This window comes from Tiliqua scincoides, chromosome 9, assembly GCF_035046505.1.
Source record: "Tiliqua scincoides isolate rTilSci1 chromosome 9, rTilSci1.hap2, whole genome shotgun sequence".
In the NCBI taxonomy this organism is placed as follows: domain Eukaryota; kingdom Metazoa; phylum Chordata; class Lepidosauria; order Squamata; family Scincidae; genus Tiliqua; species Tiliqua scincoides.
This window is the reverse complement of record NC_089829.1, coordinates 46,459,178-46,602,896: the sequence shown is the minus strand read 5'-3', so window position 1 is coordinate 46,602,896 and position 143,719 is coordinate 46,459,178. Positions and strand designations below refer to the sequence as shown.

The following is a 143,719-nucleotide window of genomic DNA, read 5'->3' as shown; positions in this document are numbered from 1 at the left end:
ATGGACAACAATGTGGCATATGTTCCAGCTTCCCATCATTAAGAGGCATCTTATCCAACAGGGGCAGCTCAGAATTGGCTGAGCTGATACCATCAAGAGATAACTGTAGGCCTTAAGGTCTGGGAAAGCACTTCATAATGAGCCTTCAAATGGTCAGCTGCAGGTGCTTTGGGGCCCATCTGCTTTTGGGCCCAACTTCTCAGTTTCTCATGGGAACAGCTAAATAGGAAAGCAGACAGATTCCAGGGGCTGAGGAGGATAGCTGTCCCTACAAAAGCCAGGAGGCCAGTGATGCTGGGGATGCCCAGAAGCCGGGAAGTGGGTGGCTGTGCAGCCAACAGCCCTTGCCCAGGACCCAGGCAGGAACAGCCCAGCCAGGGAAGAGGACCCGGTGCTGTAATCGCCTGTGCCAATCTGAGGCTTTCCCAGGGCTCCCAGGCTGAGTGGAGGCCTACCCCAAGAACCTCACAAGATCATTTTCCACCTTCTCCCGTTGCTGTCTGCCTTCTGACCACATTGTTTGCTGAGTGAATATAGAGAAGCAAAGGGCAGCTTGTGGGATCGCAGCAGTATTTTTAGATATGCAACTCCCTGAATGGGCAGCATCATAAAATATGGATCCCTTTTTCTTAACTTGAGATTGAGCTGAATAGAAACAAGGAGGGTATGCGGAAAATCTCAAAAGAGCCATTATGAATATTAATCACTCCAACAATGTATCCTGCTTTAGATTATTATAATTTTTTCTTTTTCTACATTCATTACTTAGAAGCACAATAGGGTTTTTCCATGAAATCTGCAAATAGTGTCTGGAGTGGGACTTGCATTGCAGTGTTCTTCTGCTATGTTTTAAATCCTCATTACCTTAAAGGGATGCTTTGCATCCTAATGGGGGCCTAGTTCGCATCTTACAAAGGTCAGGAGCACAGCCAGTTAATAATTAACATGCCTCTATGCTCTGTGATCCTCATCTTGATTAGGTCAGACCTACATGTCCTCCTGCCTGGAGTGATGAAAGGATAAGAGTAGGAAGGGGAACCAAAATCCCCAGCAGCCATAGGACAACAGCACTGATGGGAAGGCTCCAACCCAGAGCAGCAGTGAGCTGATTGTAATTCCACTTCCACAAAGACCCCACTACAGTATCCTCCCCAGGCCCTCCTTCTCAGGGGAGCTATGAAGGGCAGTTCCCCAGAAGCCACCCTTCCTTGGGCTTAAAGGCCTCCCTTCTTCCCCTGTGCTGCCTTTCCCTTTCCCTTCCCCCTGGCCTGGGTCCCTGATCCTGGAGCCTCCTCTTGAGGTAAGGCAGTGAGTGGAGACCCTGACAATTCCTGTGAGATACAGGAAGCTGGACTTGATGGGCCTATGGCCTGATCCAGTGGTGCTGTTCTTATGTTCTTATGTTAATCTGAATGGTTTTCAGAGCAGGACACAGTTATATGAACAAGTTACTTCTGAGTAAGCATGCCTTGGTTTGCACACATTCCAGCTGTTCCTCTTCACCAGAGAGAAGACAGTATTTTCTGATATCTACTCCTAGCAAATCACTGTCCCTGTTTTGGTCTTCCACCAAAACAGGAAGGAATTTAGATTTCTTCCTAAATTCCTAGCATAAGTTGCCAGGATCGCTATTCTTCATGTTTCAGACCCCCTCCAAGCAGAGATGGCATGTCCATGAAGCCAACTGATGGCCATCTCAAGTGGCAGGTTGGTGAGAGCACCTGACTCCTTCCTCCCTCTCCCCAGATTTGAAAAAAAGAGGAGTGCAATGGAGTTGAAGAGGAAGAGTGGAGGAAAGGAAAAGTGAGGTTCTGTATTGTCTCCAGATGCTCAAGCCCCCCCATTTTCTTCTCTTGCCTCTTTCTGTTCTGCTGTTTCCCTTTTCCAGGGAATGAGAGAAGGGGCAGTAGTAGTGGTGGCTGAGGCATCCCTGGACAAGGGTGGGAAATGGCCAGTGTGCCACCTCACACACTGGCAGACCTGGGGCAGGCAAATGCCCCAGCGCTGGCCCTCTGGGGTGCCTCCACCAGCCTCACCCTTGGTCCTCTTCTGAAAGGAGAAGGGCCGCTCATGATCTCTGCTGAAAAAGCAGCAAAATGCTCCAAGTAAGTCCTGTTGTGTTCAATGGGTCTTACTCCCAGGTAACTACGTAGAGCCGAGGGACAGAGGTCCCTAGGGAGGGAAGGTACTCTGTTGGCTGCTATTGTAAGAGGTACAATCCTAGCTAGGTCTACTCAGAAGTAAGTCCTATTGTGTTCAGTGGGACTTACTCCCAGAAAAGTGGGGTTAGGGTTCCAGCCAAACAGTCTCTAGGTCTCAGTTTGCATCAGTTTCCAATTAGCAGATACACACAAGACAAAGTCTTTCCCTCCCCCCAGCAAATTCATCACGTCCCCCCTCCCTTTCCACAACCCTCCAGGTGTGCTGCTAACAAACTCAGGGCACAATCCCCACCAGGTCTGCTCAGAAGTACGTCCTATTGTGTTCAATGGGGCTTACTCTCAGGTAAGTGTGGTTAGGATTGCAGCCTCAGAGTGCTGGCAGCCTTGTTTCTAGTGTATAATTATAACACCTTCATCCCCAATTTGGGAGTAACTGAGGCGAGGTGCTGAAATGGGGAGCCGTGGCCAATGGCTACAAGGGAGGCACGAACCACTGACATAGAGGATGGCAGCCTGAAAGTCAGCTCCTTCCATTAAGAACTTTTCCTTCCCACTAGAAGTGTGCATCCTCTGGAAGGAGGGGCTTGGGGGTCTTAGCTGTCTGAAAAGGAGCCCTCCCCAGGCAAAGCCTGGGCGATGAGGGGTGGGTAGTCTGGGGTGACTTTTTGAGAAGTTCCTGGCACAGTGGAAAGCTGTTAGGCACCCTCCCCAACACACACACACATACACAACTGATACATATTAGAATCAAAGTGGGAACGAACATTCCTTTTCAGTTCATTATCATGTTTAATGTTAAGCCCCCCAAAAAGGGGGGGTGGGGAAAACTAAAGGATGCTTCATGGTGAAACTGCTGGGGGGAGAGAGAACAGAGGCAGCTCTTCAACTTCTCTTCTGTTGCTTTTGACTGGAGAGAATCGCAGTCTCTCCAACCTTGAACTTAATTAGATTCCCAGAGCTTCTCCCTGGTGCAAAAAGAACAACTGAATTCTTGCCTGTCACTGTTAGATATCACTGTTAAAGGCATAGGAGACATGTGGGGATGGAACCCAAAGCAGGCTCCCACAGTAAGTGTGGTATGGCCTTGCTGGAGAAGCAGAAATCTGACTAAGTGATCCTGTTTGGGCACAATCCTAACCAGGTCTACTCAAAAGTAAGTCCTATTTTGTTCAATGGGGCTTACTCTCAGGAAAGTGTGATTAGGATTGCAGCCTTTGCCTCCTAGCCTGGACTAACCCTGCAGTTTCCTGCCAATTTCATGAGTACTGTGCACATTTTAAGAAGCATGGCCACTCTGCCAATCAAAGCTGTTTGTAACTGATTGTAACTGCACCTTTGTTTCATGTCTGATTTAAATTTCATATGACGGCAGGGTCATTTTCTGGGCATATTTGCTTAGGAGAGATCTGTGTTTATGTCAGATGCAAAACTAGAAACATAGGGAACTATGCCCCAGAAAAGAAGGTTGTGTTTTATGGCAGGCTTGCAGGATTAGATGCACTGATTTTAGTCCCTGAAAAATATCCTGTGCAAATGCACTATTCTGAGCATTACAGATTTCGTATTATATACCTAACTCTATGGACCCAAACATCTTTACCTTGTAAGTAAATTTAATTTATTTCAGTGTTTCCAAATAAATGTGCTCAGGTTTATGATTTATGGGCAACTTCTTACATTGCATTTTAAAAGGACAGAACACATTAGGATGCAGTTGTCTCTGAGAGAATGCTTTTGATCAGATATTTTCAGAGTTCATAATGCTACTTAAGACAGAACTGTATGTGTGGGAGATGTGCCAAGATTGTAAAATATTCACGGCCCTGTGACAACTTGGGGCCCAATCCTATCCAATTTTCCAGTGCCAGTGCAGCTATGCCAGTGGGGCATGCACTTCATTCTGTGGTGGGGAGGCAGACACAGAGGCCTCCTCAAGGTAGGGGAACATTTGTTCCCTTACCTCAGGTGCATTGAAGCTGCACTGGTGCTGGAAAGTTGGATAGGATCGGGCCCTAAGGCTGCAATCCTAACCTCACTTTCCTGGGAGTAGAACCAATTGAACACAACAGGACTTACTTCTGAGTAGACTTGCATAGGATTGTGCCCTAACAAAGTAATGTGTCACAAGTTTTTGTAAGCTAAAGTTATCTCATCTACAATTTTTACATTGCTATCTTCTATGATACAGTAGTAATAATACATTTAATTAATTAAATTGGGAGGGCGCCAAAATGTTAGTTTGCCCCGGGGGACAGATGGGCTAGGAACGTATGCTACTGACCTCAGACGCCAAAAGGTTTTAGGTCTGCTTTCCAGAATCCCTAGAGCAGTGGTCTTCAACCTTTTTGTGCCACAACCAAAATATTTAAATAAATAAATGACATCTGAGACTGGGGATCCTACTGTTGATCCCCCCACTCCCAGGACCCTATCCTCCCACTCCTGATGCCACCCACTCCCCACCCCTGTAAAGTCCTCCCAACACTGTTCACCATAGCCAAATATTCTTATTAGAAAGAGCAGAAAAAGTTACCATGAAGCCTGGCACTAGTGAGAGCTATTTTACCGCAATTGCCTGAGAAGGATCAGGACACAATCTCCTGGCACCTGAAGGGGTGCATCAGATGCTTCCCCCTTTACGTGGTGCTACTCTAGTGTGGGGTCTTCAACCTTTTTCATGCACATAAGTTGATGTGACCCCCACAATTGAGGCTTTGCGACACCATTGGGGTTCCCAAGGTTGAAGAACGCTGCCCTGGAGCTTAACTCTCAGAGAGAGAGAGAGAGAGAGAGAGGATACTTCACCTCTGTTGTCAGAGTCAGTGCATGCACCCCAATGCACTTTGTGCACAGATGCACAGATACTTTGTGCTGAAGTATCTTTGAAGCCATTGGTAAACATATTACAAGGCATTTATCTATGCATTTCTTTAATTGACCATTATGCTCTACCTTTCTTGACTAAAGTCACCCTGAGGAGGCATTTTTCCCTAGTACATCTTTATACCAGAAAGCAAATTATCCTGGTTTTCAAATCAGGTAATTAAAGAGTCAATTAATGCAGCAGACCAAACTCAATGCAGACATCACACATGCAGCTATGTGTAATAGTAGGAAGCTGCTTCCTACCAGTCAGGTAATTGATCCATCTCTAAGTCCATATTGCCAACACATGCTGGCAGTGGTTTAGAGAGCTTTACACTCTCACATAATACCAGAACCAGGGGACATCCACTAAAATTGAGTGTTGGGCGGGTTAGGACAGACAAAAGAAAATATTTCTTTACTCAGCGTGTGGTCGGTCTGTGGAACTCCTTGCCACAGGATGTGGTGCTGGCATCTAGCCTAGATGCCTTTAAAAGGGGATTGGACAAGTTTCTGGAGGAAAAATCCATTACGGGGTACAAGCCATGATGTGTATGCGCAATCTCCTGATTTTAGAAATGGGCTATGGCAGAATGCCAGATGCAAGGGAGGGCACCAGGATGAGGTCTCTTGTTATCTGGTGTGCTCCCTAGGGCATTTGGTGGGCCGCTGTGAGATACAGGAAGCTGGACTAGATGGGCCTACGGCCTGATCCAGTGGGGCTGTTCTTATGTTCTTATGGTTCTCCATGATTTTGGAGAGAAGTGTGAAGATGCCAGGGATTGAACCTGGGATGTCTATGCATTCAAAACATGTACTTTGCCACTGAGGTGCAGCCCCCCCCCCACAATTATCAGGGGCAGCAGGGACATGTGGTGGGTGGCGAGGGAGAGCTCCCCCCCCCCAGAGTCTTTCAAAAAGTGCTGCTCCCATGCTTTTCAAAGGGCTCTGCCTCCCCACCCACCACATGTCCCTGCTGGGTGGTGATCCCTTTTGTGCAAATTGGGGTGTTACAAAACATATCCTTTTTTCTTCAGCCTGTGTTTGTAAGCTCAGAGTGAGCCTAATGGGCTCAGCAATAACCAGGTTTTCTGTGGTCCCCAGGAATCCACCAGGCAGTTGGAGGTTTCAGCTCCTTGCCCAAATGAATCTATAATTAAATATCACTTAGCTCAAAATACATTGCAGGCTTTTGACAGACTGTAGTTCAATTGGAACTCCTTTGAAGAAATGTGGCAGCTTCTTGCCATAGTATGTATTAGCAGCTTTAAAATACACACAGGCACATTCCTGGTTCACCAAAGCCAGCGAGCTCCGCCCTTGGAAATTACAAAGCAGCCTCACAAAATGCCATCTGCTGGGGACGTGGCAGGCCGGACTTTTTTTAAACTGACCTTTCCGTATTGCAAGCAGATGGTTTAAGGCAGGGGTCTCCAAACTTTTTGGCCAGAGGGCCACATCAAATATCTGGCATGGGGCTGGAAAAAATTTAAATATAAAATTTATATAAATAAATTAGAGATGGAACTTAGATGAGTGAATAAATGAATGAATGGGCTCATTCCTTCAAACTCTCTGGTCCTTAGAACACCCTCCAGACACAACCAGAACACAGTTCCAGTCATGTTTGGCCAAGTGGGCCAGAGGCTTTCAGGGGATAAGAGGCTGGCCATGGGCTGAATAGAGGCTTCCCGCGGGCCACATCTGGCCCCTGGGCTGGGGTTTGGAGACCCCTGGTTTAAGAAAACTGCCTGACTCACATGCACTTCTCTCAGTGGCATAGCTAGAGGGGGCAAAGCACTAAGTTTTGCAGGCACCTGAACACACAGTGCAAGTGGTCCCTCCCCCTCTCCTTCAGAACTTTCCTGGCGGTGGGAGCAAAACTTGGTGCTTTGCACTCCCTCTAGCTACGCCACTGGCTTCTCTCTGTGCTCTTTGCCTGTTGAACCGAGAGGAAACCGGTGAAAACCATGCAGTGTTGCAGTATTTCCAGGGCGGTTTTCGTACTCAAACTTGACATCCTTTTGATCAGAGTTCCTACAAGGATGGCAACATTCAAAGGACTGCAAATTGTTCTCAGTGCATCTGGCAGCAGAGCCACCAGGCTGACTTGTCTGAGGACAAGTCGCTCAGACTGGGGAACTCGGCCAGAGTTAGAGGTTGGCTACGACAAAGACTAACCCTGTTGGCAGGGATAGTACCACTAGTAGCATAGCTAGAGGGGGGCAAAATGGTAAGTACTGCAGGTGCTGCAATGCACTGTGTAAGCGGCCCATCCCACTCACTGTCGGAGCAATTCCAGCAGCAATAGCAACACACAGGAGATGCCATTTGGTTCAGTGAGCACTTGTGCATTGCCATCGCTGGCTAGAATGGCTCTGATGCTGAGAGGGAGGGGCCGTTTACTCTGAGCTTGCAGTACTTTCCATTTTGCCCCCCTCTTGTTATACTACTGGGAGCCAAAATACAGAATGGTGGGGTGACTAAAAACCCAATCCTGAGCTGTCCAGCACACGGGGCTGCAGCGGCACAGAAAACGGCTGCCACTGCTTCCTGAGCACAACCTGGGCAGCGCCAGCAGCACTGAGGGAAAAGGGGACTTTCATCCCCTTCCCCAAGCAAGGTGAGTAGCTCCACAACAGGGCTGCTCAATTCTACGGCGACCCAGGGGTCATCATAGAATTAAGAGCCTCCGTGTTGGGCTGGCAGCACCAGTCCCATCTTGCTCCCATCCCGCTGCCCCAGCATGCCTCCTCCCCATCCTCTTCCTCACTTGCTGAATCAGTTTGGAACCAGTTTACCACTTTTAGGAGTTAAGTTCTGGTTCAACTTCAAAGCAACTCAGAGATTTTAGACTGAGGTTTAATTCTCATCGACCTCGTGAACAGATGGGGCTACAACAGAACTGAAAGTACACTCAGACTAGTAAGGTTTTCCCTGGTGTTATCTGTACCCTGATATTATTTCAAGGAGGACAGTCAGATCCACTGCCAGGCTGTGGCAAACCCGTTTCTTTTCAAATCCAGGCAAACCCCCGTTTGAAGAAGAGATTTTCATTAAAACAGGCTGGCCAGCCCTTGATGCCATCCCTGCGACCAGATGCCTGTAGGAGGTTCAGCCAGTCTTCCAGCATGGCTTAGTGCCTTTGGCCTCCAGAACTGTGGTTCAATTCTCTTGGTATTTTTGTGACTCTGCATTGTTTCAGATTTAATTTCAGGCTTTAGGTTTATTGTGTCTGTTTGCATCGTGTCAATTCAAAATCAAGCTTTTAACAGTTTGATATAAAATGAAAGTATTTGATACACGTGACGTTCTGATTGTTGTGTTATGGTTTCAGTGCTGCGCTTTCACATTAAATCTAGACTCTAGAGGGCATAGTCAAGCTCTGCCTTCAGGGCTGGCCCAAGACCTCTTGGCCCCCGAGGCACCAACACTGCCCCCTTACCCAATGATGTGACAGCCTCTGCTCTTCCCAGTCTTCAATGGTCTAGCTGAGCACTCTTTCCCCTCCACATTTCCTCTTCCTCTCTGTTCCCCTCTTCCTTTTCCAATCCAGGAAGTAGAGGAGGAGCAGCAGCAGTGGACCAAGTAGGTGGCCAGAGCTTGATGCCCCCCCCCCACCAATCTGCAGCCTGAAATAACTGCTGCAGTTATTATCTCTCTGCCCTGTTCCAGCTTTTGCCCACTCTTGTATCCTCATTAATATGCGACTTGGCTTCACCTTGATTGAATTTTAAAGGCTGTTTTGTTTCTGGATGTTCTGATTTCTTTTGCAAATGCAACAAAAAACCAGCTAAAATAGGCAATGGTCACATTCTGCCTCCTTAAGGTTGAGATCTAAGCTGTCACTCATGTTGCTATAGAAACCAGCACCGGTTCCCACCATCCACGTATCTCGCACACGCAGGCATGCTTCAAAATAAGAAAAAGTCTTCAGCCAGGTGGGTAACGCACCAGCCACAGCTAGTACACACTGTGGCAACTTGCCAACAATATACATCCTGTGACCAGTCCCTGTCATCCTCAGCAATTCACAAGGAAACCATTGAGCAGAGGGAGAGAATGTGCTTTTAGCCAGCTGCGCTAGAGACAATTTAGGATCCCAAAGGACCCAAAGGTCATCTGATTCAATCTCTTGCAGGGAGGTATGATTGTCAAAGGGCTAAACATTAACTCATGCCACCCAGAGCAGATCACAGGCAGGAGGGCCCCTCAGGAATATTCTAGAGATCAAATGCCCTGTATGCTCTGCAGTTTGAGAAGCTGCACATCAATAGCCTTTTGCTTGTGTACCAGGGAAAATTGGGCAGGATCAATCCTACCCAACTGGCAAGTAAAAGGTAACCTGAGCCTGCTTTCAGGGTTCCACCAAACAAGTAACAATGCACTGGGGTGACTGACAAGTTTGAGAACAGATAGTGTTACAAAATCAGTTTTATGGTTGTAAATATTGGATCAACTGCTCTTTGTGTTAATCCAAGAATTCAGGAGGCTGGAATTGAAATGAAGGGAGAGAGCTGGCCAGGAGTCAAGCTGCCTTTTGCACATTAAATCTCACCTCCGCTATGAACTCGTTTGGTGGCCTTAGGTAGGTCAGTCCCTCTCAGCCTCAGGCTGCAATCCTAACCACACTTTCCTGAGAGTAAGCCCCATTGAACAAAATAGGACTGAGTAGACCTGGTTAGGATTGGGTCCATAATCTTCCTCATCTGCAGTATGAGTATAATGATATTTACCTTACAGGGCAATCCCCCACTCAGAAAAAGTACAATCCACTCAGGACTGTATCTCAGGATTCTGCTTCCTCATTCAGCTCTCTGTGGAGTCTGGCTCCAAGCTCAGATACACCCATCCCTGCCATAAGAAAGTTGCTATGAATTAGGGCTCTGGAAAACAAGCAAGCAAATCTATTAGGCCCACACATTAATCAAGTAATTGGATTATTTAGTATGTTGACATAAACAGTTTGATTAAGGCGACAGCCAGAATTCACTGCAAAGATAGATGTGCTGATGTTTGCTTGGAGATGCAGAGATTAGCAGGGAAGACAGAACAGATTATTTTCTCCACCTGGAGAAAGCTGAAGGGTTCTCTTTGAAATCATGGAGACCTTTGGCATGGCGCTTAGTGATCGGGATGATTGTTGTCTAATGTCAAGTAGAAGGAGCAGATTCTCCACAGGGCCAGCCCGTCCATGAGGGGACTGAGACAGGCAGTGGGTTAGTGGGGTCAGGGGGTGCCACTCCTACACCTTCTCTTCAACCACCGCTGCTTCTGCTCCTTCTCCTTTGCTCCTTGAATTTGGAAAGGAAGACAGTAAAAGAGTAGAGTAGAACATGCGGGCTAGAATGTCTGCTGTGTTCTAGCCCATTATTCTCCACTCCTCCATATTTCTTTTCCCACTGCGTCCACCTCTTCTTTTCTGAAAGCTCTATGCAGGAGTAGGAGGAGGAGCAGTGAAAGCAAGCCAGTGGAGTTTGGCAACTAGGGCCAGCCCTTCCACAAGGCCAATGGAAGCAGTTGCCTCAGGTGGCAGATTGGTGCAAGGTGCCCATCTCTGCCCTACCAGTTTTCTCCACTGCTGCTCCTTCTCCTTTACTTTGTGGATTGGAAAAGGAAATGGGAACAGAGAGGAAGAGGGCATGTGAAGGGGAGGACAGTACAGAGCTAGAAGACTGGCGAATGGGAGGAGCAGAGGCTGGCACATGACAAGCCATTTGACATGCCACCTCAGGCATCCGGAGGTCTTGGGTGGGCCCTGTGGACACTCCACTCCAAACCATTGCCTGAAGTGACTGCTTTGCGACAGGTCCAGCCCTCCTGTTAAAACATTTTGTTCCGTTTTTCCATGTAACCTATAAAATTGTAGAGCTTAAAATGACAACCAATGACTGATAAAGCAGAGAAAATCCCACCTACTTCTGAGAGGGGTGCATGATAGTCATGGTGATGTGAAGTGGCTTGTGTGAAGAAGAAACCCCTGTTATCTAATGCCTGGAGGCTGCCTTCTTTCCCCAAGTCATCCCTTACAGTTTATCCCAGTGCGTACATTGCTCTGACGCGCCTGGCAGCCAACAGAATGCAGCCTGACGCCATCAAGCCTCACTTGTTCGCTCCTCCAACATTCAGACCGCATCGCTGAAACGCTGCCATTAATTACAGCTAATGATATTTCGATGAAGCTAATCTGAAATGCGCAGAAGGGAGGAGTGATTGGTTGCCTCTCCGTAACAACGTATGGCAGAGAACCAGAGCTATTCCGTGAACTGCTGCTAATTTCAGCAGACAGGTTGATGAAGGTGGCAACCAGCAGCGGGCGTGAAGTAGGTGGATGGCTGAGTTTTGTGAACATTGTGCCATGTTACTGAAGACATGCCCTGGAGCAGAACTGGGAAGGATGTGATCTGAACATCCACTCCGAGGGAGTTTAGACAAAAGGGGCTCGGTGCTGAAGGATTCCTGGGTGAAATGGGCCAGGCGGGGCAGGTCGGGAGTACTTTAAAGGTGCTGAAGGGCTCTCAGGACCAACAGGGCAATTTGGGGGGGGGGGAACAGAGGAGAGACATTCTTGTACATTTTCTTACAAAGACAGCTTTCCACTTATTGTGGTGGTAAAAGCAAGGGCCATTTTCCTTTTTTTTTTTTTTTTGCCATTTCTGCTGCACCTTTGTGAGTGCGTTCAGAGGGCTTGTGGGCAGAAATGGGAGAAAGAGGAAAGGATTAAGCTGGCCCAAGAGGCTATCGGTTTCTGACTGACTGTGCACAGAGCAAGTGAAGAGAGAGAAACTGGTGTCCTCTGGGGCTGGCCAGAGTGTGGCCAGGTTGGAGAGTGTGCTTGAGGAAGGAGGTCAAGAGAACCTGGAAGAGACCAACCTCACCTGGTGACCTGCAGGCTTAGAGAGGCTGCTCCTGTTCTGTACTGCTGGAGCCTGGGATGCCAGGTGTTTCTCTAGGGAGCAGTGTTTCCCAAACTGTGGGTCGGGACCCACCAGTGGGTTGTGAGCCAATTTTTTGTGAAAAGTTTCTGAAATATTAAAAAACAGAAACTTTGCAAGCACTGCCTGGTTTGCACAAGAAAATTGCAGCAGAGGGCAATCCGGAAGGCGAGACTGCTCTTGTGGCTGGAATGCTAACCTGTGGTATTAGGTCATCTTCATAACCCCAAATTAAAATGTCACATTTTCCAATTTGTAAGGATTTGTTTCCAATACTTAAGGTCTTTGGGAGCACAGGATCCTGATTATTAAGTAATAATTTATTAATTATTATTAATAAACAAAAATATTATTTATTTCTATTTTCGTGTAGTACAGCTAGGTAGGTCCTGAGAGTGTCATTTTAAAAAGTGGATCCCAGTGCTAAGAAGTTTGGGAACCACTGCTCTAGAACTCATGGATAGGAGAAGAGCAAGGAAGACTATAATTCTCCTTCCTTGGGAGAAACTTGGAGCAACCTCTTGATGCTTTGCAGTTACTTACACAATAATCTTCTACACACCTTTCTGGGCGTAAAGCCCAATGAACACAATGGGACTTACTTCTGAGTAGACAAGCATAGGCTTGTGTTCCTAGGACCCAATCCTATGTTTTTCCCTGCCACAATGTGCTGCTGTACCAAAATGGGCTAACTGCATGCTGTGGAGGTAGGGCACTCAGGAGGCTTGGGAGGGGAAAGGGAACCTCCGTAAGCCCCTTGACTGCCCATAGGTTTCCTTGAAGCTGTGTCACCTCTTTAGCTGACACAAGTCTGAGGAAACAAAGGGCACTGGAAGAGATAGCATCCCTAGAAGCCACCCACTCCTGCCTCCAAAATGACCCCAGCCCTCCGCCATTATTCCTTGTTACGCCCAGCCCACCAACATGCCAAGGTCAATAGGCCTTCTCCCTGCCACCGCGCACAGGGCCTCTGTGGCATCTGCAGCTACAGTCCAGAAGTGTATGGCTACATGTGCTCTTGAATCAGCATTTGCAAAGCTGTAAAGCATGTTTCAGCTCTGGAATGCTTTCCAGAGGCAACAACACAACACAGGTTTGGGCTGTGAATGTAGTTGAGGTTATTCTGCATGACATGCTTCTTAGTTGGTTCCAAACCAGTTTAAAGTGTCTGAACTGATTACCAAACCATTCATGAAAATGACTGAATCAGAAAGTTTTAAAATGCTGAGGAATCAGAATTAGAACCAAATCCGAACTTGCAATAGTTCAACGCCCTGGGAGGAAGACCTTCAGCTGAAACCCTAGAATCATGGTCAGTCAGTATCTGGCTTAAGACAACTTCAAATGTCCGTACATCAGCTACTTTCCTGGAAGAAATATTTCTGGCTGCAGACCACACAGGGTCAGCTCAGGCCACCCCATCAGAAAGGACACCACTGTCAAAAATACAGTCGAAAACTAAACTCCCCCCAAAATACCTGTTTAAAAAAGGGAGGAGACTGAAAAATAAGCATAGCTGTGTCTCCAAAGCTTCTGGAAATTCCAAAGCTAAACATAGCTGTGGGCCGGCCATCATTTCAACTTGACCTTGGCTCATTTTAGGCCCCTGTGCGGCCTATATTTAAGGGTGAACCAAGGTCTCTTAATGAAGTTATAACTTTGCTTTCAAAAGGATCGAGGCCAGAATTTTCCATTGGTGGTTGGGTAGCCAGCCAAAGTTATGCAAAGTTATTTCTGCTGCACTTGTTAATTCTGAGTGAGAATTGAGTTAACAAGGCCAGATTATTTTTAAGCTTTACTAACCATGAGACAAAATAAATACAATGGCAGGCACATAGACATTAATATGCTCTGCCTGTGGCATTTTCCTCCTTTACAAGGAAACTATTTTCTCCAATTTAAGGTGTGAGGAGGACCTTCAAATGAGCTATTGTGGAATCGGTGTTGACGTCCTCAACAGTACCATTCTAACAGGTTGCGAAATTCAACACTTGCTGCAACAATGAAATGTTCCTTATCTGTCCCCAAACATTGAAGTTTATAGTATTATTTGTCAGACATCACAGCAAAAATAAGACAGATGTCTGTGGCATGCCCATGCTAATGGCAGACAGGGCCCTGCTGCCACCTGAGTTTCTGAGAACCGAATTACATGTTACCTTAAGCCCATTAGTATCAGATGAGTTTAAAATAATTTGTAGCTCTGGCCCATGTTTGCTACAAATCTCTGATCTTTCTCAGTCTTCTGTCTGGTCCAGATCCTCAGCTCCCTGGACAGAATGTAGGGAGTCCTTGAGGACTCACAGCTGAACCAATGAGATAACTCGGATGGAGGGAGGTGCTAGGAGAACGCAGTGGTAGTGCAATTCACTCAACCCACTACGCCAAAGATGGAAACATCCCTTGAGATGAAGCATAGGCCTCTGGGAGGAAACAGGGATGGGGGTTGGGGAGAGAAGATGCCACCACTGCCAAGGGATACATCTGATGGGCAGAGAGGTACCCACCTTGCCAGGGGGAACATTGGCACCAGCTCCTCCCACTCCCTGAGAATGGGAAGAACAGGCACTGCTGCTGCTGCTGAGTCCTCCCCTACTTGCCGAAGAAAAGGGTGGGAGGAAGATCCACCACTGTGACTGATGAGTGTGAGTTCTTCAGCCAAGCAAAACCCCTCTTGTGAGCACCTCTTGCAAGATACCACTCCCTTGCTCCTGGCATCCAGAGATGAACCCAGACGTTGCAAGCAGTCATCATGACCTGTGACCTATAATGGCTCTTTCTAATATAAATCTGTCCAATCCCCTTTTATAGGTATTTAGGCCAGGTGCTATCACAAGATCCTGAGGCACAGAGTTGTACATATCACCTGCAATGATTTTATTATGGCACAGAAGACCTGGAATTGGTGGCCAGAAGAGGAAAAGATTTAGACCCAGCCACCCAGTGAACATTCAGGCACAGGAATAATTTATTAATCAGGTTAGAGCTTGTAATCGCTCTCTCTCTCTCTCTCTCTCTCTCTCTCTCTCTCTCTCACACACACACACACACACACACACACACACACACACACACACACACACACACACACACACAGAGCGCCCTTTCTCTTCTCCTCACCTAGCCTTCTCTCCTTTTTTTAATACCTTCTTATCCTACCCCCAATTCCTCAGGGCTTTATTTTTCTTCCTTTCAAAAGTTACACTAATTCAGCAAAAAATATCATCCCCTGTTCAGGATGAACAGTGGCAAGATGGAACAAAGGAAATATCAGAAGCTTTAGGCAGCCTCGGTGCAAGAATCTGCCATACCAAGGCCTTATTGCTGGACTCCATGCCTGTGTCTGAGGCCAAGCCCTGCACTGCCTCCCAACGGAGCCCCAAGCCAGATGACTCATTTCATGCTACCTCTGCCACTTGCACAGGAAGTTCAAGGGTTAGCCTGACTAGCTGGGTCCTCTGATAGGTGTGGACCTTTGGCCAGAGCTTTACCTGTCCATCTTCTGGTGCCATCCCTGCCTGGGCTTGAGAACTGTGGCTGGACAAACCTCTACCTGAGTTCAAGGAGGACAACTAGGCCTGCCAGCCAACCTCATCTATTACTCCCCTTCTCAGACGGTTCAATGAGCAGTAATGGTTTCTTCAAATACCTTACAGTCAGGGCAGAGAGGAATCTTGACAAATCACTTCAACAAAGCTCCTGAGTGCCCAATTTATTATTTACTGGATGCTATTATTCATTATTTAGTATTTACTGAATCTGTTTTGAACCAGTTCACCACTTTTAGGAGTTAAGTTCTGGTTCAACTTCAAAGCAACCCAGAGATTTTAGATTGAGGTTTAATTCCAGTTCATTGAAAAAACTTCTTCATGAACCAGTTTTGGAATCCAAGTTCAGGTTTGATTCAGTGCCCTAGTTTTCTAGATCCTGACAATGGCTACAGCCTGAATGTGAAGCATGTGCTCTACCACTGACCTATGGGCCCCATGTTGGCCTGGACAGCTTGTGACCTACCAAGCCAACAGGGGTGCCATTTCAGATTTCAGTGTGAGATTTCAGTGGGGACTGGAGGGCGGCAAAGAGAATTGCGTGGGAGGCAAGATTCTCAACAGAGTTTAAATGCCCACTAATTGCAAACAAAACCGAGCATTTATTGCAGTTACTTTTTCAGACCTTACTCAACTCAACTTACTCCAGCAGAATTGCTGCAGGATAGAAAATAGCCATTCTTCGTGTGATGCAAAGGACTCGACACCTCTGGCACTTAGACAACCAATCCGTTTTAACTGTTTAAAGACACTTGCTTGGGAAGCTCCTGAAGGATTCATGTATGACAAGAGGGTTGGGTTGTTCATTCCATGCCTGTTGGTGGACTTCTTAGAAGCACCTAATTTTGGGTTCCACTGCTAGAATGAGCAGAAGGGCTACTGCCCAATCCTCTTCCTCTCAAGACTCCCATTCAGCCTCTTCCTCCTGTAGGGACATGCAGTGGGTGGAAAGGCAGAGCCTTGAAAAGTGCCGCTGCTGTGTGAGGTGTGCACACACAACCCCAATGCTGGGTTGTGTGTGTTTGCACACCTCACACAGTGGCAGTGCTTTTTGAAAGACTCTGGTGGGGAGGCTCTGTCTCCCCTGCCTCCCTGTCCTCCTGCCTCTCCTACAGCTAGTGCTCTGAATAAAGGTGGGTGCATTTTCATTTTCTGTGCACCAGCACCTTTGCAAAGAAAAAAAGTCCTTCACATCGTTTAAAAGCACTGATTAAAGCTGTTTCTTGCTTGGTGGATCTGGACACATCACACACACACACACACACACACACACACACACACACACCATTGCTTTTAAGCCGAGTGGACAGGCAGTCAGCAAATCTTCCCGTAGCATCTCTCTACTAGTCAACATCACACCTCTTCAAAAAGACAGCACAGAAGCACTAAGGCAGCAACACCTGAGGGGATTCTGCTGCTGTTTCCTTGCCAAAAAGCTGGTGTTTTTTCTTAGCTCCCAAAACAATGGAAGCAACATGGGGAAAATATAAACTTACAAGATATGTTGACGACATCATGTAGATACCCTGTAAAAAGCAAGGGAATGAACAGAGATGATTCCAGAGAAGATGCTTTGCTGGAAGTAGGGTTGCCAGGTCAGATGCACCTAAAGATCTGAGATCTCTGAAGCTGGAATCAAAGAACATTAGAGCTCAAAGGGATCTTTGAGGTCATCTAGTCCACCACCCACCCACCCACCCCGCTCAGTGCTGGCAATAGTTATAGCATCCCTGACAGGTGACCATCCAGTCTCTGCTTGAGACCCTTCAATGAAGGAGAGCCCCAACTGCACAAGACAAGCTGTTCCAGTGCCCGGCAGCTCTTACAGTTTGGAAATTCTTCTTTAAATCCTGCCTGAATCTACTTCCCTGTTGTTCCAATCCATCAGTTCTAGTCCTGCCTCGAAGAGCCACAAAAAGCAAGTGCTCTTCTGCATGTCAGTCCTTCAAAGACAACTAGCATATCATCCCTTAGTCCCCTCTTCTCCACAAGGTGCAAGGCAGGGTAGGGTGATATTACAATACTGGCCACCCTTGAAAAATGCGGGGGGGGGGGGGAACCTGGCACTGAAGTGGAGCTGAGTGGCAAAGGGGCAGAATCATCCAGAAATGAACTGAGATGATCCTTTGCTGCCTGGGAAAAAAAGCTGGATAACCAAGGCCATTTGGGGTAATCCTAGCTGGAAGACCCCCAATTTGGCGCCAGTGTCACCTCTTGCTGTCCTTCTGGTCCTTTGCCAGTTAATGCTACAAACCATTCTTGCCTACCATTCCCAGCCTTTGAGGTCTCCTGCCTCCCCCGGTACAGTGGCTCTACTGTATATCTTGCCTTGTGGATTTCACCAGCCAGGCAGGGCAGGCCTTTCTATGTTTGGAGACACTTGGCTGCTGGATTTAATTTGAGGTCTGCGCTGACCTTGGCCAGTAGCACACATTCTCCTAGCACTCCCAGCTAATTACAGCTCATTTGTCTCTCCCAAGAAAGGGCCTGCTCTAAACTTTGAGTAGAAGGGGGAAGAAAGTCAGACAGCAATGGTCATCACATGACCACCAGCTCCTCTGGGGAAAGATGTATCGAGCCCCCCCCCCCCCAGTTCTTCAGGAGCAACAACTAACTACAGCACAGTAACTTCCTGGCTTAAAATGCGATCACACATTTTGAACTGCAGCACCATTAAACATCAAAGCAGGAATGCAGAAAACAGAACAAAACGCAGGTCCCCTCATGATCTTTCACACCCTCCCAAGGCAGAGCCTGACTGTTTCTTATAGAGGCTGAGGTTATCCTATTAAAGAGTGCGAAGAATTTTTTCTCTCTCTTTAATAAGCAATTATGCTTGTCACAATTTTTCTCCACCCACAACCACTCTGCAGCGGTTTTTCAGCTCATGCATGAAAATCACACAAAGTGCCTGCTTTGAGTCAAACTCTGGAAAATTTGGGGTTTTTTTTATTTTTTATTTTTTCTAAGAGCACATTTGCTGTGCACTGTGGAGTGACTTGGGCACCCCCTACATTTTGTGAAATGGGGGTCTAGCCCCTTTGTACTGGGCCCAGAGCCCTGCAGTACAACTCTTAGACACAGGACTGCCATTGGCAAGTATCACATGGATCCAACAAGTAAAGAAAATGCTCTGTCGACATGCTCAGGAGTGAGGTCCTGAGAAACACACAATCTCCAGATTCAACTCGGCTTTGCCAAGACCAGCCCATCCATGACGCCCACTGAGGAGGTGGCCGATTGGAGGGGGGAAACTCACTTCCAGTCTCTCCTGCTCACTGCTCCTCTTCCTTTTGCTCCCTGGATTTGAAAAGAAAGAACAGAATGGAGCTGTGGTGAAAATCCCTGATTGCCCCCTATTTGGCACCTATGTTGGACCTTCTTATATGGGGCTCTTGCATGGTTCAGTGTCTTAAAGGGGCTGATGAGTCACTTTCAGGTTGCAGCCATTATTGCTCTCTGTTGTTGCTGTTTTCTATTGTTTGCCCTTCATCTTCTTCCCCAACTTACTAGTAAACTTACTAGCCGGTTCATTGGACCATGAAGCCCACCTGAGCCCCAAGAGTGGGAGATTCAAGGGACTCAGGTGACCTCAAGTAACAAAGTCAGCAGGTGAAGCCTTGCAAATGTCCATGGGATTAAAACAAAGAGTGGGGTCATGCACCCCCTGCTTTGTGCATTTGCCCTGGTCAAACCCCTGGAGCACTGGATGCTCCAACAGGGTTTGCCTTATTGCCTTGGGTTACCAATACTATTCACTCTTCTTCCACAGAAGTCAAGCTGGCTTGTATGGATTCCCACCACCACTACTGTTTTATCCTCAACCCTGTGAGATGTTAGGGTGGGAGCAGGTTACTAGCCCAAGATCATCCAGTGAGCTTCATGAAGTTTCTGCCTGTCATAAACTCCCGGGGTTTGGGGTGCTCAGAGTTCTTGGCTCCCGAACTCTAGAGCCCTCAAGGACCCCTGTTCAGTAGTACTGCCACCACCCTGTATGTGTCAGTGTCTCAGTCCAAGGACACAGAGACCCTCTAGGCTTAATTCTATCCCTTGCAGGCACTGAGCACTTTCTTTAATTAAAGCTTCAGGTTTCAAGTTACTAGTCCTCAATGAGTATTTGGTAGCTTGCTGAACGGCTAGGCAGGATTCTGAAACTTTGTCTCCAACAGACAATGAAACAACTTAGTAAAAGGATTTTTACTTCATTAAGTACAGAGGGTTACATAAAGTGACAAAAGGCAGCAAATGCTAGAGGCATAAAACTTCTAGGAAACATCTCAGCATTAAAATAACAAAGCTAACTGGCTATCTCTATTATTCCCTAACTCTCACCTGGGTCCGCTTTCTTTTGTAGATCTTTCAGCCCCAGGTTACCTCTGAGGCCACATGGCCCTGGTGGACCAGGCTCTCCACCTGCAGGATGTTGCACCCACAACCTTTTCCACCAAAAAGACCCAGACAAACCCCTTGGGCTTTGTTCTTATTTCTCAGGCTAACAGGATGGAGGTGACTCTGTACTTATTTAAACTGTCCAATCAGAAGCTCTCAGGGACAGAAACTTCCCGAAGTGGGGCTGGATGCTAGCCCTCTTAGTTCTCCCCCTCCCCACTGGAGATCCACAGCTGCATTCCATCCTTGATGAGCGCCTTTCTGTCTGCATAGGTGCTACATTATTACCTTCCATTGAGTTGTTAATTTCATTGGCTGTTGTTACTCACACCCTTGCAGCTAGGAACTGCAAGCCACTTCTCTGTTCCTGGTTTAGTTTGGTTCAGGCTCTACATGCTGCTAGGCCAAAACTGTACATATTCACGACATTGGCCATCCACTAGGCTGACTTAGGAAGTCAGGTGGCTGATCAGTAGGGGGCAGCTATCTCCATCTCCCTGCTACAGCTCCCTGCCACCACTCTCCTGGCCTCCTTTCCTCCTTTCTGTTTGAGTTGACCTAGAAGGAGAGGCAAAAGTTAAAAACTTGCTGAGTTGGGGGGAGCTTTGGGGAGTCACCTCTAGTACTGGAAGGTCTTGCACCAGTCCCAGCTTCATGGCAATCTGAACCCAGGTTGCTCTGGGCCTATGTAACATTCTCACCACTCGCCTCCCACTGGCTCTCACTTTGCCCACTGCTCTGTTTGTGTCACATTTCATTTCACTTCTATCAGGATACTGGATCAAAGCCCTGTTTTCATCCCCTGGAAGTGCTTTAAAAAGCCACTTCCATTGTGCTTTCAGTATTCAAGCACGGCTCTGGGTAGAAGGTTGGGGGCGGGGGAGGACAAGCAGCAGACTGAATCCTCCAGTGAACAAATCTCAGATATTTATTTGCCATTGCAAACAATTTGCCCACATCTCTCTCAAATGCTTAGGAAGCTTTAAATTGAAACAATATAGCTTTCCCTCCAGGAATGGGAGTCCTGCAAAGAAGCTTTGGGCTCCAGAATTACATCTGTGGTGCAAAGCCGTAACATCTGGCTCACAGCTGCGCAAATAAATTCACATCCATCAGCCTGCTTCACAAGTGCAGCGTCATCCAGGAGCAGCTACAACCTGAACAAGGCTCTGCTTCAGAACTCAAAAAACTGCCTGAAGTGGAGTCTGGCCATGGAGGGCCCAATCCGAGCCAATTTTCCCGTGCTGGTGCTGTCATGCCAGTGTAGTGTGTGCTGCATCCTGTGCGGGAGGCTCAGTCACTGGGGCCTGCTTAAGGTGTGGGAACATGTTTCCCTTTCCACAGAGCTGCACTGTGGCTACACTGGAGCTGGAAAGTTGGATCGGACTGGCTCCTGACTCATCCAACTCAGCACTGGGGATTTTTTTTGCTTTTAGATATTTACTTTAAAACACTCCTAACCTGTCATCCTCACCTAGCAAGGCAATCCAAAGGCAGGAAGAAAGATTGGTGGTGTAACTAGAGCAGGTGTAAAGCACTAAGTTTTGCAGGGAGCCTTATGGCAGCATGCAAGGGGCCCCTTCCTCTCCCTTTCTGAGCCATTCCAGGTGGTGGGAGCAAAACAGAGGGAGAGGGACCCTTTGCACGCTGCAGTGAGGCTTCCTGAAAAATGTAGTGCTTTGCACCCCCTCTAGCTATGCCACTGGATAAGATCTCACAGTTAGATATAACAACATTCAAAACACAATGAAAAAAAATTGCAAGGTAATCAAAAAAGGCAGCAGAGTGAAGCACCACAACTGAAAAGGCACAATAAAATGACCTTGCTGTGGCAGAGAGCAGAGTAGTGGGCTAGAGTGTCTCCTCAGATATACTCTAGCCCACCGCTCTCCTCTCTTCCAGTCTTCCTCTTCCACTCCATTCAAGAAATTCAAGGATGAGGAAGAGGAGCCAAGGTGGCGGCTAGCATAGCACAGGGCAAGGAGAGATGGCAGCGATCTTGGAACTGTTTTTATCTATCTTGATAACAGTTTTATCTAACAGATCCTTGCTGCTTTGTTGGAGTCAAATCCAGCATAGCATTTTCTTTTGTAAATTGAATTACTGATTAGTGGGCGGAGGATATTATGATCCTGTACATTCAATAATATCTGAGCCTGTGCTGGCCTGTTACAGTACATTACATTTCTTCTGCTCAGCTGGATTGAATACCACTGAACATAAATCTTTCTTGTGCAGAATTCCTGGACCACAGTAAAGTCTGATCTGGAAGGAGAGAACAATACAGTGGCAGTGTGTGCTACCTGATTTGGGCCCAATCCTATCCAGTTTTCCAGTGCCAGTGCAGCAGTTTCAATGGGATGTGCACTGCATCCTGCGGTGGGGAGGCAGTCACAGAGGCCTCCTCAAGGCTTGGGAACACTTGTTCCCTTACCTCAAGGCTGCATTGCAGTTGCACCGGTGCTGGAAAGTTGGATAGGATTGGGCCCTACATCTACTGGGTGGGAGAGATAGAGGGGGGAACAGTGGCAGCATCCCCATTCACCTTCTCAACTTGCATACTGGCATTCAAAGGTGGGTCTCAGGATACAGGTTAGGATTTGAGGTGAGTCCCAGCTCTTCACAAGTTGAATACTGCTGGTATATTCCAAGCTAGCAGTGATTCTCCCTGGTCTTAAGCCAAGTCCACGTTCCTTGCCCTACTATCTTTTAACCAGTTGGAGACTGAACCTGGATCCTGCATTGTCCAAGGATGGGAGAAGTAAGTGGAAGCAACCTCTGGCCTCTGTCACAGGCCAGAAGTGTAAGGACTCCAGGGAGACTGTCCCCCCCTGCCTTCCAGGATGAACATCACAGCAAAGGGAAATCTGCCTGGCCTCCACTATTGGGCAGAGAATGGAGCAGTTGCAGGGAGCAAGAACTCTGCTCCGATGGCCAGTTGCCGGGGCCTGGAGAAGGGAACAGAAGCATGTGCTGGTCTCCTCCAGCAGACACAGGACCAAGGGGTTGCTGGGCTGTTTTGAACTGTTATTGTAAGCCACCATATGCATCACTGTAATTGAAAGGCAGAGTAGGAATCTGTAAATAAGTCTGCATACAAATTATGTGTCTAGCACTGACCTTCAGGAGAAACAAAAGTACCGACTCCACAGTCATTCTGCTGTGGGACCTTGTGAGACTGGAGGCAGCTGCACTCACAATGCTCCCTGATGATGAAGATGGCCCTGGAGCAGCCTTGCCAGACAGCAGGAACCAGGAGGCTTTCTGGGGGCCAGATGGATTTGGCAGCACAATCTGTCTGCAGCTGTCAGATTCTCCCCAGTTCGATATTTGTTGGAGTCCTCCTGCCCTCTTATTCATTTTTCTTTCTCACACGCTGCTACAAGGCCTACAGGGTGTGAGGAGAGTGGCATAGCTAATGATCGTGTTGCCCGGTGCCAAGCTCAAAAATGATGCCCTGGAAGTGATATCACAGCCAGAAGTGACATCACGCCCGGTCTTTTTTTAAAAGTGCAAATGGGTGGAAAACCTGCCTCCTCCCCCACCACCCACTTGCTCTGCCGACTCCTCCCAGCCAGTGGCATAGCTAAGGCATCTATCTGCTACCCGGGGTCAAAGAGATTTTGTAGCCCCCTCCTCCACAACAAAATATAATTTAATCAGTCAAGGAGATAAATAAAAAGTGTGCCCCTTATTGGTTAGAGACACTTTGCTGGGGTGAAGAGGGACAGTTATTCGCCCCTGCTAAATATAAAAGGAGCAACACTTGAAAAAGTGCCTCTTTACTCAGTTAGCAGGATATTATGATACATGGAAATGAGAGCTGACTCATATTAACATTGGTTCCATGCTGTATCATAATAACATCTCATTGGCTCTCAGAACAATCAATCACAGTTTTGAGTTAAAGAAATCCCCTTTTGTTCCATAAGGCTGTTGTGTTTTCATTTTCTGGTTAACTTTTGATAGAATAGAGAAATTCTGTTTCACTGCAATCTGCATTAAATTACCTTTCCAATGATCCAATGATATATAACATGATAGTATTATTCATACATACCAAGGTTTTCACAATTTTGGCCACTAGTGTCAAGCTCAGCTTGTTGCCCAGTACAGTTGCTACCCCCTGCACCTTCTTGACTATGCCATTGTGTGAGGAAAGGGGTCTACACATACCACACTATAGGCCACTGATCCCCAAGAGAATCAGATGCTCCATTAAAGCCAGATCTTAAATTGAAACAAAAGGAAGAGATTGGATTCCAAACATGTATAGAGAGACTTTCTCATGTCCTTTCTCTGTGTCTCTTTCTCAGACCTAAACATCCTAACAGTTTGCACATGAGGATATAAGAGCAGCTCTCTTGGATCAGGCCCAAAGATCCATCTAGTAGTCCAGTCCAGGTACAGCGCAACCTGTAGCCATGGACAGACCTGTCCTCCATGAATTGGTCCAAGCCCCTTCAAAAGCCATCCAAGCTAGTGGCCATCACTGACATCTTGGAGCAAGGCATTTGGCTGACTAATTTTGCACTGGATGACGAAATATGAGTCATCCATTCTTTTGTCCATTCTGAATCTCCCACCAGTTAATTTCACTGGAAGACTCTCTCTCTCTCTCTCTCTCTCTCTCTCTCTCTCTCTCTCTCTCTCTCTCTCTCTCTCTCTCTCTCTCTCCAACATGCATAATTTTACAAGTCACCATTTTTCTAAGCCAAAATGCTCCCTTCCTTTCCCATATTAAAAGTGCTCCCATTGTTTGATCTTTTGGTAGCCTCCTTTTGTCCTTTTTCCAGCTCAACAATATCCTTTTTGAGATATGACACCCAGATGTGATCACAACCAGGGGTGGATCCAGGGGGGGCCATGGGTGCATGCCCCCCCAAACTTTTACGCCAGTGGGAAAGGCTCCCACTGGGGTGGGGAGTAGCCCAAGCACAGTTGGGATACCCAGGTATACCCATCAGGTAGATCTAGGCTCCAAGTCCAGGCAGAGCCCAGGTCTACCCATGTCTACCATGGTACCCAGGTCTACCATGTAGGCCAAAGTTTAACAGGGAGCCCAGGTCTACCTGCCTGGTTGTCCTGTGCTCTGGAGTTAAGGTAGTGCCCATGCCCCCCACCCAAACACTGGATCCGCCCCGACCACAACATAGATTTGTATAAGGCCATTATAATATGTATTCTTGATCCCTTTCCTAATAACCCCTAGGCTGGAACTCTTCCAGACAGGGCACATCAGCAGTGATCCTTCACTGTGTCTCTAAAACACTGACTGTGAAGTTTTCTTGTTTGGGTTTACCTTTAACGGCTGGAACTCAGTAGCTGCAAGAACATTGCCTGCCACTCTCTCCTCACAAGCTCCTGAGGAAATCATACAGCAGCAGCACACCAGCAAGCAGGAATGAGACTGCACCATGTCCCCGGAGCTTCTCTCTTAATTGTCCCAGCAGCAGAACTTTCACTGGATCATACAATTTACTGCAAGTTGCCTTGGGGAATATTTAGAGCAATCCTTTTCCTCCAGCAGCTCTTGATGCTGCTGCTACGGTAGCTGCATGGCATTGCCTGGCCTGACCCCACTGGAAATGCAGATGTCTAGGGCAGTGGTGCACCAGTGGGCAAGAGGCAGATGTGCAGCTGCCTAGGGGCCCAATCCTATCCAACTTTCCAGCACCGTGCAGCCGCAATGCAGCCCCAAGGTAAGAGAACAAAAGTTCCCATACCTTGAGGAGGCCTCTTTGACTGCCTCTCCACCAAAAGATGCAGTGCATAAGAACATAAGAACAGCCTCTCTGGATCAGGCCATAGGCCCATCTAGTCCAGCTTCCTGTATCTCACAGCGGCCCACCAAATGCCCCAGGGAGCACACCAGATAACAAGAGACCTCATCCTGGTGCCCTCCCTTGCATCTGGCATTCTGACATAACCCATTTCTAAAATCAGGAGGTTGCGCATACACATCATGGCTTGTACCCCATAATGGATTTTTCCTCCAGAAACTTGTCCAATCCCTTTTTAAAGGCGTCTAGGCTAGACGCCAGCACCACATCCTGTGGCAAGGAGTTCCACAGACCGACCACACGCTGAGTAAAGAAATATTTTCTTTTGTCTGTCCTAACCCGCCCAACACTCAATTTTAGTGGATGTCCCCTGGTTCTGGTATTATGTGAAAGTGTAAAGAGCATCTCCCTATCCACTCTGTCCATTCCCTGCATAATTTTGTATGTCTCAATCATGTCCCCCCTCAAGCGTCTCTTTTCTAGGCTGAAGAGGCCCAAACGCCCTAGCCTTTCCTCATAAGGAAGGTGCCCCAGCCCCGTAATCATCTTAGTCGCTCTCTTTTGCACCTTTTCCATTTCCACTATGTCTTTTTGGAGATGCGGCGACCAGAACTGGACACAATACTCCAGGTGTGGCCTTACCATCGATTTGTACAACGGCATTATAATACTAGCCGTTTTGTTCTCAATACCCTTCCTAATGATCCCAAGCATAGAATTGGCCTTCTTCACTGCCGCCGCACATTGGGTCGACACTTTCATCGACCTGTCCACCACCACCCCAAGATCTCTCTCCTGATCTGTCACAGACAGCTCAGAACCCATCAGCCTATATCTAAAGTTGTGATTTTTTGCCCCAATGTGCATGACTTTACACTTACTGACATTGAAGCGCATCTGCCATTTTGCTGCCCATTCTGCCAGTCTGGAGAGATCCTTCTGGAGCTCCTCACAATCACTTCTGGTCTTCACCACTCGGAAAAGTTTGGTGTCGTCTGCAAACTTAGCCACTTCACTGCTCAACCCTGTCTCCAGGTCATTTATGAAGAGGTTGAAAAGCACCGGTCCCAGGACAGATCCTTGGGGCACACCGCTTTTCACCTCTCTCCATTGTGAAAATTGCCCATTGACACCCACTCTCTGCTTCCTGGCCTCCAACCAGTTCTCAATCCACAAGAGGACCTGTCCTGTAATTCCCTGACTGTGGAGTTTTTTCAGTAGCCTTTGGTGAGGGACCGTGTCAAACGCCTTCTGAAAGTCCAGATATATAATGTCCACGGGTTCTCCCGCATCCACATGCCTGTTGACCTTTTCAAAGAATTCTATAAGGTTCGTGAGGCAAGACTTACCCTTACAGAAGCCATGCTGACTCTCCCTCAGCAAGGCCTGTTCATCTATGTGTTTTGAGATCCTATCTTTGATGAGGCATTCCACCATCTTACCCGGTATGGATGTTAGGCTGACCGGCCTATAGTTTCCCGGGTCCCCCCTCTTTCCCTTTTTAAAAATAGGCGTGACATTTGCTATCCTCCAATCTTCTGGCACCATGGCCGTTTTGAGGGACAAGTTGCACACCTTAGTCAAGAGATCTGCAACTTCATTCTTCAATTCCTTAATAACCCTTGGGTGGATGCCATCAGGGCCCGGTGACTTATTGATCTTTAATTTATCAATGAGGTCTGAAACATCTTCTCTTTTAACCTCTATCTGACTTAACTCCTCGGTTAGGAGGGGCCGTTCGGGCAGCGGTATCTGCCCGAGGTCTTCTGCCGTGAAGACAGATGCAAAGAACTCATTTAATTTCTCTGCCATCTCTAAGTCTCCTTTTATCTCCCCTTTCCCTCCCTCACCATCCAGAGGGCCAACCGCTTCTCTGGCGGGTTTCCTGCTTCTAACATATTTGAAGAAGCTTTTATTATTCCCCTTAATGTTGCCGGCCATGCGTTCCTCATAGTCTCGCTTGGCCTCCCCTATCACCTTCTTACATTTCTTTTGCCACAGTTTATGTTCCTTTTTATTCTCCTCATTAGGGCAAGACTTCCATTTACGGAAGGAAGCTTCCTTGCCCTTCACAGCCTCTCTAACTTGGCTGGTTAGCCATGCGGGCACCCTCCTGGATTTAGTGGAACCCTTCTTTCTTTGCGGTATACACCTCTGCTGTGCCTCTATTACTGTTGTTTTAAGCAGCCTCCATGCACTCTGGAGAGATTGGACTCTTTTTACCCTCCCTTTCAACCTCCTTCTAACCAGCCTCCTCATTTGAGGGAAGTCCGCCAGTCGGAAGTCAAGGGTTTTTGTTAGAGATTTGCCTGGTATTCTTCCCCCAACGTGCACGTCAAAACGGATCGCAGCATGATCACTGTTCCCCAATGGTTCAGTAACGTTTACATCTCTAACCAGGTCCTGCGTACCGCACAATATTAAATCCAGAGTCACCTGTCCTCTGGTGGGCTCCGTGACTGGCTGATCTAAGCCACAGTCATTTAGCACGTCAAGAAATCCGGTTTCCTTATCGTGACCAGAACACAAATTGACCCAGTCAATATGAGGATAATTGAAGTCCCCCATGATTACAACCCTGTCCCTCCTTGTCACCTCCCTGATCTGTTTCCTCATTTCAAGGTCCCCATCAGATTTCTGGTCTGGAGGACGATAGCACGCCCCCAGTATTACATCGCTGCACAAGCCTGGTAATTTAAGCCACAGAGATTCTACCGTGGAGTCGGACCCACCTTCAATCTCTACTTTGCTGGATTCTATCCCTTCCTTAACATAAAGGGCCACCCCACCTCCAACACGCCCCTGCCTGTCCCTCCTGTAGAGTTTATAGCCCGGGATTGCGGTATCCCACTGATTCTCTGCATTCCACCAGGTTTCTGTTATGCCCACTATGTCAATATTTTCCCTTGTCACCAGACATTCCAGTTCTCCCACCTTTGCTCGTAGACTTCGGGCATTCGCATAAAAGCATTTATACACGGAATGCCCCAGGATGCGCTGCTTATTCGCTCCTTTGTCCCCGCATCCTCTCATTGTGCCAAATCGTCTATCACATCCCATCACCCTACCTTTCCCAATTTCTTCTCCTACTCTGCCTTTGTCTTGTTGTTCTCTAACCTCCCCATCCTCATCCCATAGGGATGAGGAGTCCCGAACCGGATGCCCCTCGGCTCCTGTCGGCCTTCCCCCAGGGATCAGTTTAAAAGCTGCTCTGCCACCTTTTTAATGTTATGCGCCAGCAGTCTGGTTCCATTCTGGTTCAAATGGAGCCCGTCCCTCTTGTACAGGCCCCGCTTGTCCCAAAACGTTCCCCAGTGCCTAACGAATCTAAACCCCTCCTCCCTACACCACCGTCTCATCCACGCATTGAGACCCCTGATCTCCGCCTGCCTAGCTGGCCCTGCGCGTGGAACAGGTAGCACTTCAGAGAACGCTACCTTTGAGGTCCTGGCTTTCAGCTTCCTGCCTAAAAGCCTAAATTTGGCCTCCAGGACCTCTTTGGCCTCCAGGACCTCTTTGGACCTCCCAATGACACATTGCACCTCCCAATGACCTCATTGCACTTCCCAATGACACAGCTGCAACGGCACTGGAAAATTTGATAGGATTGGGCCCTGGCTCTTCCAAAGAGGCCTGGTTTGGGGAAGGAGAGATCAGGAGGCAGCAGCAGCAGCAACTGAAAAAGCCTCTCCTCCACTGTAGGGACAGCTATGGGACCTGCCACCTCTGGTGGCACTTGGAAAAGTGATACTTGCAAGAAAACATTGAAAAGCCCTGATTTATATGGAATGGCAGGGTATAACCTTAATTCAAAGTAGAACATTGTCAACACAATTCTATGCATTATATCATCATCATCTATTTTTAAGTGAATTTCAGGGAAAGTATCTCTGTGCATGTAATTTTTAATGAGACGCCTACTCCATGTGTCCACTTAATGAATCTGCCATTACATTCTTTTAATGACGGTTGGATTTCTGCAAATTTTCAATGACCCTCAACCTACCTGGAGCCAGCAGGAAGAAAGGAACCTTTGGAGTGCAGCATATACAGTTCTTAGAGGAACAGGCAGGCCAGGTGTGGACAATCTATACAATGTTTCAGTCTGCATTTTACAGTCTGTTGCTCCATCTAGTGTTGGCTTCTTGCATGTACCAGAAGTTGTGACTTCCCCCCACATAGTAATGTAGCTCTTCCCGCACTCTTTGCTTTCCATTCCACGGCCTGCCACTTTCCCATTGGTTGATTTCATGACGTCAGGGGGTCCACATGAGCTTCTTCATTGTGAAGAAGAAAATGCTTTGGATGAGCAGATCCCTTTGATTCTGTCACTCCCCTGGGACTGGCTCTGCAGTGGGGATTTCTGAGTTGCTGTTGGGTCAAGGAGTTTCTTCACAACAGCTTCCTCTGCTCTCCGTTTGGTATATTAGTGCAGGCCAGGAGCTATGGTAAGAACAGGTAAATGTCTTCCTTCCTTGTGCCAAAATGTTTCTTGGACATAGAGCATATTCTCCAGCATGTCAGTGATGTTTGTATCCTGCCATTCCTTGAAGGAAGGTTCCCTGTCCAAGCCCCTCCACACCCACCGCACATTGTCGAAGGCACTGCTTCAGCCACGGTTTGCTGTATTCATTTGCTCTGTAGCAGCTTGTCCTTTCCTGATTAAATTAAATGTCAAGAGGATGATGGTTCTTCTGGTTAAAAATTTACTAGAAAACTGAATTGTCCTACATGACCCACAGGTCAGAACATACTTCAGCAGCTGCAGTCGGTATCAAATGGCAAGCGGTGCACTGCCTGGTGCCTTAAGAACATAAGAACAGCCCTGCTGGATCAGGCCATAGGCCCATCTAGTCCAGCTTCCTGTATCCCACAGTGGCCCACCAGATGCCTCAGGAAGCACACAAGACAACAAGAGACCTGCATCCTGCTTCCACGCCTTGCACCTGGCATTCTGAGGAACATGAACATGCCTTCAAGTTCATGTGCATGCATTTATTTACATGTGTGCTAAAGCTGCATGTGCTTTTAAGGAGTCCAGAGAGGGAGATGACTCCTGGATAATCAGAGTGCTCGTGAGTCACGCCAATAAGATTTTAAGAAAGCAGTTCCATAAGGCAACACTGGGACAAAATAGGGGCACTGATTTCTTTTGCAAATGGGGATGGTCCCCAGTAAACAGGGACATCTGGAATGTATGGAATATTCAGGATTGAATTCAGAACGAGAAAGAAAAAGAAAAAGTGGTTTTTATATCTAAGACTGGTCTATTCATGAGGCCCAATCCTATCCCCAGCACCTCTACCAGGTACAGCAGTACCAAAATGGCTACTGCTGCCTCCAGTGGCACCACCGGGGCTGTCAGAGGCCTCCTTGGGGGAAGAGGACTTTCATCCTCCTTCCCTGAGTAAGGGTGCAAGGGCCGCAATGGGTCTCCTCCATTCTGCACTGGCTATTTTGCCAGTGCAGACTGGAGGAGCTCTCTGGTGGGCTTTTCATCCCAAAATGGAGGATAGGATCCAGTGAAGCAGGACTCCTCCAGCCCCACCCCCCTTATGGGGAGTATAGAGAGACGGACTCTGCTGTTTCTATAGGTTTGAGGAGGAGGTGGGCCCTAAATGAATAAGAGGGGCTGAAGATTGTTCATCTTAAAGTGGGTGAGAGGTGGTGGGGGGCTTGGAAAGGGGGGGAGATACGATTCACCTATCCTTTGGTGGTAAATTTGGGTGAAAGTGCAGAAATTGGCTTTTGAAGTTCCAGGAAGCTGCTGAATGGGAGGGGGCTTGGGATGTGTGTAGGTGTCACAGGTAGGTGTAAAATGGGGGAGCAATGGGTGGTTGCTTCTGAGTTTGGCAGATGACTAATTCTAGGGGAAAGATTGAAGGGGTTAAAGAAGAGGACTCACTGATTTCAGTGGGGCTTACTCTCCAGCAAATGTGCACCCTAAGAGGGCCAGTGGAGGTAAAGGTGATGGTGTGAAGAATGAATGAAATTTACATAATTTCTCATCTGTGCATTTTACATCTGAAGAAGGGAGGAGACTTTAATTTTCTTGCACTGGGTGAGAGATTTTGTTAAGTGTGTGACTCAGAACTGTTGCAGAAGAAGACGAGCTGACTGAAATAAGAAACAATCAAGGACTGAAACCAAAACACCAACACAATGATTAAAATTTTAGTTATTGAACTTCTTGTTGTTGTTGGCAACCTTCAGTCTCGAAAGACTCTGGTATTGTGCTCTGAATGGTAGTTCTGGCACAGCGTCTAGTGTGGCTGAAAAGGCCAATCCGGGAGTGACAATCCCTTCCACACCGGGAGCAAGTGCAGTCTGTCCCTGGTCTGTCTCCCTGGCTATGGGCCTTCCTTCTTTGCCTCTTAGCCTCAGACTGTTGGCCAAGTGTCTCTTCAAACTGGGAAAGGCCATGCTGCACAGCCTGCCTCCAAGCGGGCCGCTCAGAGGCCAGGGTTTCCCACTTGTTGAGGTCCACTCCTAAGGCCTTCAGATCCCTCTTGCAGATGTCCTTGTATCGCAGCTGTGGTCTACCTGTAGGGCGCTTTCCTTGCACGAGTTCTCCATAGAGGAGATCCTTTGGGATCCGGTCATCATCCATTCTCACGACATGACCGAGCCAACGCAGGCGTCTCTGTTTCAGCAGTGCATACATGCTAGGGATTCCAGCATGTTCCAGGACTGTGTGGTTTGGAACTGGGCTGAGTACTGAACTTCTAACACAATCTTAATACAGTACTCATTTTTTAAAATGATAAAATATATTTTTAAAAAAAAATGACGGTATGCCTTGACCATTTTAGCACCTTTTCAGTGTGCCATGAGATGAAAAAGCCCTCCTTATACCTAATAGTAGCCAGATCTACTACTGCTGCTAATGGTTTGTGGTGTGTAGCAGCACCTGCCCTCCCTAAATGGCACCCTTGTGAAAACTACATTTTACCCATGCTGGAAAAAGCAGTTCAAGTATGAAATATCCTCATTACTGCAATTAATAAGCTCTAATATCCATCATTTGAAACAAGATGGGAACCAGAATGCCAGCAGATTGACTTTTTGAGCTGGAATCCAGCCAGTACTTGACAAACAGGAATCTTTGCCAGTTCCTCCCTCCCTCCAACACCTCCCCCAGCCCTGCTTTTTCCAACTGAAATTTCTACAGAGGGGATAGGAAAGGGCTTTTGGGGATGGTACGTTATCCTGCGTTTGCCAACCTTAAATTTCCAACCATACCACAATCAAAGCAGTTAAATAGAGAAGACTTCTACATTATTCCACGTCAGAAAAATACTCCCTCCTATAAGCTGTATAAATCTGAAAAGTAAACAGCCATTAAGTTCCTGGGCTGAAAGAATGTGGGGTGAAGGCATTCGTCTCAAATTAGATTCAACTGCATTGAAAGGGAGAAAACTCCATCCACCGCTGCAAGACAGAACTACAAACCCACCATTCCTCCCCAGAACTGCACCTAACAATGCAGACAAGGGTTGCCAGATCAGATACCCTCCAAACCCGGTGCCTGGTGATGTTGCAAGACTGCCAACCCTTGAAAAAAAGAGGGAGGGAAATAAAAGAGTGCATGTGATGACCCCAAACGGCCTGCAATTAACCTTTGCCACCTGTCCACCTAAGAAAAAAGGAGAAACAAGGCAGACTATAACCATTGTGGTGGAAGTAAAGGCGAAGTAAACCCATCCACTGCCCAGCTGAGTACCATTGAAGGTGCTCCACAAGGAAAGTTAAGGAACAGTAGCAGAGAGCTGAGAGTTCTCCTTCTGTAGTTATAGGTAACAGCATGAAGGAGGACCTGTGTCCATCTGCTGACCAGTTCCCAGGCACCAAGGGTGGGGTAGCTGGCATGCACATGCACTTTCCAAAGCCACAAGGAGCGTGCCATTGGGGAGCACTTGCAAAGGTTTTATCCCATTCCCCCCCCCCCAACCTGGAACCACCAGTAACAACTTGAATCAACAATGGTTGGGTCCCTTGGCCTATGCAACATAAACCACGTTCCCCAAAAGCATCTTATTAGCAAATTGACATTTCCATTGTGCAAGTGACTTCTAGATGGTTCACATGGTAAACATGTCTATTTATTGCCTTTATATGCCTGCCCGTCTTCCATTATGGAGCTCAGGTCAGCATATGTGGCATTCCCAGAGTTCAGCCATCTGTGCATTAACCAGAGCTATTCTTTCCTCCAGACCCTGTCTTGTGACCCCTGAAGGTCTAGAACACAAAGTGATGACTTGCATGCGTGAATGAACTTTCCCATTCATGATGAAGGCTTTCTTCATCACTTCAACTGCACCCCCCTTGTGAGGTGTTTTTTTTTTTTTTAAAAAAAAAAAGAAGAAGAAGAGACATGCAGATGAGAACTAAGGATGGAAACTCAAAGCTGTTGGGTAACATTATCATCAGTTGTATGTGCTGTCAGAGACAGAGGATTTCATGACAGAGATCATCGTCACTGAGCTGCATGAAATCCTCTGTCTCTGCTGGAGAGAAGGTGGAGTACCTCAAGACATGAGGGATGCAAACATCATCACGCTGTACAAGAACAAAGGTGACAGGGGTGACTGCAACAACTACCGCGGCATCTCTCTCCTTAGCGTGGTAGGAAAGCTGTTTGCCCAAGTTGTACTAAAGAGGCTCCAGGTACTTGCAGAGAGCGTCTATCCAGAATCGCAGTGTGGATTCCGAGCCATCAGGTCCACCACTGATATGGTATTCTCCCTTAGACAACTGCAGGAGAAATGCAGGGAACAACGACAGCCACTCTTTATAGCCTTCATAGATGTCACAAAGGCTTTCGACCTGGTCAGCAGAGACGGCCTCTTCAAGATTCTCCCCAAGATTGGATGTCCACCCAGGCTCCTCAGCATCATCAGATCTTTTCACAAGGACATGAAGGGCACTGTTGTCTTCGATGGCTCCACATCAGACCCTTTTGACATCCGAAGCGGAGTGAAGCAGGGCTGTGTTCTTGCACCAACCTTGTTTGGGATTTTCTTCGCTGTCCTGCTGAAGCAGGCCTTTGGAACTGCAACAGAAGGCATCTATCTCCGGACCAGATCAGACGGAAAGCTCTTCAACCTCTCCAGACTGAGAGCAAAATCCAAAGTCCAGCTGAAATGTCTGCGTGACTTCCTCTTTGCTGACGATGCAGCTGTCACTACCCACTCTGCCAAAGATCTCCAGCAGCTCATGGATCGTTTTAGCAAGGCCTGCCAAGATTTTGGTCTGACAATCAGCCTGAAGAAAACACAGGTCATGGTTCAGGATGTGGACTCACCTCCCTGCATTACAATCTCTGAGCATGAACTGGAGGTTGTCCATGACTTTGTGTACCTTGGCTCAACGATCTCCGACACTCTTTCTCTCGATACCGAGCTAAACAAGCGCATCGGTAAAGCAGCTACCACGTTTTCCAGACTCACAAAGAGAGTCTGATCCAACAAGAAGCTGACGGAACATACCAAGATCCAGGTCTACAGAGCTTGCGTCCTGAGTACACTTCTGTACTGCAGCGAGTCATGGACTCTTCGCTCACAACAGGAGAGGAAACTGAGCGCTTTCCACATGCGCTGCCTCCGACGCATCCTCGGCATCGCCTGGCAGGACAAAGTTCCAAACAACACAATCCTGGAACGTGCTGGAATCCCTAGCATGTATTCACTGCTGAAACAGAGACGCCTGCGTTGGCTTGGTCATGTCGTGAGAATGGATGATGGCCGGATCCCAAAGGATCTCCTCTATGGAGAACTCGTGCAAGGAAAGCGCCCTACAGGTAGACCACAGCTGCGATACAAGGACATCTGCAAGAGGGATCTGAAGGCCTTAGGGATGGACCTCAACAAGTGGGAAACCCTGGCCTCTGAGCGGCCCGCTTGGAGGCAGGCTGTGCAGCATGGCCTTTCCCAGTTTGAAGAGACACTTGGCCAACAGTCTGAGGCTAAGAGGCAAAGAAGGAAGGCCCATAGCCAGGGAGACAGACCAGGGACAGACTGCACTTGCTCCCGGTGTGGAAGGGATTGTCACTCCCGGATTGGCCTTTTCAGCCACACTAGACGCTGTGCCAGAACCACCTTTCAGAGCGCGATACCAGAGTCTTTCGAGACTGAAGGTTGCCAATACTATGTGCTGTCAGATTTCCAAAGCTCTTAGAAGAGTCTTCTCTCCACACACACACACACACACACACACACACACACACAGCAAATGATTGCAAAGGCAGAGAACTATTTGCAATGTTTCAACTTAAGCAATTATGTCCCTGATTAAAAAGCACCAAAATAGCTGGGCTGGAAGTGCTGACAGTCTTAGTTACTCAATAGTTGCATAAATTACTGAGCTAAAAATATAAGCTACCAGGTTTCAGTGCTCTCCTTTATGATAACACGGGAACATCTCACTTGTGTAGTCTGGTAAGGTCTGATCTCCATAATTCATCCTTGGGGAGTGCACAGGAAGACATACAATGTTTGGGCATGTCACAGAAGACACAGTTGTTCTGCACTGTAACATGTTCATGCCCCACTTCCTTGAGCAGAGAGACTTTTCAGAGGCTGCAGTGCTACCCAAACTGTGACTTTGTTTGGAATCAAGATCACTGTGGACTTATGGTGCTCTTGTGATGCTTGTGTTATTTACAAATGCACATGTTGAGCATTCAGTGGAGTCACATAATGTGTACTCAAGCAAACAAGAACAGTTCACATCCCTAGATGACTACTTTGAAACCCAAAGTTGCCATGGACCAAGCTGGCTCCCTCTCTTAGCTTCCATCAGAGACTGTGTGTCTCCACAGTCTCTCTCTTACACCCTAAATTTCAGCCTCTCCTCTCTGGTTAGCGTTTGTGAAGGTCCTGCGGTCCAAACAGCAGATAGACAGGAGGTTCTCACCTCCATTACTCTTCCTCCTCCCGCTCCCTGGATTAGAAAAAGAAGAGGGGGCTCTCTAGCATATCACTCATATCTCCTCCATGCTTCCTCTCCCACTCGATCCCCTTATTCACTCAAGAGAGATGAAGGAACAGAGACTGGCATATCACCAAGTAAAGGGGGGCAGCATTTGGTGCATTACTTCTGGCACCAAGAGGTCTTGGACCAAAACTGAGCCTGGGGCCCTTGGTCATCATTAAGGACAATTCAGAACTATCCACAGGTGAATTCTTAAGATTAAAAATAAAGCAACAAAAAGAGAGCTGCGCAGCTAGTATGTTCTCATGTCAGGGCAGCTGATCAGCTATTGAAATCTTCACTCCAAAACCATTTCCTGATTCTGTAACGTTACATTATTAAAGAATATTCCATTGCATGTCATTGTCCTTTTAAACATGCTTTCATCAAATCTCAGGCCCTGATCGGGCCGAACTGTAAGGCAAACCTGTGACAATAATTTGAGTGATAAGACCTTGGATAAGGTTCTGGAAGTCCTAAAGCTTCAGAGAGGGCCTGCTCCATCATGACACAAACTTCAGGTGGCAGATTTGTGCTGTTTTACAGAAAACATATTTGCACATGCCCAATCTCGTCTGATCTTGGAAGCTAAGCAGGGTCAGACCTGGTTAGTACTTGGATGGGAGACCGCATGGGAATACCGGGTGCTGTAGGCTGATACCATAGTCTTTCGAGACTGAAGGTTGCCAACCATTTGGATCAAAAATTGTCCAGATTATGTTGTGGATGGAGTCCCACATTAGCACATCTGTCTCCATTTCATGTGGGTGTGTTAAGGTAGCTAGAGCACCGAGACACCCTAGCCCTCAACCCTACTCACCTCCACACTCCCTCATGCACTCAGTTCCTTGCTTCTTTTTCTAATCAAGGAGAAGAATGAGCACCATCTTGCCACTGGAAAAGACAGGATGGTATTTGGGGTGGCAGGCAAGGCATCCCAGGGGTGACACTTGACATACTGCCTCAGTCTCCAGGAGATCTCAGGCCCTAATGTGCAATACATTGGTTGCCTAACAGGCAATACACTAGCACTGTTCACATGTTAAATTGTACTGTTATTCACATGTTATCCCCTGGGGGCTGGGAATAAGAATAGGCCCTCAGTTTGACTGTACTTGTCGTAAGAGGCAACTAAACAGCCACCGGGTAGATGGGACTCGTCAGCCTGGGAAGGCAGCTCATCTGAGAGAAGGAAAACTTTGATCCCAAACCTCCACTGCCTTGTGGCTACATCCAGTTATGGAAAAGGCTTCAGGAGTCAACCTCGAGGCAAAATCCAGAGCCAGAGTCCATGAGGCAGTTCATGGCTGAACACAGTCACATTCTGGCAACTCCTGTGACGCCGCTGGAACCAACCGTATTGGCCTCTGCCTTTCCATTGGACCATTTCAGTGACGTGGAGAGGGGGGATTTGCTGCATGGGTAACAGTCTGTCCTCCATATCTACTTTACCCAGGCTTTGCACAGTGGAGAGGACACTCTGTTCCAGAACCACCATTCAGAGCGCGATACCATAGTCTTCCAAGACTGAAGGATGCCAACCGTGTATTCACATGTTCCATTCAATGAAGGTGCAATCTATTTACACAGATGGATGAGCCGTAAAAAGGAATCCAGAAACAGCCATTTACATGGAAATGTGTTGACTGGTACAATCATTTGTAGCCAGACATTCTGGACTGAGATACGGGATAACGTGCAAATAACCGTAATGACTATGATATTCGAGAGAAGTGGATGAAAACCACAGTGACAAGAGTAGGGCTCTGGATGCCCTGGCGTGATAGGTTAGGTTAGGAGGAACAGAAGCCGGCTTTCTGGGCCCAGGACTACAGGTCTTTGGGCAAGACAAAGAGCTTCTGAAAACGAGTTGGATGGTGTTATCTTTCTTTTCTAGTGTCAGCATCATCATTGTTTCTTCAAATAGTTTCAATCAGAAGGCGAGTGCTTGTCAAGCCAGAGTGGCAATGCTTTTCTATCCAAGGGATCATTCTGTTTGAGTGCCAGTGAAGCAAAACGAAAGGGGGGGGTGGAGGAGAATTGTGCTTGATAAAAATAATTGCCTTCCCAACCAGTGCTAATGTTGTCTGCTTTGCTCAGCAAAGCATGACTCAGGCGCTCTTCACATACCAGGGGAAAAAAATGGCATGGTGCATTTTTTTTTTCTCTCTCTCTCTTTCTCTCTCTCTCAAATGGCACTTTCAATTAACTTAAACCTTCCTCTCAGTTGGCCTGGTAGAAGATCTGGGGTGCTACTGCAAGACCTTCATTCATTTGTACAAGTTCCATCTCTAATATATTCATTTATGTAAATGTATTCAAATTTGAAATGTAAATTAATTATTTTTTCCCCAGCCCCCGACACAGTGTCAGAGAGATGATGTGGCCCTCCTGCTAAAATGTTTGGACACCCTGTTCAAGAGGGAAAAGAACTTTCCTCTATCCATCCCAGGCACACACAATTTTATGTCTCAGTCGTGTCTCCTCTGAGGCACCTTCTTTCTAATGTTGTAGAGCCCCAAGAAGCTGACGGAACATACCAAGATCCAGGTCTACAGAGCTTGTGTCCTGAGTACACTTCTGTACTGCAGCGAGTCATGGACTCTTTGCTCACAACAGGAGAGGAAACTGAACGCATTCCACATGCGCTGCCTCCGACGCATCCTCGGCATCACCTGGCAGGACAAAGTTCCAAACAACACAGTCCTGGAAGGAGCTGGAATCCCTAGCATGTATGCACTGCTGAAACAGAGACGCCTGCGTTGGCTTGGTCATGTCGTGGGAATGGGTGATGGTCGGATCTCAAAGGATCTCCTCTATGGAGAACTCGTGCAAGGAAAGCGCCCTACAGGTAGACCACAGCTGCGATACAAGGACATCTGCAAGAGGGATCTGAAGGCCTTAGGAGTGGACCTCAACGGGTGGGAAACTCTGGCCTCTGAGCGGCCCGCTTGGAGGCAGGCTGTGCAGCATGGCCTTTCCCAGTTTGAAGAGACACTTGGCCAACAGACCGAGGCAAAGAGGCAAAGAAGGAAGGCCCATAGCCAGGGAGACAGACCAGGGACAGACTGCACTTGCTCCCAGTGTGGAAGGGATTGTCACTCCCGAATTGGCCTTTTCAGCCACACTAGACGCTGTGCCAGAACCACCTTTCAGAGCGCGATACCATAGTCTTTCGAGACTGAAGGTTCCCAACAAGAAGAGCCCCACATGTTGTGCCCTTTCCTCATAAGTGATGCGTCCAGGCCTACTAGTTGACTAATGGATGAATGAAAAGTGTTGATCAGTTGACAACAATTGATCAGATGTCAAAAAAGGATCCACTGCCCTTTGGCTCTTCAGGTTAAACTTCCACAAGCCCTGCTTTATATGAGAACAGGGTAGACCAGTGGTTCCCAATAGCTTTAGCATCAGGACCCACCTCAAAAAAAGAGTTTGGCTTTATCAGCTGCTCAAACCTCTGTGGCTATAATGGTGATTGGGAAGCAGTGCCCCCCCGCCCACAAGTGGCATGTTGTTTCACCCTTGGTGCACATAGCCTAATCTGCCCTGTCTGTTTCACAAACAACCAAAAATTGGGTCATGACCCACTGGTGGGCCACAGACCCACAGCTTGGGAGCTGCTGGGGTAGACTCATGTAGCCTGACCACATCATGTCTGGTTGAGTCTGTTGGTGCTGTGTGTGTGGGCTGGGGGGGGGGTGGGTATTTTTTTTAAGATTTGCAGTAACTTTCAGACTCTGCAGGTGTCACTCACTGAAAAAGCTGTGCAAATGTAACAGGTTCCCCTAAGAAAGGCCAAAGGTGGTGTTGTAATGTAATGCAAATATAATGCCTGCCTTGGCCAGGCTTGGCATATATAAAGCTTGCCTTGTGCATTAGAATTATAAATGCTTCCCTCCCTGCTTTTTCTTCCACATGGAGAATGACCAGACTTTGTGCAAATGGCCTTGGAGACTTGCAAAGGCAACTTAAGCTTCATCCATAAAACATTCTGCTAGTTCCTGAGTCTCCTTCCACCAGGAAAGGAGATGCCGGGCTCCTCCGAGCTCACTTCCAGCAACAGCCTGCAAACTTTGATTTCTCACCTTCCCTACTTCCTGGCATTAGAGCAAGTAACAGCAACTTCTCCTGGGCTGCAATCAGCCTTTCTATGTATGGGTCAAGTGCCACACCCAAGTCAGGAAGCAGTTTAACTTCCCAGGTTCCAGTTCCCCCCCACATCAGGTTGGAATCTGGCTCCCAGTCAGGGTGTTGGAGCCTGAAGTGACATCATTAAGCAGGAGGTGACGTCATTAATCAGATGATGGTCAGAAATAAGCACTTTGTTCTTGCATAAAAACTCATTCGCTGAAAAAGACAGAAGAGAAAATTCACCTGTCTTGTTCATAATTTCAAGATCTAAAACAGCCCAAGTATCATGCTGGGAGAGCCCAGATATAATGCTGACCGGAGAAATTTCTTCTGGGGACTGCATTTGGCCCTCGGGCCTTATGTTTGACATCTGTGCCCTTGCCCATTACTCTTCTCTGCCTCCACCCTGTGCCCCCCTTCCAAATGCAGAGAGTGGGGAGAAGCAGAAGAGGTGGCTGGGTGGACAGAAAAGTGTGCCCTACTATGCCATCTTTGCTGGTGTTTGACCGTAACAATATCTATCTATCTATCTATCTATCTATCTATCTATCTATCTATCTATCTATCTATCTATCTATCTATGCCATCTGGGGCTACCTGCTTAATTGACCCCATGGATGGGGCAGTCCTACATGCAGTCTAGTACTGCAAAAGTTTTAGCATATAGTTCTGTTGGGTTGTAGATTAACAAAACTAAGAAGAATTTTAAATACCAGATTAGCACAGCAAGCATTGTGCATCAGTGCATTTCCTTCGCACCTCCAGTGAAAGATGTGGTAGGGCGACGCAAGGTTAGTGCAATGAATTCAGCTTTACAATTAACACCCATTCTCACTCAGTCCCCCACCTATGCAGCAGTCTTATGTCGAACAGAACAGATAGCAGTGACTGAACCACATCCATCCCATTTAGAAGCCATCCAATTTCACACTGACCTGTACCTGCGAAAATACTCATGAGATTTCTTTCTAATTACCTGCTGTGCATGAACCTGGTCTGTTCTGAAGTGTTCTCAAGTCATGCATGTTAAAAGCCTTGAGATGCTCATTAAAGCATATTGTGCACTCCAGAAGGAAATGGAACTGACTTTGCAAACCAGATTCACTGCCATGACTACCATGAGAGAACCCTGGGAGTAGTCATTAATATCATGATTGGTGCTCGGAAAATGCTTTCAGGTGTCTCAGCCATTTAGCATGGATTATCTTGATATAATCCTTACAACCACTGGGACAACTCAGGACTTCTACGGAGGCGAGTCGACGCTTTATGCTCTCCTGTATGTTGTGGTGCCCCAATCGCTGCTGCTCCTGGAATCATAGAATGAAACATAGAACGTTAATAATAATAATAATAATAATAATAATAATAATAATAATAATAATAATAATAATAAAACTTTATTTTTATCCCGCCCTTCTCCCTAACGGGACCCAGGGCGGCTAACAACATATTAAAAAAACAAAACAGATTTTAAAAACATTAATACATAGCAGATAAAAACATTTAAAAACACATTACAGAGGCCATAAAAACAGTAGTCAGATTAAAAGACAGAATAAAAGAGCAATCAAGGCTGTAAAAAACTAAAAAATGTATAAAAATGTTAAGAAGGCCAGAAATCAAAAGGCTTGTTTAAACAGCAGTGTCTTCAGGCCTCGCCGGAAACTCTCAAGAGAGGGAGCCATTCTCAAGTCAAGGGGAAGGGAGTTCCATAATGTTGGTGCCACTACTGAGAAGGCCCTATTTCTTGCCGCCGCCCCACGTACCTCCTTGGGTGGCGGCACTTGCAAAAAGGCCTTCTCTGATGACCTGAGAGGACGAGCCGGATTGTACGGGAATAGGCGGTCTCTAAGATATCCTGGCCCAGAGCAGTATAGGGCTTTAAAAGTCAAAACCAGCACCTTGAATTGGGCCTGGAAACGAATGGGCAGCCAATGTAGCCCCCGGAGAAGTGGACTGACAGAGTCAAACCGCCTGGCTCCGGTGACCACACGGGCCGCCGCATTCTGTACTAATTGTAGTTTCCGAACCGTCTTCAGGGGCAGCCCCACATAGAGCGCGTTACAGTAATCTAACCTTGATGTCACCGTGGCATGGATCACCGTGGCCAGGTCTGCACAATCCAAGTATGGTCGCAGCTGGTGCACCAGCCGAAGCTGAGCAAGGGCCCCCCTAGCCACAGCCGCCACCTGGGAATCCAGGAGCAGCTGCGAGTCCAGGAGGACCCCCAAGCTGCGAACCTGCTCCTTCAGAGGGAGTGCAACCCCATTCAGAGCAAGCCGATAATCCAGCACCTGCATCGAGGATTTCTGAACCAGGAGAGCCTCAGTCTTATCCGGATTTAATTTCAGCTTGTTAGCCCCCATCCAGATCCTCACTGCTTCCAGACAGCGCTCCAGGCCCTCAACCCTGGAGTCTGGAGGAAAGGAGAGATAGAGCTGGGTGTCATCAGCATATTGATGACACCTCACTCCAAACCCCCTGATGACCTCTTCCAGCAGTTTCATGTAGATGTTAAATAGCATGGGGGACAGAATTGAGCCCTGTGGCACCCCGCATCTCAAGGACCAGGGTGTCGAACAGGCATCCCCCAGCACCACCATCTGGGACCGACCTTCCAAGTAGGAATGGAACCACCGCAAAACAGTGCCTCCAACTCCCAACTCGGCCAGTTGGCCCAGAAGGATACCATGGGCGATGGTATCGAAAGCTGCTGAGAGGTCCAGCAGGACCAACAGGGATGCACTCCCCCTGTCCAGTCCCCGGCGTAGGTCATCCACCAAGGCAACCAAGGCAGTTTCCGTCCCAAAGCCCGGTCTGAAACCAGATTGAAAAGGATCCAGATAATCCGCTTCATCCAAGACCATCTGGAGTTGGGCCGCCACCACCTGCTCAATTACCTTGCCCAGAAATGGGGTGTTGGAGACTGGCCGGTAGTTATCCAACTCCGTGGAATCCAGGGAGGGCTTCTTCAGGAGGGGGCGAACCACCGCCCGCTTCAAGGCGAGCGGCAGTGTCCCCTCCCCAAAGAAGAGTTGACCACCCTCCCCGTCCACTCAGCCAGTCCCCCCCCCCGGGGCCGCTCAAATCAGCCAAGCTGGGCAAGGGTCAAACAGGCTGGCAGACAGCCTCACACTCCAAAGGAGTCTGTCCACATCCTCAGGCTGGACAAGCTGAAAAGAATCCCACAATACTGGACAAGCAGTTGCCAAGGGGACATCATCAGACATTGTCAATGTGGCATCCAAGTCGCGACGAATACGATCGATTTTATCTGCAAAGTGTTGGGCAAACACGTCGCAGCGGCTGACCATGTATTCCTCCTGGACTACCAAAGGGGCCTGATGAAGGAGACCCTGCACCACACAGAATAGCTCTGCCGGACGGCTATCAGCAGACGCAATGGTAGCAGAGAAGAACGATCTCTTCGCTGCTACCACCGCCACGGAGTAGGCCCTATAATGAGCTCTACTCCGTGTCCGATCGGATTCATCACAAGTTTTCTGCCACCGTCGCTCTAGACGCCTGCCCTGCCGCTTCATCGTTCGCAGCTCCTCAGTGAACCAAGGAGCCGATCCAAGTCTGCGACGTGGCAGAGGTCGCTCCGGAGCAATCTCATCCACAGCCCTGGACATTTCCCCATTCCAGAGGTCGACCAGGGTCACAGATGAGGTGCCAGTCTTGGCAGTGGGAAAATCCCCCAGGGCCCTCAGGAAGCCTTCAGGATCCATTAGCCTCCGGGGGCGGACCATAGAAAACAGTCCCCCGCCTCTGCAGAGGTAGGAAGCCGCAACAAGCCTAAACCCTACCAGGAAGTGATCTGTCCATGACAACGGAGTGATCTTGATCTCCTCTACATCCAGATCACTGCCCCGTGCCCAGCTGTGAACACCAGGTCCAATACGTGTCCTGCTGTATGTGTTGGGGTCCAGATCTTCTGGGACAGGCCCATGGTTGTCATGGCAGCCATGAAATCCTGAGCTGCACCTGCCGCAGGGGCCTCGGCATGAACATTGAAGTCCCCCAGCACTAACAGGCGGGGGGCCTTCAATGCCACCCCCGAGATCACCCCAGTCAGCTCAGGCAGGGCGACTGTTGGGCAGCAGGGCGGGCGGTACACCAACAGAATCCCAATCCTGTCCGGTCCTCTCAACACAACATGCAGGCACTCGAACCCAGCAGACTGCTGGACGGGGCACCTGGTAAGGGAGATGGACTCACGATAGACCATTGCAACTCCCCCTCCCTGTCCCTGCAATCTTGGCTGCTGCAACACCTGGAAACCTGGCGGACAAAGTTCAGAGAGACTAACGCCTCCCTCCCCGTCCAACCAGGTCTCTGTAATGCATACCAGGTCGGCTTTCTCATCCAGGATCACATCCCGGATGATACAGGTCTTGTTATTCACCGACCTGGCATTCAAAAGCAGCAGCTTCAGATCCAGGGACTCACTGCCAGTACCACCAAGTATCCGAGAATTGGGGGAAGGACCAGAAGGGGAGATGATCTGCCTACGATGAACTCTCCTTCTCCTGTAATGGCCTGTCCGACCCCCACCACCATATCTCCCCTGGCCCGTCACACTCTTGATAGTGGCACCCTTCCCTTCCCCTGAGCTCCCTCCCGAGAGAACAGACATGTGGCGAGGCCCACCTTCTGAGACTGGTCTGCAGGCAGATCCTCGGCTGTTAAAATAACTATTGCTCCACTCTCCCCAGCCTCAAACAAAAGGGGAGAATCTCCGACGACTGTTGATTGGACCACTGTTCAAGAGGGCAGCAGATCTTCCCGGCACGAGCCCCAGGCTAAGAGCCACGGGCCAAGAGCCCCTTTGGCTCTTGCCCTTCGGCTCACGCCAAAGGCTCGCGCCTCTGGCAAGCCCAGCAAGCTCTAAATACCTGGGGAGAGAGGAGAGCAACGTTAGGGTTGGAAGGGACCTAAGTGGTCATCTAGTCCAATCCCCTGCTCAGTGGTGACAAGTGTTACAGTATCCCCGACAGGTAGCTATCCATCCTCTGCTTGAGGACCTTCAATGAGGAAGAACCCAGCACTGCACAAGGCAAACTATTCCAGAGCTGGACAGCTCTTATGATGAGGAAAGTCTTCCTCATGCGTAGCCTAAATCAACTTCCTTATCACATGCAACCTCTTGCCTTCTGGGGCCATAGTAAATCTTCATCATATGTCAGCCCTTCAGATGCTTTGAGGTGTCCATCAAAGCTCGCCTCTTAGTCTCTTCTCTAAACATTTTCTCCTGCTGCTCCCTGGATTCCAAAAGGAAGGGTAGAATATAACAGAAAAGGAAGTGGGGTGCGGTGGGGAGAGGAGGGAAGTGATGAGCTAGTGGCATCAGGGTTTATTTGTTTCTCCAGGACAAGAAGACAGAAGCTAGGAATGAGCTATAGCTCAGTGGGAGGGCAAATGCTTGGCATACACAATGCCCCTGGTTTGGTCTCTGGCATCTCCAAGTAGGGCTGGAAAAGATCCCCATCCTAGACAGCCATGTCAGTCAACAGAGGCACTGCTGAGTTCCCTAAGTTTCAAGGGCAGACTGTGTCTTTCAACGGGCCTCTCCCCCCATTCTAAAGTTGAAGCTACCCCATTTTTTCCAACCTTGCTGCAGGAGAAAGAGGCAAATGCCAGTGAGGTATCATAATTTATTTTGAAATAAAATGGGGGAAGAGACAACCATCCTGCACTGGAGATAAGTCATCAAAGCAGAACAGGTTCTGCCCCCCTTCCCCCAGTCACTCCACTGAGAGGCATGAATGGGTTGTAAGAAGCTTTTTAAAAAAGAAAGAAGCAGTGGCGGACTTCCCCAGCCTTGTGCCCTGGGCACACCCCCCCCCACGAGATGCCGCCCCCCCTACATGCGAATCTACCACTCCCCCACTCACCACAATGTTCCGTAGCCTCATGCAACTCCAGGATGCAACAGGGAAACCTCCTGCGGTTTCCCCACACTTTTATACTTTACTTCCAGCAAACCGGAAGCACAGTTTCCAACCATGTTGGGAGCCTCAATGAGGCTTCTGTGCAGTCCTAGAGGTATGTGAGGCTCCATGCCCAGGACATTTGCCCCTTTCACTTAATGGCAGATCTGCCACTGGAAAGAGGAAAGGCACCAGAGAATATGGACAACAGTGATCGACAGTTTGACCACACTGGCAGCTGCTGTTTGCTGAGTCAGGCTGAGTCCGGCCATCTGGCTCAGGACCAGATGCAGCTCTCCAAGGTTTCAGGTGGGGTCCTTTCCAACCTTACTTGCAAATTCCAAGGATGGAAACTGGGACCTTCTGCAAGCCAGCAGATGCTCTAACACTGAGCTATGGAGGCTTCTGAACAAGCTGCCTTCTGCAAGGCAGACCATTGGTTCATGTAGCTCTGTATGGCCTCAATGGACCGGCAGTGGCTTTCCTGTGTTTTGGACAGGGGATTTTCCCAGCCCTACCTGGAGACTGACCCTGGGACCATCGGCCTGCAAAGTATGTGCACTACCACTAGCTACGATCCTTCAACCTTCCCCCTCCAAGCAAAGCACAAGATGCGCAAATAGAACCCCTTGTGCAGAGTGAGTCATTTTGGTATGCGTTCTGATCAAGCCACAAATCCCAGTGGGTGTGTGGACATGCAGGTGTGAAAGGCATCAGAGAGTGATATTGGTCATGTAGTGTATGTAAGCCTCCTCCTCAAAGACAGGGACTAGTGGAGACTCAGATTAAAGGGTTAGGACTATGGTTTCCAAACTCTCTGGGAGTTTGAAACCCGCAGTAAGTCTTTGCAGGGGCAGGGGGAGGCAGCAGGGGCAAGGGGTCCCCAGGATCGCTCCCCAGGATCGCGTCACTCAGGGGGCTGCAGGGACTGGGGTGGACCCTCCAGTCCCTGCAGCAGCCATCCCTGTGTGTGGGGCACCCTGCGCGAGCGCCTACAGGGCACCCCAGGTCAGGGGAAGGGAGAGTGGAGCGATCTGCTCTGCCTGCGCAAAAGCAGAAGTGGAGCGCAATCGCCCCACTCTCCCTTTCCCTGACCTGGGGTGCCCTGTAGGCGCTCACAGAGGGCTCCCCGCACACAGGGATGGCTGCTGCAGGGACTGGAGGGTCCACCCCAGTCCCTGCAGCCCAGTCAGAAGGGAAAGCAGAGCGATCGTGCTCCGCTTCCGGTTTTGCACAGCGGGGCGTGATCGCTCCGCTTTCACTTTTCCCGACCTGGGGAGCCTGCCAAATGTTGCGCAGGGCTCCCCACACCCCGGGAGGCTGCTGGAGGCTTGGGCAAGTGCACCCAAGCCCCTGCAGCCCCCCCTGAGCGGCGCGATCCGCACTGCCTTCCCCCTGTCTCCTATCTGCCCCCGCCCCTTAAGGGGGCAGAGACCAGGACCCACAGGCTGGGGCATCGCAACGCCCCAGTTTGAATACCACTGGGTTAGGAGGTTTGTTTCCACAAGAGAGACGTCAGCATCTGATCAGCTCTGACAAGCAAGTGTTGCCATGGTAATGAAAGCCTCCCAAATGCTACCCAACTGGCTGGACCAGCATCTGTTAGAGGCTTTGTTCCCCTTTGCATTTTCCTCTTCAAAGAATGTGTTTGCATTCAGATATTATTCAGAGGCAGCAGCTACTACTGCGGAGAAGTTATGGCAAGCCACAGTATTTGTACTCATAGTCTGAAAAGTCCATGTTTCTAATGGGCTTTAGACCTACCTGCAGCTTAAATATCTTTAAAAAGAAGTTAGTAAAGAGCTAGAAACTTGATGGTCAGCTTCTGTTGTCTTTCATACAGTTCTTCTTTCGAGTCAAAACTGTTCATAGTTTAAAAAAAAAAGGATGTCGGTGGGATTATGCTCCCTTTCATTGTTCACCCTCAAAATATTTTTCATAGGGAGGCATTATGATTTTAATAGGGGAGGTGCTGAGCTCCCATGTAGTTTGATACATTAAAGTGATGCATGTCATCTATAGCGTTTAAGGAAAACCCACCACCACAATGGAAAGATAGTTTAGCACAGTATTTAGAATTTATATTAGTATTTATATACCGCTTTTCAACAGACAGTTCACAAAATGGTTTACAGAGAAAGTCAAATATCTAATGGCTCCCTGTCCCAAAAGGGCTCACAATCTAAAAATATGCAAAAGAACCAGCAGACAGTGACTAGAAAAGACAGTGCTGGGTTGAGGTGGGCCAATTACTCTCCCCCTGCTAAATAAAAGATGAGCACCCACTTGAAAAAGTGCCTCTTAACCAGTTAGCAGGGATTGTCCAGTGCACATTTCAAAACCTACCATCTGACAAAGCTACAAATGCTTTGTGAACAGAAATGTTATGCTCTGATTATCACACCTACTAACTGAACAGAGGTGCATTTTAAGAGGTGTTTCACTCATATTTAGCAGGAGGAGAGCAATTCTCCAATTTCAGCCCAGCTTATTTAACAGCCCTTCTAGTGTCTGTTTGTTGGTGTCTCCTTTGTGTCTCTGTGTTTTGAGTTGTTTGTGTTTAGTTTGTGTGCTCTTTTGGGGGCAGAGAGATCAACTTTTATAGTATGAAAACTAGTTTGAGAACTGATTTATTTTGTTAAAAAGCAGTACATAAATATTCTATTAAAATAATTAGCTGCATTGGAGATCTGGAAAAAGCTGAAATATAATCAGAACAATATCTGAATTTTCATGTTTTTCCCCACCAAATTCCCCTTGATTCTCTCAAGTAAAACTTCAAAATGTATTCATTCATGTCATTGATTTCTGTCTCACCTTGTAATGCAAAAGCATTTTCAAGGGAATTTACACATAATTATGATTTATACCCTGCACCCAGTAGCATAGCTAGAGGGGACACAAAACATTAAGTTTTGTAGGTGCCTGAATGTGCCACACAAGGGGCCCCTCCCCCTCCCCTTTGGAGCCATTCTCAGCAGCAAGAGTAAAACGGAGGCATTCACCTTCTTATAACCTATAAGTACAAAACCAACTCTCCTCTCTTCCATGCCTCTCTTCATGCTTCCTCTTTCACTCCGTTCCCCTTGTCATTTTCAAAGCAGGAAAACATCAGCAGTGGTGGTGGGGAAGGGGACACTGCTGCCAATCTACTACCCAAGTTGACTCAGTCAGCCACAGGGAAGGGACAGCCCACGTCACATACAGCAGGAACATCTCTGAAATCAAAGATGGAAGCAGCCATGAAAATCTGCAGCTCAAAACATTACTGCAGAAGAGAATTCCTCCAAGGATTCTCAAGTCTGTTTCACTTAACCACTTACTCTGCGCCTTATTGCACGGTCTGCCTCTTTCTTTCATCTCCTTTTACCTTCTCCCTGCTCTGTGCAAGCTCTTTTCTTCAATCTGACCATTTCTGTTTTTTTCTGACATGTTTTCTATTATGGTGGAAGAGCATCCATTGTTCCAGGACAATCAGAAAACACCAACACTACTAATCATCATCCTTCTTCTTCTAAATCTCCCTTGGGTCCTTTTGGACTCCTTACTTCTAAACTTTCTGCATTCTACCCCTGTCCCTTCAGACACTGGTTTGCTCCATCCTGATCAAGCTCTTAAATCTCACCTAGGTGTAGATTATGTACTCTGTACAGCATGCGCGCGCGCGCGCACACACACACACACACACACACGGGGGGGAGGCAGAGGGAGAGGGAGAGATAGAGAACAATTATCTTGACTGTTGTCTGTCTTTCATGCTTTCCAAACAGACCTGATTTGCGGCACTGTTTTCATGGGATATGCTAATTCAAAGGGGAGAAGGGGGATCAATAGATATGCTGCTTTTGATTTTCCATTCCAAGGGAACAATGGCAAAAAGATCAACATGTCAGATTGCTGCTTTCTTTTGCAGCCAGCAGTGCCCCCTTGCAAAATAAATCCATTGTCTGTGTATTTCTTGGCAATAAAACCATTGGCTAAGTCATCTGCTGTTTGGCACAAAAGAATTCTGCCGCACAAAAGACACAATCTGTAGTTTCCATGGAAGCATTTTCATTTTGTTTCTGCAGGAAGGTGCAAGAGCTACAGTGACAAGACTGCAGAGGGACAGAGCTCTGCACAGGTGATGAGGAGTGGCTTTTGCCAGCTTCAGCTGGTGCAGCAGCCGCACCTTTACCTTGGGAAGCCAGACCCGGTCACAGTCAGCAGATTCCACTCACCTAAGGTGGCTGACTCAGTTGGCTTCACAGACAGTCCAGCCTTGCAACAGAACATTTAAGCCAATTCACTTACCTGTGTTTCAGTTCTAACTGGCCTGCTTTGATTGCCCCCTACACAGTTTTCTGGCTCTGTTTTATGGAGGTTTGCAAGCTGCCTTGATGGCCCCTTCAGTGGGACAGAAAGGCATACTTTAAATAAATAAATCCCACGTGAAAACGGAACAAGTGCCTGTCTGATGCGGTTGCACACGTTTCAGAGGCTGCAGCCAGGGAGATTGTGTTGCGTTCCCACAGCATCCCACTTTCTGTGGTGCCCTTTTGGTTTCAGAACATGTTGCAAAACCCCAACAACATAAAAGGCTCTGTATTGATTCTTTTAATTAAATGTTATGAGAACCATCTTTACCGCCACCTCCCCTTCCTTACTCCCACTCTGTCAAACCCATCCATGAATAGGTTCACTTGTTCTTAAGAACAAAGGAAGACACTCTGAAATACCAGTTGAAATACATCCTGAATACTGAAATACATCCAGTTTCCTCCTGTCTCCAGAAACAAAAGCTTGGATATTTTTAACATTTTTCACTGTTGGCAACCTTCAGTCTCGAAAGACTCTGGTATCGCGCTCTGAATGGTCGTTCTGGAACAGCGTCTAGTGTGGCTGAAGAGGCCGATTCGGGAGTGACAATCCCTTCCACACTGGGAGCAAGTGCAGTCTGTCCCTGGTCTGTCTCCCTGGCTATGGGCCTTCCTTCTTTGCCTCTTAGCCTCAGTCTGTTGGCCAAGTGTCTCTTCAAACTGGGAAAGGCCAAGCTGCACAGCCTGCCTCCAAGCGGGCTGCTCAGAGGCCAAGGTTTCCCATCTGTTGAGGTTCATTCCTAAGGCTTTCAGATCCCTCTTGCAGATATCCTTGTAGCACAGCTGTGGTCTACCTGTAGGGCACTTTCCCTGCACAAGTTCTCCATAGAGGAGATCCTTTGGGATCCGACCATCATCCATTCTCACGACATGACCAAGCCAATGCAGGCGTCTCTGTTTCAGTACTGTATACACGCTTGGGATTCCAGGTCATTCCAGGACTGGAACTTTTGTCCTGCCAGGTGATGCCGAGGATGCGTCAGAGGCAGCGCATGTGGAAAGCGTTCAGCTTCTTCTCCTGGTGTGTGCGAAGAGTCCATGACTCGCTGCAGTTCAGAAGTGCACTCAAGACACAAGCTCCGTAGACCTGGATCTTGCTATATTCCATCAGCTTCTTGTTGGACCAGACTCTCTTTGCGAGTCTGGAAAACGTAGTAGCTGTTTTGCCGATGCTTCTGTTTAGCTCAGTATCGAGAGAAAGAGTTTTGGTGATCGTTGAGCCAAGGTACACAAAGTCATGGACAACCTCCAGCTTGTGCACAGAGATTGTAATGCAGGGAGGTGAGTCCACATCCTGAACCATGACCTGTGTTTTCTTCAGGCTGATTGTCAGTCCAAAGTCTTGGCAGGCCTTGCTAAAACAGTTCCTGAGCTGCTGGAGATCTTTGGCAGAGTGGGTAGTGACAGCTGCATCGTTGGCAAAGAGGAAGTCACGCAGACATTTCAGCTGGACTTTGGACTTTGCTCTCAGTCTAGAGAGGTTGAAGAGCTTTCCATCTGATCTGGTCCTGAGATAGATGCCTTCTGTGGCAGTTCCAAAGGCCTGCTTCAGCACAACAGTGAAGAAAATCCCAGACAAGGTTGGCGCAAGAACACAGCCCTGCTTCACTCCGCTTCGGATGTCAAGGGGGTCTGATGTGGAGCCATCGAAGACAACAGTGCCCTTCATGTCCTCGTGGAAAGACCTGATGATGCTGAGGAGCCTGGGTGGACATCCGATCTTGGGGAGAATCTTGAAGAGGCCATCCCTGCTGACCAGGTCGAAAGCCTTTGTGAGATCTATGAAGGCTATAAAGAGTGGCTGTTGTTGTTCCCTGCATTTATCCTGCAGCAGTCTAAGGGAGAATACCATATCAGTGGCGGACCTGTTGGCTCGGAATCCGCACTGCGATTCTGGATAGACGCTCTCTGCAAGTACCTGGAGCCTCTTCAGAGCAACTCGGGCAAACAGCTTTCCTACCACGCTAAGGAGAGAGATGCTTCGGTAGTTATTGCAGTCACCTCTGTCGCCTTTGTTCTTGTACAGCGTGACGATGTTTGCATCCCTCATGTCCTGGGGTACTCCACCTCCAGAGACAGAGGATTTCATGCAGCTCAGTGACGATGATCTCTTTGCAGCACTTCAGGACTTCAGCAGGGATGCTGTCTTTTCCAGGTGCCTTGCCAGAGGTGAGGGAGTCCAGGACCACGTGAAGTTCTGCTAGGGTTGGTTCACTGTCAAGCTCCTCCAAAACAGGCAGGCACTCGATGTTCTTCAGTGCTTCCTCGGTTACTGCATTTTCTCGGGAATACATCTCAGAGTAGTGCTGCACCCAGCGTTCCATCTGCTGCGAGTTAGAACAGACAAAAGAAAATATTTCTTTACTCAGCGTGTTGTTGGTCTGTGGAACTCCTTGCCTGGACGCCTTTAAAAGGGGATTGGATAAGTTTCTGGAGGAAAAATCCATTACTGGTTACAAGCCATGATGCGTATGTGCAACCTCCTGATTTTAGAAATGGGCTATGTCAGAAGGCCAGGTGCAAGGGAGGGCACCAGGATGCAGGTCTCTTGTTATCTGGTGTGCTCCCTGGGGCATTTGGTGGGGCCGCTGTGAGATACTGAAGCTGGACTAGATGGGCCTATGGCCCGATCCAGTGGGGCTGTTCTTATGTTCTTATGCTCCCTGCCAGAAAAATGAGAAATTTCTCTCCTTGACAGATCCTGAATCTGGCAACCTCGTCTCTTGAAGAGCGACGATGTCCATCTGCAGTCTGCTCAGCTCCATGTCCATAACATTTTTCTCTATTTGTCAACATTTGATATGACCAGAAAATACTTTCCTTCAGAAAGAAATACTGCCTTTCCACTGAGACTGCCATGTTTTGATTTCAAAAATGTTGCCCGTGTGGGCAGAGGACCCCTAAGCATGCACAGAGTGTGCCTATCCTCTGACGGAGTGAATGAATTTTTTACTATTAAAAAAAGACCTAAGGCTGTGTCTCTGAGAATCTGTGGAGTGCTTCACCATACCCGCTCACAGCAACCAACTTCTGACGTTTTTGACCTATGAGGCAGTCTCCTCCTCCTAATGCAGTGCTTTGCCTTGCCAAAGGCTGCCATCCTTTTCCTCACATCAGCCAAACTACTGCTCATTGCATTAAAAAAAGGAAGATGGGAATGGAGTGAAAAAAATACACTCTAGCCTGCCACTCTTCTCTCTTCCACTTAATTCCCCTTGCCCTTTTCAGACTGAGGGAGCAGGAAGAGAAGCAGTGGAGGTAGCAGAGGTGGTGAAGGCAAGTAGGCAGGGAGACAGTCATCAGGTGCCGCTGCTGCCAGTCTGTCACCAGAAGCAACGATTTCAGTGATCTCGTCATGGGCAGGAAAGTGCTATGAGGTTTATCATGACGTTATCTTCAGTTAGAATCAATCATGTGTAAACCAGCAGATACATTTGATTGCAGTGAACTGGAGGACATAAGAGCAGAGGGCAGCTCTTCTGAGAACTTGGATGTCAACTTCAAATTGATCTTCCCTCCCAGGCAGTGGGAAAGTGTCAATACACAGATAGCTTCCTCATGCCAGATGACTGCACATACAGCTGAACTCAAATGGAAAACTCTTTGCTGCCAAGGCTTTCCATGAGGCCGCTGTGCTCCAGCAAACTGCATCTGTTACAAATGTGCAATTTTACACCTTGTCAAAAGCATTCAACAGGGTCGGGCTGGAGCAGATACTGATGCAAAGAGAAGAGTTGAGTGGAAGGAGGGCTAGCAGGCATGAAAGACACACTTTCATCTCTGTTTTCTGGGTGTTTGTGTAAGCAATTTTAATGCAACTCTTTACAGAGATGACATAAGAAAGATCAATAGTGTGCTCCAAATGTACTGTGGCCACTGTTTGAGATGCTGCACCTACAGGGATATTGTCCACGCATCATCAGGTGGTCTACCTGTAGGCGCTTTCCTTGCACGAGTACAGGTAGACCACAGCTGCGATACAAGGACATCTGCAAGAGGGATCTGAAGGCCTTAGGAGTGGACCTCAACAGACGGGAAACCCTGGCCTCTGAGCGGCCCGCTTGGAGGCAGGCTGTGCAGCATGGCCTTTCCCAGTTTGAAGAGACACTTGGCCAACAGTCTGAGGCTAAGAGGCAAAGAAGGAAGGCCCATAGCCAGGGAGACAGACCAGGGACAGACTGCACTTGCTCCCAGTGTGGAAGGGATTGTCACTCCTGAATTGGCCTTTTCAGCCACACTAGACGCTGTTCCAGAACCACCTTTCAGAGCGCGATACCATAGTCTTTCAAGACTGAAGGTTGCCAACATAATCATCAGGTGGTGAGGCAGAGGAGGGCAGAGTGCGGGAGGAGGAGCCCCTCATGCATTCCCTGTTCACGCGTGAGCAACTAGAACTAGGGACATCACGATGGAGGGAGGCAAAGAGGAAGGGCAAATCTATTCGATCGCTTCAGGCTCAGAAGAATTATCAGAGCTCTGGAGTTTTGCTTCTCCTTTTAGGGGGCTTTTTTCCTCTGGGGCACAAAATCTACCAACATTTCCCATTATGATTCTTGTTTCATGCATAATGTATGCTATTTTTAGATCTAGAGACAGTAGCATTGTTTGGAATTATTACTGTCTCTTGAGACCCTGGTATAAATTGGTCAGATGTTAGATCCCCAACATGAACTTATGGGACGCGAGTGCACCGGTTTGGCCAATGGAGACTGTCCTGAACTTCTTTCCAGTGGTGTAGCTAGCAGGGGCAGGGGAGCAGACTCACCTCGGGGGGGGGGGACACACCACTAGTGGCCAAAATAGTAAAAACCTTGGTATTTATGAACAATACCATCATGTTATACACCATATAATAGGTAATTTAATTACGTATAACTAAATTCAATAGGTAATTTAATGCAGAATGTAATGAAATGAACTGTGTTGAACGATCACTTTTCTATCAAACATAATGGCCAAATAACCAGAAAAAGAAAGCATAACTGCCTTATGGAACAAAAAGTGGATTTTTTAAAATTCAGACTGACCAATGAGACTGATTGTTCTGAGAGCCAATGAGGTGTTGTTATACTGTAGCATGGAACCAGTAAAGTAGTAGCATGAGTCAGCTCTCATTTCCATATATCAGAGCTAATGCTAGAACTCCTATTCAGTTGTGTGAGTGTCAGCGATTTCTGGTTTTTCATGGTTACTGAGTTTTTGGGTGATCTGTGTTATCATACAGTCAAACAAACAAACAAACAAACAAACAAACAAACAAACAAACAAACAAACAAACAAACAAACAAAGTTTGGGTGTTATTGCTCACTTGCTTAAATGAATTTAAAAGTGGATTCTTTTCATGATGGACAATAGATCTATCTGTGTTTATTAACCATGATGGCTACATTGAACTTCCAGATGCAGGGGGCACGCAAGGGAGGGCACTGACTTTCATCCCCTGCTTGTGGGGAAAGGTTCACTGCATTTGTTTCCTGGCCATTATTATTAGTCATTTCAAGTCACGACTATCACTGAAAATAATTTTGTCGTATATAGGTGGGGGCGTCAAAAATTTGTGGGCTTGAGTGTCAAATGACCTAGCTATGCTTCTGCTTTTCTCCACTTGGGAACACAAGAACAAACGCCAGTGATCAATTTAGTCGTTACTCCTGAGGGCCAGAAGGTTTGATGTCCTCATTTAAATGGGCTTCTATGAATGCTCATTCTACCTTTCAGTTCTCCATAGACAGAGAGGCTGCAATATACAGAAGATCAATCCCTAACACATTCAGAATGGTCTTTGAAATCTGCGATGGAGATGAATCTGCGTACTGAGTTTTGCCATAAATTAAGTGTCCCTCCCATCCACCCTCTGACAGTGTCATCACTGACAGTATTTCTTCTTGTCTAGGCTTTTGTGCTCCTCACTGCAGTGGGCTTTTGAGAAGCATATTGCTGCAGCCCTGTCACACTGGCAGACGTGCATTTGGCAGGGGTCATTATCACCTTGAAAAAAAGCAGAGAAAAGAGAAACAGCAATTAGGAAATGGGTTTGCTCCTGAAACCAAAACTTTTCTCACTATTCTCTGTCCCTGCAATCATCTTCTGCTGGGCTGGAGGACGTCTTCCAAGGTTGACTCCATGGACATGCTTGTGGAATGACCTGCACGCAGGATGGCACATGAAAAGCATGAAATCAGAATGGGCTGTCCATGTGGATGATGCAGGCAGAGGTAGCCCAGGCCCACTATACAAGAGGAGTTGGACTAATTGGGGAAAACCTTAGAAGACAGAACACAATCGTCAGACTCCCTATAGGGGGGATAATGGGAAGGAGGCTCCAAAGTCTGGGAGCAGTAATGTCGCCAAACTTCATATTTCCCAGCTTGCATGTCCTTCAGTAGACCAGGAAAACTACATTTCCCAGGCTTCCTTGCATCTGGCAGGCTGCTGCCAGATGACCTCCCTTTCTTTCTCCATTCCACTCCCTGCTAACAGGTCAGGTAAGCATATGGGGGAGAAAGTGGAGGCTCACAGGGTTGTTGTGAGGACAAAAGGAGGGAAAGAACCTGAGCTCGTTGGATGGTATAAAAATGTGACTATAAGATAAACATGGAGATGACATGTAAATTAGTCCTAATTCCCTGCCATGAACTGCATATATACTACTTAGCATTTGTGAGCATGCAAAGTACTTCACGTGTATTGAATTGATGTAGGTACTATTATCCCCATACTGCAGATGGGGAAGACTGAGACTGAGTGGCTCTCTCAAGGACTGAGTGAGTTCATGGCAGGGAAAGCTATGATTTGCTGTTCAGTCTTCTAGCCACCGCACTCCCACCAGTTCTTATATGGGTGCCAGAGCGGCTAATTCAGTACTGAACAGAGCTGATGAGGCTCTCCAGCTTTTATAGAGAGGAGTGGTTAGAACTGGATTAGCCTGCTTTGGGGAGCAAAGGCAGGCTAATGAAACACACATTAAAAAGAGAGTGAAGCTATCTGTACTGGAGGAAGAGTTACTGGATCACAGGAGCCAAGCCGAGCCATTGACAGCTGCAAGCCCATCCTCTTATTAATAACATATTACATATGCATAATCTCTTTCCTTTCCATTGATTTCTGGACCTTTGTGCCTGTGAAACCTTTGATGCATTGGGAAAAGGAGAGAGGAAGCCCAGGAGGCTTCGTCTGGAAGTCAGGAGAGTTCCAGGCATACAGTATGTATGTGATGTTGAGAAACTGGCTTGCCAGTCTTGGGTTGCTGTGCAGAATGTGCCTTTAGGAAACCTTGTCTACCACCCATCACCAGCTCCCTCCAGCCAGCAGCAGCAGCCTCTGTGCAACTTCCAGGGAGGAAGCCAGCCCACCAGGCCATCAAATCATCCACCAGTGATTCCAAATGACAACCGAATCGCATTGTGGGAAGGAAAATGCCTTGGAAGGGAAAAAAGGGATGCTGCTTTTCTAATTTGACGGAGGCCGCCTCAGCTGGTCTGTGCAAGGTCCAGAAGAGAAAAAGGCTGCAGATGTGACCCAAGACTTTTTTAAGGCTCACATCAAGGTGCTAATTGATATCCCACCCCAATTGTCTCTCCTTTTTGCTGCAGAGAAGGACGGAACGTATCAGATGTTCTGCAACAAGGCCACCAGGGACCAGTGGGTTAGTGCTATATTTTTTAATACAAGAACATTTGTCATGACACCCCATGCCGCACCCCATTAAGACTATCACCAGCAAATTCAAATGCCAGCGTCTTCATTTGAGTGTTTTCTTCTGTCACTTGTTTCTACTTTGAAACATGCTATATTTCATTTAAAGATCTAGGTCATCCCAGGCTCTCGGAGTGGCTTGCAATACTTGGAACTGATGCCTAAGCATTGCAAAATGAAATTAAAATATATTCAACATAAACTTGAAAGATATATTAATGCACAATCCTATACATGTTTACTCAGAAGTAAGTCTGAGTAAGTAAGTAAGCCTAGATATTAACATATGCTCCTATGCAAAATTCTCAGTTTCTCTCCTACTAAGCCTGATGCTTTCTCACAGGATACATTTGAAAAACAGTTTCATGGCAGCACCTGAATTCTCCTGATGATATCACCTCTCCAGCCAAAGGCAAATCCCAAGAGCTCCAAACTCCCACCCCCACTACACATCTGCTGGGTACATATGAACAAGAGGAATACTGCTGCATGAGACCAAAGGTGAGAGTCTTTTAATCAGTCTAAGATTATTTAAAACCCTGAAGTGTAACGGCAGTCACTCTTGGTGTAGAACTAGGAAGCTGGCCAGAGACACAGAAGAAACTCTTGCTGGATAATCAGGTGGACATGAAATATAGGTGGGTTGAATCCTGCCATTTCTAAATGGCACCACTTAAGAGATGAGATGCTTCCAACAATCATTACAGCTACCACCAAAGTAGGAAAAGAGTAGCGCAGTGCCCAAAATACTAGAACCATGTAGTTAGCAACACTGAAGTCTCAGGCATCAAAAGACAGGCTGGGTCACCGCTGAAATCCATGCAAAACAAATACCATCGGTTTGCCATGTATGGCACACCCATGAGGCCAGCTGAAGCAGTCTTCTCAGGCAGCAGATTGGCCAAGGACATTCACATCTGTCTGTCCACACATTTCCGCCACTGCTGCTGCTGCTGCTCCTGAATTGGAAAGGAAAAGGAGGTCAAAGTGGAAGAGGAAGCATGGAGGAGAGGAGTGTAGAGGGCTAGAACAACACTAGCTGCTAGAGTGTTGTTCCAGTTCACCACTCTTCTCTCTTCCACACTTCTCCCACTCTGTCTTCTTTTTCCTTTTCCAAACCAAGGTGTAGGAGGAACAGAGGCTGGCACATTACTAGGTAAAGGGAACAGGATTTGACCTGCCTCCTGAGGTACAAGGAGTCTTGGGCCAGCCCTGGGTTGGCACACTTGGCATACATCACCATGGGAATGTTGCAAGACTACCACATATTTCCTGACTCTTGAGATAAAAACCTTTCAAAAATTGCAAGGTGGCTTATTAATGCAGATGGTATCAATTTTGGGTCTGGCTCATGGACTAAGACAAAAGGCAAAACATACACATTCAACTTACTAGCACAGGTGATGCTGGTTTCTGAGCAGGAGTAGGTGTAGATCTTGGTGTATGGGTTGTGAAGAAATGAGTAGCACTTTGGAACATTTGCAGCAGCCCCACAGCAGTCCTCATGGATCTGACAGCACCTGTCAAGAAAGGATCAGTGCCCTGATCACTGAACTGCAAATACTCAATTTTAATGGCAAAGGAGGTTCTAAAATCACAGATAAAACATTTAGGGCTGTGACCTGATTAAATGAATCTTAATGGATTAATCATATGAGTTTTAGGGTGCAATCCTAACCCCTTATGTCCAGCACTGACATAAGGGCAATGCAGCTCTGAGGTCAGGGAACAAACATTCCCTTCCTTTGAGGAGGCCTCCGTGAGTAACACTCAACTACAGGATGCAGCACAAGCCCCATTGGCACCGCTATGCCAGTGCTGGAAAGCACTGACAAAAGGGGTTAGGATTGCACCCTCGGGTGATTAATTAATTACATTTGCAAAATGTGTCTGAGAAAACATTCTCAAGAAAAAAAAGAAGTGCCTTCCTGTGTCTCAGCACCCATGTCAGAAAAGCAGGACCCTCCTCTTAGATGATGCATTCCGACTCACACACAGGAGGGAATGCCTCTGTCAAGATTGTCTCTAGCGCAGTGGTTCACAAACTGGGCAAATTAGGCTCTGTGCATCAAGGGCTAAACAAGCAGCTGCTTGGGGGGAGCATGGCTGACCAATCACCGTTATAGCCACAGAGGCTTGAGCAGCTGGTAAAGTGAAACTTTTTTTAGGTGGCTCCCTATGCTCAAAAGTTTGAGGACCACTGCTCTAGCCCACCAGTCTCTTTTCCACCACACCTCCTGCTCCACTCTGTCCCTCACTTTTCCAATCCAATGAGTCAGAGGAGGAGGAACAGAAGTGGAGGCCAGAGGTGTGTACCCCACAACCATTCTGCTACCTGGGTTGCCTCAGTGAGCTTCGTGGATGGCCAATGACCCTGTCCTAGCTACGGCGCAGGTGGACATTTACATTAGGAGGGGAAGATAAACTGATGGTCACAAGGTTAGATGCCAGTGTGGGTCAGTGAGGTCATCAAGCAGTTTTCAGCATGGTGGGCATCACTTCAGGAGTGGCAAAGGCTGAGGGAGACAGCAGAAGAGGCACATTCCCAACCTGTAAGTACATTTCATTCAGAATCGTCAAACTGGACATTCGGCAGATAACTCAACTGACATGGTAATTTGCAGGCAAAGTTTCTTGTGTATCGTTTGACCAGAATATTCTACAAGCTTCAGAGACCAGCTTCCTCCTCGGTTTGAGCAACAAAAGGGTTGGCAAAGGGATGTGTGTTTCTGCTGCAGTTCCTTTCTTGCAGCACCAGCTACCTGCCTCACCCAGCCCTTCTCCCCGCTTTGTGACTGTCTTGTTTTTGCCTCCACTGCGCGGCTCCTGTGACACTTCCGTATTTAGGACTTGGATTCATTCTTCTTGCATGGGAATTCTCCAGTGCACAGACTGGATGCCACAATAATGGATGTCTTCCTGGTTGGACTTGCTATTTGGTAGAGCCTTAAACAAATGGGCGACATTTTGCAGTGTCTTTGTCCAAAAGTCACATTTCAGGCTAGCTCTGGGGCATCAAAAGAGTGAGTGGAATGACTGGTGGAGTCATCTGAACTGTTTAAACTGTTTTTCCCTGAATTTCTTTTTGGGGGGGAGGGGGGAGGAGATACACTTGAATTAACATGAGTCTATCACATGTAAGATGCAGGCTGAATGTATATGCATAGATTGTTTATCGCTACTGTTTACAGTACAAATTGCCTGTAGTTAGAGGTGGGAGAAAACAGTGATAACAAAATAAAAACACATAACACACTCTCTGCATTTCTCACTTTTCTAAGAAAAAAACAGAAAAACCACCACAAAATCTGTAAAAAGACCCCAAACATTTTATTTGGTTTTTCTTTATTATTTAATGGAGGTGCATACATGACCTGTGGCTGTGGCTGCATCTACTAACACTATATCACCTATATCACCTACCTTGTACACTTTTAAAGCCATTATTATTTATAATTATAATGCAAATTTTGAATAAAAACACACAATTTTCTACACATTTAACTTTGGAAAACACCGAAATCAGGAAAAAATAAAACTGTTTGCTCCCACCTCTACCTCTGGTTTAATATTTTTTGCAATGTATTCATCAGTTGTACGTATTTTTCCTTGTTTCTTCTTTTGAACATAAGAACGTAAGAACAGCCCCACTGGATCAGGCCATAGGCCTATCTAGTCCAGCTTCCTGTATCTCACAGCGGCCCACCAAATGCCCCAGGTTGCACACCAGATAACAAGAGACCTCATCCTGGTGCCCTCCCTTGCATCTGGTATTCTGATACATAGCCCATTTCTAAAATCAGGAGGTTGCGCATACACATCATGGCTTGTACCCCATAATCGATTTTTCCTCCAGAAACTTGTCCAATCCCCTTTTAAAGGTGTCCAGGCCAGATGCCGTCACCACATCCTGTGGCAAGGAGTTCCACAGACCAACCACACGCTGAGTAAAGAAATATTTTCTCTTGTCTGTCCTAACTCTCCCAACACTCAATTTTAGTGGATGTCCCCTGGTTCTGGTATTATGTGAGAGTGTAAAGAGCATCTCCCTATCCACCCTGTCCATCCCCCACATAATTTTGTATGTCTCAATCATGTCCCCCCTCAGGCGTCTCTTTTCTAGGCTGAAGAGGCCCAAACGCCGTAGCCTTTCCTCGTAAGGAAGGTGCCCCAGCCCCGTAATCATCTTAGTCGCTACTGTTTTTGCTACTTTTGCTACTGTTGTTTTATTATTTTTGTTATTATCATTCACTACTAAAGGGAAGGATCATGAATCCCGGCACCCGTGAGGACAGCTGATCCGGCAGGGCACAGCCACGCACTTCCGAGCCAACGTCTCCCTGATCTGGCAGCTTGCAGAGTGAATTGTTTCAACTTTGTGTATCTGTCGTTGCCACTTGGGTAGATCCAGCTGTCTCGTAAGGACAGCAGTGGCATTTCATTTCCATTCCCGTTCCTTTTTAATCACACTGAACATTTCTGAACCTGCCAGCTGAATTTCTGCTACGGTGAGCTTCCATTAGAACTGTCGGGCGAGACAAGGCTCTGAGGTGTACAAATTAGACCTGGGAGGAACTTGGCAATTTCATCCTGGTTCTGGGCTTTAAACACATCCCCCCCCCTCCAAGTTTTAACTTGTGACAAATTCCCAATTGAAGTTGCCTTATTGAAGTTCACATTTTAATTAATTCTAAACAAACCCGGGCTGACACTGCTGCACTCTGGAGTCAGTCTGTCTAAAAGTACATGCCATCGTGCTTTCCACACACACACCCATTTTGCTTAAGGTTTGCAGCCTGCCCCAAAGCTAAATAAAATATTGGAAAACTATAATTTTGGTTCATCCTGCTTTCCAATGACTCCATTCTTTCTCCTCTCTCCTTCACCTGTCTCTATTTTGGGCCTGGAACACCTCCAGAATGTCATCTCACTTCAGAACTTGCCTTTCCTTAGAAGACTTTGCAAGGCTGGCCCAACCATGAGGCCAGCTGAGGCAGTTGCCTTAAGTAGCAGATTGCAGGGGGTGTGCGCAATCTCCTTCCACCCACCCACCTCCACTACTGCTCTCAAGTGTAAAAAAGTAAGAGCAGAATTGTGAGGAAGATGATTGTGGAGAAGTAGTGGGCTTGTATGTGGAGTCTGGACCCTTCACAGAAAGGACAGGATTTGAGGAGTAAGGAAGTAAGAGAGACAACATCACGAAGGCAGTTCCAGCTGTAAGAGACACACAAGAAAGAATTGGTTTATAGTAAGCTTTCTGGCTAATTCTGGAAGTCCTCTCCAGGGACCATCTACGCAGTTTTCACCTAAGCTTGGAAATTGAATCTCCCGCACTGCATGACGTTAAACATGATGCAAATGATTGCCATGAAACACACCCACCTGTCCAGATCATCCACGGGTTGTCCAGAACCTCCAAGGCCACAGTAGCATCCATTATAATTAAATTCGCTGAGTGGCCAGCTGCCCAGAATGAGGCACTGAATCATTGAGCAGAATTGCCACAGAGCCCTTGGCTTGGGGAAGGTGCAATGGTGAACTGGAAAAGGCAGAATTGTGAATTAATACACCTCAGGCAAAAAGTAGCCCAATCCATCCTCTCCTTGGGTCTCTCATGGCCTCTGATTAGGCCGCATCTGCACTACAGACTTACATTAAGAGGTAGAGTGGCAAATTTTCGAAGTGCAGGAGTTCCCCATGACACTCCCCCCATAGACATGTCCCATTGAGATCAAAACATTTTTAAAAATCAACTTTAAATTTTGTCATTAGAACGTTTTTTCTTGTGTCATTTATGTCTTACTTGGAAACATATCTCATTTAAAGAACTAGCTCAATGCGCATTTCATTTGAAGCTCTTTACTCCCAGGCACATTTACATAGGATTACAACTTTAATCTAACATGAGCTGCATATGGTCTCTCAGGTAGTCCTTAGGAAAGAGAATGGCCAAATCACAAGCATTTTCCCTTAGGCAAATTTCTCGTCTCATCTCTTCCTGAACATGATGTAAAGTTCTTTTTGAAGAAAAAAAAAGGTTCATTCAAAGGGAGCACCTGAACCCTCCAATGGATGATATTACTGCTCCTGCTGTAGGAGCAATCCCGGATTTCCATCCCCCCCCCATCTACACTCCCACATAAATCTGTATAACATTTGCTCCCTCTCCTCAGGGGAACCTCCAGTCACTGGCATCCTTCAGTCTCAGAAGACTCTGGTATCGCGCTCTGAAAAGTGGTTCTGGAACAGCGTCTAGTGTGGCTGAAGAGGCCAATTTGGGAGTGACAATCCCTTCCACACTGGGAGCAAGTGTAGTGTGTCCCTAGTCTGTCTCCCTGGCTGTGAACCTTCCTTCTTTGCCTCTTTGCCTCAGTCTGTTGGCAAAGTGTCTCTTCAAACTGGGAAGGGCCATGCTGCACAGCCTGCCTCCAAGTGGGACGCTCAGAGGCCAAGGTTTCCCACCTGTTGAGGTCCATTCCTAAGGCCTTCAGATCCCTCTTGCAGATGTCCTTGTATCGCAGCTGTGGTCTACCTGTAGGGCGCTTTGCCTGCATGAGTTCTCCATAGAGGAGATCCTTTGGGATCCGGCCATCACCCAGTCTCAGGAGAACCTGGGACTAAGGCTATTTAGCAGGTTGAGGTCAGTTCCATCATCAAACTACAATTCCCAAGACCCTTTGGAAGAAGGTACCTCATTTAAACAGGTACCAACGTGTGTGGGGGGTTGTCAATACAGTTAAATATATTGCAAGATATTCCTTTACCTAGAGCCAAAAAAGAGATTCTTTCAATAGACCTTTCTCACTCCCTTTCTGGGAAAAAGAAAGAGCATCAAAATCAGAGCACCTACAGCTTTCAGGAATACCTGGCTAATTAAGGGCACTGGGGAAAACAGAAAAGACTGACAATTCAGATAGCCTTTTGGTTGGAATTTTAATGTATTGTTAATTTGCTTGCTGTTGATTGTTCCCTTTTCAGCCTTTTCAGGAAGGACTTCAGACCTTCCAGCTTGAAAAAAGTTCCTTATCTCCCTTCTATCTCTTTTCCTTTTACTTATTTTAAATTTTGTTTTTATTTATTATTTATTATTTATTGGATTTGTATTCCGCCTTTCTCCCTGAAGGGCACCCAAGGCGGCTAACAATCAAGTTAAAAAATACAGATAAACATTAAAAATACAAAACACTTAAAAACAATTAAAACAAGATAAAATACATAGCAGCAGAGTGAAAGCACGTAAGCACCCTAAAAGACATAAGTTATAAAAACAGCCCTTATGGTGCCTCGAAGGCTTTCCTGAATAAAAAAGTCTTCAGGGCCCACCGGAATGCTAGTAATGAGGAAGCTGCTCTCAATTCAAAGGGGAGGGAATTCCATAGTGCAGGTGCCACCACCGAAAAGGCCATGTTTCTGGCCGCCATTCCCTTCACCACTCTCAATGACGGCACAACCAACAGGGCCCCTTCTGATGACCTTAGAGAATGGACTGGATTATACAGAAGAAGGCGGTGTCTCAAATACGCTGGTCCCAAGCCATTTAGGGCTTTAAAGGTCATAACCAGCACCTTGAATTCAGCCCAAAATGAATGGGCAGCCAGCACAGCCGGAGTAGCGGTGTGACAGAATCAAACTGCCGATCCCCAGCAACTACCCGAGCCACTGCATTCTGCACTAGTTGTAGCTTCCGGACCATCTTCAGGGGCAGCCCCACATAGAGTGCTTTTGATTGCTTATCCCTAATTATTTTGAGCCATTTTGATGATGCCTTAAAAATCAAGATAGAAAGAACTCAGACAGATACCCTACCAGATAATTTTTAGTATCTTCACAGCACTGTAATGCCCATCATTCTTTTTAAGGAAGCAATGCCAGATCAAATGCTATCAAACCTGAATACATTTGTTATGCAGATATTCCAAAATGTCTCATTTCACAGCATGCCTAGTTGCATTTATCCAGAGAGAGAGAGAGAGAGACATACTTGCTCCAAATAGAATCAAAATCAGGAGAAGGTAAGACATCTTTTTGGGTGAGCACTATGGAACTACAGCCTCTTGCTTGGGAAAGCTCAATATATATGCAAGTACCATTAGGACCAAATCTCTGTCTGACATAAAGATAAACCCACCTTGGTTCATGGGGAGGGGGGCATTCCAGAGTTACTCCAGCAAAAGTGAAATAAGACATGATCCATGTATTATACTGACAATGCCTTCAGCAGATCAGCTTCAAACTGATGGTTGGTTGGTTTTTTAAAACAATGTTTCACAAATAGAGTATTCCAGGTTAATGTTTAAAGGGGAGGGGGACCAGAACACCTGAATCCAGAGGAGATTTGAGCACTGAGTGATTCGCTCACAAAAAAAAAGAGGAAACAATTTTTTGTTGTAAATGGCTAAATGAACCTTCCCAGAAGATGTTGACCCACCTGGCTTTTTCAAACATTTTTTTAGGATAGGCTACCCCAGGATCTTTCAGCACCTGTTCTGCTTTGCCTGTAAATCAAAGAAAAATTATACACAGAGATCCTGGCATGGAGGAGAGCATTCAAACAGCTCAAAAATAGCTGAAAATGGCACTGACAGCATCACCTCAGAGCAAATGAGTTTGCGATTATGGTCAACATTCACTGATCACTGTAGGCTGTCAAGGCAGGGAAACGAGAAATTGTTATCTGCCTTGGGCACCCGTGTGTGGGGGAAAGGCAGGATCAAAGTGTGGTAATTGCTAAGGTGTGTCTGAGAACTTGCAGGTTTCCCTCTGCTGGGTAAAAAGCCACCTGTGGAAAGTCATGACTTGATAAAACTTCCTGCCATTATCTTAGACATTGGTTGATATGAATATAGCCTGGTGAACAGGTCTTGTTGGTGAATTCAGGGCTTGTTGTTGGAGAGGAATGATCCTAGCACATAGTGCTTGCAGCAGCCTCCAGCATCCCTTGTGGGAAGTGAGACTGGGTGAGATTGGAATATGTCAAATCCCAGAAAATTTCTGGGCCCCCTCCTTTGGCTCCTGGGCCCAGTACAAATTACCCTCTTTACCCCCTCTCATGAGTCTCTTGCCAGACAAGCACCTGAGGCAACTGCCTCAGTTAGCCCTGTAGACAGACCAGCCCTGCATGAAAAAAAGAAATAGAAACAAACTGGGCAACAAAGCATCAGGCACCAACACCACAGCAAAGAGCATTGCCTTCCACAGATCACATCACATGGTCAGAAGCCTCTTTGGAGTGCCAAGTCTGGCTTCGTTTACACACAGCTGTTCTTCATGCGTTGTAGGGGATCCAGCCTCCTGCAGCAGGGACTGGAGTTGCATTAAAGAGGACAGTTCCAGAACTTCTCCTGCAGCTGAAGTGATGACATCGTCCACAGGACCATTCAGGTGGCCCTTAGTTGAGAAGCAGCATCAGGCTTGCCATGACGTTCGCTTCTATCCCGCATCCTTTCCTGGAGCTGTAACACCTTGTGGCTCAAACAACATTTGAAAACTGATTGTTTGTGCAAAAAAGTCCCCCCCCCATCTTCTGCCTTTGAAGTTTCCCAGACACACACCTTTCCTTGCCATTCTCACCTACAAAAAAGGTCAGTCTTTTATTGATATTTTTTGAGTACTGCTAGGATGTAGGCACTGTATAAATAATTCATATCATTAGCAGAGCTCTTCGTTAGACAGAATTCTGAAATCTTTCATCTATTTTCACCTACAGAAGTCAGTGCCCGCCCCCTTTTAAGACAGATGACCCACACTGGAGGATTTTGTAAGCATTTCTAGGTGAAACAATGCCCTCTGCTGGCTGCACTTATTTCAGCAGTCATCTTTATATAGAATTTTTTTAATGTTAGGATACAACACAAAATATAACTTTGTTATGCTTATAGTAGAAGTTTTAATTTCCACAGAAAAGGCAGAGGAATTTAGAGTAGGGGTCCACTGCTAGACATTCCTGGGTCAAATCTGGCCCCAGATCCTGTGCACCAGAAACTCAGTTTGGGCTGAGTGTCCATGGTGTGGACACACCTTACCATTGTGCCCCAATACCTTTTAGTTTCACACTCAATCACTGCATACACTCATGCCAGGAATCCGCTTCCCCCAGGAACTGGAGCACAGAGCCTTCAGGGGCAAAGTGGAGTGGAAGCAACTGAGCAGTATGAGTTTCTGTGAAGACTGGATGTGAAGACAAGGGGCTGTGGGGCAGGATGGTATTGTACTGCCTCTGACATCATGCCTGGATTGATAATCCTGGTGCACTGCAAGCCAGTTTGGAGACCACTGACTAGAGCAGAGTTTCTCAAACTGTGGGTCAGGACCCACTAAGTGAGTCACGAGCCACTTTCAGGTGGGTCCTCATTCATTTCATCCATGTGTATTTTATTTTTAATATATTAGACTTGATGCTACCATGGTATGTGACTGCATTTGGGGGAAAATGTTACAGATCTGTATTTTTAACAGGCTACTAAGTATATGATTTTAACAATGATAGTCAGTGGGGCTTACTGCTGGGTAAGTGTGGATAGGATTGGAGCCTTCGGGATATTTGGGGAATATTTCTAAAACAGACCACCAGCTGCTTGGAAGGGTTAGGAGGGTTCTTTATTTTAAATACATTTTTAAACATTGTAAAGTTTTAATTTACTTACTTGATTTGATTTTATTGTATGGGGGGAATTAAAAATTTTCCTGCTTGATGACATCACTCCCAGTGGGTCCTGAGAAATTGTCATTCTAAAAAGTGGATCCCAGTGCTATAAGGTTTGAGAACCAGTGGTCTAGAGGGAAGAGGTTCACTTTACAAATGGAGGTTGTAGCCAAAGGAGGCCTACTGTCCCTGGAATATTCCAGGACTCTTCCTAAATTTTCAGATTTGGGAAAAGCTCTAGTCTAGCCTTTTTCCTCAGAGTTACAAGGAAGAAAGAGCATGAAAGTACAATTGCCAGTCTGCCCCACACGTTCCCATTTCTCCAGCTTTTTCACAGCTGCCTGGGCTGAACACTCCCATTTTGCAAGTCTTGGCAGTTTTGTGACATCGCCAGGCTCCACCCTGAAAATCTCAGATCCTTGAACACATCTTGCTTGCCAACTCTTGCTTGAATTCCAGAACAGTAGTCCCCTGTTATTTCAGATTTATGTAGGGAGAAATTGTACATAACTACAAGAAGGGGCACGACTGGGACATCACAATCATGCAAGAAATACTGATCGTTCCACTCCAGCCATTCGTTTGCATAATGCACCCTCTAAGAGCATGTATGCTGCTCTGTTTATTGGAGGAAGGAAAGAGATAAAGCAACCTTGCAGGGAGCCCCCAATCTCCAGCAAACCTCTGGTCTGTCGGAGACTGCGCTGGCCCACGACTGCCGGTCCTGACAGCCAGACACAAGCTGTGGGCCGAGTCAGAGCAAGGCCTTTTATAGTCTCTGTGTTTTCTGCTTTTCCCTGGGCATTATTTTAACCCCCTCCCCCAGAGGTCATTTGACATCCGGGGCCCATAAATTTTTGTCACCCCATCAATCAATCAATCAATCAATCAATCAATCAATCAATCAATCATTAATAATTAATAAATAATTATATTGTTTAATTAATTATTAATTATATTGCTTAATTAATTCACTTTTTATACCAACCTTCCTCTAAGCAGCTTGGGGTGGTGTACATGCTTCCTCCCCTTATTTTGTCCTCACAACAACCCTGTGAGGTAGGTGAGACAGAGATAGTAACAGTCATGACATGGAATGAATGATAATAATGGCCAGAAAATAAATGCAGTGCATATTTCCCCACAAGCAATGGATGAAATTCTGCATCAAATGGTATATAACATGGTGGTATTATTCCTAAAAGCCACAATTTCCAGAATTTTGGTCACTAGGGTGTCACCCCCCCACCCCGGATGTCTCATTGGCCTGTTTTGAGTTAAGGCAGCGGTTCACAAACTTTTAGCACTGGACCCACTTTTTAAAATGACGATCTGTCCAGGGCCCACCGGAAGTGATGTCATGGCTGGAAGTGACATCATCAAGCAAAATAAAATTATAAATAATTAAAGAAAAACAGATAACTAAGGGGAAGCCGGCCCTGTTTCACCAAGTGAATTTTCTCTGTAGCCTGCCTGCAATAACACCCCCCCCCCCACACACACACACAGATAAATCAGTGAGGTTTTCAGCCCTCCCCAGTGCCCACCTTACCAGCTCAAGCCTCTGGTTTATTCTTTGGGGGGAGGGCTGCCTTCTGGAGCATTTGTTGAGCTCCACTTCCATTAGATGGGGACCATGCAGCTAGCCTTGCATTCCCCTTTGCCTGACTTGACCAGGAGCCAAGGCACATTTGCTTACTCACGAGTAAATGCACCTGAAGCAGAGAAGCCAATTCTTATGTCTTGTTCAAGATCTTTTCATAAACAGTAGGAGGAATCTAGGTGTTGTTGACTCCTCCCACTTGCCTTCGAGGCAGGACTATGCAGCTGACTTTGCATCTTCAATGGGAGCATCCTCCCTGTTCCAGTTCTGCCTGCTCATCTTCTGTGGTCTTAGCAGGCAGAGTCCTCCTTGGTTAACTGATGGCTTACCATGTCTGCTTCATGCCCAGCAGACAAGAGAACAGCACAAAGAGGAGCATTTCTCCCAGGCTAATTTCTGGCAGAGGGTGAGCACTCCAGGCAGATGGCATCCTCCTTTCACCTGACAGGGAGGTCAGCTGTGTCTAGGTGCACGAGGGGCATTGCTCCCAGGCTTCGTTTGGCAGAAGGAGAGTCCTGCCATGTTTTCTCTCAAGGCTGAGCTATTTTAGCGCGGATCACATTGTACCCCTTGAACAAAGTACAGCAAAAAGCATGAGGGGGCACAGTTACTGCAGCATTGCCCAGGATCAGTTTTTGGCCCATTGCTAAATGGTTAAATTTGGCTCTTCAAACATGAAGGCAAGAAAGATCCTTTAAATGTGAACCCTGGCATTTTCAGGATTCCAGGAGCCTCTTGTATGCTTCTCCCCATGGACTTCATCCAACCCATGGGGAACAGCATCCAACCCACTTCATCCAACCCATTTGCTGGGCAGTGTCCACCTTTTCTGAGGCTATGCTCCTGACCTACATTTTGCTTCTTGCAGGGAACTTGACCCGGTTTTAACAGAGGTCACCTTGATGAATGCACGGAGTGAGCTGTACCTGAGGTTCATTAGGAGGTGTGTCGTCTCTGATTTTGAGGTGGGGGATGCCATCGCCTCTAAGGAGGTGAAGCAAGGTAAGCCCCTCTAAGGCCAGCTGTGCCAGATGAACCTGCTCAGCCTGACCAGTGGCTGATTTGGCTGCCATTTGAAGAGCAAATGATTCAGATGTCTTGGTAGGCCCTGGACCTTGGCAAGACTGTGCTCCTTACATAGCTGTAGACAGTCTCTCATGATAGGGTGGGACATGCCATCCAGGCTCTTTCTAGAGCGTTGGAGGTTTTGCTTGTTCCTTCCTTTCAAAGGATACAAGCTTCCCACCTGGACTCTGTTGAGTATGCCACTGATTGTGGGACAACTTGGCTGTCTATTGGACTTTGCCTGCCTTTTGGCACTTGGCTTGAATTGGTAGCCTTTGGGTGCCATTGCTTCCTCCATAGCCTAATTCTTGGATGTATTCCACAGAGTATCAGAAGTGCCTGGACAAGCTGCTCCACAACTGCTTACTGAGCCGAACCATGCAGGAGCTGATCGGCTGCTATATCACCATGGAAGAGTACTTCATGAGAGAGACTGTCAACAAGGTAAGGCTGGCTTCCTGGAGTTGGGTTCTCTCTTCCCTTGGGGGGGCGGGAAGCGGCTGTGGGCAGTATCATTTGGAGTGGCGTTCAGCTGTCTTAGGAGTCAGCAACCAGCCTGCTGTGCTTCTCCATATTTTCAGCTAGCCCACACAAAGCCTGGCTCTGAAGGCTCCTGTAGGAAGGAGCCCTCTGCCTCCCCTCTTCTGAGGCTTCTAGAATCCTGCAGCCATGCGAGCACCAGAGCAGGTTGTTGTAGTCATGCAAGACCCCTTTAAGGTTCCCCATGGAGGAGCCTCCCCCCACCCCCATTGTCAGGAGAGGCACAGTTTGCAGAAAACTGGAAGTAGACTTCCTTGGGTGGGAGAATGGAAGGGCTGCCTGCCTGCTTTGGTAGCTTTGCAAAGTGGGCAAACTCCTCATGAATGGTAATGCCGACCCTCTTTGATGAGTCATGGTCATGTCTCGACTTCTTGGCAGGCTGTTGCTATGGACACATGTGAAAAGGCTCAGCTGACCTCCAGCATGGTGGATGACGTCTTCTACATAGTGAAGAAATGCATTGGGAGGGCCCTTTCCAGCTCCAGCATTGACTGTCTTTGTGCAATGATCAACCATTCCGTCACGGAGCTGGAGTCAGACTTCAGGTGTGTGATGTGTGGAGGAAGCTAGAGCTGCTATGTCTGCTTCTCAACTTCTTGTGGCTTTCTGTGAACCTCCCTCCCCCTTATATCACTTGCCAAGGGCCCAATCCTGTCCTTGGCCAGCCTAGCAAGATGCAGCCTGCACTGTATGCTGGGCTAGATGGTGACCAGCCTAGCAAGGACAAGTAAGTAAAGAAATCATTTACTTATCACCTCTGCCACTCTCTGGTCCTCAATGGGTGTACTCAGATTTACACCAGCTATTTTGCTGGTGCAAATTTATTGGGTCCAAGGGGTGTGTGTCTGGCCTGGGACAGGGAGTCCAGATCTCCTGGACACACTGCTGCTCCCAGTCTGGCCTGATCCTTGTCCTAATCTGCTCCTGCCATCACCTTACCTGCTCCAGCAGCCAGTCTTCTGCCCACTACTGATCGTGCATGGCTCTACTGGCTTCCACCCTGTTGGCAGTGAGCCACTGACTCTCAGAGCAGCTTAGGTGATGGCAGCCCAGCATTACAATGGCAGGCCACAAGATCCACCATCATATCACAAGGATGGGATTGGGCTGTTTCCCATAGTCCATATCTGCCATCTTCACTATCTTCAAAGTGATGCAATGAAAGATTCCAGACTTTGCAAGAGGGGTCAGATGTGATGGCAGCTGAGGCAATCCTCTTCATGAGTTTGTGTGTGAAGCAGAGGGGTGAGTGTGCAATCCACTCTTAACAGTAAGTGAAACAGCGGTGGCTCTGATAGCTCCTTCCATTCCGCCCTCAACTCACTTCTGGTGTCAGTGGCAGGCACGGAGAAAACCGCCTTGAAGTAGTCAACGGTGGGGCTGGGGCAGGAGAGAGTCTCCATAGAGTTCCCCTTGCTGTTGAAAAGGAATATCCCACTTGGTGTGACAGTGGGGCAGGTGTGTGGGTGATGCCCCTTCTTGTTCTGTTCTTCTCCAAAAATGCAACTCAACTATCTCTGTGCAGCCTGGCCTGATGTATTCCTAATACAGAGGTCCAGCTCTGTAACCAGAAACTGCACGTGGAGGGATGATGTGATGGGGACTCAAGGAATAGCTGCTCTTGGGACTGGTGGATGTGAAGGGAGAAAATGGACAAGCATCTTGAGAAAGCACTTGTGCCAAAAGAGCAGGACGTACAGCGCATGAGATTTCAGAAGGAATTTAGAAAAGTTTGTCTGCCCTGCGCAGCCCTGAGCACCTTGGGGAGGAGCATATTGCTTCAGTTGTTTGTCAGGTGTGAGGCGTGTAGATAAGGATGGGATGGGCTGGGTCTCGTAGGCTGAATATGCCACTTTTGTGCTTGTTGGCCTCTTGGCACCTTCTCCCCTCTTCTCAGGGAAGTCCTGTGCAACAAGCTCAAGATGGGCTTTCCAGCTACCACCTTCCAGGACTTCCAGAGAGGTGTCACCAGCGCAGTCAGCATCATGCATAGCAGCCTTCAGCAGGGCAAGTTTGACACCAAAGGCATTGAAAGCACAGATGAAGCCAAACAGTCTTTTCTGGTAAGTCTTTTCTCTCTCTGTCTCGCTCACAATTAGATCAGCAACTCCCCTGAAACTGGCAAAACTCACTCCTAGGCCTTGGTGTCTGGGCAGCTAAGATATTTCCAGCCTTGCTCCTTTCTTTCCTTCAAGGACTGTGCATGCTTCTCTCTCTCCCAGCCCTTCTCGTTGAGCAGTTGTCACCCACCAGGTCTTTGGGTCCACTCCCTCTAGCAAACAGGTTCTCTTTGAAGAGTTTGGGGTGGGCAACTAGGGCCTGGTTTGCTAGTGGAGAATTTTGGGAGCGTTTCTGCCTCAAGTTTGTCGCCTTCTCTACTTCCATCCTTATGTTGCCTTCAAGGTAGCTTCTGCTTAAAAATCCTCCAGGGCTGTGAACCTGATTCCAGTTCTCCTTCTCCCTTACTCCTTTCAGGTGACACTGAATAAGGTCTGCAGCGAAAACATCAAGACTCTGAAGAAGACTCTGGAGGTACCATTTACAGATATTTCACTGCTGATTCCAAAGGCCTTTCCATGCTGCTTATGTTCTCTGGCTCTGCATAGGCTGCCAGTTTGCTTGACTCAAATCAACCTTCCTGTAATAGAAACACTTTGTCTAGCCCAGCGATTTTCAACCTTTTTCATCTCATGGCACACTGACAAGGCATTAAAATTGTCAAGGCACACCATCAGGTTTTTTGCAACTGACAAAGCACACCATGCTGTCAGTGGGGGGCTTACATCCCCATTGGCCTTACTAATAAATGGCCTTCCCCCAAATTCCAGTGGCACACCTGTGGACCACTTGTGGCACACCAGTGTGCCAAGGCACAGTGGTTGAAAATGGCTGGTCTAGCCCGAGAGCTTTGCTTGATAGTGTGAAATGTGTCTAGCCTGCCTGGTCCCAGCAGTGTGGGGCAGCAGCAACCCTGCGCTAAGTGCAGGAGGTTGGAATAGATGGCCTCCAAGGCATCTTCTGTGACTCTAAAACTGACGTCTTTCTGTTCAGAGAGCAGCTCCTGTGAGTGAGTCTCCATTGTTGCTGGCTTTGTGTTTTCCCTGCAGAATGATTGCTCAAAGATGCTGAGCCAGGGATTTGGGGGCGAACAAGCACAAGCCAAGATTGACAGCTGCCTCTCTGATATGGCTGCTGTGTCCAACAAATTTCGAGACCTGTTGCAGGTAAGGTATGTTGTGAGGCTTGACCCTTACCTAGTGTCACATGATGCTCTGCAGAGAAGAAAAACATCCGGGGTTGCCTTAAGTTGCCTGGCTGAGCAGGGAAGCTCTGCTGTTCATTGATGGGGAGCCACAAGGAGTCTGCTTGGCTGCTGCTCCAAGAGATCTAATGTCATCTTACAGTTGGGCAACGTGGCTTTGCAGTCGGCACAGGTATGGTTCTGGTGGCAAGGCCAGTGAACACAGGCCCTGCAAACACCACAGTGAAGGTTCAGTTGCCTGCCAGGCAATGTGCAGGCCACAACTCTGCTGGTAAAACCCAGAATGTCTCAGTGAATACAGAATTCAGCTTCTTGAGGACATCGACTTTGGTTTAAAAAAAGCAAACAGCAGGTTGCTGGCCCTTGTAGCTCCAAAACTATACTTGAAAAGTGCTGTGTGGGCAGACAGGAAATGCTGCACTCTCCAAATCCCAAGGGGGGAGAAGCTGACTTTGGCTTCCTTTGCTGTCCTTCCTTGTCCCTCCTTTATGCAAGTGTTCATAAAATTCATAGACCCACCAAGCATAGGGCTGCTTCCTTTGTGTTTGTCTCTGGAGATGTCCCACTTAAGGTCTGGTCGTAGTGCTGCTGGCAAAAGGAACCCCCTCACTTGTGCACAGTTCAGACAGCTTTTAAGGAAAAGGCACCCTCCTTTTCTCCCCCTCCTCCCAAACTCTTGCCATTGCATAGGTCTACTTCACAACCATTGGAAAGGAGTTCCAAGTAGAGGAGAAGGCTTTGTGTGTGGTGCTTCCCATTGTCAAGGGCCGGTAATGGTGGAGCAGCAACAAGAGAAAAGGAAGATGGGAAATCCCCAGGAGTCCTGTCAGACTCCAAGCAAGCAGGCCGGAGAAGGGAAGGGAATAAGAGCTTGCAATGCAGCAGCCCCTAGCACAGGGATGTCAGACTTGTTTCATACAGAGGGCCAAAGTTAGCATTCATGGTGCCTGCTGAGGGCCAGAAGTGACATCATTAAGCAGGAAGTGACATCAGTAAGCACTGTTATGGCCCACTGTCCCCACTCCTCAATGTCTCAACTCGCTTCAAAGCTCATGTGGCCCCTTCACTGTCCCTGTGAGGATGGTGAGCAGCATACACTTTCTGTCTCTTCCAGAGGCCACTGCTTCAGGTCTTGTGCCTCCTCAGCAAAGACTGCCTCAACCAGTAGTTCATTGCAGATGCTGTGGATTGCCTCTAGATTGCAGCCCAGTATTCCTAAATCACAATAAACAACTTCCTGAGCCAGAGGCACCATGAGCTCTGTTGAAACATTTTGCAAAAACTGCTTCCCTCTTCCTTGAGGAGTGTGTGTGTGTGTGTGTGCGCGCGCGCGCGTGTGTGTGTTTGCATCACTAGTTTTACCTGTAGAACTGGTCACAGTACTTGGTAGTTTTCTTAACCAAATGGTCCCTCTCACTCCCCCCCTCCCCAAACCAGGAAGGACTGAGTGAGCTCACCAACTCAGCGATCAAGCCACAAGTGAAACCCTGGATTAACCTCTTCCTCTCCGTCTCCCACAACATTGAGGAGGCGAGTCTACAGTCTGCTGCCAGCAGTGCTGAAGTGCTCTGATGGCTCTGTGAAGGGGCTAGAGGAGCAAATATCTTCAGGCAAAGTCAGAGTCCTGAAAAGACAAGATACAAGACATGTCAAGTTGACTACTTCCGGGGTTTTCAGCTGGGCAGATGATGACTGAAGCTGACTGCCTCATGCCGCTGGTTATATCAAATGTGCGTGTTAGTTGTGTTTAAACATTTGAATGTCTCTCTGTTGTGTTCTGCCTCTGGAGAAGGGAGAGACAGAAGAAACGTGTTTGAAACCAACAATAAGCTAAATCCTGGGGACTGTGTTCTGAAAGTGCTGAGAATTCTCCGTGCAGAATAGCTTGAGATCTTCCCAGACTTAGAGAGAAGTATCTTTCTTTACTCAGCGTGCGGTTGGTCTGTGGAACTCCTTGCCACAGGATGTGGTGATGGCGTCTGGCCTGGATGCCTTTAAAAGGGGATTGGACAAGTTTCTGGAGGAAAAATCCATTACGGGTTACAAGCCATGATGTGTATGTGCTACCTCCTGATTTTAGAAATGGGCTATGTCAGAAGGCCAGATGCAAGGGAGGGCACCAGGATGCAGGTCTCTTGTTATCTGGTGTGCTCCCTGGGGCATTTGGTCGGCCACTGTGAGATACAGGAAGCTGGACTAGATGGGCCTATGTTCTTATGAATGTCTTTCTTCTGTGATGTGTTCTGCCTCGGGAGAAGGGAGAGACAAAAGAAAAGTGTTTGAAATCAACAATAAGCTAAATCCGGGGGACTGTGTTCTGAAAGTGCTGAGAATTCTCTGTGCAGAATAGCCTGAGATCTTCCCAGACTTAGTGAGGATATCAAGCGCCTGCGCCTCTAACTACCTGCACGGACCAATCTTCTTCATGGCCAGTGCTGGCTGCTGTAGAAAGGGGGGAGGTCAGCTACGATCTCTCCTCTTGTGGGGGGGGGGGCTCATCCCTTGTCCCTGAAGGGAAAGGCGAACCTCTCCCTTGTTGAACGCTGTGCAATATTGTCTAAAATAGACATTAAAATGATATAGGGCTGCTGGATTTCTGCCCCTTGGTCAGTTGTCTGCCAGCTTATACGTTAAGGCCTCTTGCTGTGCTGGCAAGGGGGATGTGGTAGCCCAGCCCCCAAAGTGTTCTGGTCACAACGGACCTCTGTTGGTATCGCCACAGACAGGGATCTTTGGTACGAAGCTTGTGGGCCTTCTGCATCTCCCCAACTTGATCAGTAGTATTCATGCACCTTCCTCCACTGCTTGCAATGGTTGCAGGCACCCCACACAGTTGTGTTGCTTTAGGAGCAGAGGGAAACCTCCAAGGTTGCTACAGAAAAGACTTTTTTTTTAGCATTTACCCAGCATGTTTTAAGCTGATTGTGCTCTATGAAGGACATGTTATTTTTGGCAACAATGCATAAAAAACTCATCACGCTATTGTACGATGTGACACATTTCCACAATTTCAGGTACCCTTGATAAAGACCTATGTGCTCAAAATGCACTGAGGGTAAACTTCCAACAACAGATTTATTTGCTATGGTTCCTTTGATGGTTCTTTTGTTTTCCTTTGAGTTGGCACGTCTTGTTTCTAAATCCCAAGGATGCCTTGGCAGAGGGCAACCACAAGAATTCTCTCAACCCTAAGGCTCATTTTATGTGTGGGGGATGATGGTGTAGGGGAACAGAGGTGGCTTCACAAATGGGATAACTTCTAGAACACTGAATTGGGATTCAAAACAACCCTGACAGTCTCACAGTCCAATCCTAACCTGCCCTGGAGCAGGCTGGCCAGTAGGTCTGCCCTGCATCCAGGGCAAGGTTGGGGTCAATTGCGGCTCAGCCTGGGGCAAAGGGAGTTCCTTCCCCTTACCCTGGGTAAGGCCTCAGCAGCCTCAATGGGGCTACTCGGGTCTGCACTACCTAAAGAGGTAGCACAGATCCGAGCCACACCAGGCTGCCTGGAACCAGGAATAGGATCTGGCACAAGTGTTGGATCCTGGCCCCATCCCACCCCATTCTCCCCCTGCCCCAAAATGCCTCCCCTCACCCCCACCCCCACCCCCACCCTGCCCTGACTTGGGCTGGGCTTGGGCTGACATCCCTCCTCCAAAGATGTCACAGAAGTGCCTTATGGCGCTTTTGCGACAGTCTTCAGCCGCCACCAGAAATTTGCAGCAGCCTAAGGAGCCTTTGGAATTGCCTCCGTTTCATTGATGAAGTTCCACAGAGACAAATATAAGGTCCTACACATAGATTCACAAAATCAGACATACACAAATACAGGGGGCAGAAGACCTTGCTTGGTAGAAGCATGTGTGGAAGGGGGCTAAGGCATACAGTTTCCTGCGAGTAACCCTGTTGAACTTAGTTCTGAGTAGAACTGCATAGTGTTAGTAGACCATGAGGTGAACATGAATGATGTGTGGTGATACTGCAAAAATGCAAATACCAGGCTGTAGTAAGAGATGCATAGAGGCCAGAGCATGAAGAGTCCTAGTTCCCCCCTATTCTATACAAGTCACTTCTGTGAGTGGGGCACCTACCTAAATCTGAGCCACCAGAATTGCAGGGCAATTTGAATTGCTGTTTGGTACTCATGGCTTCCAGGAATGGTAAATTCACCTGCATTATGTCCACCTGCATTCTTGGAATGAGCTGTGGATATCCCTGAGGTGATGTTTGCCATTATGCTTTTCTTTTGCTCACCTGGATAAATTCAAGGGTGTCTATGCAACAGAGGCTGGCATAGCTGACTTGTGTTCCTGGTCTGATCTGGACCTCAGAATGTTGTTGGCAACCTTCAGTCTCGGAAGACTATGGTATCACGCTCTGGATAGTAGCCCCCTCCCCAGGTTTGGGGTAGAAAGCTATCCACTGCCACCATCCCAGGCTAGAAAGTCTAAGTGGAGGGGTTGGCTGGGAAAAACCCCACTCCCAGGAGAGCACAGAACCCTAAGAGTTCTTATTAAAAATCAAGTAGTGCCTTCGAGCAATAAGATGCAACACCCCACTGCAGTTCCCATAAATGTGGATCAGGCAGAGAAGGAATCAAAATGCAAGTAGTTTATTAAAAGTCCGTAAGAAAAGGAATTAAACAAAATGAGAGAAAGGGAGTAGAGAAAGTACACTAAGTACCCTGATGGAAAAATGCCTGCATTTGCCTGGGTGGACCCAAAGAAAGAGCTTGGCCAAATTATATACAGTAACTAGTAAGTCCCATCACAGGGAGATGGAGTCCCCAATCCCTCCTGGACCTACACTGCTGAAGTTAACAAACTGGCTTGGAGTAAACAGAGCAAACAAAACTAGGAATGCAGTCCATAATGATAGCTATGTTGTCCCAGTAATTTCCCTTCCTGCACTTACTGGAGAGTAAGTGGATGTGCCTTCCACAAACCAACACTAAATATCACTGCAGACCTGGTAGAAACGCATATGAATATCCTCAATAAACTCAAGTAACTTAGTTTTGATGATGTCATAGAGTTACCTGATTGGAGGAGTGGAACCCACCTGGCCATTCCATTAAACCCCTTTACCTAGACAAGCAGGTCTGGCTACCCAGTCAGTAGTTGCAAGCCAATCACATTAGGAGGCTTGGCAACTCTAGCTGTGATGAAGGACCCCAATCCACATCCAGCAGATGACTGTAAGGAATGTTGTGACAAACAAGGGACTAAGATTGCCACAGGAGGGTCTCCAAGCAGCTTTTTAGGCTGCTGAACCAGCACAGAACTTCAAGAAGTGTCCCAAAATAAAAAAAGGGGGGGGAATTGTCACACACTGTCTTTTATGCTGAGCCCTTTATCTTCAGTTGGGTGTTGAGCAACAAGCTGGATGTGCCCATTATTTGAATTGCAACCATTTTCCAAAAGTAGCCTAACCCATACCATGCAGTTATTTTGACCCTAAAGGTCCTTTCTGAGGGCAGCATCCACCCACGTGTTTTTTGTCACCCTGCATACAAAGGAGTTGGCAATGGGTGCCTGCTTCCAACATGATGCTGAGGTGGGCCTACTGCTGAGGACCTTGCCCTTTAAAGGGTCACTGAACAGAAGCCTTTTTACCACTTCAAAAAGACATCAAGGCTGCAGGTAACCAACATAGTCAACCCAGTCTCTTTGGCAAGGGACAGCAGCACCATTGCTGCTGTTGCCTGGGGGGCTCCTGGGTTGCAATTCCTGACCCCACCCAGAGTGGAGTCCCTAAAACCTAAGGAAGACGGAACAGAATGGATTCCACAGCTATGGAAGTTATTCACTTCTGGAGAAAAACTCTTGCCCATCCTTTTCAAGATATGGACGGTGAAGGGCTTCTGGCTACAGGGCTTCCACTTGCTGTAGGTCATCCCCCAGAAGCTGCGTTTTAAAGCCAGCTGCGTCCACCTCCACAGAGTGAATGCTGAAGTTCCCCAGGCCCTGAAAGAAAGGGGTGCAGGAGTTAAGTCAGCTGCAGGAGAAAGAGATCTGAATGATCAGGAAAGCAAGAGGGCAGGCAGCCAGCCAGCCGCTTCCATTGCATCCATTCCCAACCCCCTTGTCGGAGGAAGCTGCTGCCTGATGAGTACTTGCCTCTGTCTCTGCCTGGATCCTCTGCAATGCCTCTTGCTGCCCGGGCTCCTTGGTTAAAATGTACAGAAAACCACCGCCTCCCGCGCCAGCCAAGCTCTGCCCATAGAGGTGGGGCCGGAGCACCCCCATCATCCGCTGCACGGCTAAAGGCTCACACCCAGGTGCCATGTTCTTCTGCTGCTGCCAGTAGCGGTTCACACAGGCGCCTGCACACCTTAGTGCTTTGGCCCCCTCTAGCTACGCCACTGCCTGGAGCAATGTTGCCCAATGGGGTGCTTTGCCAGACGGAGGGGGGCCCAATGGGGGACCTGCGCCAGACGGAGAGGGGACAGTGGCGTAGCTAGAGGGGGTCAAGACTAAACTGCCCAGGCGCCCCCCGCTGGCTACGCCACTGCGCAGCGGCCCCGCCTTAAGAGGGCGTTCGCAGAGGCTCTGCCGTCGGCCGGCGCCGCTGGCTCTGAGGGCTGGCCACCCTGAGCGTTCGCCCGGGGCCGGAGGGCTGGATCCCGAGGTCGCGCGCTCGAGCCCAGCTAGACACCGGCAGCCCCTCCTCCGGCTCGGAGGGCGCGGGGGCCCCGGCGGCTCGGGGCCCACTCCCGAGGGCGAGGAGCGCCGCGGACCGGGCGGCCGGGGGTTTTGCCCCCCTCGGGCTGCCCCGGCCCCTGCAGGTCTACTCCAAAGCAAGTCCCCGCTCATCGATGGGACTCCCTCCCTGGTCCCCGGGCTCGAGCGGGACCGACGTGCAGAGGGTCGTGCTCTGCGGCTGCAGCCCCTTCCGCCCCGAGCTGGGAGTAAGCCTCCCTCTCTGCACTGGAGCTGACTTCCGAGTAGGCCTGCCTCGGTGCACCCCTTCCACGCGCAGGAGCGGGCGAGCGGCAGGGAGCCCCCTGGCGGTTGCTAGGGGCCCTTAGCAACGCGTGCCTTGCCCCGCCTCTCTTTTGGCCTGTGCCGGAAGCGGAAGTGCAGCTGCTGCGCGTCCTGCAGTGCAGTCCCTGGGAGGCGGCGGGGGCACCATCCCCGAGGGGCACGAGCTGGTGGAGAAGGTGAGCGGGGCAGCCCCGCGGGTCAGGCTGAGGGGGCCCGCCGAGCCGCGCCTCCCGCTTCTCCCAGTGGCCCACCAGGTGCCTCAGACAGCACACCGCGTCCAGTGGCAGGGTGTTCCACAGGCTCACGTCTCCCTCCCAACGCTCAGTCTCAGCGGCTGCCCCCCCCCCGTTCTCTCTGGAAGGGAACACCCCTCCGACCACTCTCTCCACCCCGCGGCAGGCAGGCCGGCCGGCCAGATGCCATCACCACATCCAGTGGCAGGGAGTTCCACAGACCAACATTTTCTTTTAAGAACGTAAGGACAGCCCCGCTGGGTCAAACCAGAGGGGGCCCACCTAGTCCAGCCTCCTGCACCTCACAGTGGCCCACCCAATGCCTTAGGTGGCACTCGGGACCACACACCACAGACTGGAGTTCCTTAGGCTGGTACTGTCTTGACGCACAGTTTGAGAAATACTGATTTAGACAATGAGAGTTCAGAAATTGTTCTTTCTAAGTTAGGAGACTGTGTCTAGAGACAAAGAATCTCAGGATATTTCTGTCAGGCCCTATGGCAGGGGTGTCAAACATAAGGCCCGGGGGCCGGTTGCGGCCCACGGAAGGTTTTTATCTGGCCCTCAGGCTCTCATTTTCTAAGCAGTGCTGAGGTGCTGCTTCTGAAAGGGCAGCCCACCTGAAAATTGGGCTCTCCCATATCTTGAAATATGATCAAGATTTGCATATTTGCAGCTAATGAAGTCCTGAGTGAGAAAAAGTGCTTATTTTTGGTTATGACCTGTTTATTGACATCATTTCCTGCCTAATGACATCACTTCTGGCCCTCAGCAGGCGTCACAAATGCTATTGAGCCCTTGGTTTGAAATGAGTTGGACACCTCTGCCCTATAGCATGTGGTGTTCATGTATTTCTCTAATTCTTAATGGGGAACTGCAACAGAACAGATAAATGATTGTTTTCATAATTGCTTTTCTTAACGCAGGCAGGCAGGCAGGCCTGTCAGAAGTCACTGATGAGCTTAGTGGTCACCAGGTCTGTTTCAGTTCATTTTAGACTATGTTACTACTTGAAGGTGTAAACAGATTTGCTATGGAAATGATTTGGTTCCTGTAAACAGTTGCTACTTACATAAGGATGAAGAGTTCAATATCCATTTGCTGTTCAACTTTTAAGAACATAAGAACAGCCCCGCTGGATCAGGCCACAGGCCCATCTAGTCCAGCTTCCTGTATCTCACAGCGGCCCACCAAATGCCCCAGGGAGCACACCAGATGACAAGAGACGTGCATCCTGGTGCCCTCCCTTGCACTGGCATTCTGACACAGCCGATTTCTACGTAAAATCAAGAGGTTGCACATAATTTGAATTTGAACTATTCAGAATGTGTCTGTTGCTCTGCCACCCACATATAAAATGTTGCATATTATGATTAGACATGCACATTCTTCCACTGCATGTACATGTGGTCCACGTGTACTGAATGCTCGTGGCGTATTCTAGCTTTCCGGCAGGTGCATACACAATATGCATGTGAAGCTGCCTTATGCTGAGTCAGAAAATTGGTCTGTCTGGCTTTAGTCTACATTGACTGGTAGTGACTCTCATGGGTTTCTGATAATCACCTTTGCTAGCTATACCTGGAGATGTCTGGGACCTGGTGCATGCAAAGCAGATGAACTATATACTATAGCTTCATCTGCAATAAACGTTGTGTGTTCTCGATTCTTTTGTTTCTCTTCTCAGCAAATTGTGCATATAAACATTGCAAAGGACAATATGGAAATCTTTACACATGAATTTGAAGGGCAGCCCTAGAAATCTCAGAAATTAACATGTTTCTTTGAAGAAGCACTAATCCTGTACTTTTCAACTGCAAACAGTTCTCCCCCTCCCCCATTTTAAAAGCAGAATGTACATGAAATGTTCTGAGGAAGTGGGATTTCAAATATAGAGCCAAAGTGAGGAAAGATGGGTGCTAAATGTTTAACTTTGATGCTGATAATGCCATTTTCAAACTGTGTACATTGTTCTTCAGGTTGACAAAAATGCAAAACTAGTGGCCCAGTGGTACTACTGCACTCTGAGTCAAGAAAAATTAAGCAGACCTATAGTAGCTTGTGAACTTGGCAGGTATGATTTCAATTTTGTTTTTCAATAAAATTATACTAATTTCTGAATCAATTCCAATTATGAAGTTAACTCATCCTTCATACTTCACTTTCGTTTGTAGGCTATATAACGAAGATGCAATCATTGAGTTTTTGCTGGATAAATCTTCTTACAAAGTCCTCGTGGAGGCTGCATCCCATATCAAAAGTATTAAGGTAAAATTGCATGCTTCTGACGCATGGACGTTTTGGATATTCAGGTCAATAGTTACTGGGCGGAATTCTAAAATTGTGTATAACTTTGTAACATCTGTTGTCACATTGGTTTAAAGAAACTGGGGAGCACTATATTTCTCTGGTATGCTCCTGTTGGGGTTTTTTTTTGGGGGGGGGGTGCATTTCTTCCTCTATATGGCAAGAGTCCATTTATTTCTCCTTGCTGCTTGAACTCCTTCCCCACTCATCTGCTGGTGAACCACTTGCTTTCTTTTTCCTACTCTTACCTTTGTTTCTTTTGTCATGATGTTCCTTATACCGGATATAGTATTTCCTCCTCTACCTGCTAAGTAACTTCTTCTTCAGTTCTTCAAAATGTTTTTGCCGTTATATCTTTTTTTGGATAGTCCATAGCCTTTTCCTTATTTATACCGTACTATGGTTGGACCCTTCCTACTTTGTCAAGCTCTCTGTTCTCCCTTTCGCTTCTTTGCCAGAGGGCTCAGATTGAGAATCTTCTGGGCAGACACAATGCTATTTCTGTTGTCCCTATGCTGTTTGGCACAGTGGTACTAAATTTTTAAATAATAAAAAATAGTGTAACACAATTTCAGTGAGTTGTGCCTATACAATCAGCAGTTAAGAGGTAGGCAAATGCAAATATCTGATTGTGTGATTTTTAGTGTGTGTGTTTGAACAATCAATGCAATAATAAATATTACAGTTATGTAGAGATTTTTTCTTCTTTGTTTGTGTTTTGAAGAGGCATGGGGTGTTCAAAGGGTGCCCTTCAGTTGCCTACCTGCTTACTCGCAGCCTGATGCCCAGCTTGGCTGCCTTCACCCTGTTCAGAAAGACCCATGCCCTGCCCTGACAATGAGGTGAGTGGGCAGCCTCTGGCTTACCCAAGCCTTTTCCATAGGGATTCAGAGAAGAAGATGGGGTGGAGGGAACTTTTGCTGATTCCTTTGCAAATAGCCCCCCTTTCCATGCCCCCTCTGGCCCGCAGGAGTCAGGTGAGCATGACAGCTGCCCTTTTTGGAACATGGGCCGTGAGACCTGGGTGGTGATCATCCCCACCCTGGTGCAGGTGACTGCATGCTGCTCAGTCTGCCCCCTGCAAAGGAGTTGAGAAAAGTCCATTCCCAGGTGGTTCCTGCTTTCCTTCTGGAAGCCCAGAGGCCGGACCCAGTCTTTTTGAGCAGCACTCGACGGCCTACCCACCCTGAAGAGGTGATTGCCTACCTCACCACTATAACCACCTGGACCATCCGTGACAAGTTTGCTCGTCTCTCCCAGATGGCGACTGTCCTCAACCTGGAAAGGGTAGGCAGGCTTTAGTCCTCTGTAGGGGCCGTAGGGGCCACTTTGGGCTCAAATTCCATAGGGCTCAATACATTCATCTGCTTGGAGGGAGAGACTTCCTTCTTGGGTGTTTTTTTGGGGCTGCTTTCATTGGATAGGAACCATTCCGGTGTCATTGGATTTCTCTCAGCCTGCCCTTTCCGACAAACAATGGCAAGTTCGCCTGCTCAAGAGTAAATGCATGATATGGCTCAGTGTCATTTTCCATAGGGTTCAATGCATTTCTTGGCTTCCTATTTTTTAGCAGTAACTTTTGATGGAAAGGAGATATTTCAATCTGGTTTTTTGCATTGCATTCCGCTGGAAATTCTGCATCAAATGGTATATGGCATGATGGGGTTACGCCTAACCTTTGCGATGTTGAGGCATTTGGGGTGTTACACCCCCCCAAGGGTGGTGCCCGGGGTGGACGCCCCCCCCCACTGCCTCTGAGCAACTATACCTCCATGTGTTTCTGGCTTGGTCTGTGTGTTTTCACTGTGCAAGAAGTGTGTAGAAACACTTCATAGTTCTCATGTGGTTCTACATGCCTGTTATAGTTCTCATGTGTATTATAAGCTTAGTAAACATTCATATAAATTCTGTCTCTAATATATTCATCTATGTAAATTTATTCAAATTTGAAATGTAAATGATTTTTCCCAAGTCGCTGACACAGTGTCAGTGAGATAATGTAGTCCTCCTGCCAAAATGTTTGCCCATCACTGCTCTAAAGCACTGTTCCTATTTTGCCTTTTGGACAGTTAACCCCAATAATGGATTCTGCAGTTAATTAGATCTCTGAGCTTCAACAGAACTTCTAAACACAATAATCAGTTCAAATTTGCCTTAAATTGTATGATAAATGTTTTGAGAGCAGAGCCATCTACTGAGTCATGATCACTGGTCCATCTACCCCAGTACACCCAGACACCGGCTGGCAGCAAGTTTCCAAGAGTTCAGACAGCCATTTTCCTCTGTCCTGCCTGGAGGTGCTGTAAGCTGTCTCCACGCTCCATGTAAGTGTCTTGCCACTGAGCTTTGAACCCACCTCCAAAATTTTATCTTCTAGGGTTGTATTTTAATATATCCCATTATGCATATTCACAAAGCCTCAAAATATTCAAAAATAATCTTAAAATATTTTCTTTTCCCAAGTAATGCTCAGAATACAGGTTGGGCACCCCTTATCCAGAATTCCAAAACACGGAACTTTTTTGAGCGCCACCACGACTTTTTACTTTTGCCTAAAGAAATAAAATCACAAACTGTTTCATGCACAAAGTTAAAAATGCTGTATAAAAAAGCTGCTGCTTTTGAATGCCAGGTCGGTGAATAACAAGACCTGTATCATCCGGGATGTGATCCTGGATGAGAAAGCCGACCTGGTATGCATTACGGAGACCTGGTTGGACGGGGAGGGAGGCGTTAGTCTCTCTGAACTTTGTCCACCAGGTTTCCAGGTGTTGCAGCAGCCAAGATTGCAGGGACGGGGAGGGGGAGTTGCAATGGTCTATCGTGAGTCCATCTCCCTTACCAGGTGCCCTGTCCAGCAGTCTCCTGGGTTCGAGTGCCTGCATGTTGTGTTGAGTGGGCCGGACAGGATTGGGATTCTGTTGGTGTACCGCCCGCCCTGCTGCCCAACAGTTGCCCTGCCTGAGCTGACTGGGGTGATCTCGGGGGTGGCATTGAAGGCCCCCCGCCTGTTAGTGCTGGGGGACTTCAATGTTCATGCCGAGGCCCCTGCGGCAGGTGTAGCTCAGGATTTCATGGCTGCCATGACAACCATGGGCCTGTCCCAGAAGATCTGGGCCCCGCCACATACAGCAGGACACGTATTGGACCTGGTGTTCACAGCTGGGCACGGGGGCAGTGATCTGGATGTAGAGGAGATCAAGATCACTCTGTTGTCATGGACAGATCACTTCCTGGTAGGGTTTAGGCTTGTTGCAACTTCCTACCTCCGCAGAGGCAGAGGACCGTTTTCTATGGTCCGCCCCCGGAAGTTAATGGATCCTGAAGTTTTCCTGAGGGCCCTGGGGGATTTTCCCACTGCCAAGACTGGCACCTCATCTGTGGCCCTGGTTGACCTCTGGAACGGGGAAATGGCCAGGGCTCTGGATGAGATTGCTCTGGAGCGACCTCTGCCACGCCGCAGACTTGGAGCGGCTCCTTGGTTCACTGAGGAGCTGCAAATGATGAAGCGGCAGGGCAGGCGTCTAGAGCGACGGTGGCAGAAAACTCGCGATGAAGCCGATCGAACATGGCATGGAGTAGAGCTCATTATAGAGCCTACTCCGTGGCGGTGGTAGCAGCAAAGAGATCGTTCTTCTCTGCTACCATTGCGTCTGCTGATAGCTGTCCGGCAGAGCTATTCTGTGTGGTGCAGGGTCTCCTTCATCAGGCCCCTTTGGTAGTCCAGGAGGAATACATGGTCAGCCGCTGCAACGTGTTTGCCCAACACTTTGCAGATAAAATCAATCGTACTCGTCGCGCCTTGGATGCCACATTGACAATGTCTGATGATGTCCCCTTGGCAACTGCTTGTCCAGTGTTGTGGGATTCTTTTCAGCTTGTGCAGTCTGAGGATGTGGACAGACTCCTTTGGAGTGTGAGGCCGTCTGCCTGCCTGTTTGACCCTTGCCCAGCTTGGCTGATTAGAGTGGCCCGGGGGGACTGACTGAGTGGACAGGGAGGGTGGTCAATTCCTCCTTGGTGGAGGGGACATTGCCGCTTGCCTTGAAGCAGGCGGTGGTTCGCCCCCTCCTGAAAAAGCCCTCCCTGGATTCCACTGAGTTGAATAACTATCGGCCAGTCTCCAACATCCCGTTTCTGGGCAAGGTAATTGAGCAGGTGGTGGCGACCCAACTCCAGAGGGTCTTGGATGAAGCGGATTATCTGGATCCTTTTCAATCTGGTTTCAGGCCGGGCTTCGGAATGGAAACTGCCTTGGTCGCCTTGGTGGATGACCTACGCCGGGGACTGGACAGGGGGAGTGCATCCCTGTTGGTCCTGCTGGACCTCTCAGCGGCTTTCGATACCATCGCCCATGGTATCCTTCTGGGCCAACTGGCCGAGTTGGGAGTTGGAGGCACTGTTTTGCGGTGGTTCCGCTCCTACTTGGAGGGTCGGTCCCAGATGGTGGTGCTGGGGGATGCCTGTTCGACACCCTGGCCTTTGAAGTGTGGGGTGCCGCAGGGTTCAATCCTGTCCCCCATGCTATTTAATATCTACATGAAACCGCTGGAAGAGGTCAGCCGGGGGTTTGGCGTGAAGTGCCATCAATATGCTGATGACACCCAGCTCTATCTCTCCTTTCCTCCAGATTCCAGGGAGGCTGTTGAGGACCTGGAGCGCTGTCTGGAAGCAGTAAGGATCTGGATGGGGGTTAACAAGCTGAAATTAAATCCGGATAAGACAGAGGCTCTCCTGGTTCAGAAATCCTCGATGCAGGTGCTGGATTATCGGCTTGCTCTGAATGGGGTTGCACTCTCTCTGAAGGAGCAGGTTCGCAGCTTGGGGGTCCTCCTGGACTCGGAGCTACTCCTGGATTCCCAGGTGGCGGCTGTGGCTAGGGGGGCCTTCGCTCAGCTTCAGCTGGTGCTCCAGCTACAACCGTACCTGGATTGTGCAGACCTGGCCACAGTGATCCATGCCACGGTGACATCGAGGTTAGATTATTGTAACACGCTCTATGTGGGGCTGCCCCTGAAGACGGTTCGGAAACTGCAATTAGTGCAGAATGTGGCAGCCTGTGTGGTCACTGGAGCTAGGCGGTTTGACTCTGTCAGTCCGCTTCTCCAGGAGCTACATTGGCTGCCCATTCATTTCTGGGCCCAATTCAAGGTGCTGGTTTTGACCTTTAAAGCCCTATACTGCTCTGGGCCAGGATATCTTAGAGACCGCCTACTCCCGTACAATCCGGCTCGCCCTCTCAGGTCATCAGAGAAGGCCTTTTTACAAGTGCCGCCACCCAAGGAGGTCCAGGGGGCGGCTGCAAGAAATAGGGCCTTTTCGGTAGTGGCACCAACATTATGGAACTCCCTTCCCCTTGACTTGAGAATGGCTCCCTCTCTTGAGAGTTTCCGGCGAGGCCTGAAGACACTGCTGTTTACACAAGCCTTCTGATTCTTTGGCCTTTTTAACATTTTTTACACATTTTGTAGTTTTTACAGGCCTGATTCCTCTGTAACTTGCTCTTTTGTACTCTTTTTATTCTGTCTTTTAATCTGACTACTGTTTTTTAAGGTCGCTGTTAATGTGTTTTTAATGTTTTTATCTGCTATTTGTCTTAATTTATGTTTTTAAATGTGTTTTTTATATGTTGTTAGCCGCCCTGGGTCCTTTTAGGGAGAAGGGCGGGATATAAATAAAGTTTATTATTATTATTATCATTATTAAAATTACCTTCAGGCTATGTGTATATGAAACACACATCAATTTTGTGTCAATTTTGTGCCCCATCCCCAAGATCTCTCATTATGCATATGCAAGTATTCCAAAATACAGAAAAATCTGATATCCAAAACACTTCCAAGCACTTCAGATAAGGGATGCCCAACCTGTATTTGTTTGTTACACAGCAAGCAAGAAAGTAAGTTTGATTGTTCTTCTGCAGGATACGCAGGGCTGAGTTTATGCACCAGTAACATAAACTACAAATTAGGACTACATATTATGAGGCATCTCTGCTGTAGATTAAAAGGTATAAGATATGCCAATTAAGAAACCATGTCTTTTAACCTGGAAGTATTTCATGATACAAACAGGCTTGGTACAACAGTGCTTATTAAGTTACATTGCAGGTGCAAGTAAAAACATGTTTTTCCCCCTGTTCAAATACACTTTTTTGGCAATGTTATGGAATGGGGCCTTGGCATACATAGCTCAGGGCTCCTAGCGTCGTTTCATCTGGTCCTGAGAAAGCATATCTGAACTGCTTCAGTGGGTTCAAATCAGTTATCCAAACTTTTTAATATTAGTGTCTAAACCTGAATTGAGATTCCAAGCCAGTATTGGATAAACCAAAGCAGTTTAACTCCTTGCTTTGCAGGATGTCTTGTTGAACATTTTGAGTTGTCATTCTTCTGGGCTCAGCCTGCTCACCAGGGACACTAGGGGTTAAATTGTCAAATAGGGAGTGGGCATACCTTGGTTGAGGCATGCCAACCTCTCTGACACAGCCTGTCATTTCCCACACTGTTGCTGTGAACCACTGATAAGAGTTTGAGGAATTCTCCCTCTCCAACTATATTTAACCAAAAGTAGCCACCCTTTGGCAACTGAAAGCCTGAGTACAAGTATACAAAGGCTTTCAATGCCTGTAAACTATGGGAGGGGGACATACTCCAAGTGATTCTTGGTGATGACTAGCAGTGTCACAAGCACACCCCTATTTTCATCTGTAAGTGTTGGGAGGACATGCTGAACTAGATATAGAACAAAAAAGTGTAATACCCACCCAAGATGTCCTGGAGCCAATTTCACCTGGAGCAGCAAGTTTATTCCATTTCATCAGAACCATGAAATTTGACCTTGCTGGATCATTTGACCCTTTCACAACCCTGAAATTTGACCCAGACAGATCAGTTGCAACAGAGCCTGTCACAGCAAGGAAGAATTTGCCCTCAACCAGGCACAAGTCTCAGGTGGCCAAACACATCGTGACCAAGTTTTTCCTGGAAAGGCCAAGAACACAGCTGCTGTCCAACAAATGATAATGCAAACTTGTTTTGGTCTGCCAGAGCTGCTGAACTTCATCACACTGTTCTAGAAATGTTACGTTAACCTTGGCCCTGGAGTACTTTAGACAGAAACGAAGGACCAATTGGAATCGGCTCTTTTCTGCACTTATGTGATGCAGTGTAAAATGTGATGCACAGTGAGGACACTGAACAAGAGTGGGCTGCCATCTTTTCCTACATCCTGACAGATAATGTATGTGAGCCAATTATTCAACCAACGAAGCAGGTAGAACTCAGCAGCTGATCTTTCAACATTCCTCTTAGGTGACAGACCACAGCAGCTGTTTCATGAAACTGGCACCTCACTAAGCCCTGTGGTCAGCCAATACACACTTGCATGTCTATTTAGGTCACAAATATCCAAACATTTTCGCAGGAGTCTTTCCAGGGCTTCTTTTCAAATGTGTGGTGAGGCTTAATCACAGATATAAGGTGACCACCAAGGGAAAATACTCTGCTTCTTAAATAGGAGACTCTCTGTTGTCACTGGATTACAGACAAACACAGAGCCCCTGACAATGCAAAATATAGGAGCCTTCTGTGACTGAGCACTAGAGAGATGGTAGGCTAAACCTGCCTCATTAAAGGATGCATTTTATATAAACCAGTGATTTGATTTGATCTGGTCATCTAAAGGAATCTGTTTTGGCCTGTAGGGCCACATTTTAAAGCTCAATATCCCAAGGAGAAATAGTTATCTCAGAGGAGTGGGCGTGTTTCATCACAGAGAAAGGAAGGAGCAGGGATAGTTCCCCCTAACCACGGAACTGCATTGGGAATAGCACTATTTAACTTACTCATAAGTGATCTGGAGTCAGAGTGAGCACTGTGATGACTAAGGTTCACCAATTCCAAATTCAAAACTGTACATCCTCCAAGCATACTGAAGAAGAAATAAAATCCTGAGCAGGATATAAGGACAATAAAATGACAAATGAGGTTCAAACTGTAAAGTGATGCATGCTGGGGCAAAAACAAAATCCCCACTTCACCCACAATGGTTAAGGGTGACTACCTAAGAGAGACTGTGAGGTTATGGATCAGGAAACCAGTTGCTAGAGCCCAATATAGGAGGGCTTTGCATTCATTTTATGTTCAATTGCCTAAAAAATTGATAGAAGAATATTAGGAAAAGCACAAAATGAGCCTGCTGGCATAGGAACCATTTAGTATTTGATCAACTTTATTATGTTAAAGTATGACAATCAGATGTGTAAAAATCTACATAACTCATTCATACACAAAGAGAAGAGTGCATATAAAAACATTAGGCCTTTCCAGGCCATGTACTGTACAAAATACTGTTAAAAGCAGAGAACAGCAAAAGGATTGTTCAGTCCCTGACATTTTGAAAGTCTCAAACACTATGTGCTCCAACAACTACCTAAACATGAATTCTCAGCTTTGGCCTACAAACTCTTTTGTAATTATTGCTCAGTAGTGATGTCTTCTCTTTCTAGCAGAATCACATGGTGACTCTGAAACCATACAGTAGCTTCACATTTTCAAAAAGGAACAGCTGAAGTCTCATCCAGTGCTTTCCTCACTACATTTTGTCAGAAGAAAATACATTTGGTCCTTAAGTTTTGGTTGTTGAAAAAGTTGAGGAAGGAAATTGCATGGGTGTGAAAACTAGATAATTTGTAAGAACAAGATTTCCAAGTACCACCATGAAAAGATGAACCCCTTGATATGATCTATCAACCACTGAAAGCCAAGATCTCACAAGATGCACACATTTTTGGTGACCTTAAAGCGCATCTAGTGAAAACTTGACCCTCCCCCCATTTCAACAGCTGGTCTCTATTATAAAACTGCTTTCTAACTCCCTTCAGTTTCTAACAGTTTGGGCATGGAGCATATGGGAGCTGCTGTTTGAGTAAAGCAGCTCTCAATTTGTTGGATTCTGGCCAGGATCTAAAGGGAGTTCAAAAGAACTAGAGAAGCATCTACTGCATTTAACACATTGTAGTTACTTTACAGAGCGCGATACCATAGTCTTTCGAGACTGAAGGTTGTCAACTCATAGTTGCTTTACAGCCTATCACTCACAAGAAAATGAGAGAGTATAAATAAATTGCATCTGCACTGCATGTATGAAGTACATGCCGTCTGAATAAGGGCAATACTGGCTAAATATAGCCCAAATAATTTTTTTTTATACATCCAATAATCCATTATCAGTTAATCAGACAAAAGAGCCACTATATAATACAGACATTCACAGACCAAATCTGCAAAGAGGAGCAAAACAGTCACACCACTAGCAGAAGTACAGATGAAATATTTAATGCTTGGTCATATTTAGCAGCACAGCAGCTAGTTGGCACAACAGGGATTGAGAGGAGAAGCAATAGGGTTCTCAAGGAACAGATGTGGAGAAACATGGAGTGAATGGGATCGTGACACACAAGGAACACAAGAGTTGCACTGCACAACTGGAAACAAGTAGTAATGCCAATAGATACCAGCGATCAGCATTAGTGGGACAAGACAGTGGATGGTTACAACAACAATGGTGCATACTCAGCAGTAATGCACCATGTTTTATACTGTGAGGCCTGTTTTAACTCTCAGGTCCTCATTCCCAATGGAAACTAAGCATAAGTACAAATAACTCAACCGAAAACATTCTTCTCCTGGAACTCAACCCTCCAGCTTCCTCCCTCTTTTTGTTGTAATTTAGACCAAAACTCCTCTGTTTTTTAAAGCACCATGCATGCTGATGGGGTTATATAAACAGTAGACAGCAAGCTCATCTATGTTTCTAGTAATAGGTTTTTCCTCACCCAGTTCTCAGCTGGAAATAGACTTCTTAGGGCAGGTTGATGTCACAGGTTCACACTGGCTCAGAGTCGACCTGGCTGGCCAACCTCAAACCTTTAATATCATTATAGCAGTAGCTCCCAGTGCACCACTGGAGGTGGGCAGACATAGTGCAAGGCTTTGCCTCTGGGCCCCCAGGCAACCTGGCATCAGAACCAACTTAAGGCAAACAGTAATCTCCTGTAATTACTAAACTGTAATTGGTCACCAAAATGTGTGCATGGAGTTGTGGATTTGCCCTTTGGATGTGCCAAGACAGAAAAACAAGAAATGGCCCTGCATGTAAAAACTGCTCCCTATTTCACTTTAGAAAAGGTAATTTTTGCTGTATCCTCTACATGATCCTAAGTATAACAGTAACTTGAAGCTACAAGACTGACAAAGGGAAGATGGAGAATATCTTGAGAGACGAATAGAAACCAGGCCGACTTGAGAGCTACAGTTAGACACAGGGACAGACAATACTTGCAACAGTGTCTAGCAAAGCAAAACTAATTTTTACTGATAATTCAAAGACAAGGCTTGAGGATGCAAATTGTAAAAGGACATCTAATGGAAGGATTTCTGGAGTGATTATTGCCACATGCAATCTTCGTACCTGTCCGTGGTTTCCTTTAAATTAGCTACCACACTACTGAGAAACTAAGTTTAACAAAATTGGGCACTCTGTAAGGCAAGAAACTTTGAAGGGAACAGTCTTTTTTGCAGGATCAGCACTACTGCACTGCCTAAACACCCTATGTAAGAATCTAGAAAGCTTAGACCTTCAAAGGGTACAACGTAAAAATATTACACAAGGTTGGAAACAATCTATTTTCAGACTGTGAGCAAGCACTGCAGTTCCCACTTGCTCTCATCTGTAAGCCAGAATGACACCCACAGGCAAGGAACACTAGGACCTGCTAGAAAGATCCGCATCTGTTAGACTTTGTTTGCTGACAACCAGTCTGGGTATAGCTTACTTACAATAAGTTAAGACTTTCAGACCAGTTTGATCTTTGATATACTGTGGTATATGGCACAAATTGCAAAGAAAATCCCATATTTCAAGCACCCTGCCTAGGGAGCAACTTCCCCCTTCTCCAACACATGCACTAAACAAACACAGATGACCATGAACAATCCATATTTGGTGCTATCGTGAATTCAAAGCAGAAGAGTTTGGCTGCACTGTGTAACTGCAAGCTCTTATTTGGGGGGCTAGAAACCACACGTGCAAATTCTGCAATCCATTTACACCACAAAGGCTGGTAGTTCACACCTGACAAGGACAGTTCTGGAGCCAACCTGGACTTCTTGCTGCCTGTGCGGGCTGTACCTGTACCTGCCTTTTCTAAAGCCACTTCCTACAACTTCAGTTGCACATGACTGTACTGGATCAGGAACAGGTGCAGCTCTTGTGCCCCCCCCCCCATTTCACTCTGTGGACCTAGGGAGAATTCAAGCACAAGGAAATGATTCCAACAGAACATGTTAATTGTATCACTGTCAGGATTTCTGGGGACAGAAAGCTTTCCTGTGACTTGTAACTTTCCTACAAACCCATTCAACTCAAAGCATCAACAAGAGCAATTTTGCTCAACCAAATGAAGCTGAAAACACCTATGTTTAAGAGACCCTGGTTCAAAGGAGGATGGTTGAAAGAATCCTTGAGATACCACCAACCTTCGAGAAAGCAATGCAAGTGGTTATCAGCTGATCTCAATGGTCACCAACTTGAAGGTGATGTGTATTGAGCCTGACAATATTTAATACTACAGCCTCAGAGTGTGAACTTCTCATTCCAGCAGTAGTAAAAAATGCTTTCTGCAAGCTTTGCTCTCTAGATTACTCAGGGAATGGTCCAAACTGAGTGGTTCAATTTGGAACTAGATGATTTGAGGAACTCCAGGATACTGCAACTCTTCCCCAGCCAAGCTACTGCAACATCAAATCCATTTGTGTTCAATAGCTGCAGCAGCAGCAGCTACACTTAATACAAACTTCTCTCCCAGGAACAACAGTCCAGCACTTATGGGGGACAGTTACACTCAGTCCTGACATTCTCTCCTTCGTGCAACAGCTCACCAGGCATGGAAAGAGAAGCCTTCCCCAAATCCCAGAGACCAACAAACACAGCATGTTCTTCACATGGATGGAGACTAGACACTGCACTAGACACCTAAATGCAGCTAGGGTGAACCTTTTGGAGGTAGGAGACAGCAGCGTGTTATGAGCACTAATCCAAGAGGCAAGTGATCATTCACATCAAAACAGCTTCTCAACAAGGAGCCAAACAGGCTTTAAGAAGAGGGGTCCAGAACAGCTATTCTTCCTTCCCCCCTTAAAATACCCTCAAGTGTTGAAGAGGCAGCTCAACATGGTATCAAAAGTCAAAGAGAACCTTCTTAACATAGGAAATGGTCATGGGATTGTACAGCATGTCAATGTGCTCGCTTCGTGGCAGCTCATAGAGCCTCACATCCTGCTTCTGGCGACCCACCCACTTCCAACACTGCAAGGCACTTTGCAAGTTCACTGTTCCATCACCATCACCGTAGACAATCTTAGGCTCCTTGTCCGGAAAGGTTTCGTAGAAGAAAGAGTCAGGGGTGTCCACCCCAGTGCCATAAAGACAGTGCAAGCGCACCCCTGGAGGAGCCATCTCGTAGACCAACGGCTCAGTGTCTTCTCGCATGAGCCAGCCTTCCTCAAAACCAATGTCTCTGTAGAACTTCTGGTAATCCCGGATAGTATAGTTGGTGGATGGTGTGCTGACCAAGATCTTATCGGGAGACCATGTGTAGTTGTATGGAAGCAGCCAATTGGTTGAAACGGCAGATCTTTGCTGGTCTCTGATCTTAAGAGAACTGATGACAGGGATCCTGTTGTTGTCACCTGTGGTATTAGAAGTAGGACTTGTTAGTGAGCATAGGTCAAAAACCGGTACACGCAATGCTGTAAAACATGATCCAGATCCAAACCAGAAGCAGCATACTTGGCACTGTGTACATTCATGTTCCACCTTTACCTCAGGCCACTGAATGGAGGGCAACAGCACAAATATTTGACACTAGAGTTGGCATTACTGTCTGGCAACTACTGTAATTAACCTTAAGAACTTTTAGTAATTCAAGCTTTGCTATCAGAGAGACCAGGGTGGGTTAAAAGGTCACACCAGATGAAGCTCTTGCCAACTGCTAGCTAACCTCCTCCTCACCCAGGCCTTTGACTTTTTGAGATTAGTCCAGAGGGCCACTGGACAATTTCAACTGTGGAAGTGCATTAAACACAATTATTCAGTTCCCACAATTATGAAATTCCATCATTCTGGAAATTCAAAGCACATTTGATTTCAAGTAGCGTGTCAATATCTGTTTTAGACTTGCTTTCAGTGGCCAAAGGCAGCATTAACTACTTATCATTCCATGTTTTTCCTTGCCTCTGATAAAATTATTGATAGATATTTTAAGGGTTAACCTAACTTCTCTCAGATGAGGAACATTAGAAAAAACATGACTAGTGTTTCTGTTAAAAACAGAATAGGAAAAGTCATTATGTCAAGTTGACCTGCACAAATAACATGTGCGTCATAGCTTTCCCAAAAGGAAAATTCCAGGGTCTTGTGTAATCAGAGTTGGGGGCAGGGAGTCTTTGTGATGCAGAGCAAAGAGACTTCCTAGTTAGGGCTGGGACCATGCACCAGTATGCCCAATAAGGAAGTGGAAGTCACATGGGTACTTTGTTTGTTGCAAGGTATAACTGATAAGTTTTGGGTGTGGTTCTCTGAGAAACAAAGGATCCACCATGGGGGTAACACTTCTGTATCCAACCTGTATCTAACCTGAATCTCAAATCTATTCCTAATCTGTAAATAGCCTGTATATAAACGTTCTATACGCTTTTAAAGGAGTTTGTGCCTGTTTAACATTGACTCAGAGAACGAATCCGAAATATTTACATCATTATGTCTCAATCTGTGCTTTATATGGAGGGGTGAAGGAGAGTGCCTGTATTACAGTTCTCATGTGTATTATAAATACAATAAGTAAAATTCATTCATATAAATTCTGTCTCTAATGTTAAAAGGTCACATTCTGTCATAAATGTAAATTTATGCAAATTTATGCAAATTTGAAATATAAATTAATTCTTTTTTCCCCTAGCCCCTGACAGTGTTAGACAGATGACGTGGCCCTCCTGCTAAAATGTTTGTCCACCTTCCCCCCTCCTCCAGAACATAAAGCACAGGTTGAGACATAACTTTATCAGAGGCAAGGAAAAACATGGAATGCTTAAGAATTTGATGCCCACCCAGTCTCCTTCAGGCCAGCTTGGTAATCTAAAGGCCCTGCTAACTACCTAAATGATTTGCTGCTCCCGAAGTGAAGGTTACTGATAGACTTTTAAGCCTTTAGGTGTAAAACAAATTGCTCCTCAGATACAAAGTTACAGTTGCTTTATCAGAGTCTGGACTCTTCCTATCTTTGGGCAAAATTTCTACTTTTCAAAGGAAGCCCTGTTGACAAATGTTCAGGCTGAAAAAGTCTAAATAATCTGGATTCCTTGAACTTCCTTAACAAAATCCCTCCTGGGAAGAGGCTGGCGAGGACCATGAAGGCACAGTGTAGATAGGATACCCTACTTCAGCGTTTTGTAGTTAAACATGTGGAGAAAATCATCTTTTTGTGAGAGAAGTGTAACAGCTAAGGCCAAACTGCTTGTTTTGAACACTTCACAGTGGAGAGAACTAGTTGTATACCAATCTGCACAATATCAGAGGAATTAACTAAATGTACAGGGGGAAAGTAACACAATACTTACCCCTTCAAGGATCAATCAGGCACTACTAGGATATCACTCAGCTCAGACTGCATCACAAACTCTTCTCCCTTCAGTGTAGCCTTCCCATGCAGACTCACCTGATGCCAGCACACGGAGGGCTTTCGCTACTCCTCCCCATGGAGCACCCAGTGACACGAAGTCTTTTATGTATTTGTCTTTCCAATCCTGAGTTTGCTGGTTGAGAAAGTAGAGTGAATACATATTCCCCATGCTGTGGGCAATTAAGACCACTGGTCCGCCATACTCTTCATACATGATCTCTATCAGTTTCTTGAGGGCCAAAAAGTAGTCTTTGTTCTCATCTAGAAGAATCAATTCCATAAATTGAATAAATTATGCATACCCGTTCATTCAGCATTTCTACTATTTTAGTTCTTATTTAAAACATTTGTATCCCATTTTTCCATCAAATATAGACCTTCACACTTATAGAGAGTGTGAATATCCTTCAAATATAGAGAACTTCACACTTCATATGCAGGAGCTAACCATGAAAGCATACACCACACACTTTTTGATAACCTGCTGAGATGTGTATGCCTCCACTGCTTCATATGATGGATGCCTATGTATCAAGTGTATGCCGAACACATACATCTCACTTCAAGGAAGGTGTCATCCCATTACTGTGATATACAAAGCTCAAGATGTTTGCAGTCCCTGTGTCAGAACTTGTTTGAAGTTTGCAAAATGTGGTCAATACCTTCAAGACAAAATGTATATTGTAGCAGAAGATTTGTGGACTAAAACCTACTGAATCAGTTTTGTTGGCATCCTTCAGTCTTGGAAGACCACTGTATCACACTCTGAATGGTGGTTCTGGAACAGTGTGTCCTCTCCAGTGCTTGAAGCCTGGGTAAAGTAGATATGGAGGATAGACTGTTTCCCATGCAGCAAATCCCCCCTCTCCATGTTGCTGAAATGGTCCAATGGAAAGGCAGAGGCCAATACAGTTGGTTCCAGCGGCCTCACAGGAGTTGCCAGAACGTGACTGTGTTCAGCCATGAACTGCCTCAGGGACTCCTGCTCCAAATTTTGCCTGGAGGTTGACTCCTGAAGCCTTTTCCATAACTGGATGTAGCCACAAGGCAGTGGAGGTTTGGGGTCAGAGTTTTTTTTCTCTCAGATGAGCTGCCTTCCCAGGCTAACGAGTCCCATCTACCCAGTGGCTGTTTAGTTGCCTCTTACGGCAAGTACAGCCAAACTAAGGGCCTATTCTTATCCCCAGCCCCCAAGGGAATCAGCTATAGTGAATATATAGCCTACATAATCCACTGCTGCAACAATGCACTTGCCTTAAAGTGCCATAAGACTGTTTTGCTTCAATTCCCCTTCTGGAATTTGTAGTCATCATAAGCACAGCCATCAGCCTTAGCTTACTCCCAAAGGTATCACTTGCTGAAATGTTGCAGATCAGCTCAGCAAAACAATGTATTTCACATTATATCTGATTTAATCCCAAGTACCATAAGGAAATTCTGCCAAACTGTGTTGCAGGCTCTTGTACATGTTTCAAAACAGAAGATACAGGATGCTGGAGAGAAGTTAGTTCAGCCAGTGCAATAATAAGTGCTCAACGCCTTGTGGGTAGAAACAGAAAGATGCTTTCTAGGACAAGTTCCTATTTTGCTAACCTCAAGTGTTGAAAAGCACATTTAAGAATAAAGTTGAAGAACAGCTATGACATACCCGCACAATGACTATTTAGGAGGTCAAGTATTATCTTGGTGCACCCATTTCCTGTGTACACTTGCTTCCTCTGGCCTATCTGCAAGGCTGACAAGTGGAACTACAGCAAGACTAGTGCCAATTGCAGTCTGCATGGTTTGCTTCCTCCAAGGTGTCCCACAGGGCAAAGGCTATAAGCCATAATTTTAGGGGCCCTGCCCTTCCAGTTGTGCCACATAACCTCAAAAGGGAGGTACATGCTCAGTGGCAGAACATTTTATTTATTTTTGAATCTATCTCCTCATTTTATCTACATGCTTCAAGGAGATTAAGGCATTTTTCAAAAAAAAAAATTGCATGCTGAAGATCCTAGGTTCAATCTTGGAGTTCCAATTTTTTTAACCACTGAGTAGTAAAAACCTGCTTGTGTTTGAAAACAATGTCCCCAGTCTGATCTAGAGCAGGGGTTGAGACCCTTTTTATCTGGAAGGTCACTTTTTAATTTATTTTACTTTTATATAAAATTCATTATTTTCTTTAACTAAAAAAGGAGTACATTTTTATGAAATATATTACAGTTCTTTCCTTAAGATCTTGTGCCTGGGTTGCAAGTCACTGGATCGTTGCCAGTTTGCCAGTTACTGAGTTGCCACTAGGAAAGAATAAATAAAAGTTACCCAAAAATACCAAATTTAAATAAAAGGCAGATTTAGTATTTGTAGAAAAATACACAAAAGGTTGAAACTGGTGCACCCAAAAGGCTACATGTGGCCTTAAGGCTGCAGGTTCCCCACCCCTGGTCTAGGGCAAAGTGTTGTGTGTTATTGCCTGCAAACAACTGTCATGGAATTGCTTTGCCAAGCTACCGTTAACTTCTCAATCTGATGTCTGGACGTATTATCCAGTACAGTAACTCCAATTCTATAAAGCAATTATTACTCTGCTCCTAAGACATTAAGCACTTATTAATGCACTGGCAGAACTAAGTTCTGTCCAGCAGTCTGCACCTTCTGGTTTGAAATTTGTACAAGAGCATGCAGCATATTTCAGCTGAATTTTGTCATAGTACTTGATATAGTACTTGAATTTTGTCAAACTTGATATATCATTAAATGCATTGTCTGCTTTCCTCACTTTTGAAAGGGGTGATGGTCTGCAGCATTGCAGCAATAGCACCTTTGGGAACAAACAGCCACACAGCTGTAAAATTTGGAGCAAAGAAGCAACACAAAATCAAAAGCCTAAACACACTGAACTCCCGCATCAAGGCCCCAATCAGGTCTCTTACAACCAATGTTTCACAAGGAAAATATTGCGACAACTATTTAAACATGCTTATCTTCAAGTTCTCTAGATCTTTTCAGCTTAATTTCATCACTGAATGTGAACAAGGCACAGGTAGTGGTTACTTAGCCCTATAAAAATATATGCAGGCAGGAAATTTGTTGCTCTGCAGAAGGATGTGCATCTCCCCTATGTAGTGCTGATACGAACTTGCAAATGGTTGGCTCATGCATGAATACACACTGCATGATGTCTATACACTTGTGACTGGCAGTTGAGTGTAAACTGATACCACTGAACAGCAGCATTGTGTCTGAATGTGCACCACATGATTAATGTATTTCAATTATGCCCATTAGCAACAAAATCCATTCTTCACAGCACTTTAGAACAATTTGGAACAATGCACCATCTTAGGTCTATGAAGCAAAAAGGTCACCAAAACCTATTTGTAAACAGCCTATAGGTTCAACTTTCAGAAGCATCAGGGGTTGAACTGTTAAAGCTAGCAGATGTGTGTGTGAAAATTTCTGAGAATCCGAACTTCTTTTGAACCAACACCCAATCTAGCACAATAGGGATCTTGAAGAATTCTGATGTGCATAAGATATTTTAAATAGAATCATGTTTCCTATTTCCTTTTGCCTTAGGAAAAATTGTTCCATATACCAGACCTCCATCTTTTCATAAAGTGCGTTAAGAGGCCTAGATAAAAGGGCTGCAATACATAATTATCTATAGCAGTGTTTCTCAAACTGTGGGTCAGGACCCACTAGGTGGGTCGTGAGCCAATATCAGGTGGGTCCCCACTCATTTTAATATTTTATTTTGAATATATTTGACTTGATGTTACTATGGTATGTGACTGCATTAGGGGGAATGTGACTTATCTGTACTTTTAACAGGCTACCATGTACATGCTTTAACAATGATAGTAAATTGAACTTACTCCTGGGTAAGTGTGGATAGGATTGCAGCCTTGCATTGTCAAAAATTTTCTTGCTAGATATCACTTATGGTCATGACATCACTTCCGGTTGGTCCTCACAGATTCTCATTCTAAAAAGTGGGTCCCAGTGCGAAATGTGTGAGAACCACTGATCTATAGCATTTGTACAGTCGTGCCCCCTTTTTCACTCAGAAAGGCCTATATAGGGCCCCCCCTCATATCCGTGGATCCTGTATCTGCAGATTCACTTGTTTGTGGATCTTGTCTGCCCCCCCAGCACATGCACCCCTTCCGGAAGCAAGAGGAGCTCTGCTTACTTTGCCTCTGGTGGGGCCTCTGAGTTCAGCAGAGGTTGAGGACATCCATCCCCAGACTCTGCCAAGCTCAGACTGAAAAAAACACAAAACTACTTCCAGAGAATCTAGAAGTGACATTTTAAATGCCTTATAAGGCAGTTAAAAACTCATGGTTTTTTTGTGAAACCAGAAGTAGCATTTTTTTTACCAACAGAGCTCAGTCTGAGCTTGGCAAAGGTCAGTGATGGACATCCTCAGCTTCTGCTGAGCTCAGAGCTCCCCTCACTTCTGGAGGGGGTGGGTGCAGGGGCACATGTGCTGGGTGGGCCATACATGATCTGTGGATAAGTGAATCTGCAGATATAGGATTCACGGATATGGGAGCCCCCTATATAGCCCTTTCTGAGTGGAAAGCAGTTCACATATTTTGATGTTGCCCTTACAAAAACTCTAAGGCAGGGGTGGCCAAACCCCAGCCCTGGGGCCACTTGCGGCCCTCGAGGACTTGTAATCTGGCCCTCAGGGAGCACCCAGTCTCCAAAGAGCTCTGGCCCTCCAGAGACTTGCTGGAGCCCGCGCTGGCCTGATGCAACTGCTCTCAGCATGACAGCCCACTGTTTGACCTCTTGCGTTAGCTGTGGGACAAGGACTCCTTCCACTGCTTGCTGTTTCACACCTGTGATGCAGCAGTGGCAGCAAAGGAAAGGCTGGCCTTGCTTTGTGCAAGGCCTTTTATAGGCTTTGAACTATTGCAGAACCTTCTTCATATAAGTTACATCTCTAATATATTCATTTATGTAAATTTATTCAAATTTGAAATGCAAATTATTTCTTTTTTTCCCCTGGCCCCCAACACAGTGTCAGAGAGATGATGTGGCCCTCCTGTCAAAAAGTTTGGACACCCCTGCTCTGAGGTAATGTAAGCAAGCAATTGTACACAGAGTTCTGATTCACAACTTGATCAGCACCATATCATGCTTTATTTACATGCTAGATATTGATTCTCAAATTTCTAATTCTCTTAGAGGCCACCCCCAGGTTCTTATTTTGGCTTACAAATAAAAACTTAAAAATACCAAAATCTCAAACACAAGTAGCATGATCAAGCAACTATAAAGGACCTTAACAGCCAATACAATTACTGCTAGTGTAAATGCCATCCTTGACAAGAAAGCTTCTGTCATTTTCTTGGGAAACCCGTGGTAAACTAACCAGGTAGGTTTCCTCTAGGTAAAGAAGGGCATCAAAAAGAATAAAGCCCTGTTCCTCATTGCTACAGTTTCACTTTAGACAGCAACTATGTCCAGAGTAGGGTCATGTTCCTGCAGTATATGGAACTTATACTGCAGTTCAGGTATGCTAGACCCAGACTGATTAAGACTTTAAAGGTCATCACATTGAATAGGGTCCAGTAAATCGCTTGAAGTCAGGGCAATTTTTTCTAGTACAGACAACTGCACCATAAGGCCAGCTCTACATAATAGTGAGGCAGACACATTCAGAATTAGAATGAATTGAGAGCAAGAAAGGGAAACTAGGAGTCCAATATTCCTGTAAACCCAAAAAATGTGTTTGCAGTGAGGATATCCTGCCACCATCATGCATGATGCATCACCAGATGTGGTTTCTATTATGCACAGTGCCATGAGACCATAAGATCATGGGCTGTGGACTAAATGTGATTCAGTCATGATATGATAGGAATTACAGTTTGTTTCACGAGCTGAAGTGCGCAGATTGGAAAAGAGTAACAGCTATTTCATATCATGCACTGTAATTCTGAAAGATTACATGTTGCTGTTGAAGAAAAGTGTTCTTCAAACTCTAGGTATCAAATCAAAAGATGGAACCAGTAAACTTCAGTACAGCTCTGATTATTGCCACCTACTTTCCCCAGAAACCATACAAGCTGTAAGAGACAGTGTACAACACATTTTAAACAAGATGCTAAAGCAGACTCATCCCACTCCATAAATTTAATCCCCATAATAAAGTGATAATTACTTGGTGCCTTCCGCCAGTCATAGGGAGCACCTCTAATATCTTCATCTCGTCGATAGCCCAGGTCCACTAGATTCTGCACCAGTGTATAGAAGTAAGTGCCTGAGAACAAAAAGACAAATTGTCATAGCAAAGACAGTGTGGTCACATTAACATTTTGCTTTCTTACAGAGTAATCCTATAATTTCAGGCCTTTCAATAAACAATTGAAGCAGCCTGAAATTATAGGATTACTCTGTACAAAGCAAAAATGTTAATGTGACTGCAATTCCAAAAATAAACAGACACTGCAGAATAAGGAAGAAAACCACAAAGTTAACATGCATTACTGATACAAACCATACAAGCAAAACAGTGGCCATAACATGTTATCTTCTTCTATATGGACCCATGAAGCACTGATTCTATACCAAATAACTTGCAGAGCACAGCTCGGAGACTGCAATGTACCTGAAAACACTTTTAAGTGAAATTCACGTTCCTTTCAGTAACTCAGTTGAAGCACTGAAAGCACATCTATGAAGCCTACTCAACATAAGCGCTATAAAGTCCCAGGAAACTCACAAAATAGTTAAGGGAATGAGAAGTGGAAAACAAGGTGTTGACGGAGCTCCCTGCTCACAAACTGAAGAATGGGGATGCATAAGTTCCTTTTCACCAGTGTTACTCTATTCATTCAAGTTCCTCAGGTGTCCTATGAAAAGCCCCTGCTCTGTCTCATGGCCACCAAGGAACAGGTTCTTCTCAGCAGTAGCACAATTTGGGAATACCTTCTCTGGGTAGATCAGATGGGCTCCATCTTTTTAGACTCATTCAAAATGAGTCTTAAAAGCACATTTGTTTAGTCCAACTTTTAAACATGACTTTTGAACAGTTTTTATACTCATTTTAGCAGAATTTACTGTAGAAAGGCAGGAAATAAATGATAATTTGTAAAAGTAAGAAAAAATCTGAAGTCCAAAGCCCTTTGGCCTTGTCATTAAAATTAAGGTTTCTCCCTCCTTTTCAGCTTTCCAAGTCTTTGTTTCAAGTTGGCATTTTAATCTTATCAAATCTTTTCTATAAGATCTTATCTTTTCTATAAGAACATAAGAGCAGCCCTGTCACAGGCCCATCTAGTTCAGCTTCCTGAACCTCAAAGTGGCCGACCATGTACCTCAGGGAGCACACAAGAAGACAGGAGACCTGCATCCCGGTGCCCTCTCTTGCACCTGGCATCCAGAGACAGCCTATTTCTAAAATCAAGAGACTGCACATACACATCATGGCTTGTAACCTGTGATGGACTTTTCCTCCCGAAATCTGTCCAGTCCCCTTTTAAAGGCATCTAGAACAGATGCCATCACCACAACCTGCAGCAAGGAGTTCCACAGGCTAATTACAAGCTGGGTAAAAAATATTCTCTTTTGTCTGTTCTAACTCTCCCAACACTCAATTTTAGTGGATGTTCCCTAGTTCTGGTGTTGTATGAGGGGGAAAAGAACATCCCCTTCTCCACTTTATCCATCCCCTGCATAATTTCCATTTTGTTGTTTTCTGCTTTGCTCATCAAGTCCGACTGTTGACTGTACTCAGAGATACCTCTGAAATTGTTACATTTTTGGAGCTTTTCTAAGCTAATTAACACTCCAAACAATCCAGTCTTTTGCAATCTGCACTGCAGAACAAAGATTTTCATTCCACCACAAAGACCAACATCTGAACTCACAGAATTTTCTTCGATTGACTACAGCCAAGCAAGTTTGAAGAAAAGTAATTAGTACTTATATGGGCATTCCCACATTGACACAGTACACAACACTGCTTGACAAATACAATTCAATTCAGCAGGTAGTTGCACACCAGCAATGCAACAATTGAGTGATTACACCAAAGGTTGTAGCAGCTGTGTAAATTTGCAATCTGTTTACTAACGTTGGCCCGCACACCAAAACCTAAATTAAACATCAGTCTTTCTCTGCAAAGGGCTCCATTCTCTCTTCAGAGACATGGCACAGCAGAAACTGTGTCTAGCAGTCTGAAACAAGTAAGATAAGGGGCAAGGTCTAATAACATGGGCAAATGACTCCAGCAGCTAGAGACCAAGGTTCCAAAATATGCAGAGATGGTACAAAGGACATGCCCTAATACCCTAACTGGAACCAACTCAAATTAGACTACAGGTCGTGAAACCATTTTCAAAAGGATTGGTTAAATGCTGATGTCTGAGCAGGGGTTTTGAGATCATTAAGTACCAGCTGTTAGACTAGTAGAGCTTTCTGTTTGCACCACCCTTAGAAGATGCTATGAGAATCCACTCCAAAGAGTCATCCCTATGACCAGTTGGTGAAGAAAACATTTGGAAGACTCACTGGCCACTTTGGCTTGAATCTTACACTATCACAAATGATTTTAACTACTGTAGTGTTACAAAGTAAGTCTCTTGGTGATTAATTATAGTTTTACTTTGTTCTACTTAAACACTCAGGTAAGCAGCAACTGCACCAGGCAAGTGGCTACCACCTCTCTATATTCAGGGTTTCCTGGGGCTGGTACACACTTCTAAAGTTTAATACATGATCATATGACTGCTGGAGAAGTGGAGCATTCCAGAAGCTGGAACAACCTTCCCTTCAGGACAGATTCTGAGAGACTTCTCCACACCCATGACTGAGCAAGTTTTGTTCCTCTCTTGCCACCACCCTTTTACATTTACAATGCCATTTCAAATTAATTTAGTCTATGTTTTCCAAACTTTCAAGATTCTAAGCCCCTTGGGATCAGGCACAATCTCCCACTCATTAACTGTAAAGCCAATGACAGAGGAAGACAACTGCTGGCTGTACTAACACACCATCCTCAGCTTCTACCTTGAATTTCAGAGGGAATACAACAGTTGAATTACCCATGAGCTTTACATACATTGAGACAGGGGTGCTCACACTTTTTTGGCTCGAGAGCTACTTTGAAACCCAGCAAGGCCCGGAGATCTACCAGAGTTTTTTTTACAATGTTCGCACCATCATAACATATAACATTTATGTGTACAATGTATGTTGGTGTACCTTGAGCCCCACTGAGTATAACAGGACTTACTCCTGAGTAGACATGCCTAGGATTAGGCTGTGAGGCTGCAATCCTAGCCACACTTACCTGGGAGTAAGCCCCATTGAGTACAATGGGCCTTACTCCTGGCGTTTCCTCCCAGAGGCACCTGAAGGGGGGGTCGGCACTCCGCGATCTACTCATTTTGCCTCGTGATCTACCAGTAGATCGCGATCCACCTATTGAGCACCCCTGCATTGAGGCCAAATCCTTCCCTTCTCCCTGTTACTCTGGGTTACAAGTGGGTATTTTATGTTCCAGAATACTCAGAGGAAAGTCTTTGTAAATATGATTTGGGGTATTATTTTAAGGTGTTGTCACCTTCCCAATGCTCTGATGGTAAACTGGATAAAACTGCATACCAACACTTCTTTTACTGGGGTCAAGAAATTCCAAAGAAAATGTCTGTCCAAATCCAGGAACTTTGACATCTACTCCATCTGGTGGTCCAGTGCTTCCACTTGTTCGATTGTATACCAGCCTGGAGAGAAAGGTCAATATAAAGATTTTTAAAATCTCATATCCTTCTATTAGAAAGCCTATATGTCTGAGGTACCAGGTACACAAAAAGCATATAGCAAATATATTCAAGACATTTGTATTCTCATTTCCCTAGAAAACACTAATAGGAAATGAAGATCATCATGACAGGAGATTCAAGACCAATGAGAAACCTTTTTTACAGGTGAGTGTGATTAGGTCGTTAAGACTGATTCAGTCATTATGTGAAGATTCAGCTCCATCTAGTGCCTTTGTTGGGTAAACAGACTGTCCCTGCCCAGACACTCACTGCACAGGCTACTGGAGAGGGATTGCCTCATTAAGAGCCTCTTTGTTGTGCTTCAATCGCAGTCCATCATTAGCAAAAGGTCATTAAGCAATGCACGCCTATAGTAATGCATCCATAAATGGAACCAGTAGTTAAGCTAAAAAAGAGCTTACAGAGCTGAAAGACAACTTTAAATAGAGTATTTCAACATAGCTCCCTGGGAGACTTTATATATGACTAAAAACAATATAGACTTTGCTGTAAAATACTACTGTATTTGCAAACACAAAATCTAGGAATTACAAAAGATTCTTAGGAAACAATTTGTGCCCCCTTATAGCTGCTATGCAGTTGCTCCTGACCACTAGAGTTCTCTCTCCAGCAAGCACAAGCCGTAGAGATGTTTGCCCTGAACACCAGCACCCAACAATCTTGACTGTTACCTTGGTTGTGTTACAGGTGAGTGGGAAAATGTTAACCAACCACTTGTCAACATGGGTTTTATTCACCCATATTGCTTTTCTGGTAGCAAGATAGTAATCGTACTTGCATCTGCAACAGATCACTTGTAAATTTGTAACACCTGCTCTCTGGTGAACATTCCGATTCACATGTATCGCTAACACCACTAACATTCTGATACAAATAAGACTGTGCTTAAGTGTTAAAAGGTACAATGCAAGTTGAGTAGCAATCAGATCTCAAAGCTACTTGGTTTATTTGTCAAGTTAAGTAGTTCCTTTATGTTCTTCAAGGGCAATTTAAAGTTTAAGTGGTTAACTTTTTCCACAATCTATATGTCGTAGTTGAACTACTAAGCTCCTGTCAATTTCATACTAGCACAGTATTTGACATCACACCAGTGGTTTTTAACAGGTGTGACGTGGCTCCTCCTCAGGTGTGCCGCGAAACAGTAGTGCAGGGGTGCGGGGGCGAGGATGGAGGGAAGCAGACATGCCTTATTCCCTTTTTCTCCATGAGATGCGGCCTCCCAAAGCTTTTGCTCACTTCTAACAGTGCTTCTAATAGTTGACCACTATTTCAATTCTCATGGTTTGTTGTAGACTTCATGTATCAGCATCTGCACAGATGATGCTCCCTCTATGTCAGGAAACCTAAAAGGATTCATTGCACTGGCCAAACAAAAGAACTCTGACATTGTTTTAACACACTGTTTTCTGCACAGAGAGGCCCTTACTTCAAAATCAATAGTACCTGAACTGACAGATAATAAAAATGGTTAATTACATCAAGAGTAGGCCATTAAGTTCTGCAGAGAATTATTAAGAACGGCAGCACATCATCAGCCTTCATCTACCAGCTTTGGAGGACATCTATACATCTCGCTGTCTGCAGAAGTCACAAAGTATTCTGAGAGACCCCTGTCATCCGGCTCATAAGTTCTTTGAACTGTTGCCTTTGGGTAGATGATACAGAACTATTAGAGCAGCACCACATGATTCCTGACCAGTTTTTATCCCACAGCCATAATTACGTTGAATAAGGCGATATAGTTGTTACCATGCTCCTGGGCATTATGGTCTGTTATACTGTTTTTATATTATGATGCATGTTGTATAGAATGTGTGGGTGAGTGTGTAGAGTGTGATTGTTGGAATTGTAGTATATATTTATGCTTGTATCTCAAAGGTGCATAAATTTCTTTGTGCTGTAGCACAATGACAATAAAGTTACTACTACTACTACTACTACTACTACTACTACTACTACTACATCATTAAAATTAAGGTTGTTCTCAGCACTGTGTTCTGCCATGGAAGCTGCTCATACCCAACTTCTACTGCACACAGAAGTGAGATGGCTATCTCAGGCAGGTACTTTCAAGGTTGTATGAACTGAGGGAACAGCTTCTAATCTTTTTTTACATCAGGAGGGTCTGAGCTGGCTGACCTGCTTAGTGATGAAACCTGGTGCAATAAAGTTGCATTCCTAGCCGACATATTCCAAGCCTTGAACACTCTTAACAAGAGTATGCAGGGAAAGAATGAAAATATTCTGACTTGCAGTGGCAAAATTATCTCCTTTAAGGAAAAACTAACACTGTGGGCAGCCAGAATAAAAAAAGAGAACAAAGTTGAAATATTTGAACTGACAAAAAGTTGCAAACTGGACAAATATCTTGTAGATTTAATTCTACAAAGTTTGATACTGCTGGGGACAAACATTGAAAAGTATTTCCCAACACTTAATGTATCATCCTTGGACTGGGTGAGAGATCCATTTGTGCTAAGTGCATGTGAGTCAGCTGAGTTACCTGTTGCAGAAGAAAATGAGCTGACAGAAATCAGAAATGATAGAGGACTGAAACTGAAACACTTGTCAACAGATAAGGCCTCATTCTGGTTGTCTCTCTGAGAGGAATACCCCATGATCACAAAGATGTCAATTAAAGCACTTCTTCCTTTCTCAACATCTTATCTGTGTGAGGCTGGTTTCTCTCCTATGAACACAATGAAGAGCAAGAACAGGCTTCAAGCACTGGAGGAGGACTTGAGGGTATGCCTGTCAACCATCCGTCCTCGGACAAGGGACATCATGAAACATCACCAACCACAAATTTCTCACTGATTTATTTATTTTTTAAAAAACAGTTTAGTTATTGAACTTTAAAGTTTTAAGTTTATTTAAAAGTTTATTTAATCAAAAGTTATTCATTAAAACTTTAGCTATTCAAGTTTAAATACAATCTTAGTACTCTTTTTTTAAAATAATAAAATATATCCTTAAAAAACTGATGGCATGCCTTGACAATTCTGGTGCCTCGCTGGTGTGCCACGAGATAAAAAAGGTTGAAAATCTCTGCATCACACCATGTTTGATGGGCTGTACTAAATTCAAGGGATCATGTGCTAAGCTTAGGTTAGCCTTAGCAAAGTAATGACTAAATTTATAATACAAACCACGCATGGCTTGAACATCAAAATATACAGGCAAAAACATGGTTTAAACCTGCTCTTCCGCTTTCATTTTTGATCTGTCAGTTCTCTAACACAGAGGCCTTCAGAGGCAGAGTAACAGCCACAATTAAGGCTGATTGTGAAATCAGACATCTGAGCAAGCCACAAGTAGCACAAACCATAACTTGTAAACCTGAAATTATTTCCAAGTTTACCAGCCAATCAAACAATTGTTGCTTAATACAGACTGTATTTCATGTTATGTATATAACACCATTCAAAGTTACCAGGGCTGACAAGACTCCAAACCCTAACGAAGTTTAACTATGGTTACACATGACATCTTAGTTGAGCCACCTCATTGCAAAGCTGAACCGAAAGCTACACAGTCACTGACCCACTACTGGCAATAATGCTGCTGTGGGTTAACCCTGGAAGTAGATGTTTGCGCCTTACCTTGTACACTGGATAGCTTGCCTGAGTCATGAGTTTTCCTATTTCATGATTTCTACAAGCACCTTTGACTGGGCGCACCTTGTAGTATATTTTAATTTGGGTGTGGGTAACTGTCAAGAGGTCAATGTGAAGAGTGCCATGTTGGGCTAGGGGTTAAATTAAGGCTGTGTTTGTTTTTCAACTAGAAAATGGCTGGAAGTGACCTCACAAGTATGCCTCTAACTCAAGTCAAAAACAAAGAAAATGACATCAATGACATGGTGAGCATGCTAGAACCTAAAAAATGACTGCAACTGTACTGTGCTAGGAGGACACAAACAGCTCTCTAGACTAAATGATCTTCAGCTAATTTACAGCCTCAACTTAAATCTGACATGCTTATTTACACATTAGAGCACTGTAGCATATTTATCTCATATGTCTTCTGTGGTGTAGGCCAATATTGTTCCCATTTTACAGATTAAATGCCACCTAATAATTCAAGTTCATTTCATATAAAATAAAATTTCCTGCAAGGAAATCACCTATATGCAGGAAATTGTGAATCCTGTGGTAATTCATGCATGACAAATACACATTTTGCTATGTCTAGATGCAGTGTGACCCCACTGTCAATTCCAACTTCCTGATATGCTATGTACTTTCCACAAGTTACTAATGGTATGCAGAATTCATACATTTCCATACATATAACTCATTCCAGTATAATAATTTTAATCTTTGTTAAAGAAGCTCCAAGCCAATAAGAGTTAAAATTTGTTCTTAGTTCCCTCATGCTTTAAATGATCAGTAAAACATTATTTGTTTCAGGCTGGGCACTTCACTGGTAAAATATATTTAAAGCATTAAATATGTGCTAAATATTAAAAGCATTAATTTTATCAAAATCAAAAAAAGATGTGGGTGTTCTCCAACTGATGTAACATATCATAGCAATGCCATAGCATTTACTACAACTGGTACTTTCAATGCTCACAGTAGCTACTGTTTTTCTAGAACAGTGGTTCCCAACCTGTGGTCTGCTAGAACCTGAAAAGCAGTCTGAGGTCTCACCAAAAAAAATGGCCAGTAGTAATTTTAATGATCAGCGGCATCTCAAGGGGGCGTGATACCCAGTGTAGCTGTCACTCCCATGGCATGGTATTACCCCATGAGCAGGCCCCACCCCCTCTGGACCATACCTGCACACCAATCACTTTGTGGTCTCCTAAAGGTTGGGAACCACTGTTCTGGAGTCTGGCCCCTCACAAAAGTTTAACAGAACAGAAAGCCAAATTAAACAGAATGTATTTTCTGATTCTTGTAGCAAGCAGGGATGCTTACACAGTGGCATTCTTATCTTAATGGAATATTTGACCACAGTAAAGTAGGTTGTCAGTTAACCAATAAGCGAATCCTAGTTTCGGCTTGAGCTCTTCCTGTTCTCATAGGATTCCTGGTGCCAGTGCTTCTTGCTACCCCCAAAACAGAATCAGCAGCAAAAATCACACTTCACTGGATTAATCTCACCTGATATCATCAGACTCACCTGATATTATCTATCCAGCAGTCAATGATAACAGGAAGAAGTAGTTCTATGTTCAGCCACAATGTAAAATAACTTTCTGTCTTCTTCGAGCAAAGGTAGTGTACCACAGAAGGTTTGTCCAACTTGGCTTCTAACTGGTTACCCAAATCCCCAGGCACTGAAATGATACAAGGTGAAAAAGTTACACCAAGGGCTGTGGTTTTCCTTAGGTGCTTTTCCCCAGGCTATATATCTGCTCTCATTACATAAGAGATTCCACAACAAAGCAATGTGCTTGTCATGGATGCGTAGTGATGTTGGCTACCTTCAGTCTCGAAAGACGATGGTATTGCGCTCTGAAAGGTGGTTCTGGAACAGTGTCTAGTGTGGCTGAAAAGGCCGATTTGGAATGAGTGACAATCCCTTCCACGCTGGGAGCAAGTGCAGTCTGTCCCTGGTCTGTCTCCCTGGCTATGGGCCTTCCTTCTTTGCCTCTTAGCCTCAGACTGTTGGCCAAGTGTCTCTTCAAACTGGGAAAGGCCATGCTGCATAGCCTGCCTCCAAGCGGGCCGCTCAGAGGCCAGGGTTTCCCACTTGTTGAGGTCCAGTCCTAAGACCTTCAGATCCCTCTTGCAGATGTCCTTGTATCGCAGCTATGGTCATTATTAAACCTGAACCCTACAAAAACCTCAGTGCCACCAATTAAGTTTTTCCAATGAATATATTATATAGTGCAGAGTTAACAAAACAAAACTCAAGGTCAACATACCATATATAGGAAGACCAAAGTGAAATCTTGTACATAGCCACATAACTATTCACTGAAACTCTAAGAATATATAATTAAATAATGCTACAAAATAATTGCTTTAGAGTCAGCAAGGTGCTATAATAATTACAGGGACCATTCCTGAAGTTCAGGGATCACTATTCTAATGTGGCTAGCTTTTTACATTCTCAGACATTCTCCTTCATTGGAGAGAATATGTACTCTGGGATGCTTCCTGCAATGTCATAGGTGGACAAAACTTTGCTACTTCCACAGGTGTGTCCAAAAGAAACTTGCACTTGGATGTAGAGAAGTATACTATCCTCATGGACAGACTAAGTTTATTCCACCTTGTGCCATGCCTGGCAGTTATGGGATACCCAATTACTTCTGCCTGAGGTCTTTCACTGTGGTTTTCAAACTTGCTACCCTTTCAGGGAACCTTTCTACATGGACTTATCTGACAAAGTTATTGAAACTGATTATTTAAAATCAAAATCAGATAACTGATAACAAGCACTTCAGATTAACTTCTCAATCTTAATTGGGTTCCGCCCTTCTAAATCCAGTTAATTATAATCTTCTAGGTGGGTTGTTTGTCATGTCTCTGCAGAACGTAGCACTCTGCAGTTGTTAAAAGTTAACAGAATAGTACAGTGATTCCCAGGCTGTGAGCCATGGCTCCACAGGAAGCCATGGAAACCAGCCAGAGGACCCGTGGAATCCTCATGAAAAACCCACTGCCCTATATGATGTGTAGGATTGTAGCCCTAATAAGGAGCCATGGCCAATGGCCCAGTAGGTCAAGGGAGTCACCAATTGAAAAAATTTGGGAACCACTGGAATAGTAACATTATAGACACCATCATTCTGATTCTCAAAAGTTTATAGCTCTTTGATAAACTATTTAGAAAACAAATCATTTTGTTTTGTAGTGAATGTGAGAAATCAAGTGTTCGTATGTGTCAAAGAAGCAAGCAACAACTGATAGCCCCTGGGACAAACCTGGTTGCTCAGCCACCACTCAAGACAACAGGTTTGTGAGGAGATGTAGCCACAAGAGGTGATGGCAATGATACAGGAGTCTTGATCAGTATCCCCCCCCCCATATATTTTACTGGCCCTCCAACCAAAGAAGTTGCTGATCAGCATTCATAATTTCTTTCTGTAGTTTCTAGTTATGATCTAAAGCTTTAGGAAGCTGCATTACACCAAACTGAACAATTGGATGGATCTTTCCAAGCCCTAATGCAGCCAGAGACTGAACCTGGAACGGTCTGCAACTGAGCTATGGACCATTCCCAGTTCAGCTTGATGTCGTAAGGAACCACATAAAAAATAGTGTTAATAGGAGTGAGAAGTCTGTTTTTTTAATAAGTAACATCCCAAATTGCATAACTATATATAGTATCATCTTCGACAGTGGCCTGTTTTGAGGGGTATACCTGCCATGTTGCAAGCAGATAGTTTTAACTATGGTCCAAGTGCCAAGAGAAAACAGAAGCATCTAGAGCGCTCATCTTTCTGTCATCTTGTATATGATAAACGGTCCTGCAGCACTTTTAAAGGCCAAGACATTTACTGCAGCATATGTATATTATAAAGAATTGCCACCCATAAAGGCTTAAGGCACAGGAAATTTCTTAGCCTAAATGATGCCGAATTCTTGATTTTGCATGCTTCTAGAAATAAATATCACAAAAAGTGGCAAGCATTTAAAAACTGTTAGGATCAGCCCTAAGTCTAAAAACTCAAAAAATAGGAATCCTTAACCAAATTTGAAATAGAGGCAACTATCATATCATTTAGAAAACATATCATTTAGAAAACATGTAAGTTACCTTGAGTTCCCCTTATGGAGGGAAAAAGGCAAATTGTCTAAAGAAAAGAGTACCTCTGAGAAAAGGAACTTGAAATGGATTGATTTGAATGTATTTAGATGAACTGCCACATCTTCTGTATAGACCAAATGCTAACACACTGAAATTAGAAAACAAGATACCCAGAAGGCATGCAAAGAAAAGGGAAGGGCCATTCTAAAATCACTTATTAGATGTGATAGTCTCATCCTGCATAGGGATCCATTAGTGATTTCTGCTATATAAATAAGACTCATAATTCACTGCATGTTACAGAGTCACAACCTTCATATGTTGGCCATGCAAAGCTTACTGCACATGCCCCATAATAATAATAACAACAACAACAACAACAACAACAACTTTATTTTTATCCCGCCCTTCTCCCTAATGGGACCCACAACTTCACAATGTTAATATTAAAAGGGTTCCATTAGCTATTTGATCAAGCAAGCATATTTCTCAATTGACCATAGGAAAGCTTTTCAAAATGATCCATGTGCACATGATGAACCACACAGTCTGTGCCTTCCCACAAATGTGATAATCTGTACACCAAATTGCTGAATGCTTAAATGTTAAATTCAGCTAATGGAGGTGAACACTGAATGATACCAAAGGAGCCATGAAGACATCCTAGCAAGCTCAATTCAAAGAAGATGACACTCTTTAGTGCACCCAGCCCAAGTGAAGCAGGCCTATCAAAACCAGTACCTTTAATTATGCCTGGTGATGTCTGTCATCTTGTCTCTGTGAAGAGGTAGGCTACTGAATTCTGCACTTACAGAAGCTTCTGAGAAGTATCCACTACCCAGCCTACAAAGCAACCTTCCCCTAAACGCATTCTTAAGGTCCCTTAACACTGCACTACCTAGACAAGATAATGGTACAGACAGATGGCTGCTTTTCTTGTCTATGTTTTCTCCGTCTGAAAGAAACTGGGGCTGGAAGGACAGATTATCAAGTACACCTAATGCCACTGTTCCCATAGCAGACAACGCAGAAAGCAGACACGAAACCCAACACCATGGCAGAATATATTTTCTTTCCAGCTTGTGATCAGGAGGGGTCCCAGCCCCGCTGCAACTGGGCAGAACAAGGGCTTTGAAGGGTGCATTGGTGCATGCAATGCTAGAAAAATCCCAGACATAAAGAAATGTGATCCAGGCAATTGAGATGTTGCTGGACACTTAAATCAAGCACTCTTCATGGATCACAAGCTTGTTGCCAGTTTGGTTCTTCCACCACTGTAAATTCTCAGAAGCAAAGACTCCAGGAAGTTTATTTTATAAACTATTCAGTTTTCCCAGGAGTCATGTAATATTACTATTGGCCAAGGAGTTTATAAAACCTCTTACAATCCAAGAGGTCTGCTCTTCAAAAATGTTCTAAGTTATAATTCAGACTAGAATGATCACATGATGCACAGATCCCTCTGAAGACCACACTGTAAACAGTGCAGACAGTTTCTAAATTTAATTCAAGAAAACTCAGGCACACCACTCCTAAAAAATCAATTTGCAACTGCTTTACAAACCAGGCACAGTAGCAACAAATCTGTGTCTGAATCAAGTTAGAGCTGAATTCCTATAAAGTGAGGACGTTTATGCAAGTGAGAGAGGTAGAATTAAAAGTGCTTTAGGGCTAGAAGAACAGGGGGTACTGAACTATTTCTCCACTTGTATTTTTGCCTCAAAACCACTTTTCCTTTGCCCAATAGGGTCCCAAGAATAAAAATAATTCCCACTAAGAGAAAAAAATAGTTGCATAGAAAAGTTTTAGAAAAGAAGCAGTGAGCATCTCCAACACCATCATTCTCTAGGAATTTTTGGTCAAGATACAGTTTGAGTGTTGTCACTATTACATCTACTTTGGCTGCTAAGGTTTTATTAAAAGGCATCTAAAATCTTTTTCCAATGTAGCTATTAATACACATAGATGAACAAGCCTTGCTGAGGGATAATCAGCATGACTTCTGTAAGGGTAAGTCTTGCCTCACAAACCTTTTAGAATTCTTTGAAAAGGTCAACAGACATGTGGATGAGGGAGAACCCATGGACATTATATACCCAGACTTTCGGAAGGCATTCGACATGGTCCCTCACCAAAGGCCACTGAAAAAACTCCACAGTCAGGGAATTAGTCAGGGAATTAGAGGGCAGGTCCTCTCCGAGACTGAGACCTGGTTGAAAACCAGGAAACAGAGAGTGGGTGTCAATGGGCAATTTTCACAATGGAGAGAGGTGAAAAGCGGTGTGCCCCAAGGATCTGTCCTGGGACCGGTGCAACACCAAACTTTTCTGAGTGGTGAAGACCAGAAGTGATTGTGAGGAGCTCCAGAAGGATCTCTCCAGACTGGCAGAATGGGCAGCAAAATGGCAGGTGCATTTCAATGTAAATAAGTGTAAAGTCGTGCACATCGGGGCAAAAAATCAAAACTTCACATATAGGCTAATGGGTTCTGAGCTGCCTGTGACAGATCAGGAGAGAGATCTTGGGGTGGTGGTGGACAGGTCAATGAAAGTGTCGACCCAATGTGCAGCGGCAGTGAAGAAGGCCAGTTCTATGCTGGGGATCATTAGAAAAGGTATTGAGAATAAAACTGCTAATATTATAATGCCATTGTACAAATCGATGGTTAGGCCACACCTGGAGTACTGTGTCCAGTTCTGGTCGCCACATCTCAAGAAGGACATAGTGGAAATGGAAAAGGTGCAAAAGCGGGCAACTAAGATGACTGCTGGGCTGGGGCACCTTCTTTATGAGGAAAGGCTACAGCATTTGGGCCTCTTCAGCCTAGAAAAGAGACGCCTGAGGGGGGACATGATTGAGACATACAGAATTATGCATGGGAAGGATAAGGTGCATAGAGAGAGGCTCTTTACACTCACCACATTAACACCAGAACCAGGGGACATCCACTCAAATTGAGTGTTAGAAGGGTTAGGACAGACAAAAGAAAATATTTCTTTACTCAGCGTGTGGTTGGTCTGTGGAACTCCTTGCCACAGGATGTGGTGAAGGCATCTGGCCTAGATGCCTTTAAAGGGGGATTGGACAAGTTTCTGGAGGAAAAACCATTACGGGTTACAAGCCATGATGTGTATGTGCAATCTCCTGATTTTAGAAATGGGCTATGTCAGAATGCCAGATGCAAGGGAGGGCACCTGGATGCTGGTCTCTTGTTATCTGGTGTGCTCCCTGGGGCATTTGGTGGGCCGCTGTGAGATACAGGAAGCTGGACTAGATGGGCCTATGGCCTGATCCAGTGGGGCTATTCTTATGTTAATGCAGCATATTCAAGAAGCAGAAAATAGTTCAACACAGACCCAATTAAACATCATACTATGCATGTTTAAAAACTGCTTAGGGATAGGACAAAGGCAAACCATTTTAAGACACTGAGGTTCAATTTATTTTGAATGAAATAGTACATTAGAACAGGGGTGCCCAAACCCCAGCCCCGGGGCCACATGCGGCCCTTGTAACCTCTCAATGCCCTCAGGGAGCCCCCAGTCTCCAATGAGCCACTGGCCCAATGTAACTGCTCTCAGGGTGAGGGTGACTGTTTGACCTCTCGTGTGAGCTGTGGGATGAGGGTTCCACTGCTTGCTGTTTCACATCTGTGATGCAGTAGCAGCAGCAAAGGAAAGGCCAGCCTTGCTTTGTGCAAGGCCTTTTATAGGCCTTGAGCTATTGCAAGACCTTCATTCATTCATATAAGTTCATCTTTAATATATTCATTTATGTAAACTTATGTAAATTTATTCAAATTTTAAATGTAAATTAATTCTTCCCCCCCCCGGCCCCCAACAGTGTCATAGAGATGATGTGGCCCTCCTGCCAAAAACTTTGGACACCCCTGCATTAAAAGAACAATTACTGTAATTAGAGTTTTGTATTATTAAACTTGACACTAATTGAATTACCCAAGCACAAAGCTTCAGTCAACCAGGAGCTAAACTAAAGTACATATATTTTAACTAACAAAATGTATAGATCTGCAGTAAGCAGTATAGCAGTAAGGTAAAGGCACTCATGTAGGGCATGGAGGCCTACACAAGCGCTTTGGATCCTGTGGAGCGGTGCTCCGCGAACCTGCCTCCCTCCCTCCCCCAGCACCCCTCCAGCCCGCCCCCAGCACCCCTCCAGCCCGCCCTCTCTTCACCCCCTACCGGCCTCCCCCCTCCCTGGAATGCCGCCTCCCCACCCCCGTCCCTGCCCCCACCTACAATGCTGCGGCTGGGCGACTGCCCCGCACTAGCCGGACGGTGCTGGGCTAGCACAGGCAGGAGCCCAGTAGTGAGGCTCGCAAACATGTCAACAGTGCTCGGCGGCACAGATCCATGCTGGCGAGCACAGGACTGGGCTCTGAGATAGGTTTATGAAAGTGTTCGAAATAAGCTACTGTAGCTATGCATCTTGTACAGATATTTTCAACATTTTTCATCTCAAGGCACACTGACAAGGCACTAAAATTGTCAAGTCACACCATCAGGTTTTAGACACTTAACAAGACACCATGCTGCTAGTGGAGGGCTCACATCCCTCACTGACTCTACTAATAAATAACCTTATGCCAAATTACTGTAGCACACCTGTGGACCACTTGCAGCACACCAATGTGCCACAGTACAGTGGTTGAAAATGGCTGATCTAGCAGAATATGCTTTTAAGAAGTGAACTGCAATATCACTTCAACTTACACCAACACCTAAAAACTGGATCTGACAGTGTCAGAAGTTTTGTGGTAAGGCCTTTAATACTGTATTACAGTGCTTCTTAAGCTGCAGTTCAGGACCCATCAGGTGGGTCACAAGTCAATTTCAAGTGGGTCCCCATTAATTCCAATGTGTATTTTGTTTTTAATATATTAGACTTGATGCTACCTGGTATATGATTGCATTTGGAGAAATGTTAGAAATCTGTACTTTTAACAGGCTACTACGTATATCAGTGGATCCCAACCTTTAAGAAGCCTGCGGACCATTGAGGCAAACACTGGAATTGCTGAGGACCACAGGCAACCCCACCACAAAAAAATACAATTCAATTTGGTAGCCCATGGGGGAGAGTTCAGTGAGATACTGGAAATGCCCGTTGTTAGAGGGTGCATTCTCTGCCCTCTCTTGTGGTCCATGGGGAAGCATCTCACGGCTGACACTTCAGCAGTCTGCAAGGGAGCACTTATTTGGCAAGACACGAGGTGATCAAAGGTGATCATTTTTTTCTCTGAGACCTCGCAGACCACTTCTCAGGATCTCACAGACCGCCTGTGGTTCCCAGACCACAGGCTGGGAAGCACTGTATATGCTTTTCACAATGATAGCCAATGGAGCTAACTCCTGGGTCAGTGTGGATTGCAGCCTTTGGGATGTTTGGGGAATTTTTTTTTAAACAGATCAGCAACTGCTTGGGAGGGTTAGGAGGGTTCTACCTTATTTTAAATAAATTCTTGAATTTATGCTTATTGTTAACTTTTAATTTACTTAAAATGTAAGTAAAAATTTTCCTGCTTGTGATGGCCATGACATCACTTCCAGGTTAATGACATCATTTCAGGTGGGTCCTGACAGACTGTCATTCTGAAAAGTGGGTCCTGGTGCTAAAAAATTTGAGAACCACTGCTCTAATAATAATGCTTACATAGTATACCTAGAATACAATGTACTTCACGTGTATTATATTACTTGATGTTCCATTCTGTAAGACTGCATACTGCTGATGAACAAGACTTAGCTTGGGGGGGGGGGGGAACGGCTTGCCTAAGGCCATGTACTAAGTTTGTGGCAGAAAATATTTTAACCAGAAAAGTCTCATAGCTCAGTCTTAGCCACTACATCACACCAGTTCTCATCTATGCAAGTTTTTAACCATACCTAAAAAGGCACATACTCCAAGGGGGAAAAAATTCTACACTTGCAACTGGAATGTTCTGTGGAAGACAGACAACTGAACACAGAACAGAAACCTTGCTTCAGTCTGCCTATATAACATGACAAACCGAGTCATGTGACGTAAACAAGATGTGCCACTATAACTGCTTTAGTATGGATCAGTGCTTTGCAAAAAGAGCTTCAGGGAATCACATGGTTCCTCAAGAGAATATCTAGATGTCCGTGAGGAGTTCAGTAATGGCAGACAAGCTGCTCTTAATTTTCTTGTGCATTTCGATTTATCTTCCTCTACAATTTTTTAACTACAAGGGAATGTTAGGTCTGTTCTAGGAACACAGTGGTCTTCAACTAGTTGCCTTAAGGTGGGGCACATCATTGGCTTGCTTTTAAGATTAGAAAGACCTGGCTATGCATACAAGAAGGTCAGAGTATGCCTACACTACTTATATATTGGTTCTATATTACTTTACGTATCACGGTTCCATCTCAAAAAGTTGAAAGTTAGTTTGACAGTGCTAAGGATCCTCACAAAACTCCTAAAGGTCCCTAAGGATATGGAATGACAAACCAATATACCTGCAGTACTGATGTATTCTGGTACAAAAGATAGAATAGGAGAGACCATGTTATGCTAAAATATTTCAATAGAAACCTTTGCAGCAGACTGGAGTTAAAGGAGAATCTCAGGGTTGGAAAGCTTGACAATAACTTCTCTAGGACATGCTCAGTTCACACAGAGCTACAGGTAAGGTCCAATGCCCTACCTGAACTGAACATGAGACCCAAAATTTTCACTTGGCAGACATGTGAAAGTAGCTGGTTCTGTAAGATAAACACAATAAAACTGTAAAAATTTAAGTGCCTTTAAGTCCCAAACAGAGCACTATGTGAGCTCTTTTTAAAGCCATGACATCCTTCTAAAAAGCCCTTAGAGGACTTTAAAATCCAATACTTAAAGTTGTTTCAAAATTTAAAAACCAATTTAAGTATATTTAACCCAGTTGTGACTAAATTATGTTACATTTGTTATTCTAACTTTTTAAAAATATTTATTGTATGTTATGCATTTTTTAAAATAAAAAAAATAAGTTTCATTTCCAGATAGTATAGTATTGGCAACCTTCAGTCTCGAAAGACTGTGGTATCGCGCTCTGAAAGGTGGTTCTGGCACAGTGTCTAGTGTGGCTGAAAAGGCCAATCCGGGAGTGACAATCCCTTCCACACCGGGAGCAAGTGCAGTCTGTCCCTGGTCTGTCTCCCTGGCTATGGGCCTTCCTTCTTTGCCTCTTAGCCTCAGACTGTTGGCAAAGTGTCTCTTCAAACTGGGAAAGGCCATGCTGCACAGCCTGCCTCCAAGCGGGCCGCTCAGAGGCCAGGGTTTCCCACTTGTTGAGGTCCATCCCTAAGGCCTTCAGATCCCTCTTGCAGATGTCCTTGTATCGCAGCTGTGGTCTACCTGTAGGGCGCTTTCCTTGCACAAGTTCTCCATAGAGGAGATCCTTTGGGATCCGACCATCATCCATTCTCACGACATGACCAAGCCAACGCAGGCGTCTCTGTTTCAGCAGTGAATACATGCTAGGGATTCCAGCACGTTCCAGGACTGTGTTTTTTGGAACTTTGTCCTGCCAGGTGATGCCGAGGATGCGTCGGAGGCAGCGCATGTGGAAAGCGCTCAGTTTCCTCTCCTGTTGTGAGCGAAGAGTCCATGACTCGCTGCAGTACAGAAGTGTACTCAGGACGCAAGCTCTGTAGACCTGGATCTTGGTATGTTCCGTCAGCTTCTTGTTGGACCAGACTCTCTTTGTGAGTCTGGAAAACGTGGTAGCTGCTTTACCGATGCGCTTGTTTAGCTCGGTATCGAGAGAAAGAGTGTCGGAGATCGTTGAGCCAAGATACACAAAGTCATGGACAACCTCCAGTTCATGCTCAGAGATTGTAATGCAGGGAGGTGAGTCCACATCCTGAACCATGACCTGTGTTTTCTTCAGGCTGATTGTCAGTCCAAAATCTTGGCAGGCCTTGCTAAAACGATCCATGAGCTGCTGGAGATCTTTGGCAGAGTGGGTAGTGACAGCTGCATCGTCGGCAAAGAGGAAGTCACGCAGACATTTCAGCTGGACTTTGGATTTTGCTCTCAGTCTGGAGAGGTTGAAGAGCTTTCCGTCTGATCTGGTCTGGAGATAGATGCCTTCTGTTGCAGTTCCAAAGGCCTGCTTCAGCAGGACAGCAAAGAAAATCCCAAACAAGGTTGGTGCAAGAACACAGCCCTGCTTCACTCCGCTTCAGATGTCAAAAGGGTCTGATGTGGAGCCATCGAAGACAACAGTGCCCTTCATGTCCTTGTGGAAAGATCTGATGATGCTGAGGAGCCTGGGTGGACATCCAATCTTGGGGAGAATCTTGAAGAGGCCGTCTCTGCTGACCAGGTCGAAAGCCTTTGTGAGATCTATGAAGGCTATAAAGAGTGGCTGTCGTTGTTCCCTGCATTTCTCCTGCAGTTGTCTAAGGGAGAATACCATATCAGTGGTGGACCTGTTGGCTCGGAATCCACACTGCGATTCTGGATAGACGCTCTCTGCAAGTACCTGGAGCCTCTTTAGTACAACTCGGGCAAACAGCTTTCCTACAACGCTAAGGAGAGAGATGCCGCGGTAGTTGTTGCAGTCACCCCTGTCACCTTTGTTCTTGTACAGCGTGATGATGTTTGCATCCCTCATGTCTTGAGGTACTCCACCTTCTCTCCAGCAGAGACAGAGGATTTCATGCAGCTCAGTGACGATGATCTCTTTGCAGCATTTTAGGACTTCAGCAGGGATGCTGTCTTTTCCAGGTGCCTTGCCAAAGGCAAGGGAGTCCAGGGCCACGTGAAGTTCTTCTAGGGTTGGTTCACTGTCAAGCTCTTCCAGCACAGGCAGGCACTCAATGTTGTTCAGTGCTTCTTCGGTGACTACATTTCTCTGGAATATAGCTCAGAGTAGTGCTGCACCCAGCGTTCCATCTGCTGCGCCCGATCCTGGATCACCTCGCCTGTGGCAGACTTCAGAGGGGCAATTTTCCTCTGTGTTGGACCTAGGGCCTGCTTGATACCATCATACATCCCCTTAATGTTGCCCGTGTCAGCTGCTATCTGTATCTCGGAACAGAGCTGGAGCCAGTAGTCGTTAGCACATCTCCTGGCAGTCTGTTGGACTTTGCTGCGAGCAGTTCGGAGGACCTGCAGGTTGCGCTCACTGGGACAGGCCTTGTATGCTGCTTGAGCTCTCCTCTTTTCCTCAATGACTGGTTTCTCAGTTCCTGGTTTCTCAGTTTTCCTCAATGACTGGTTTCTGTTCCTCAATGACTGGTTGAATTTGCACAAGCGCTTGAGGAATCTCTTCCAGGCCCGGCCGACGCAAACGCATCCAACAGATGGGAACATTTCAAGAATACCGTTTACAACAACGCCTTGTCCATATTCGGCAAGAAGACCAACAAGGCGGCAGACTGGTTTGAAGCCCACTCTGAGGAGTTGACATTTCCAGATGATGCATATAAATATAAAAACTAGCATGACTTCTTCAGTGGAACAGGTTGAATATGGTGCTACTTTCAGATTCCCTTTAAATGTGACACCTGATCAAATGACAATATTCTATCATTCACCATTCAAGAAAAACACTGAAAACTGAAATAGTTCAAGCTCACCTTTAGGCAATGTTCCAAAACAAAGAAGTTAGAAGTAATTAGCTAGGCAAAAAAGTAATTAGCTAGGTGAAGATGTTATAGGGTTTCAACAATCCCTTGAATATTCATCCCCAACCATAACTAAACGGAAGTTCATATCTTTAAAAGCTGCAATCATTTCTAACTTATCTGCAAAGCCCTAAGTCTATGCCATAGTCTTAGTTGTAAGTTTATTTGGCTTCCCTGTCCCTATACTGCAGCTGAGATCTTGCAGCCATGGGATTCCTCCTCATCCTTCACAACAAGTGGCTAATGCTCATTTGTGGAAGAGAGAGGAAACCTAATTTCCTTAAAAAAAATCAGAACTAAGGGGGCAAATAGTCATAATAAAAAATGTTAACAAGACTGCCATCTGCTCATCCATAATGGGCTTATTAGCAACAATGTGACATAGTGAACATCTGTCTAGCACACGGCTTATCTAATTTACTGATCATATGGCTTGAATCTTATTAGATCAACAGATATCCCACTGGCTGCTATATCTTAGCAGATCCCTACACCCTTGATTAAGTGTCAAAAAACAGATTAGCCTCTGCAGAACTCAAAGAGTTGAATACTACAACTTTGCTCAGCTTCTCAGACATATGCAGGCCAAATATTTGCAGTAATCCATACTGCGTGCATTTTTTCTTTATTATTTCCTTATTTAATTCATTTAATCAGTTTCAGTACAATATCCTTAAAATATAGATGTGATATAAAGGCAAGTAAACAGTGTTCTGCCCAGTGACAGGGCAATACCTAACCTTGATAACCATTATATTGTAATCAGCCAAAGAGCTTTCTTTCAGTTCTGCTCTCTGAACTAGGAAACATATTTCTACAATTAATTCTTCCAACAAATTGGAAAGCTACATTAACTTCACTAGATCCATTCCACTATGCACAAGAGACAGTTTAACTTCTATAACTAAAAATCATGTGTTTCCTTTGAAGGGATCAAAAAATCTACATGAGAGTCAACAAGTATCTGGTATACATTTCTGCATGAAAAATTTCAACTTTACAAAAATTTGTTTTCTGGTTACCAAACACTCAATTTACAGCACAATCCTACACATGTACTCAGAAATAAGTCACATTGTATTCAGTGGAGGCTACTCCCAGGAAACTGTTTATAGGATTGTAGCCTAAGTCAAACAGATACTGTTATGATGTGTGGAATTTCTCAATATTATAAAATAGCAGCTTGGATGCATGATCATTTAGGAGAGCTGTGACACCATCTTGAGAAATTACTAGATATTATACATGTTTAAAGCAGCTTCTTGAACACTGGAAGCTCATCATGAGCTACTTTTCTGATTTCTGCACTTTGAACAGATTCCTATATATTTTCAACTTCTTCCCAAACACAGAAATAAGGTCTAACAGATTAAATTATTCTGCCTGGAGCACTGTTTCCCAGTAAGTTTTCTTAACACCCTTTCTAAAATTTCCAGTCATTTGTAGCACAAGAACCAGAACTCATGTAAAACTTATTTGCCTGTTCAAGCAGGAAGATATTCTAGTTCTCCACAGGTGAATGAATATTAACAAACCTACATTCAGAAAGAGTGTACAGGTTGTTGGAAACTGCAGCCTGAAAAAGGTGATTACAATACAGTAGACACAAACCTTAAGTATGATGTCTTTATCTTACATTATATTCATATTAAGAATATTTGCGCATCAAGGGAGTAGTTCATAAAGCAGTTTACATAGAAATAAATGGTTTCCAGTCCCCAAAGTGTTCACACTCAAAAAAAAAGTGTGGAAGAGACATCAGCCACAGTCACAGGGAAAGACACCATGCTGGGACAGTTGCTTTCCACCTACTAAGTATAAGAATACATCACTTTAAAAGATACCTCTTTGCCCAGTTAGCAGTGCTTTTTAAAAAAATTTATATCCTACCTTTTTCAATAAAAAGCTGAAAACAGTTCATAATTAAAGTCAAACCACCAACCACAGAAATACAGAAACAGTAGATAAAATAAATCAATCCCAAACTGAAACACAGAGCAACTATCACCACCAAGGTGAGAAACAAGAGCCCACACAACAGAAATAAGTCAGTCAAAGGTCCAGTGGAACAAAATGTCTTAAAACTGCTCTTTGAAGGAGCAGTCACTCTCCAATAGAAAGCAATTTCACATGCCAGGTGTCACAACAGAGAAGACCCTTCCCATTCGATTTTAAAAATGCTCAAGTTGGGAATGCAAACAAATGCATATAAACTCAGGTCCTCACTGCCAGTGAAAACATGCTGATGCAATAGTGTTAACCTGAAGGAGACCAGCAGAAGGAAAACTCTGGATTCACCTGATCAGGCCATTCAGTACTGTACATTACATCAACATTCACCTTTCCTCCTTCAATTTTCTAAAAGCAAATACCCAAGTCCTTCAGATATCTCATGTTCTATTTTCTCCCACTAAGCCCTATTTTGAGTCCAACCTACTCCAGTTAATCACCCATTCTGCAAAGAGTACTTCCAGCTTTCCCTCAGATCTGCTTTCAAGTCATCCAAATCTTCCCTACTATAGGTCAGCATTTTTTTTGCCTTTTCTCAATCTCATACTTCTTCTGCAAACCCACTCCCAGTATCCCAACAAGGTATCCTTCACCCTAACGTACGCTCCACTCCTAAGCCACCCTCTGTCTCCCACCACTCTCCTGAGAATGTGCGACTTCAAAGATCTTCATACTAAACCTTCTTTCACAGTCTTTATGTTGCAAAAAACACTGTACACTTTTGCTACAATAGACCAACAGGCCTAGGTCTCTTCTCTCCCCCCACCCCGAAGACTTAAATATTTCCCTGCTGCCCCTCTGTCTTTGCATCTGACCAAGTGGGATTTGAACCCACAGAAGCTTATGTCACAACAATGTAGTCTTCTACACATTTAGTGCACTCAGAAACAAGCTCCACTGTCTACTGGGCTCACTCTTTCACAATGCACTCTACTTGTCTGCGAGTCAGCTCCACTGACTCTGTGCACACTGCATACTTGGGAGTGGGCAAGGGAGTTATGCAAGGGAGGGCACCAGGATGCAGGTCTCTTGTTATCTGGTGTGCTCCCTGAGGCATTTGGTGGACCGCTGTGAGATACAGGAAGCTGGACTAGATGGGCCTATGGCCTGATCCAGTGGGGCTGTTCTTATGTTCTTACTGAACAAAATGTTTAAAGCGCTTTTCAAGTGTACAAAACACTTCACGTGTACTATCTTGATAAATTCTTTACAATCATCTTGTACAATAAACAAGCATTATTATCTTACTGCTGGGGAGCTGAGGTGGAGGCGTTAAGGGTTTGAAGTGAGATACTGGCTGACATGAGATTCATACCAGGAAAGTCCCAATAGACAGCTCAGTCTTAGCCACTACATCACATCAGCTTGGGTATAATGAAAATTTTTTGAGAATACATGTTTAAGAGTGGCAGCCCAGGTCTGTTACAGTGCAATTCTAAGTATGCTTCCTCAGAAAGCAATGTTAAGTGAAGACTTCAATAAAGCCCACTCCCAAGTACGCAGTGTGCACAGAAGCAACAAAAAGGAAACTATCAGGTGCTGGTTTTCTTATATTTGGCAATGGGGAAGCAACTGTTCCTCTTTGGTACAGCATACCACACCCCACAGCTGTAGATGGAACATCACATTTCTTTCTGACTGAGAACACCTTCTGTGACAGGAACCATTTCATCATTCCTTCTGCCATGCAAACTGCTTTGTGAACTCTTTTGAGAAAAGCATATTATTTACTAACAAGTGAAAGTAATAATGAGCTGGTGTGGTGCTGTGACTAAAAAACAAAATAGCAAATCAGGAATATTCCCATGAACTCAGCCAGTGGCCTCAGTCTTCCTAATCTGGACTATGGGGATAATACATACTGTACAGGGCTGTTGTAAGAATGCCAGGTTAACGCACAATATTAATGCACACTCACTGAGTATTATACAAATATCACCACCACAAAACTCTTTGGGATATATAAAAAGGATGCGAGGATGACATGAGTCCCACTAAAAGGAACAAGGCTGGAAAATTTAGTCCTGCTAACTGGGTCTCTTGATGTCAAAAGGTGCTTAATCATGACTTTAAAAGATACAACAGGACCAGGGTGACCAGAAACCCTCTTTTTCCTGGACATGTTGTTGTTGTTACTATTATGTTCTCTTTTTTAGCCTTGTGTCCTGGAAAAGAACTTAAATGTCCTCCTTTTCCCTGTGAGCAGCCCTTGCAGGCAGCACAGTCATCTTATAATTAACAAATCATATGTAATGAATTTGATGCAATATAGTTTTAAATTTAATAACAAATAAGTTTAAACTAACCACATAAAATCAATACTGTACATGAGTGATTTTGGCTTTTATTTTGGCTGGTTCTCTTCTGCAGTTATGACACCTGGTCACCATACACATGACCCTTTTATGTGGTCTATCACTCAGGTCGCCATCCTAAACACACTGACATGATTGAACTCATTGGGGATCACTTCTGAATAGACATGCCTCATACAGTGCTGGGGGGCACTTCTCAAGGCAGGGCAAGGGCAGAAATAGACAGCGTTAAACCCACCCTTCAAAGAGTGCCAACCTTTATAAGGTCTCTTCCCCTCAACTCCAATCCCTTTCCCCACAAATCAGTCCAATACCGCCTTTTAAAGGCACCCAGGCTAGACGCCACATGCTGTGGCAGGGAATTCCACAGACTAACTACACGCATGTACCCATCATGGCTTGCACACCGAAATGGACTTTCCCCCCTGGAACCTATCCAATGCCCCCTTCTGAAGGCACCAGGCCAGACGCCGCCCCACATCCTGTGGCAGGAAGTTCCACAGACTACCCACACGCTCTTCGGCCTGTCCCGCCTCCACTAGCACTCACTTTCAGTGTCAGGGCAGACCAAAGAGCGCTTCTCGACCCGGCGCTTGGCGAGCCTGTGGAACTCCCCGCCACAGGACGTGGGGTGCCGCCCGGCCCGGCTGCCTTCCGAAGGGGCTGGAAGTTGTTTTCAAGCTCAGCTGGCGCTGCCTCAGCTGCAGCTCCCCCTCCCCCCTCACGGCGCCGCCCCCTTACCCAGCACGACCGGGGGCCCCGGGGACGCGCCCCCTCCCCACGGGTGCCCCTGCGACGGGCAGAGCAGGAGCAGCAGCAGGGCCGCGGAGAGGACGCCCGCCGCGCCCGGGAGCAGCCGCTTCCGTCGCCTCCGCCTCGCACCGACCGGCGGCACCATCGCCTCAGCTCATGCCCCGCGCGCCAGCCGCCTCCGAGCGCCACCGCCGCAGCCTCCTTCGACCGACGGACCCCACTGGAGAGGCGCGCGCCGGCCGCGGCCTATATAAATGCAGGTGGCTAGCCAATCGGACTCTCGCCGGCCGCGCCACAGCCAATGAGCGGCGAGAGGGCCGTTCCGTCCCCGCCCCCTCGCCTCACTCCCTTCTCCGGGATCGACTCAGGGCAGGAGGTTGAGTTCCGATGCATCGATTGCAAAGCGGTCCAAACGCGGCGTCTTCTTTCTGCTCTCCGTCAACCCAGCAAGGAAAACCAAGCAATCGCAGAGCTGGTTGTTCCGTCTTGCATGCAGCTTGGAAAGGCACAGCCACAATCCAAGGTTGATTAGGGGATGGCTTAGTGGTGATTCTCAAGCTGTGGGTCGGGACCTACTAGGTGGGTCGTGAATCAGTTCCAGGTGGGCCCCCATTCATTTTAAATTTTATTTTTAATCTATTAGACTTGATGCTACCATGGCATGCGACTGCATTTGGGGAAGCGTTAGAGATCCATACTTTGAACATACCTTTTGCAATGATAGTCAATGGGGCTTCCTCCTGGGTAAATGGGAAGGACTGCAGCCTAGGAGTGTTCAAAATTTTCCTGCTTGATGATGTCACTTCTGGTTATGACATCACTTCTGGTGGGTCCCAACAGATTCTTATTCTAAAAAGTGGGTCCCACTGCTAAAAGTTTCAGAATAACTTCTTGCAAGGGAGGTCCAGATAAAAGTAACAAAGGGCACAATCCTAACCAGGTCTACTCAGAAGTAAATCCTGTTGTGTTTAATGGGTCTTACTCCCAGGGAAGTGAGGTTAGGATTGCAACCAAAGTTGATTTTTTTTTTAAAGGAAGGTTTTGGGTTCTACAGAATGTTTCATCACGCAGGTGGTAAGCAAAAGAGTAGCCGTGTTCAACTGTAATGCTATATGCACTTTCCTGAGAGTAAGCCCCACTGAACACAATAGGATTTACTTCCAAGTAGACAAGCATAGGATTGCACTGTTTGTTGCTGCAAAAAGCAACATATTCAGCAGCACAAGCTGTTTCATGAGCTGCCTTTTACTTACGCTTAGAAGTCCACATTTATACAGGATGCTTCTTTAGAGCAGGGCTTTCCAACCAGGGACACCTCATGGGATGACAGCAGGCGGTGCTTGGCCTCACTGTACTGGAACTAGTGAAGGGACACTTTCTGGCTAGTCCTGACCAAGTAGGAAGTGAAGGTGGGTGGGGCGTAGTACATTGGTGGGCAGGAAGCGGCTTTGCAGCTACTGAGCTCTTCATAAGGCACAGTTTGGGAATGTGGAGCAAAGCCCACATCAGGGGCAGCCCCATCCATTAGGTGAGGTGATGCTGGTTGCATCAGTGTCCAATTGCAAGGGGGGGCTGAGAGGACGGTGAATTTGGGGTGGAACTTCTGCTGCCACCTCCTCTCTCTGGCCTGGCAGATTCCACTTGCATTGCCCTGTTGTCTGCCTGCTAAAAGCTAGGGGATAGTGAATCACCTGTTCACTTCTACTTGCCTCTCTCTCTCTCTCTCTCTCTCTCTCTCTCTCTCTCTCTCTCTCTCTCTGCAGTGGTGGTACCTGCAAAATATGGAAAAGTGGTATTTGCAAAGAAAAAGTTTTTAAAGCCTTGCTTTATAGGTCCAGAGCACATATTTTACCTAACAAGCACCCTGTAAAGTGGATCAGTCCCAGTTCTGCTGAAAATCAGTGCATCATATTTCTGTGTGAAGTCTTCAGATCACAGAGTAGGACCTTACACCCATCCTCGCCCAGGTCTGTAATGCTGTCAGAAAGTTGCACTGCTGCCCACTGCTTTCCTGCAAATTCCAGAGTAGCAGTCTGCCCTGACTCCAGAGTTCATACAGACAAAATATTTTGCATGCTTCATTCCATCAAGTCCTGTTGGTTGAACTTTACTTCCAAAATTCCACCAAGTGATGACCCTGCAACATGTGACTTGTTTAATCTTGCTGGGCAGCTTTCTGCTTAACTAGGTACAGATAAAGGAGAATCAGTTGTGATGCTTCATGAGTTATCCTGTAGGGTAAACAGTTCAATGACATCTCTTGCTGTCATGTGCCCCTGCCTTTAACTTGTTGCCAAAGGCCAAATCAGCCAAGAAGTCTCCCTGAGAAACCTTCCAAATTACATGACCCCATCTTTCAACTTCAACAAAAGCTGTGTGTTTGCTTGTGAAGAGTCAGAAATGGAATGGGGCCAAAGTAACACACCCTGATGTTTATTTGACAGACAGACATGCAGACACATGGGCTGTTGCATATTTAATCCAATCAATAATATGAATCGACTGCACTGGTGTGGTTGCAATCTAGTGAACTGCACTTACTCAGGAATAAGTGCCATTAAAACCAGTGGCAGGTAACTGCCAAGAAAATGTATATAGGAACTGAGATGCATTAGTCATCTCTAAGTAAATGGAAATAATTTGCTGGATCAGCTTTATTTACACAATTCTCATTAATTTGAAATAGATTTGCATAAAAGCCCTAACTATACTCAGAGCTCAACAGGGTTGGCCAAAGGTGCTGCCTTTTCCATTCTTCCTCCTTCTCCCACTCCCCAGATTTAAGAAGGGAAATGGAGCAAAGTCTGGAGGTGCGGAGTGTTCAGGCCTCCTCTTCCACAGTCCGTCTGCTGGTGTCTATCTGAAAGGGGAACTAACCCACCAAGGCTACGTTTTAGCTTATCTGTCACTTGTTTTGTCCTGTCAAACTAAGGTCTCCTTGAGAACTGGCCCAAGACTGCCTGGCATCTGAAATGACCCACCAAATGTTATCATTCCAGCCACCCCCAGCTGTTTTCTCAGCTGTGTACCAGCCATCACCTCTCTTCCTCCCACTCCCCTGGATTCAGAAACAGCAGAGAAGAAGTGGGGAATAGAGTCTTAAACTGTGCCCACTCCTCCTCCTCCTCGGGAATGCTCTGTCGGCCTATCACTCTGCACCTTTTTTCCTCTCTATTTGACGATTGCGGAATTGGTTCTGTAAGTGCCTGCACATTGCTGTGCCGCCCAGTCAGTGAGTGGGAGGGGCCACTTACACAACACATTGCAGCATCTGCAGTACATACTGTTTTGCCTGCCCTCTAGCCTCAGGAAGCTCCCAGGACGTGCCTTTGTTCACAGGGTCAATGTGCTGTGTGAGTAAAGTGCACCTAGTCATGGAAGTTTCCAAAGAAATGAAAACAAGGCAAGGCTGCTCATCAGCCAGCCAAAGTGGAGGGAGGATGCTCTGACAGACAAAAGTTGTCTCCTTCCTTGAAACCTGCAGGAACTGAGGCCTCTTGCCATCAGCCCAGTCCAAATGCCATGAGACTGGCCTGGGTCATGCCCTCCTGACATTTACCCAGCACTATGTACCTGTGTGTACAAATGTCATGCACCACAAATGCAAATAAAAGCTTATCAGGCAACAGACTCTCTCTTCCAAAGTTCTGATCTCTCAATCTCTCTTACACACACACACACACACACACACATACAAAAACCTGCTCTTCTTCATGCTCTGATGGGTATTCAATTTAAAACACTCAGAAAGATTTTCAGCTCTCTTCCAATGCCAGGGGGCCCCCATTGGCTGAGCAGTCAAGCCGATTCATCAGCATTCCATTCAACAAAGCAGGGGTAGACAAGTAGCTGTAACCATATTTTGTCTTTTTAAAAAAAAATATTAAGTAGAAGGGTCTATTTCTTATTGTTTGGAAAAGGAGGTGTTTGTGTAAGGGAGATCACACTGAGGTGTTTTGCTGTTTCTATTTGCTAACAGAAGTTTTTGTAAATAACAAGAAACAGAGAACATGCAAAATATATTTTTCCTTCTCTTTGAAAATGGGCTGTAACTTATCTGTTTTGATTTCCATTCAGCCCAGCTAATCTTCTTTGGACTGGAATCTTTATTCTTAAGTTCAGTTAATGATTTTTAAGGCAATTGTGTTAAGCATTAACCAGTTGTGTTGAACAGTTTAGGGATATTGCAGCCTGCCCCCTGCAAGTCCTGGAGAGAACAGGAGAGATGTTCGGATGAATGCAGGGGAACTGAACTGATTCTCCCTTCCCTGGCACTGCTTTTCCTTACAGTCCCGAAACCAAACAACATCCATCATTAGAAATGATGAAAAAATTAATTGAAACCAAGGAGAAATATATCCAAATTCTTTGCAAGCAAACCAGACACATCTGTTTGAGGTTGTTTACCTCAAATTCTTTTGGATCCATAGAATAAGGGTTTGCATAGTATAGCATTACTGGTAGGTCATAGGGGAGGGGGGTAATGGAACTGACTTCACCCCTAGTGCCGTGTGGTGCAAGCCCACATCTTGCACTAGTACTGTAAATCCCTGTACAAATATAACAGGGGAGGTTGCTTGCTGCAATTGTGAAATGTACTTTAAGCTGGATTTTTGCAATGAATGTGAAATCTTTTCAAATGTTGCAAGCAAGGCACCAGAATCCAGGCACTGACTCTGTGAGCAGTTAAGTTCTCTGGCTTCATGTACCAAAAACCAAAACAGAGTACATTCTTCTGCCTTTAAAAAAACTCAAAATGAATTCATAGCACACAGAATCATCAAACTGCAAGGGACCCACAAGGTCATCTAGTCCAATCTCCTGCCTGTAGCAGGAAATCCTCCTAGCGCAGTGGTTCCCAGACTGGTGGGTCAGAAACCACCAGCCAGGGAAGCACTCATCCTTGGCCCCTTAAGGGGCCAGGTACTGGATGGCAGCGACGCAATCCCCAGGATCACACCACTGCTGGGGACAGACGGGGAACTACTTTCCGAATCCAGCACTGGTGTCTGGGGAGGTGCAGGGGCCCTGCAGATGCCTCAGAATGAGTAAAAATTGTGATCAGAACCTACTTCTGGTTTTGTGATCAACAAAGTGGGTTCTGATAATGATTTTTGCCCATTCTGAGGCTTGGGGTGCATGTGCAGGGCTTTCCTCACCCCCCCCCCCCCGGAGGCTGGCACTGGGTTTGCTAAGTAAACCCCCCTTCAGTCCCTGGCAGTAATGTGATCCTGGGGATTGTGTCGCTGCCATCTCCCCATCTCCACAAAGACATAGGTGGTTCCCAACTTCTGAGAAGTTTGGGATCCACTGTCCTAGACCATCTCCAGCAGTTGCCTGTCAAGCCTCTGCTTGAAGAGCTCCAGTGGGAGAGAATCCACCCCCTCCCTCAGCAAGCTGTTCCACTGCCAAATCACCCTTACCGTCAAGAATTCCCTCCTGATGTCCATCCAGAATCTCCTGTCATGCAGGTTGTACCATGTGAGCTACTCTCAGAGGCAGTTGAGAACAAATGTATTCCTTCTTCCATAAGACAGCCAGCCTTTCAGTCTTTTCATCCATCATTCTCCTTACTGTCTCACAACTTGCATGGAGCTATTCAGCACCTCCAGCAATCTGCCAATCAACCAGCAGTGCAGTCAGCCAAGGGATACATCTGTGTGCCAGGAAAGGCACCCATTTGAAGCATCAAACTTTATTTTTATTTTTTAATGCTGACCTTGCTTTTCATCCAAGCGCTTGAAGCGGCCTGCAGGAAAATAATAGCAAATGCAAATAATCAGAATGCGGGAAAGCAAAACCTCCCTTGCTCGGCTCCATCAGATCTAGAACCCTGCATTGGGCCTCCCAGCACGATACGGGGCCTCTCAACTCTACACTGGCTAAATAGGCAGTGCAGACTTGAGTAGCCCCATTGCAGGGCCTGTTTCCTTATCCAGGGGAAGGAATCACATGTCCCGTTCCCCTGAGGAGCCGCTGGCATGCTCAGGATGCAGCAGTTGCCATTTTGGTGCCACTGCTCCTCTGGTGATGGGCAGTTCAGGATTGGGCTGTTAATCAGCAAGTTGGTAAAATATGGGCCAGGTGACACAATTATTAGTGGCTTCACAACAGGTGGAATGGCCACACACAAAGGCCATGGCTATTGTTTTCTTGTTCAGGATTGAAGGATGTATGATGGAGCCATCATTGCCTCATGGAGTGCACACTCATCCTGCAATCATTTCACGTTCAGGAATTTTGCAAAAACTTCCGTCATGTTGACCTTTATAGATCTTTCAAACTGCCAAACTGGTTAGGCCAGAGACTTCAGCGGAACAAGAGCAAAGTGGGCATCAACGGCTCTATCACCCTTCACTTGTCTTAAAAAAAATTGTCTGCCTCCAGCTGAGAAGGGTTAGTTTCCTAAATACACACTGATGTACAGTGAACTCTCGATACAACTAATGGAGGGGAAGAAGTATCCCTTAGTGCCCAAAGTCCATTAAATCTGAATGTATCTACGACAATGCACATGTGCAAAATTTATATGACAATTTTTTTAAAAGATACAATGTCTGTTATTTCCAAAAAACAAGGTGATGGTTCAGTGTGAAAAAGAACTAGGGCATGCTACTAGAATCATTCCATCCTTGAGGCTGATTGACTTGGTTGCCGAGCATCATAAGAACATAAGAACAGCCCCACTGGATCAGGCCATAGGCCCATCTAGTCCAGCTTCCTGTATCTCACAGCAGCCCACCAAATGCCCCAGGGAGAACACCAGATAACAAGAGACCTCATCCTGGTGCCCTCCCTTGCACCTGGCATTCTGACATAACCCATTTCTACAATCAGGAGGTTGCGCATACACATCATGGCTTGTACCCCATAATGGATTTTTCCTCCAGAAACTTGTCCAATCCCCTTTTTAAAGGCGTATAGGCTAGACGCCAGCACCACATCCTGTGGCAAGGAGTTCCACAGACCGACCACACGCTGAGTAAAGAAATATTTTCTTTTGTCTGTCCTAACCCGCCCAACCCTCAATTTTAGTGGATGTCCCCTGGTTCTGGTATTATGTGAGAGTGTAAAGAGCATCTCCCTATCCACTCTGTCCATTCCCTGCATAATTTTGTATGTCTCAATCATGTCCCCCCTCAAGCGTCTCTTTTCTAGGCTGAAGAGGCCCAAACACCGTAGCCTTTCCTCATAAGGAAGGTGCCCCAGCCCCGTAATCATCTTAGTCGCTCTCTTTTGCACCTTTTCCATTTCCACTATGTCTTTTTTGAGAGGCAGTGACCAGAACTGGACACAATACTCCAGGTGTGGCCTTACCATAGATTTGTACAACGGCATTATAATACTAGCCGTTTTGTTCTCAATACCCTTCCTAATGATCCCAAGCATAGAATTGGCCTTCTTCACTGCCGCCGCACATTGGGTCGACACTTTCATCGACCTGTCCACCACCAACCCAAGATCTCTCTCCTGATCTGTCACAGACAGCTCAGAACCCATCAGCCTATATCTAAAGTTTTGATTTTTTGCCCCAATGTGCATGACTTTACACTTACTGACATTGAAACGCATCTGCCATTTTGCTGCCCATTCTGCCAGTCTGGAGAGATCCTTCTGGAGCTCCTCACAATCACTTCTGGTCTTTACCACTCGGAAAAGTTTGGTGTCGTCTGCAAACTTAGCCACTTCACTGCTCAACCCTGTCTCCAGGTCATTTATGAAGAGGTTGAAAAGCACCGGTCCCAGGACAGATCCTTGGGGCACACCACTTTTCACCTCTCTCCATTGTGAAAATTGCCCATTGACACCCACTCTCTACTTCCTGGCCTCCAACCAGTTCTCAATCCACGAGAGGACCTGTCCTCTAATTCCCTGACTGTGGAGTTTTTTCAGTAGCCTTTGGTGAGGGACCGTGTCAAACGCCTTCTGAAAGTCCAGATATATAATGTCCATGGGTTCTCCCACATCCACATGCCTGTTGACCTTTTCAAAGAATTCTATAAGGTTTGTGAGGCAAGACTTACCCTTACAGAAGCCATGCTGACTCTCCCTCAGCAAGGCCTGTTCGTCTATGTGTTTTGAGATCCTATCTTTGATGAGGCATTCCACCATCTTACCCGGTATGGATGTTAGGCTGACCGGCCTATAGTTTCCCGGGTTCCCCCTCTTTCCCTTTTTAAAAATAGGCGTGACATTTGCTATCCTCCAATCTTCTGGCACCGTAGCCGTTTTGAGGGACAAGTTGCATACCTTAGTCAAGAGATCTGCAACTTCATTCTTCAATTCCTTAATAACTCTTGGGTGGATGCCATCAGGGCCCGGTGACTTATTGATCTTTAATTTATCAATGAGGTCTGAAACATCTTCTCTTTTAACCTCTATCTGACTTAACTCCTCGGTCAGGTGGGGCCGTTCGGGCAGCGGTATCTGCCCGAGGTCTTCTGCCGTGAAGACAGATGCAAAGAACTCATTTAATTTCTCTGCCATCTCTAAGTCTCCTTTTATCTCCCCTTTCCCTCCCTCACCATCCAGAGGGCCAACCGCTTCTCTGGCGGGTTTCCTGCTTCTAACATATTTGAAGAAGCTTTTATTATTCCCCTTAATGTTGCCGGCCATGCGTTCCTCATAGTCTTGCTTGGCCTCCAGTATCACCTTCTTACATTTCTTTTGCCACCGTTTATGTTCCTTTTTATTCTCTCATTAGGGCAAGACTTCCATTTACGGAAGGAAGCTTCCTTGCCCTTCACAGCCTCTCTAACGTGGCTGGTTAGCCATGCGGGCACCCTCCTGGATTTAGTGGAACCCTTCTTTCTTTGCGGTATACACCTCTGCTGGGCCTCTATTACTGTTGTTTTAAGCAGCCTCCATGCACTCTGGAGAGATTGGACTCTTTTTACCCTCCCTTTCAACCTCCTTCTAACCAGCCTCCTCATTTGAGGGAAGTCCGCCCGTCGGAAGTCAAGGGTTTTTGTTAGAGATTTGCCTGGTATTCTTCCCCCAACGTGCACGTCAAAATGGATCGCAGCATGATCACTGTTCCCCAATGGTTCAGTAACGTTTACATCTCTAACCAGGTCCTGCGTACTGCACAATATTAAATCCAGAGTCACCTGTCCTCTGGTGGGCTCCGTGACTAGCTGATCTAAGCCACAGTCATTTAGCACGTCAAGAAATCCGGTTTCCTTATAGTGACCAGAACACAAATTGACCCAGTCAATATGAGGATAATTGAAGTCCCCCATGATTACAACCCTGTCCCTCCTTGTCACCTCCCTGATCTGTTTCCTCATTTCAAGGTCCCCATCAGATTTCTGGTCTGGAGGACGATAGCACGCCCCCAGTATTACATCGCTGCACAAGCCTGGTAATTTAACCCACAGAGATTCTACGGTGGAGTCGGACCCACCTTCAATCTCTACTTTGCTGGATTCTATCCCTTCCTTAACATAAACGGCCACCCCACCTCCAACACGCCCCTGCCTGTCCCTCCTGTAGAGTTTATAGCCCGGGATTGCGGTATCCCACTGATTCTCCGCATTCCACCAGGTTTCCGTTATGCCCACTATGTCAATATTTTCCCTTGTCACCAGACATTCCAGTTCTCCCACCTTTGCTCGTAGACTTCGGGCATTCGCATAAAAGCATTTATACACGGAATGCCCCAGGATGCGCTGCTTATTCGCTCCTTTGTCCCCGCATCCTCTCATTGTGCCAAACCGTCTATCACATCCCATCACCCTACCTTTCCCAATTTCTTCTCCTACTCTGCCTTTGTCTTGTTGTTCTCTAACCTCCCCATCCTCATCCCTTAGGGATGAGGAGTCCCGAACCGGATGCCCCTCGGCTCCTGTCGGCCTTCCCCCAGGGATCAGTTTAAAAGCTGCTCTGCCACCTTTTTAATGTTATGCGCCAGCAGTCTGGTTCCATTCTGGTTCAAATGGAGCCCGTCCCTCTTGTACAGGCCCTGCTTGTCCCAAAAAGTTCCCCAGTGCCTAACAAATCTAAACCCCTCCTCCCTACACCACCGTCTCATCCACACATTGAGACCCCTGATCTCCGCCTGCCTAGCTGGCCCTTGCGCGTGGAACAGGTAGCACTTCAGAGAACACTACCTTTGAGGTCCTGGCTTTCAGCTTCCTGCCTAAAAGCCTAAATTTGGCCTCCAGGACCTCCCAGATTGGCTGGGGATGCCAATCTTTGTCCTCCCATTCTTCTCTACTGCTCCTCCTGCTCTTAGCATCCTGGACTCAAAAAGAAAGGCATGATGCTCTAACACACCACTCTCTTCTCCACACTTCCCCTCAATTCCCTTCTTTTTCAGATATACTCTAGTCCAGTGGTTCTCAAGTGTTTAGTGTCGGGACCTACTTTTCAGAATGAGAATCTGTCAGGACCCACCAGAAGTGATGTCATGACTGGAAGTGACATCATCAAGCAAGAAAATTTTTAACAATCCTAGGCTGCAATCCTACCCACATTTACCCAGCCAAGGCCTCCAGATAAAGTAGCTGTTAAAGGCATAGGAGGAGATGCTGGAAAAACATGTTGGCAACCCTACCAAAGAGTCCTGAAGCTCGTTTATGGTGGCACAATGCCTTTGATATGTTCCAGCCTACATTCGGGTACCCATCTCATTGAAGCAACATGTTCATGTGCCAGCTTGTCTTGCAAAGTGAGTTTAGTTTATCTGATTTTTTTCCCCCCCAGGAATCATGTGGATCTGTAAGGTTGGAAGTGGAGGGTGTGGTTGAGGCGTCCCATTCCACTGCCTGAAAGCGTAATAAATGGCTTTCAGGATTAAGAGAGAACCTAGTTTCTAAAGAGACAGGAAACACTGAGGCTGTGCTGGGAACAGGAGGCAGCCAAGAAGACATTGAGCAATCACTGCGAGACAGGAGCTGAAAGTTGCTACATACAAGATACATCTATTAAATAACGAGACTGATTAAATAACTCACCTTTATTTATTGGTATTACAAATTTAATGTTTGTCCCCTTCAATATACTCCCCATTTGCACTAATACATCGCTGTAGCCTTGTTTTCCACTGGTTGAAGGCATGGAGCAAATCAATTTCTGTCAGTTGTTTCAATATATCTGCCGTTTTCTTCTTTACAGCATCAACTGACTCAAAATGTGTCCCTTTAAGCACTGATTTAACTTTTGGGAAAAGATAAAAGTCGCAAGGTGTTAAATCAGGCAACTATGGAGGATGTTCAAGTTTAGTAATGTGATTGTCGGTCAAAAACTGCTTCACAGAAAGTGCTGTGTGAGCAGGCGCATTGTCCTGGTGAAGAATGAAACCATTTTTCCACAGTTGCAGCCGTTTCTTTCT

General features: G+C 46.1%; 4 protein-coding genes across 4 annotated transcripts; 2 read left to right on the top strand and 2 right to left on the bottom strand.

Annotated features, from left to right (window-relative positions):
* Positions 1 to 56,948: 56,948 nt before the first annotated feature.
* Positions 56,949 to 64,893, bottom strand: LOC136660688 (phospholipase A2, minor isoenzyme-like). The gene is made up of 4 exons (XM_066637996.1): positions 64,860 to 64,893; positions 64,160 to 64,316; positions 60,170 to 60,297; positions 56,949 to 57,070 (listed from the first exon to the last, which is right to left on the bottom strand). Exons 1-4 carry the CDS (start codon positions 64,891 to 64,893, stop codon positions 56,949 to 56,951), a joined length of 441 nt encoding a protein of 146 aa, XP_066494093.1.
* Positions 64,894 to 68,849: 3,956 nt separating this feature from the next.
* On the top strand, positions 68,850 to 77,461 carry LOC136660687 (conserved oligomeric Golgi complex subunit 4-like). Its single transcript, XM_066637995.1, has 8 exons — positions 68,850 to 68,950; positions 71,891 to 72,024; positions 72,413 to 72,531; positions 73,006 to 73,172; positions 74,525 to 74,690; positions 75,103 to 75,159; positions 75,735 to 75,851; positions 77,327 to 77,461. The coding sequence occupies exons 1-8, from the start codon at positions 68,850 to 68,852 to the stop codon at positions 77,459 to 77,461; spliced, it is 996 nt and encodes a 331-aa protein (XP_066494092.1).
* Positions 77,462 to 82,706: 5,245 nt separating this feature from the next.
* On the top strand, positions 82,707 to 105,225 carry LOC136660686 (replication termination factor 2-like). Its single transcript, XM_066637994.1, has 7 exons — positions 82,707 to 82,876; positions 82,964 to 83,051; positions 85,088 to 85,182; positions 85,283 to 85,376; positions 86,140 to 86,257; positions 86,526 to 87,739; positions 105,170 to 105,225. The coding sequence occupies exons 1-5, from the start codon at positions 82,707 to 82,709 to the stop codon at positions 86,248 to 86,250; spliced, it is 558 nt and encodes a 185-aa protein (XP_066494091.1). The 3' UTR covers positions 86,251 to 86,257; positions 86,526 to 87,739; positions 105,170 to 105,225.
* PLA2G15 (phospholipase A2 group XV) lies at positions 93,630 to 132,588 on the bottom strand. Its single transcript, XM_066637482.1, has 6 exons — positions 132,373 to 132,588; positions 115,068 to 115,224; positions 109,759 to 109,877; positions 106,316 to 106,414; positions 100,192 to 100,416; positions 93,630 to 98,167 (listed from the first exon to the last, which is right to left on the bottom strand). The coding sequence occupies exons 1-6, from the start codon at positions 132,527 to 132,529 to the stop codon at positions 97,656 to 97,658; spliced, it is 1,269 nt and encodes a 422-aa protein (XP_066493579.1). The 5' UTR covers positions 132,530 to 132,588; the 3' UTR covers positions 93,630 to 97,655.
* Positions 132,589 to 143,719: the final 11,131 nt, after the last annotated feature.

Bases quoted from the DNA above. Each gene is read 5' to 3' on its own strand.
- LOC136660688 (XM_066637996.1), bottom strand. From the start codon at position 64,893: ATGGAAATCCGGGATTGCTCCTACAGCAGGAGCA. The intron at 64,317-64,859 runs GTAATATCATCC...TGCCTTTTCCAG, and splicing joins TTGCTCCTACAGCAGGAGCA to TTCACCATTGCACCTTCCCC. The intron at 60,298-64,159 runs GTGGGTGTGTTT...CTTTCTTGACAG, and splicing joins CCCGTGGATGATCTGGACAG to GTGCTGTCAGATCCATGAGG.
- LOC136660687 (XM_066637995.1), top strand. From the start codon at position 68,850: ATGCCAGGAATCCGCTTCCCCCAGGAACTGGAGCACAGAGCCTTCAGG. The intron at 73,173-74,524 runs GTGTGTGATGTG...CCCTCTTCTCAG, and splicing joins GAGCTGGAGTCAGACTTCAG to GGAAGTCCTGTGCAACAAGC. The intron at 75,160-75,734 runs GTACCATTTACA...TTTTCCCTGCAG, and splicing joins CTCTGAAGAAGACTCTGGAG to AATGATTGCTCAAAGATGCT.
- LOC136660686 (XM_066637994.1), top strand. From the start codon at position 82,707: ATGGGACTCCCTCCCTGGTCCCCGGGCTCGAGCGGGACCGACGTGCAG. The intron at 82,877-82,963 runs GCGAGCGGCAGG...CTGTGCCGGAAG, and splicing joins CCTTCCACGCGCAGGAGCGG to CGGAAGTGCAGCTGCTGCGC. The intron at 85,183-85,282 runs GTATGATTTCAA...TTTCGTTTGTAG, and splicing joins GTAGCTTGTGAACTTGGCAG to GCTATATAACGAAGATGCAA.
- PLA2G15 (XM_066637482.1), bottom strand. From the start codon at position 132,529: ATGGTGCCGCCGGTCGGTGCGAGGCGGAGGCGACGGAAGCGGCTGCTC. The intron at 100,417-106,315 runs GTAATTATCACT...TGATTCTTCTAG, and splicing joins TGACTGGCGGAAGGCACCAA to ATGAGAACAAAGACTACTTT. The intron at 98,168-100,191 runs GTGAGTCTGCAT...CTAATACCACAG, and splicing joins CCTCCGTGTGCTGGCATCAG to GTGACAACAACAGGATCCCT.